We start from the raw sequence: 133318 nt of genomic DNA, 5'->3' as shown, positions 1-133318 counted from the left end.
TTTCTCTTCTTTCTCCTCTCAGCTTTTCTCTTCCTTCACCTATCAGCTTTTCTCTTTTTTCTCCTCTCAGCTTTTCTCTTTTTTCTCCTCTCAGCTGATCGTGGGAGGCTTTTTTTTTTTTTTTTACTACCGGTTCAGTTGAACCGGTCCAAACCGGTAGCACTGCTGATCACAATGGGAGATCGCACAGGCCCTTGCTGTGGCTCCCTCACCCCAAATATCCAGAGGGTTGTGTTCCTTTAAGTTATTTTTGATTTTTGTTGTAATTCTATTCCCTGGGTTTCTCAGCCATTTGAGGCATTTGGACTTCAACTCCCAGAATTCTATGCCGCCTGGGGAATGCTGGGAGTTGAAGTCCAGACATTGTAAAGTTGCCAAGAATGAGAAATGAGAATTTAATAAAGGCAGTTTCCCAAGGGTGTTTGGGAAAATCTGAGAAGGCAAAGGGATGTTTTGGTTGTTGTTTCTGAGGATTTTGATGATTCTTTGTTTTAAAAAGTTATTTTATTCATCTTGGGGGGGGTGTCTGTTGATTTCACCACCCATTCCTGCATAGGGGTAATGCAGAATCTTTCCATCTTTGTGCATAAATCTTGTTGTTGCATTAATCATATTGTTAGCTTTGGAAGCCATATTGAGACCAGATGCTCCCACGCTGACACATTTTGAGCTGGGAAAATGTGAGGGGGGGGGAATTTCTTGGAGTGTATGTAGTTAGACATAATAACATTCTTTTTCTAATTCAAGGTCGTGTTATTTTGCGCATAAGTGAGGGGAAGTCTTAAGTTGGGACGGATGGTGATTGGGGCATATGATGCGATAATGGGTGCAGGGGATAGATTTGTAATTTTTACTTATTGTAAGGAAGCCCGGAACTTTCAGATTCGGGATCCCCCAGTTGTGCCAGTTTACTATCCAAAATAAAAAGAACTTTTAAGAAGGTGTCTGTCTTGGAGTTATTGGTTGGAGTGGAGGTTTTCTGGAACGCTGACACATATATACTGAAATAATTTTCTATGACTTTTTTTTTTCTAACTCTACACCCATCAGTCCTCAAAGGAAAAGTTTCAAGTAATCCTTGACTTACAACAACAACCGAGCTTAAGATTTCTGTGGCTAAGTGAGACAGTTGTTAAATGAGTCTTTTGCCCCATTTCACGAACTTTCTTGCCTCGGTTGCTAAATGAATCATTGGAGTTGTTACTAACGTGGTTGTTAAATGGCTTCCGTACTGACTTTGCTTGTCAGAAGGTCGCAAAAGGGGATCAAGTGACCCTGGGACACTGCAACTGTTGTAAATATGAATCAATTGCCCAGCATCTGAATTTTGTTCATGTAGCTATGGGGATGCTGCAATGGTCATAAGTGTGAGGAATAAGTCACTTTTTTTCAGTACTGTTGTAACTTCAAATGGTCATTAAACGAGCTGTTGTAAGATGAGGACTACCTGTATTAATCTTTAAAATCCTCTGTGTGTATTTGAATCCATTTTAAAGTTGTTTTTTTTATGTGTCCATCAAACATGATAAAATGTCCCACCATGTTGTTCACATTCTCAATATATATTTGAAGTGCCTTTATACATTCTAGATAATTTCTCTGATGTCAGTAGAATTGTAAGCCATCCAGAACAGCTTGGTTGAATTGGGTGGCTATAGAAATTGGATAAACAAATAAAATAATGTAGATTTTATTTTTAAAAATTCTCTTTAAGATCCTAACGTAATGGAAATTTCAAGCCCTTTGACCACACATTTTCCAATGGATTCATCTGTATGCTATCTTCTATATATATAAAAGTGAAATACTACTCACGCATCATCACAAAATCTCCAGAACTGTAAAGCCTACAAAGTTGAAATTTGGCATATATGTTCCTCTTGGCTTCTAGGGGCTCACTAAGAAAGGATTTTTTGAAATGACCATCAGAGTTGTTAGTATGTCCTATATTATTATTATTATTATTATTATTATTATTATTATTATTATTATTATTATTATTATTATTATTATTATTATTATTATTATTATTATTATTATTATCATGCTCTGATGCTAACGAGTTCTACTCCCCCACCCCACCTGAAAAGAAATATGTTCCAAATGCAAAACACAAGCAGAGGAGAGGAGTTTCGGTTTCAGTCTCAGTTTCACAGCACCAAGTAGCTTTAGTACAGAACAGTTGAGCTAAGCCATGCCCAAACTCCTTGCTGTCTCCTTCTTGCTCACACAGCAAATACTGTTTCAGTTTCCAAACAGCCCTCAACTCTCTCACACACTGACAGAACGCTAGCCAGAGGACTACCGATGGATGCTGGTAGGCAGAGACAGAAATCCCGCCCCCCTTATTTTCCTCCCCAAAAACTAAGCCGGATCACATAGTTTCGTAGCGAAGCACGGGTATCGAGCTAGTATCCAATATGGTGAAAACAAGTTGGTTAGCACATACTTGGTTAAGCGTGTTCTGTGAATGCAGACAGAGGCAGAGAACAAGGAGTTAAGAGAAGTATCCAAAAAGGTTAGGAAGTCCCACCTTTTTTTAACCAGGCTCAGCCATTCTTCTCTTCAGCTCCATTCACTTTGTGAAAAACATTCACTTTGTGAAAAACAAAGTGAATGGAGCTGAAAAACAAATACCCTGAGCCAGGGACCAGGATGGGGGGGAAAAGGTTGTTATAAACCGGGTGTCTTCAAGCTTGGCAAACTTTAAAATGATTAGGGGATTGGAGAATGAAACATATGAAGAACAGTTGCAGGAATTGAGTATATGTCTAGTTTAATGAAAAGAAGGACTAGGGATGACATGATGTCAGTCTTCCGATATTTTAGGGGTTGCTACGAAGAAGAAGAGGGGATCAAGCTATTCTCCAAAGCACCTGAAGGCAGGACAAGAAGCAATGGATGGAAACTAATCAAGGGAAGAAAAACCTGGAATTAAGCAGAAACCTCCTAACAGGGAGGAAAATTAACACGTGGAACAACTTGCTCCAGAAGTTTTGGGTGCTTCATCACTGGAGGCTTTCAAGAAGAGATTGGATATCCATTTATCTGAAATGGCATCGTGTCTGCTGCGAGAGCAGGGGGTTGGACTAGAAGATCTCCAAGGTCCCTTCCAACTGTATTATTCTGTTAAAACTCCCAGAATTCCTCAGCCAGCAGGAATTCTGGGAGCTGGAGTCCACAAATCTTAAAAGTTGCCGAGTTTGTAGACCCCTGCTATAAACTGCTAGGTTTATTTTTAATGCTAGGGGCTGGGCACACCTCCTGACAGCTGTTGTGCCAGCTGATGTGTGGAAATAAGGTTAGGAGGTCAGGTGTCATGGAGAAACGCTCAAGCCCATCGGGGAAACAGTTCTCTCAGAAGTGGTCTCATTACATTCAAAGCAGCTGAAGCTCCCTGGTTGAGAATGCAAAGCCTCAGGGTGAGGTTACGAGAGAGACAGCTGCCGCCAGAGGGAATCCGGGAGGGGAGAAATGATGCAAACACCACATTGATTGCTATTGTGAGTTTCCTAAATACACACCCAAGGTCACAGAACCTTTAATCAGTGGAATGAGTATCCCCCTGAAGTTGTGGATGCTCTAACACTAGAGGTTTTTAAGAAGAGATTGGACAACCATTTGTCTGGAATGGTATGGGGGTCTCCTCCCTGGTCCTCTTCATCGCTGGCTGGAGACGACATGAGATGAAACCCCCTCGGAAGAAAAGTTGCTGTTTTCTCCGGGTGGGTTGATGTCTGAGTTTCGGAATAATGTCAGACTGTGCTCCCTCTAAATCCCAAGAAAGAAACACTCAGACTCCATGGTGTAGAGCAGAATTATTCTTTTACTGGAAAGTGATGTGGTAGCAACAGAATCAATTCCGAAACTGAGAAACTGGCGGGCAAAACACATATACAAAAGGATATAATTGCTCCCCCCCTCCAAAGATCAAATGATTCTTCCAATTAAAACTTCTGAATAGGATCATGTGGTCATCTCCAGGTGATGATGAGGCTACTGTCAGTGACCTTGACATATTTTGATAAAAGTTCGCGGTTGCGCAGAAAAGGACAGAGGCTAGCGAAGAAATGGAAAGTTAAAGAAAAGAATCCCCCCTCCCCTTCTTAACCCAGCAAAGGAATGCAAAACACCTCCTGCCTTCTTCCCCTCCAAGATTCCCCCCTCCCACCGTTTCATGACAGCCGAAAGAGAAAAATGGCATAGCAACAAACAAGGAATAGAGAGGGGTGAAGATATCTTGAGGCTGACAAGTGGGTTGGACTACAAGACCTCCAAGGTCCCTTCCAACTCTGTTATTCTGTCTTTGTTGTAAGTGGGTGGATGAGAAATAAGACTGAAAGAAATTCTAACAAAACAAAACCTGACGGTGAGAAAAAACCATTACAAATTCTGTTTTAGATAAAGCACCATAAAAAGCAAATAAAAAGTACAGTCACCATGTGTTTTACTGCTCAATTATTTATCTGAAACAGGAAACTACTTGGAACAAAAGAGCTTAGAGCAGGGGTGTCACACGCTGGCCATGCCCACCCCAGGTTTCGGCGAGGGGGAAAGTCACGATACATCACATGACAACAAGGTGACGACACGAGTTTTGACATCTCTGGCTTAGAGTATATACCATACATACCATAGATCCAAACTTGAAAACACTGCCATCTATTGGCTAAATACCACTATAGTTGTTGCATAAAAATACATTCCATCAATGAATTCCAACAAAGTAAGGTTTTGGCAAAAACAACAACAACCCTGAATTCACAGGTTTAGAATAGGTGGTATCTGGCTCAAGAATAGTAACTGTGAGAGCAGTATTGGAGTCCTAGTGGGTAATCACTTAAATATGAGCCAGCAGTGTGTGGCAGCCACCAAAAAAAGCTTACACAGTTCTGGGCTGCATTAAACAGAGGGATAGAATCAAGATCACGTGGAGTGTTAATATCACCCTTGGTAAGACTACATTTGAAATATTTCATCCAATTTTGGTTGCCACAATACAAAAAAGATGTTGAGATTCTGGAAATAGTGCAAAGAAGAGCAACAAAGATGATTAGGGGACTGGAGGCTAAAACATATGAAGAACTGAGACCATAATTAAGCACACGCTTAGTCCAAACAACTCTTGCTTTATTTCAACACTGGGAATTATTTTCATTCCCAACCCCTAATGAGTCCCAAACAGTCCCTCGAGATAAGCACCCACCTTTATCTCCTTTGAATGGCTGCCAACAACTAAAGTGCCAAATTAACTGTAAACAGCCAACCGAAGTACAAAGTCCACACAGATCTTCAAGGTTTAATCTGAACAGAGCGAACGACTTTGCTTCCTGCAAAGGTTTCTCTACCTTTGCACTTCCTTTATACCTTAGGGGAGGGACAATCACCTCCAAGCTTTACTCCCAAATCGCCCCTTTTGTCTGCGCTGCTCTTGCCTTCTAGCAGCTCTGCGCAGAAGCGCACTGGGAACAGGCTCCCCTTGTTCATTGGCCTCGCTGCTGCCAGACTCTGGAGGCTCTGGAGTCAGCACACAACTCCGAGATGATCCTGGCCCCATCTCTGCGTCGGACGCAGGACCCTTGTCCAAGTCCTCCCCAGATTCCCTGACGCATCCCCCGTTCTTCCCCACTGTCCGATTCTGCTGCCGGCGAACCACAACAAGACAACAATTTATCTGAATTTGTATAGGGGGTTGGATGTGAAGCCCTCCAAGGTCCTTTCCATCTCTGTTAATCTGTTAAATTATATGGAAGAGTAATTTTTAATCCCAGTGAAATTAATTCAGTTTAATGAGTGCCATTGCTGTGTTCCTTTGGGGGGCGGGGTTGGTTATGGCCTTTAATTCTTTGCTTTATTGCTTTATAGTGCGTTGATCCAACATCTTTATCGAATGAAGCACTAAATAGGTCATCTAAATTCTCTAAATCCAAATCAGAAGAAACCCGGAAGCCTAACCCAGCTGAATGAACCGTGGGAATGCGACACTGAGACCCAACTAGGTTTGCAGTTTGGGAAACAAATCGAACCAATTGCAAGATGTTTCAGGGAGCAGGCCTGCTTTCAAAGGGCTGACATAGCTTCCAGCAAATCCCAGCGTCCAGACAATGAGGCAGCGGTGCCAAGTAATCTGAAACGAAACCTATATCGCCAAATAATAGCGCTGAAAATATGCAGAGTTTTATATTCCGTCTCAGAGGTTGCAAGGTTGGGAAATAGGATTCTCATTCAACAGAGGAACTTGGTAAGCAGGTGCTGGATGTTTCTTTTTCGTTTCTTTTTTTTTTTTTGCAGAAATGAAATGTCAGAAAAGATGATTTATTTGGGGTAGCTTCTTTACATTCTTTGAGGATGTTTCCACCATTCAGAATAACAGAAAAGACCTTGGAGGTCTTCTAGTCCAACCCCTTGCTGGAGCAGGAAACTTTATGCTATTTCAGAGAAATGGTTATCCAATCTCCTCTTAAAAACTTCTAGTGTTGGAGCATCCTCAACTTCTGAAGGCAAGTTGTTCCACTGATTAATTGTTCTGTCAGGCACTTTCTTCTTAATTCTAGATTGGTTCTCTCCATTATTTGTTTCCATCTGTGGTTTCTTGTTCTGCATTCTGATGCTTTGGAGAATAGCTTGACCTCCTCTTCTTTGTGGCAGCCCCTCAAATATTGGAAGACTGTTCTCATGTCTTCCCTAGGCCTTCTTTTCATTAGACTAGACATACCCAGTTCCTGCAATGGTTCTTCACATGTTTTAGCCTCCAGTCATCCTTCTTGTTCTTCTCTGCACTCTTTCTAGAGTCTCAACATCTTTTTTACAATCATGGGTGCCTTTTCTCCCCCCCCCACTTTTTTTTTACAAAAGTTTTATTGAGTAAATTGTTAAAAACATTGGACGTGGTGTGATCGTCCTGACAATCCTGTTTGTCATACATATTATGGCATGGGAACATATGTTTTATGTACATTGATACATTTATACAATATTTTCTATTTCTAATCATCCGTTCTGCCAACCCTACTTTCTTTTGATTCTAGATCAGTGGTGGCTAACCTTTTTGGGGTCCTGTGCCAAAAATTTACAGATAATCAGAGTTGGAAGGGACCTTGTAGGTCATCTAGTCCAACCCCCCGCCCAAGCGGGAGACCTTACACCATTTCTGACAAATGGCAGTCTAATCTCTTCTTGAAAGTCTCAAGTGATGGCGCTCCCACAACTTCCAAGGGCAAGCTGTTCCATGGGTTGATTGTTCTCACTGTCAGAAAGTTTCTCCTTATTTCCAGGTTAAATCTCTCCTTGTTCAGTTTCCATCCATTATTCCTTGTCTGGCCTATAGAAGTTTTAGAAAATAGCTTGAATCCTTCCTCTCTGGGGCAGCCCCTCAAATATTGGAAGACCGCTATCATGTCTCCCTTGGTCCTTCTCTTCCCTAGACTAGCCAAGCCCAGTTCCTGCAACCGTTCGTTGTATGTTTTAGCCTCCAGTCCCCTAATCATCCCGGTTGCTCTTCTCTGGACTATTTCTAGAACCTCAACATCTTCTTTATAATGTGGTGACCAAAGCTGGATGCAATACTCTAGGTGTGGTCTTACTAAGGCTTTATAGAGTGGTATTAGTACTTCCCTTGATCTTGACTGTATCCCTCTGTTAATACAACTTAGGATTGCATTAGCTTTTTTGGTGGCTGCTGCACACGGCTGGCTCATATTTAGCTGGTTGTCCACTAAGACTCCAATATCCCTCTCCCAGTTCCTGCTATTGAGCCTGGTTTCACCCAGTCTATAGGTGTACTTTTGGTTTTTCTTGCCTAAGTGTAGGACTTTACTTTTCTCTATATTGAATTTCATTTTATTAGATATGGCTTAGTGTTCTAGTCTGTCAAGATCCATCTGGATCTTGAGCCTATCTTCTTGGGTGTTAGCTATTCCTGCCAGCTTAGTATCATCTGCAAATTTGGTAAGTTCCCCTTCTATTCCCTCATCTAAGTTGTTAATGAAGATATTGAAGAGTTGTGGGCCTAAGACGGAACCTTGTGGCACCCCACTGCTTACTTCCCTCCATGTAGACTTAGACCCATTAAGGACGACTCGTTGAGTACGGTTTGCCAGCCAGTTGAGAATCCATCTAGTGGTGGTGCTATCTATTCCACTTTTTTCTAGCTTACTAAGAAGTAGGTTGTGGTCTACTGTATCGAATGCCTTGCTGAAAACTAAATATATTATGTCCACAATTGCGCACGTGCTTGCATGCTCGTGCCCATGTGCCAGCACCCAGAAGGCAATGTGCGCCCCTCCCATGCCCCCTATGCATGCGCTGGCAAACCCCACCCATGCACCCATCCCCGCTGCCCCCTTACCTGCATTGCGCCTTACAGCTGATTTTTGGCCAGTTTGAGGCCTTTTCGGCCTCCCAGAGGCTTGAGGAAGACTTCTGCAGAGCTTGCAGGCTTTGCAGGCCGAAAACTAGCCCCATTTCGTCACTTCCAGTATTTTCAGAAAAACAGGAAGTGACAAAATGGGGCTAGTTTTTGGCCTGCAAAGCCTGCAGAAGCCTGCAGAAGCCTCCTCAAGCCTCTGGGAGGCCGAAAAGGCCTCAAACTGGCTGAAAATCATCTGTGAGGCACGCGCATGTGGAGTGAGGTAAGTTTGCCATAGGTTCGCCCTCACAGTTCTAGATCCTTCCTTTTCCCCCCACCATTGATGGAATTTATCCCATACTTTAAAATCATATTCTGTCTCATCTTTATCTTTCATTTCCAAAGTTAATGTATCCATCTCAGGGATTGCACCTTTTCCAGCAGACACATTTTAATCCAAAATTACGAAAGCTTGAGCTTGGCTTAAACTCTGTCTATTTTAAATCTGTTCTAAAAGCCAATGTAATTCTAAATTGCATTAACAGAGGGATACAATCGAGATCAAGGGAGGTACTGATACCAGTCTATAAAGCCTTAGTAAGACCACACCTAGAGTACTGCATCCAGCTTTGGTCACCACACTATAAAAAAAGATGTTGAGACTCTAGAAAAAGTACAAAGAGCAACCAGGAGAATTAGGGGACTGGAGACTAAAACATATAAAGAACGGTTTCAGGAACTAGGCTTGGCTAGTCTAGGGAAGAGAAGGACCAGGGGAGACATGACAATATTTGAGGGGCTGCCACAGAGAGGAAGGGACCAAGCTATTCTCCAAGGCCAGACAAGGAAACAATGGATAGAAACTGAACAAGGAGAGATTCAACCTGGAAACAAGGAGATTTTTTTTTTCTGACAGTGAGAACAATCAACCCATGGAACAGAAGTTGCCTTCCGAAGTTGTGGGAGCTTCATCACTCGAGACCTTCAAGAAGAGATTGGACTGCCATTCGTCAGAAATGGTGTAGGGTCTCCGGTTTGGGCAGGGGGTTGGACTAGATGACCTACAAGGTCCCTTCCCACTCTGATTATCTGTCCCTCGGACAAGGTGCTATGGGAGTTCTGATTCCCCGCCCCCACCAGAGACTAACGTGGTAGCACCTCCCGACATTGCTAACTTCATGGCTCCTTCATGGCCTTGGCATTCTCTCAGCCTTTCTCTCTCCAGGGCAGATCGCTACCCCCCACCCCATCACAATAAAGGCTTAAGCATTTCCGGTGATAAGAACAGGCAGCCCTTAAAAAAAAGGACCCCTCCCTCTTTAGAGCCGCATTGTTCCCAGTAATGGGCTGCCAACATCCCCGAAACAGCTGACAATGCCCAGCATAAACAGCTGAGCCACAACTATCTTGGAAAGTGGTGGGGTGGAGATTTGCCATGAGGGAGGGTGGGGTGGATGTGTGGAGGGAGGGTCCAGGCTGTTCCTCAAAATAACATCCCAGGCCCTCCAGCTTGCACCAGTGGTCCCATTACTGCCGAGGGACAAAGAAAGAACAGTGCACAGGCATATAACATGAGGATCCGATGCTCAAGTTTAGCTCTTATGTTCAGCTTCCTTGCCGGTAAGTTAGAATCGCGGATTGCGGCTGATGGGGAGATAAGGTGGAACAAGAGTTTTAATTTAATTTAGTTTAATTTGATTTAATTTAATTTAGTTTAGTTTCAGTTAGATTAGATTAGATTTGTTCAGTTTAGTTTCAGTTTAGTTTAGTTTCAATTTGATTTATTTAGTTTCAGTTTAGATTAGATTAGATTTGTTTAGTTTCAGTTTCGTTTCGTTTGGGTGTGATTAGAATTCTGGGAATTGAAGTCCACACCTTTTCAAGCTGCCACGGTTGAGAAAGACTGTGCTAAACCCTGTCTGATCATTTGGGATTTGCTGGGTTAATCCGCCACTCTGCCCAATGAATCAAATTTAGAAATAACAGAGTTGGAAGGGCCCTTGGAGGTCTTCTAGTCCAACCCCCTGCTTAGGTAGGAAATCCTACACCACTTCAGACAAATGGTTATCCAACATCTTTTTTAAAACTTCCAGTGTTGGAGCATTCACAGCTTCTGGAGGCAAGTGGATTCTGTCTCATCTGGATCTTTCATTTCCAAAGTTAATGTATTCTAGGATTGCTTTTCCAAGCGGACACATTTTAATCCAAAATTACGAAAGCTTGAGCTTGGCTTAAACTCTTGTCTATTTTAAATCTGTTCTAAAAGCCAATGCAATTCTAAATTGCATTAACAGAGGGATACAATCGAGATCAAGGGAGGTACTGATACCAGTCTATAAAGCCTTAGTAAGACCACACCTAGAGTACTGCATCCAGCTTTGGTCACCACACTATAAAAAAGATGTTGAGACTCTAGAAAAAGTACAGAGAAGAGCAACCAGGAGAATTAGGGGACTGGAGACTAAAACCTATGAAGAACAGTTTCAAGAATTAGGCTTGGCTAGTCTAGGGAAGAGAAGGACCAGGGGAGACATGATAGCACTCTTCCAATATTTGAGGGGCTGCCCCAGAGAGGAAGGGACCAAGCTATTCTCCAAGGCCAGACAAGGAACAATGGATGGAAACTGAACAAGGAGAGATTCAACCTGGAAACAAGGAGATATTTTTTTTCTGACAGTGAGAACAATCAACCCATGGAACAGAAGTTGCCTTCCGAAGTTGTGGGAGCTTCATCACTCGAGACCTTCAAGAAGAGATTGGACTGCCATTCGTCAGAAATGGTGTAGGGTCTCCGGTTTGGGCAGGGGGTTGGACTAGATGACCTACAAGGTCCCTTCCCACTCTGATTATCTGTCCCTCGGACAAGGTGCTATGGGAGTTCTGATTCCCCGCCCCCACCAGAGACTAACGTGGTAGCACCTCCCGACATTGCTAACTTCATGGCTCCTTCATGGCCTTGGCATTCTCTCAGCCTTTCTCTCCCCCGGGCAGATCGCTACCCCCCACCCCATCACAATAAAGGCTTAAGCATTTCCGGTGATAAGAACAGGCAGCCCTTAAAAAAAAGGACCCCTCCCTCTTTAGAGCCGCATTGTTCCCAGTAATGGGCTGCCAACATCCCCGAAACAGCTGACAATGCCCAGCATAAACAGCTGAGCCACAACTATCTTGGAAAGTGGTGGGGTGGGGATTTGCCATGAGGGAGGGTGGGGTGGATGTGTGGAGGGAGGGTCCAGGCTGTTCCTCAAAATAACATCCCAGGCCCTCCAGCTTGCACCGGTGGTCCCATTACTGCCGAGGGACAAAGAAAGAACAGTGCACAGGCATATAACATGAGGATCCGATGCTCAAGTTTAGCTCTTATGTTCAGCTTCCTTGCCGGTAAGTTAGAATCGTGGATTGCGGTTGATGGGGAGATAAGGTGGAACAAGAGTTTTAATTTAATTTAGTTTAATTTGATTTAATTTAATTTAGTTTAGTTTCAGTTAGATTAGATTAGATTTGTTCAGTTTAGTTTCAGTTTAGTTTAGTTTCAATTCGATTTATTTAGTTTCAGTTTAGATTAGATTAGATTTGTTTAGTTTCAGTTTAGTTTCATTTGGATGTGATTAGAATTCTGGGAATTGAAGTCCACACCTTTTCAAGCTGCCACGGTTGAGAAAGACTGTGCTAAACCCCGTCTGATCATTTGGGATTTGCTGGGTTAATCCGCCACTCTGCCCAATGAATCAAATTTAGAAATAACAGAGTTGGAAGGGCCCTTGGAGGTCTTCTAGTCCAACCCCCTGCTTAGGTAGGAAATCCTACACCACTTCAGACAAATGGTTATCCAACATCTTTTTTAAAACTTCCAGTGTTGGAGCATTCACAGCTTCTGGAGGCAAGTCGTTCCGTGGATTAATTATTCTAACTGTCAGGGAATTTCTCCTTGATTCTAAGTTGCTTCTCTCCTGGATTAGTTTCCACCCATTGCTTTTTGTCTGTTGTGGTTCGCCAGAAGACGGTGCAGATGGCAGCGGAATCGGACAGTGGGGAAGAAAGGGGACCAGTCTGGGAGACTGGAGAGGATTCGGATGAGGGTCCTGCGTCCGATGCAGGGATGGGGCCAGGACCATCTGGGAGTTGTGTGCTGACTCTGGAGCCTCTGGAGTCTGGCAGCAACGAGGCCGAGGAACAAGGGGAGCCTGTTCCCAGTGTGCGTGTGCGCAGAGCTGCCAGAAGGCAAGAGCAGCTAAGACAAAAGGGGTGACTCGGGAGTAAGGCTGGGAGGCGATTGCCCCTCCCATAAGGGATAAAAGTCAGACCTCAACGACAAAACCTTTGCAGGAAGCAAAGTCATTCGATCGGTTCCGAGTCATCCTTGAAGCTCTGTGTACTTTGGTTGGTTTTTTTCTTGTACTTCGGTTGGTTTCTTTTATAGTTAATTGGATATGTCTGTTTTTTGGCAGCATTCCACAGAACTGAAAGGTGTGTGCTTATCTTGGGGGACTGTTTAAAAATAGTTCTGGCTGGGAATGAAAATAACTCCCAGCGTTGCAATAAAATAGGTTTTGCTTTTAAGACAAGCTTGTGAATAATTACGATTTACGAAGCCTGGGTCAGAACATTGTCCTGCCTTCAGATGCTTTGGAGAATAGCTTGACTCCTTCTTATTTGGGGCAGTCCTTGAGATATTGGAAGATTGCTATTATGTCTCCCCTGGTCCTTCTTTTCATTAAACTAGACGTACCCAGTTCCTGCAACTGTTCTTTGTATGGTTTTCTGCCCGTTTTCAGCAAAACTGTGCCCATTGGCTCACTTAATGTCAACCGCAAAAGAGGTCTTAAAGTTGGGTGGATCACTCTACGCCCACCATGAGTTGCGACCATGATGAGCAGGCTCCGTTACCGTCATTAAGTTGAGGACTACCTGTAAGATAGCAGCAGGATGAACAATGCTACCCTTTTCTTGCACGTACAGGTATGCATGGACTAGGGGGAAAAAAGACGCAGGAAAAATATATACTGTATATACTCGAGTATAAGCCTAGTTTTTCAGCCCATTTTTGTGCTGAAAAAATCCCCTCGGCTTATACTCGAGTCAGATCCCTCTGAAAAAAAATGGTGTGGAGTCGCGCTCCGGCGGCAGCGACTCCCAACAGCTCCAACCCGGGAAGGAAAGGCAAAAGCGCTTTGCCTTTCCCTTCCCGAGGCGGCGGACTGGGGCCGCGCCGGCGTAGTGACTCCTGACTCAGGGGGCTCCGAGGGAGGGGAAGAGAGTGACTCCTGCCTCCCGCTGTCATCATCATCTTCTTCTTTTGGGTTAGTGAATCAATTAAACCTTTCATGATAGTGAGATCGTTTCCCAAATTAATTATTTTTATTTTTGAAATTTACCAGTAGCTGCTGCATTTCCCACCCTCGGCTTATACTCGAGTCAATAAGTTTTCCCAGTTTTTGTGTAAAATTAGGTGCCTCGGCTTATATTCGTCGACTTATACCGAGTATATACGGTATATCGTTTATCATTTTCAAGCGAATGTGATAAAAAAACCATGGCAAAAGGGCACGTAAGTGTTTCCAGATGTTTCACAGTTACCTTTAAACTTGCCATAAATTTGCCTGGGAATTAGCACCGTTTTTTTTCTCATACAGACTGAAAGATGCTTTGATGTTTGAAGATGAGTTAACTTCCCTAGGGGAACATGGGTTCATACAACACAATTTGCTTGGCTGCCAACTGGATTTATTTTCTGGCTGGCAAAAGATGCTAAAACGTAAGCTTACCCAATGAATTGGATTCGCTGCAAAGCACCGAGAATCTAAGTTGAAAGCTAACTATCTGTGCAAGTCCCTAAGGTGCGTTTTTTTCCCCCCCAGGAGGCAACTGGACTTTCTGGTTTTTTTTCCTTGAAGACATTTTGCTTCTCATCCAAGAAGCTTCTTCAGCTCTGACTGGATGGTGGGGAATGGAAGGATTTATACTCCTTGCTGGTCATTTGCATCCTTTTAGATGGTTGTTGAGGCCACTTGGAGGTTTGTCTGTGTCTTCAGTGTCACCTGAGTGGTGCAAATGGTTCCTCTAGAGGGGATTTAAAAACCATTTGTCTGAAGTGGTGCAGTGTTTCCTGCCTAAGCAGGGGGTTGGACTAGAAGACCTCCAAGGTCCCTTCCAACTCTGTGGTTCTATTCTATCCCACGGTTATATATAATGCTCTGGTAAGTGTAGTCTTACCAGGGCATTATAAAGTGATATTAACACTTCATGTGATCTTGATTCTATCCCTCTATTAATACAGCCTTAGGACTGTGTTGGCTTTTTTTGGCAGCTGCAGCACTCTGCTGGCTCCTATTTAAATGATTGTCCATTAGGACTCCAAGATCCAGCACTGGAGGTTCTGTTGCTTCAATACTGGAGGTTTTGGGGTTTGGGGCTGCAACACTGAAGTTTTTGGTGCTAAAACACTGGAGGTTTTGGTGCTCCAGTACTGAGGGTTTTTAAGAAGAGATTGGAGAGCCATTTGTCTGAAATGGTTTAGGGCAGTGATCCCCAACCTTTCTTATGCCGTGGCCCGGTATCCCCAACCTTTTTATGGCGCGGCCGGTACAGGCATTAGCTGGGCGCAGCTCTTTTTTGATGAAAAGTGCTTCCGGTGAGGTCACGGAAGCACTTTTTCATCAAAAAGATGGCGGCGCTCAACGCTCCAGTGAGCTTTTCCGGGTACAAATGGCTTTCTACCTGGAAAAGCTCACGGGCGCTGGCGCCGATCTTTTGATGAAAAAGTGCTTCGGTGAGCTTTCTACCCGGAAAAGCTCACCGGAAGCACTTTTTCATCAAAAAGATGGCGGCCGACAGCAAACTAGCGGCCCGGTAGGACTTGTTCCACGGACTGGTACCGGTCCGCGGACCGGTGGTTGGGGACCCCTGGTTTAGGGCAATGGTGGCTAACGTTTTTGGACTCTTGTGCCAAAAATTGTGCGCACGCAAACACTCGCATGCTCGTGTGCCAGCACCCAGAAGCCCCCCGTGCATGCGTGTGTGATTTCCCCACCCCCACCCCCTTACCTGCACTGTACCTCCCAGCTGATTTTAGGCCTGTTTGAGGCCTTTTTCGACCTGCTAGAGGCTTGAGGGATGCCTCTGCAGGCTTTGCAGGCCGAAAAATGGGCCCATTTTGTCACTTCCGGTATTTCCAGAAATACAGGAAGTGATGAAATGGGCTTGTTTTTTGGCCTGCAAAGCCTTCAGATGTATCCCTCAAGCCTCTGGCAGGCCGAAAAAGACCCGAAAATCAGCTTGGAGACACACGCATGTGCAGTGAGGTAAGTTTACCTGGGGCTCGCGTGCTCACACAAATGGATCTGTGTGCCACCTGTGGCACGCGTGCCATAGGTTCGCCACCACGGGTTTAAGGTTTCCCACCTGAACAGAGGGTTGGACTGGAAGACCTCCAGGGTCCCTTCCAACTCTGTTAATCTGTTATTTTGTTAAGGTCCCTCTCCCAGTGACTGCTCTTGAGCCAGGTACCATCTGTGCATTTGGTTTTTCATCTGATATTTTAACCAAGATTTAACATTTCATTAGCAAGCTCATTCAGCGTCTTCGGATACAATTCCTGTGGCTCTGGAGATTCAAAATCATTCTTTTTTTAAAAAAATATATTTTTTTTTCTCTGAGCTTATTTCTGTAAGTCTGGCACTTCAGTCGTGTCTCTTCATTTCGTTTTTCCTAATCTCCCCGCGGAATTCACGCACATCCTTGCCAAAGAGACTGAAGAGTAGAGAGAAGTGGCACGGCTCTGTGGTGGTGGTTGTTTTTTTTTCTTTTTTCTTTTGTCACCTGTTAGCATCCCAGCATCTTTGCTTGAACAGATGGGGTTGCTTTTCTCCTCCCTTTATTCTGAACATATCTAAAAAACGAAAGAATATCAGGAAGCGCTTGTCTTTTCCCTGGCAATATTGTTGGCTTGTTTTGAAGCCTTTTTTGGACACCGTCTCAGTCACGGCTTGTCATTCCTTGTCCTTAGGAAGCTGTTTTACTACCTGTTCTGGGGCATCCACAGAGAGGGAGGAGGTTGTGAGATGAAAAATCCACCAGGTTCGGTTGCACGCTTGGAGAAAGGCACTGGAGACAAAATGGAGGCTGGAGGCTGTTTGGAAAGATGGTTTAATGATGAAGGAGAACCACATGGGTACTTTTGGGCAGCTGACCACATGGAGTGGAGAGTGAAGGGTTTTTTATACTTTCTCTTGGGCTTGGCACTTGAGCTTCCTGTTCCTGGTCAAGAACATGTATTCTATTGGGTTGTTGTAGGGGTTATGTAGAGGTCATAATTGGCTCTGTAGGCTGTCTGAGCTACGTTCGGCTGAAGCTTGAACTGCTGGGGATGTTCAATTGAGATGATGCAATGAAAGGGACACTGGCAGGGGTGGGCTTCAAAAATTTTAGCAATCGTTTCTCTGCCGTGGTGGGCATGGCCTAGTAGGCCTCTTGCACCATGGCAGAGGAGGCAGTTTTGCCCACCCCGGACTCCGGAGGCTTTCTTCGAGCCTCGGCGGGGGGCGGGGGAAATGGCCTCCCCAGCTACGGAGGCTCTCTGGAAGCCAGAAATGGGCCCGTTTCCGGCCTTCCCAAACTTCCAGGAGGCCCGTTTTTCGCTCTCCCCGAGTCTCCGCGCACGCCCTGCACTTACCTGCATCTAAAACAGGGCCACATGGGGACTCCCGGGAGGGGCGGGGTGGGGTGGGCAGGGCCAGCCAGGAGTGGGATTTGGGGGTTCTCCAAACTATGCAGAACCTTAGCTAGGGGCTCTCTCCCGAGCCCCTGAGAACCCCCAGCAGCCCAGCCCTGGGCCTTGGATAATTCCTATTGTGGCTTGAGGGCTGCCTCTGCAGGCTTTGCAGGATTAAAAATGGGCCCATTTCGTCACTTCCGGTATTTGCGCAAATACAGGAAGTGAAAAAAACGGGCCTATTTTTTGTCCTGCAAAGCCTACAGAAGCATCCCTCAAGCCTCTGGCAGGCCAAAAAAGACCCCAAAATCATCTGGGAGGCACACGCATGTGCAGTGAGGTAATCCTACCTTGGTTGGATCTTGGGTGAGGGTATTTGCTTATGAATAGAGCTAGCTATCTCTCTGTCTCTTAAACACTGACATGTGCTGAGGGCTATTAAGAAAGTGGGGGGGGGCTGCTTTGCAAGAGCATGTTTCTTCACTTCTCATCCAATATCCTGCCTTTTTAATATTTCTCCAATATTTCATTCTTCTAGGAGAGGGGCGGGTGCTAATATTCTACAAGATCAAAAAAGTTAAGATGGCAGCTACAGCGACACAACTAAAGCCTTCCCGCTTCTCCACCTTTTAAAAATATGTTGATTTTTTTAAAAATCCTCTCCCTATGCGCCTCTCTGCATCTGTTCTGTGCATCCTTTTACATTGTCCATTGATGTTTTCGAGGTTTCTTGATAAATATCTCCCAGGATTTTTTTTAAAAAAATAACCTCTGGCTGCATTCACACAGCATATTTAATCTGCTTATTGATTAACTTGGGTTTGGATCCATAGACTCTCTCGATTCCCCTGCGACACTTAAACCCAGGGAAGCAAAACAAAAAACAAAAAAAAAAAACACAAATCCCAATGGTAAAACTAACCAAGTTTAACCTCTTTGGGGGTGCAGTGGGTACAATTTGCTAGGGGTTAAAGGGTGCTGTGTGAACCCAGCCTTTCAGGGGCAATTCTTGGGTGTCGCGAGATTTATTGAATCTGGAATTTTTTAATCTGGGTTTCGTCCTTATTTCTTGTACGATTTCAACTCGAAGTCAGCCAAACAGCATGTTTAACATGAAAGGAAGGTGACTTTTGTCGACTATTTTGGGTGATTCCTAGAAGTACCCTTAAAGAGGAGCTAAAGAGGAAGGTTTCCTAAGCAATCCTCTACTTATGACCACAACCGAGCCCAACATTTCTGTTACTAAGTGAGACATGTGTTAGGTATGTTTTGACACATTTTATGAACCTTCTTGCCACAGTTTTTGTAAACCCCTCAGAGAGAACTATAAAACATGGTGAAGTGGTATATAAGTCTAAGGGCTATTGCCCTTCCTTCTTTCCTTCTTTCCTTCTTTCCTTCTTTCCTTCTTTCCTTCTTTCCTTCCTTCCTTCCTTCCTTCCTTCCTTCCTTCATTCCTTCCTTCCTTCCTTCTTTCCTTCCTTCCTTCCTTCTTTCCTTCCTTCCTTCCTTCCTCCCTCCCTCCCTCCCCTCTGGGCACCATCTCGCTTTCTCTCTCTCTCCTTCCTTCCTTCCTTCCTTCCTTCCTTCCTTCCTTCCTTCCTTCCTTCCTTCCTTCCTTCCTTCCTTCCTCCCTTCCTTCCTTCCTCCCTCCCTCCCTCCCCTCTGGGCACCATCTCTCTTTCTCTCTCCTTCCTTCCTTCCTCCCTCCCTCCCTCCCTCCCTCCCTCCCCTCTGGGCACCATCTCGCTTTCTCTCTCTCTCCTTCCTTCCTTCCTTCCTTCCTTCCTTCCTTCCTTCCTTCCTTCCTTCCTTCCTTCCTTCCTTCCTTCCTCCCTTCCTTCCTCCCTCCCTCCCTCCTCCCCTCTGGGCACCATCTCTCTTTCTCTCTCCTTCTTTCCTTCCTTCCTTCCTTCCTTCCTTCCTTCCTTCCTTCCTTCCTTCCTTCCTCCCTCCCTCCCTCCCTCCCTCCCTCCCTCCCTCCCTCCCCTCTGGGCACCATCTCGCTTTCTCTCTCTCCTTCCTTCCTTCCTTCCTTCCTTCCTTCCTTCCTTCCTTCCTTCCTTCCTTCCTTCCTTCCTTCCTCCTTCCTCCCTCCCTCCCTCCCTCCCTCTGGGCACCATCTCGCTTTCTCTCTCCTTCCTTCCTTCCTTCCTTCCTTCCTTCCTTCCTCCCTCCTCCCTCCCTCCCTCCCTCCCTCCCTCCCCTCTGGGCACCATCTCTCTTTCTCTCTCCTTCCTTCCTTCCTTCCTTCCTTCCTTCCTTCCTTCCTTCCTTCCTTCCTTCCTTCCTCCCTCCCTCCCCTCTGGGCACCATCTCTCTTCCTTCCTTCCTTCCTTCCTTCCTTCCTTCCTTCCTTCCTTCCTTCCTTCCTTCCTTCCTTCCTTCCTTCCTTCCTTCCTTCTTTCCTTGGTGTCACAATGGTTAGAATGCAGTATTGCCGGCTGACTCTGCCTACTGCCAAGAATTCGATCCTGTTTGGCTCAAGGTTGACTCAGCCTTTCATCCTTCCGAGGTTGGTAAAACGAGGACCCGGATTGTTGGGAGCAAGAGGCTGACTCTGTAAACTGCTTAGGGAGGACTGTAAAAGCACTATAAAGTGGTATATAAGTCTAAGCGCTATTGCCCTTCCTTCCTTCCTCCCTCCCTCCCACCCTCCTTCCTTTTCTTCTGTGGTGGCGCAGTGGTTAGAATGCAGTATTGCCGGCTGACTCTGGCCGCTGCCAGGAGTTCGATCCTGACCGGCTCACGGTTGACTCAGCCTTCCATCCTTCGGAAGTCGATAAAACGAGGACTCAGATTCTTGGGAGCAAGAGGCTGACTCTGTAAAACTGCTTAGAGAAGGCTGTAAAGCCTTGTGAAGCGGTATAGAAGTCAAAGTGCTATTGCTAATATCTTGCGTCTCCCCTGAAGTTGCTATTTATAAGTCCTGCTTGTCTCTCTTCACACTCGGACAGTCTGGCTTGACCGTTCATTGTTTGCACACCGCCTGTTATCAATTCACTCGGCCATTTAACAGTTTCCTCTTCCCGAGAATAGGATTCCTTTCCGATGGTTTCCAGTTGAACTTTGAATCCTGAGCCAACAAACCGCTTGGAAGCCAAAATTTGAACCGCCTAAATTTACACCCGGTTTGCTTTTAGAGGAAGAAATCTACCGATAGTCCTTGATTTACAACCACAATTCAGCCCAAAAGTTATGTGGCTAAGTGAGACATTGGTTAAGTTGAGTTTTGCCCCACTTTTCTTGCCATATCTGCTAAGTGAATCCTTGCAGTGAATTAAGTTAGCAATACGATTGTTAAGTGAATCGGACTTCCGCCATTGATTCTGCTTGTCAGAAGGTCACAAAAGGGGATCATGTAACCCCAAGATCCTGCAGCCGTCATAACTATGAGTCAGTTGCCAAGCGTCTGAATTTTGATCATGTGACCATGGGGATGCTGCAACAGTCAAAAGTGTGAAAAACGGCCCTTTTTCCAGGGCCGTTCTAACTTTGAATGGTCACTAAACAAAGTCCTGTATGAGTAGTCCTCGACTTATGACCACAATTGAGCCCAACATTCCTGTCATTAAGCAAGACATTTGTTAGGGGGTTTTGCTCCATTTTAAAAACTTCCCAGCACAGTTGTTAAGTGGACTACTGCAGTTGATATGTAATTCCGTTGTTAAGTGTCATGCCCCTGGTGGAGTCTGACTCTGAGGGAGAGGAGGAACAGCTGACAGGGAGTGGAGGTGTGGCTCTGGAGGTTGTGGAGGAGGCTGAGGAAGGGCAGAGGCTGTTTGGGCAGTCAGAGGAGGACCCAGGCCCATCCCCTCTCCATCCTAGGGCACGCAGGGAGGAGAGGATAAGGGAGAGACATGGTCTACTCAGGAGGAGAGGGCCTTGATCCTCTTCATGGGCTGCAGCTGTGAGAACTGGATAAGAGGACGGACATGCGTACTGGCGAGTGCTGGAAACAAAGCATGGAAATATCTCTAGTTTATGGTTCCTCTCTGAGTTTGGCGTCCTTCCCAGTGTGTGTTCTGTTATCTGTGGATGTCCTCCAGCCCTTATCTTGCCTGGTTTGTGTTGTTTTTTACTCTTTATAATTAAAACAGCATTTCCTCCTTCTTGTAACTGCTTGTGTGGGATTTTTTTGTCTCCAGTCAAGGATATTAGGAGCTTTGAAGCAAAGTGAAGGAATAAAAGAGTCTTCACCTGTTTTGGGGGACTGTATTTATTTTGTATGCCACCCTGGGTCATCACATTAAGTGAATCTTGCTTCCTCATTGACTTTGCTTGTCAAGAAGGTTGCAAAAGGGGATCATGTGACCTTAGGACATTGCAACCGTCGTAAATACGAAACAGTTGCCAAACCTTTGAATTTTGATCATGGGGGTGTTGCAAAGATCATCCCTTTGAAAAACAGTCACAAGTCACATTTTTTTTTAGTGCCGTTGTAACTTTGAATGGTCACTAAATGAACTGCTGTAAGTAGGAGTGGGCTGCTACCGGTTCTCCCTGGTCGTGGGCGAACCCGTAGCTAGTTTTATGGCCAGTTCAGAGAACCGGCAAATCCCACCCCTGGCTGGCCCCACCCCCCCTGCCCCGCCCCTCCCAGGATTCCCCACGAGGCCCGTTTGGATGCCAGGTAAGTGCAGGGCCCACATGGAGCCTCAGGGAGGGCGAAAAACGGGGCCTCCCAGAGGCTCCAGAAGGCCAGAAACAGGCCTGTTTCCGGCCTCTGAAGAGCCTCCGGAGCCCAGGGGAGGCCATTTTCGCCCTCCCAGAGGCTCGAAAAAAGCCTCCGGATCCTGGGAAGGGTGAAAACAGCCTCCCTGCTGTGGTGCAGGAAGCCAACTAGGCCACACCCACCTTGGCCACGCCCACCTCGCGACTGGACAGACAAATATTGCTAATATTTTTGAACCCCACCCCTGGTTGTAAGTCAAGGCTCACCTGTCAGGTGAGGCTCCATTCAAAATCCAAGAAAGAAAACCTTAGACTCTCCATTGTTATAGAGAAAACGACTTTTACTAGAAATTAAAGCGGTAGCATCAGAAGAATACAAGATCTGAGGCAACAGGCGCGAAAATCACATAGAGAAAGTTATGCCAATGTTCCCACCCCCGATAGTTCAAACTGGCCATCCAATCTGAGATGGGTATAATGTCAGGTGGGGGCATCTTCAGGCGGTGTTTCAGACATCTAGTATGGCCAGTGGTGGCTAACCTTTTTGGGCTCTTGTGCCAAAAATTCTGTGCGCGCTTGCACACTCGCACTTGCGTGCCAGCACCCAGAAGGCAATGCACCCCTGGCCCACGCCCCCTACCCATGTGCGTGCAATCCTCACCCACCCCCACCACCTCCTTACCTGCGCTGCGCCTCACAGCTGATTTTTGGCGGGTTTGAGGCCTTTTTTTGGCCTCCCAGAGGCTTGAGGAAGGCTTCTGCAGGCTTTGCAGGCGAAAACTAGCCCCATTTTGTCACTTCTGGTATTTTCGGAATAACAGGAAGTGATGAAACGGGGCTAGTTTTCAGCCTGCAAAAGCCTGCAGAAGCCTTCGTCAAGCCTTTGGGAGGCCGAAAAAGGCCTCAAACCTGTCGAAAATCAGCTGTGAGACGCACACATGCGCAGTGAGGTTAAGTTTGCCTGCAGTTCGTGTGCCGGCACAAATGGCTCTGCGTGCCACGTGGGGCATGCGTGCCCTAGGTTCGCCATCCTGAGCTTAGGCAGATAAGGGGCTACATCCGCACAGGAAGCAAGCAAGCATAGGCAAGGAGACATCCCAAGTTTTACATTTCACCAACTCAAACCTCCAGCACTCTTCCCCCCACAAAGTCCAATTATTCTTCCCTCCCCTCCGTTTCTACAGCAGCCGGAAAGATAAGCAGAAGAAGGATTCTTGGAGGCTGATACCACCTGGGTTGTGCTAGCTGGGGATTTCTGGGAGTTGAAGTCCAACACCATTTTCAAAGGTGCCAAAATGGAGAAAGACTGCGTTAAGATTATCACAGTCTGAGAGAAATCCAGAGTGTGGGTGGTAAACCCAGGGAGGCATTCACCCGTATGAACATTCGGACTCCCACACGCACCCATACCAAGCAGCGGCAATTATCCTAATGGAGGTTAATCTGTCAAAGTTTCTCTTCAGGCTGAACCCTTACCATTTATTGGGTGGTTGTTATTCTCTAATAATTTGATAATGGAAAGGATTTTTTTTTTAAAAAAAAAGTCATTAGCCAGGCAATGAACTGAGCACCGTATCGGGAGGGATTTCAAGCCCAAACCGAAGCGCTGTTTATTATTAATCAATTTGGACCGAAAACAAACCAACCGCTTACCTAATTAAATGCTCATTTTAGACCTGAAAAGGCCCAGAAGTTAATCTGTTGTTGTGTTTATATTTTAGCGCAGGTCAAACATGATCAAGCAGCAAGGTATCTGTTGATGCATATGAGTTTTCCTTTTTTATTAAAAAAAAAAGCACCTTTGTGCTTATTTAAGGTAGTGTACATGATAGATCAGGTATCTATCCTGGAAAAAAGGCATTCATGTCAGAATACAAAAATTTGGGAGGGGGAGCAGATGTTGGCAGATGGCATCGTTCCTGAAAGATTCAGAACACCATTTTCCTGAAATGCATCAGGATTAGTTTAGATTAGATTATCAGAGTTGAAAGGGACCTTGTAGGTCATCTAGTCCAACCCCGCACCCAAGCAAGGGCCCTATACCGTGTCTCAGGGGTGGGATTCAAAATTTTTAACAACCAGTTCTGTGGGTGTGGCTTAGTTGGTGGGTGTGGCTTGGTGGTCATGTGACTGGGTGGACATGGCTTGGTGGTCATGTTACTGCCTGGGCGTGGCCAACTCAACATCACTCACATCGAGGCACGCATCTCCTCGCCTGTCCTCTCATGACTGTGGGGATGCTGCAACAGTCGTAAGTGTGTAAAAGGGTCATAAGTCACTTTTTTCAATGCCATTGTAACTTTAAATGGTCACTCCACATAAGCAAAGTACCAGCAAAGGAGGAGAAAAAAAACTCCAGAGAAGTTCCTGAGACAGGAAGTCTAGTCCTGCCAAGAATGTAATAAGGGTTAACGGAGAGGCAGTTTCTGTAAGCAACACCAGAATGTTTCCTTCCTGCCTTCCTTACAGGATTAGGTCAGTAATTTCTTCTAACAACTGGTTCTCCGGACTGCTTAGAATGTTAACAACCGGTTCTAGCGAATAGGTGCGAACTGGTAGAATCCCACCCCTGCCATGTCTGACAAATAGTAGTCCAATCTCTTCTTGAAAGCCTCCAATGATGAAACTCCTACAATTTCTGAAGGCAAGTTGTTCCGTAGATTGAAAAATTATCCTTATTTCTAGGTTGACGCTCTCCTTGTTCAGTTTCCATCCATTATTCCTTGTCTGGCCTACAGGTGCCTTTGAACATAGCTTGGCCCCCTCCTCCTCTCTGGGGCAGCCCCTCAAATATTGGAAGACGCTCTCCTGTTTCCCCTGGTCCTTCTCTTCCCTAGACTAGCCAGGCCCGGTTCCTGTAACCGTTCTTCATATGTTTTAGTCTCCAGTTGCCTAATCATCCTGGTTGCTCTTCTCTGCACTCGTTCCAGAGTCTCAACATCTTTTTTTATAGTGTGGTGACCCAAACTGGATGCAGTACTCTAGGTGTGGTCTTACTAAGGCTTTATAGAGTGGTACTAGTACCTCACTTGATGTCGATTGTATCCTTCTGTTAATGCAATTTAGGATTGCATTGACTTTTTTTGGCTGCCGCTGCACACGGCTGGCTCCTATTTAGCTGGTTGTCCACCAGTTTAATATGAGCCAGTTTAATCGAGTTTAATAGTTTAATCATGGGCTGTGTTCAGCCAATAACTTAAAACCAGGTTAATTAAAGACGCTGGTAATGATATTTGTTCAACTTGCTAAGCTTGGTTAACTAGCCTTATTATTAAGGTTGTTTTGGGGGGCTTCATATGTTTTGCCAACTTAGATTGTTTGGTTGGTTTATATGGTCTGGTGAATTGTGAGTTAACCCAGTAACCAAGTTAAGTGTCTATGGAGATTCGCAGTCCTCCAGATCACAGTTGTTTCAAAGGTGATTTCTTTCAAGAGGCAACTGGACTTTCTGGTTTTTCTTTGAAGACATTTCGCTTCTCATCCAAGAAGCTTCTTCAGCTCTGACTGGATGGTGGAGAATGGAATGATTTTATACTCCTTGCTTTTATACTCATTTGCATCCTTTTAGAGGGTCGTTGAGGACACTTGGAGGTTTATCTGTGTCTTTAGGGTCACCTGAGTGGTGCAAATGGATGTGGAGTCTTCTTGAAGCTATCGAAAGGACTGTGTTGTAGACTGGCTTTTATGCCTAAGGCAGGGCTAGAAATCACAGTCTCCTGGTGATTGGCCCAAAGTCACCCAACTGGCTTTCATGCCTAAAGCAGGACTAGAACTCATAGTCTCCGGGTGATTGGTCCAAAGTCACTCAGCTGACTTTCATGCCCAAGGCGGACTAGAGGCAGGCACTAGAACTGCACTGTCTCCTGGTGATTGGCCCAAAGTCACCCAGCTGGCTTTTATGCCTAAAGCAGGACTAGAACTCACAGTCTCCTGGTGATTGGCCCAAAGTCACCCAGCTGGCTTTTATGCCTAAAGCAGGACTAGAACTCACAGTCTCCTGGTGATTGGCCCAAAGTCACCCAGCTGGCTTTTATGCCTAAAGCAGGACTAGAACTCACAGTCTCCTGGTGATTGGCCCAAAGTCACCCAGCTGGCTTTTATGCCTAAAGCACAACTAGAACTCACAGTCTCCTGGTGATTGGCCCAAAATTACCCAGTCAAGCTTATCATGACTAAAGCAGGACTAGAACTCATAGTCTCTGGGTGATTGGCTTTCCTGTGTAAAGCGGGACTAGAATTCACAGTCTCCTGGTGTTTGGCCCAAAATTACCCAGTCAAGCTTATCATGACTAAAGCAGAACTTGAACTCCCCACCTCTTGGTGATGTTGTTCATGTCCCTCTTTCTTCCTTTCCAGTTGTCCTGAGCCGGAATCAGGAGGAACATCTTTTCAACGATCTGATGGTCGATTATAACCGGAATTTTCGCCCTGCTTTAGACAAGGGGGACATTGTAAATGTTTCTCTCAAGGTGACCCTCACCAACTTGATCTCCCTGGTAAGGCACGGGGTTGACATCCCTTCTTGTGGACTTTCAGGATTGGCCAAGAAGGTTCCATCCTTTTACTTCCCAAAGTTTCCAGCAAGAGATGCAAAGTCTAAGACAGGTGTGATGACCCAAAGGGGCGTGGCACAAAGGCAACACGGTCAGACAATCCGTAGGAGTCCCTTTATTAGCTCCAACTTTGCCCCCAATGTCCCGGTTACCTTCTGGGCTGGAGAAAAACTCTCCCAGGAACAACCTTTGGCTGCAGAAAATCAAGTCCAAAACATGGTCAACAAAAACTGTAACTATAAGTCCAATCAAGGCAAAATGAGGTAATTAATTTGGCAGGGCAGGAGCAAGAATTCCAGATGTGAAGGCATGGCAAAACTCAACATGGTTGGGAAGACAGGAACACAGATAAGCAAAGTCAACACAAGATAAACTCACATTTGATCCCAGCAGCTGCCTGCATTTCTTTCTTTCTTTTTTTTTTTTAACAAATTTTATTCAGTTTTTCACATTAAAAACAAAAATCTCTTTTTAGTGGACAACATATTTCCAGGTCATCACCTTTACATACAAATATGACAGCAATTATACATTCATATATGCATACTTAATTCTATTATTACCTTTTCCATTCCAAATTTTCAGTAAGGAGAGAAACAAATACATTAATTCTAGCCTCTTTCATTAATCTCAATCGAAACATCTTTTTGTTTCATTTCAATTATTTCAAATATAATCCTTTAATAATTATTTTAATAATAAAGATAAACAATATGTGTTTGCCTAATAATAATAATAATAATAATAATAATAATAATAATAATAATAATAATAATAATAATAATAATAATAAAGGTTGCCAATGTCTCTCCTTGCTTCTAATAGTCTATGTTAACTTATTAATTTAGTTGGTTCTTTAGTCTGTCATATTCCCTTTCCTTTACACATTCTTTTTATAAATTCTAGATTAATACAAATTTTAACACTAAAAAAACCAAAACAAGTATAGGTTTCCCCCCTTTTACTGCTTTGAGTGTGACACAATGATTAAAATATACCTTTATTCCCTCATCTTGATTCCCAATAAACCATTATTTTTAAGAAGTTACAATAATAATCATTACATCTTTTCATTTGGATTCCGCAGCATATTTTCCCACCTTGATTTTTAATAAGAGTTATCAGTATCTATATTACCCTATTTTCTAAATATTTTTAATTGCAGAAATATTCTTATTACCCCTTGTCACCCTGCAGAATCCCCTTTTTAATTCATCAACCATTATCTCTGAAAAAACAATTTCTTTTCAACATTTTACTATTTCCGTATTTCTTTATTTCATGCACCTGTTTCTTACTGCTTCTCCTCCCCCTCTTTTCCCCATATCTTTTCTCATTCCAGTTTATATCCCTCTCTTTCTTAATATCTTCCTTTCCCTTTTTCTGCTGGGTCTTTCTGCCTTTCCTGACTTCACAGGTATTCCCCCTTTTGATTGCCTTCTTAAATCTCCTTTTTAACCTTCCTTCTTTCCCCACTTCTTTGTAGTGTTCTTTGTGTTAATTGTCTATTTAAGATGTCTTCTCCTTGAGTCGACTCCTCCTCCTCTGAAGCTCTTTTTTCTTGTTCTTCAATCGCCATTTCCATTTTTTCTAACACAGAGCACAGTGATTCGCCTCTTTCCTGTAGTAATTCTCTCATATTTTTAAGTTCCATTTTTAATTCCCAAAGAGATATCATTACACACTCTTATATTTTATGATCGTTAAAGTCCACACACAAAAAAAAACCTTTTACTTTCCTTCTTTCTTCTTTCAATTATCTAAAGTTCTCAGTTATTCCAGCCCAGGGTCTATACCAAAAACATCAATCAATCCCACAGTCTTTCCTTGCTTTTTCCTTTATTCTGGTTCTGCTTTCACTTTCTAAGATTCTTACTTTGTTTCAATATTTCTTTAATGTTATATCCACACAAGTTCATTCAGAAACAGGATGCTTTCCCTTTTGTTTGAGCTCAAGTTTTTGTCAAAAGGTGGCACTCTCCATTATACAAAGTCTTCACCTTTTCCCCCTATTTTTTTTATTTAAGGTTTTTCGAACCTCAATATTCCAGCACAGTCCAGTCTCCAATTTGTAAACTTTATTATTATTATTTTTTGGCAATCTTAAGTCCAGCTTTATTTTATGCCTGTTTATTCCCAAAATATTTTAGTCCAATTTAGTTAAATCTTTAGTTCCAGCTTCTTCCTTTCCCAGTTCGAAGCCCCGCTTAGCTGTCAAAAATATTTTCTTATTTTTTTTCCTGTCCCTTTGTAATTTCGCTGCTCACTTTTCTTTTCTTAAAAATTCCATGTTACCTTAATCCTGGGGTACTTTTGTTTAGTTGTATTGCCCAGTTGTCCCGGTTCAGATGTTATCCACCTCTTTCTTCCCTCCTGCACAAATCTTAATCCAGCTGAGTCCTCCTCTTTGGGGTGGCCATTTTAAACCACAGCTGCAGTCGTCTTCGGGGGGAAAAAGACCAAGCCCAGGGGGGGAGATGCGGCTCCCCTCAACCTGGCTTGCGGCTTCCCCTTATTCCGCCGCCCCTCCAAGGCAGCTTCAGCCCCTAATCATAATGATCAGGGATCTCCAACGAAAGAGCACGGACCACAGCCACAGAGAGTCGCGATCTACGGTCCGTCGGCGAGGAGGCTCTGCCTTCTTTTCCTGCATTTCTTATCAACTCTCATTCCCAGGTGTGGCTAATGAAGGGAATCAGGGCCCTTTCCTCCCCCGTAAGCCATGCAACCCATGTTGCTCTCTTCTCCGTTCCTTCCTGCGTGCCCTAGGATGAAGAGAGGGTAGGCCTGGGTCTTTCCCTGAACTCTCTCTCCCTTATTCTACCTGTCCCCTGCTCTGCCCAGCTGGACTTTGCCCTTCCCCAGTTTCCTCCACAGCCAACAGAGCCACACTCTCCCTCTCCCTGTCAGCTGTTCGTCTTCCTCCTCGGATTCAGACTCCGACAGGGGCATGACAATAGCCCCTTTATGACCTTTGGACTTCCAGTTGAGCCAGCAGGAATTCTGGGAGTTGACGTCCACAGGACCATAAAAGGACCATTGTTCCCCACCCCTGGTCTAAGAGCAGGAAAACAGAAACATAGGATCAGGGATGGGCTTCAAAAATTTTAGCAACCAGTTCTCTGCCCTGGGTGGGCGTGGCCTAGTCGGCCTCCTGCACCATGATGGGGGGGCAATTTCACCCTCCCCAGGCTCCGGAGGCTTTCCTCAAGCCTCAGAGTGAGCGAAAATGGCCTCCCCAGACTCCGGAGGCCCTCTGGAGGCCAGAAATGGGCCTGTTTCCAGCCTTCCAAAACATTTGGGAGGCCCATTTTTCGCCCTCCCCTCATGGGCCCTGTACTTCCCTGGGACCCAAAACAGGCGATGTGGGGACGCCTGGGAGGGGTGGGGTGGGCTGAGCTGGGCCAGCCAGTGGTGGGATTTGCCGGTTTGCCGAACCGGCTGTAAAACAGCCATAAAATTAGCTACGGGTTCGCCTGAACCGGGATGAAGTGGTAGCAGCCCACCCCTGCATAGGATGTTCCATGCGGCTGGAGAATTTGTTGGAGGCCTTCTTCTTCATTTTTTTCCTTGAAGTTCTACACACGGATTTTTTCCCCCACTTATATCCTATCTTTATTATTTTTATAAATAACTCAAGGTGGCAAACATACCTAGCACAACTTCTACTGCTACTGTGAGGTGGGTTGGGTTGAGAGAGGGAGTGAGTGACTGGCCCAAGGTCACCCAGCTGACTTTCATGTCAAAGGAGGGATTAGCATGCACAATTTCCTGGTGATTGGCCCAAAATCACCTAGTTGGCTTTCATGCCTAAAATGGGACTGGAACTCACCATCTCCTGGTGATTGGCCCAAATTCACCCAGCTGGCTTTCATGCCTAAGGCAGGACTAGAACTCACAGCCACCTGGTGATTGGCCCAAATTCAGCCAGCTGGCTTTCATGGCTAAGGCAGGACTAGAACTCACAGCCACCTGGTGATTGGCCCAAAGTGACCCAGCTGGCTTTCATGCCTAAGGCAGGACTAGAACTCACAGCCACCTGGTGATTGGCCCAAAGTGACCCAGCTGCCTTTCATGCCTAAGGCAGGACTAGAACTCACAGTCTCCTGGTGATTGGCCCAAATTCAGCCAACTGGCTTTCATGCCTAAGGCAGGACTAGAACTCCCTGTCTTCTGGTGATTGGCCCAAATTCACTCAGCTGGCTTTCATGTCTAAGGCAGGACTAGAACTCACAGCCACCTAGTGATTGGCCCAAATTCACCCAGGTGGCTTTCATGCCTAAGGTGGGTCTACAACTCCCCGTCTCCTGGTGTTTGGCCCAGTTTTGAAGCCTGGTGATTGCCTGGAGGTCTTGCTGCGGTGTTCTTGGCAAGATTCTAGAAGTGGTTGTGGACAGAATGTTTACTGCGGTTCTTAACCAGATCGCTGCAGTCTTTAAGCAAATCGCATGGTTTGGAAGCGAACCACGTGGTCCTTAAGCAAACCCAGATTCCCCCATTGGCTTCGCTTGTCGGAAGCCAGCTGGGAAGGTCGCAAATCACGTGACAGCACGACATGGCCACCATCGTAACTTACAAGCCTGTGTCCATGCCCACGTTATGAAGACATGGTATGAGGGTCGTAATTTGACAGATGGTTCAGGATTCCCTTTTTCTGAGACCATCGTAACTTTGAATCAGTAAGTGAACGGTCGTAAATCCAGAACTATCTGTAATCCCATTTTTTTTTGTGCTGTTCCAGAATGAGATCGACGAGACTCTCACCACGAACGTGTGGGTAGAGATGGTAAGTAAACTCCCAGGATCTATACAAGTTTTGTTTTTTTTTTTAGTAAAATTTTATGTCAGTTTTCCACATTTTAAAAACTTTTTTTTTTAGTGAACAACACGATTCCAGTTTTTATATTTCCATACAAACATGACCTTAATTACATATTCATCTTTCCCATTTAATTTCATATCTTATCATTACTTTACATATTTCCTATTAATTTTCTCAAGTACTTTCCTCAAACTTATATATTTTCAGTTCATTTCTTAACCTATTTCTTTTAACTTTAAACATATTCATTGTACTTTATACTTTTATCTGTCAGGTTTGCAATTTCATCGCATATTGTGATTTCATCATTTCAAAAAAAAACCCATCTCAATTCAAACATTTCATATAAATTTCCCCCACAATTACCAGTTAGAGCAATTGTGTAGAGTAACCCCTATAGCTTATTTATAGAGTAACCCCTATAGCTTATTTATCATTTAATTGATTCCCCTTTAAATTCCAATCATCATGTCTGTGACACCTGTTAAACAGGCAACTTTAAACTCAGTTGCATTTCAAGGTTATCTTAAAATAAATTTAAAACTGCGCAGGACTTTTGAGAATTATCCCAGCATACTTGATTGTAAACGCGAAGGTGAAATCCCACCCGTACCAGGCTCAAAATAACAGATGGATGGAGGAAATTTATTTTATAAAGAGTAGCCTCCGATCTCTTGCAAATGAAAATAAATATATGTATCCCAGAATCATCCCAAATGATGGTGCTTTTTTTTTTTCAAGAGGCAACTGGACTTTCTGGTTTTTGTTGGAAGACATTTCGCTTCCCATCCAAGAAGCTTCTTCAGCTCTGACCCGATGGTGGGGAATGGAAGGATTTATATTCCTTGCAGACAGCTGGTCGTTTGCATCCTTTTTTAGAGGGTCGTTGAGGCCACTTGGAGTCTCAATGGTGCTTTTTTTCAAGAGGCAACTGGACTTTCTGGTTTTGCTTTAAAGACATTTCGCTTCTCGTCCGAGAATCTTCTTCCGCTCTGACCCGGTGGTGGGGAATGGAAGGATTTATATTCCTTGCAAACGGCTGGCCATTTGCATCCTTTTTAGAGAGCCGCTGAGGCCACTTGGAGTCCCAAGGGTGCCTCTTTCAAGAGGACTGGACTTTCTGGTTGTTGTTTTTGTTTTTTTTTTGAAGATGTTTTGCTTCTCATCCAAGAAGCTTTTTCTGCCCTGGCAGGATGGTGGAGAAGGATTTATATTCCTTGCAGACAGCTAGTGATTTGCATCCTTTTAGAGAGTTGTTGAGGCAACTTGGAGGTTTACCTGTGAGTGGTGCAAATGGGAGTGGAGCCTTCTTGGAACTTCTGAAAGGATTGTGTTGTAGACTGGAGATAGATGATGTAGTACCCCGCCCCTTCTGTTGTGGTAGGGCTGTTCAATTTCCATTCCCCACCATCCAGTCAGAACTGGAGAAGCTCCTTGGATGAAAAATCAGAAAGTCCAGTTGCCTGTGGAAAAAAAGCATCTTTGGGACAACGGTGACCTGGATGACTAAGAATCTCCATAGACATCCCAGGATAACATTGTAGGATCCAATCGGACTTGGCCATTGGGACCAAAGGCTCGTGCTGGAGCCCATGTTGGAACCCATCATTGGGGAATTTCTCTCTTTCCAGAATTCTCCAGAATATGTGCACTGGTCTTGTTCTATGCTTTGTATTGATATGTTTCCTGGTTGTGTATAGTTTTTAGTTGTTAATTAGGGTCCTGTCGGCCTGCTATTTAGTCGTTAATTGTAGTGTCCTTGTACCCCTGTGGCCTCAGCTCCTAAGTACCTGATAGGCTGGTGGTAAATCAGCACTCCCATTGATTGACAAACAGCCCGTTTCCCAGGCTTCAATCATTTCTCTGGCTGTTTTTGGCCCCGCTCAGCCAACAATCACAGTAGCTATAGTAATAATGCCTGATCTTGTCGATATTTGCCAAGCCAATATGTGTAATCAAGTTTTTTTTGTTGCCAGAAATGGAGGGATTACCGTCTGCAGTGGGACCCAGAGGAGTATGGCAACATCAGCTGTTTACGGATCCCTTCGACGTTGATCTGGCTGCCAGATATTGTCCTGGAGAACAAGTCAGTAGTCTTGCAAAAGTTGATTTTGCTTTCCATGTTCCTTTGACGGCAACCCTTTGTGTAATATTGATCCTAAACTTTCTATAGAAAACCATGGGAATAGATCCCTCACTGGGTGGGGCATTCAGGGCGTCCGGAGAGCATTTGTTAGAAAGGAAACAAATGGTTTGAGGGACAGAGAGATTAAATGAGCAGTGCAGTGGCGTAGAGGTGGCGCTCTCGCCTCACAATCAGGAGGCTGTGAGTTCGATCCTAGGTAGGGGCAGCTATTTCTCTTTCTGGACACAATGAGAATATATCTGCTGAACAAAACTCCGCATTGGCAACAGGAAGGGCATCTGGCCAGTAAACACTCAGTTCAGTTGCTCAGACTCCACCCCGCAAGGGATTATGGGGTTGTTAAAAGAAGATGACAGAGAGATGAAATGGAGAAAACCAGTCGCCCCCTCGGTGAGGCCAGCTGGACACAAAATGGAAGCCCCAAAAACTTTCTGATCTGTAAAGGAGAGAGAGAGAGAAAAAAAAAACAGGAATAATCTACAATATACAATGTAAGAACTACAACAACCACTACATAGGGAGAAACAGACAGAATGCCTCCATGAACACCCGCTGGCAGTCAGAAGACAATGACAAAAATCCTTTAATTTCACAACAGGTTAGACCGGTTTAATCATAGTTTCAATGGGGAAAATATGACAATCCTAGCTAGACCAAGTGCAAAAAACACTAGGGAATTTCTAGAAGCCCGGCACTCTGACAAATCGGCCATCAATAGACACATAGACATTAATAACATCTACAGACTATGCAAAAGAGACAGTCAACCTGTCCAAAAGAGGGAAAAAAGACTACAGCACAAGGATGTCAAACTCGATTTCATTGAGGACCGCATTAAGGTTGTGTTTGACCTCGGAGGGTCTGGGTGGGCATGACCTGGGTGGGTGTGGCCAGCTTGATGTCACCCATGTTGGGGGCACCTGTGCTGGCCAAGTGTTAAGGCAGGACTTCCCCCAGACCCTCCCACACTCTTCTTATAATCTTCCTTCCTTCCTTCCTTCCTTCCTTCCTTCCTTCCTTCCTTCCTTCCTTCCTTCCTTCCTTCCTTCCTTCCTTCCTTCCTTCGGAAGCCATATTGAGATCTGATGGTCCCACGCTGCTACATCTGACCCTGGGAAAGTGGGAGGGGGGAATTTATCGGAGTGTATTTCGTTAGACATAATAACATTCTTTTTCTGATTCAAGGTCAGGTTGTGTTGCGCATAAGTGAGAGGAAGTCTTCACTTGGGGCGGATGGTGATTGGGCCATGTGATGTGATGATGGTTGCAGGGGATGGATTTGTAGTTTTTACTTATTGTAAAGAAACCTGGAACTTTCAGATTCGGGATACCCCAGTTGTGCCAGTTTACTATCCAAATTTTTTTTAAAAAGGAATTTTTTGAGAAGATGTCTGTCTCGGAGTTATTGGGCAGAATGCAGGGTTTCTGGAACGCTGACAACTTCCTTCCTTTTTTTCTTCTTTTTCCTTCTTCCCCTCTTCCCTTCTTTTCCCTCCCTTGCTCTTTTCCCAACTTCCCTTCTTTTTCTTTTTCTTTCCCTTTCCCCTTTCCTTTTCTCCTTTCCTGTCCCTTCTTGCATGCTCAAATGCAAAAGGGGAAACATTTCTCCTTTGGTTTTCTTTTTAGTTTGTTTTGCTAGCTCTCTGCCCAGCGAAAATGCAGCTCAGTTTTCGCTGGCAGAGGCACCAAGGGCCAGTCCTTTGCTGATTCCAGGGTGGCTCTGCGGGCCAGATTTAAACACTAGCTGCATCCAGCCCACAGCCTTTGGGTTTCACACACCTGCTCCAGTACCACTCCACCAGTAATCAGTACTCAGATCAGCATAGCTTAAACCCCGACATCAACAATCAGACAAACAATCAAGTAAGCAATGTTTTCGTGGTGTGGAGACAATAACTTGGTCCTCAACACCAATCAGACCAAGGAGCTTATAGTGGACTATATAGAAGGAACAGATCAGATATCCAGCCCTTGCTTATCCATGGTGACCGAGGGGAGAAAGTGGCCAGTTTTAAGTTTCTGGGTGTCACCATAAAAGAGGACCTGATCTGGGGTGCTCACATTGCAGCCCTGTTCAAAAGGGCCCAGCAGAGATTATACCACCTGAGGTTTCTCAGGAAACAACAACTGAATGGAAAACTGCTGGTGACCTTCTACCGCTGCACCATAGAGAGAATTTTAACATACTGCACCTGTGTATGGTTTGCCAATTGCACCGTGGCAGATAGGATGGCACTCCAGAGGGTTAACGTCATTGCCCAGAAGATCATTGGTTGCCCTCTCCCCTCTTTGGAAGAGCTTTATAGCTCCCGCTGCCTTAAGAAAGTTTAAAACATCCTCAAAGATCCATCTCATCCTGGAACCCTTGTTTTGAACTATTACCACCTGTCAGATGGTACAGGACAATAATAAAAACAAGGACAAATAGGCTGAAAAACAGCTTATATCCCAGGGTAGTAACTCTATTGAATTCTACTGTCTAGTGCAATATTAGTGCAATATCAGAGGTTTTCAATTCAATGCATAGAATGTGAAGGATGTGTGTTTGTGTTGATTTTCATAGTCATAATGTACACTGAAGATGGTATTTAATTTCATTGTATGAGGTGCAATGACAATAAAGTAAACTAAACCTAAACGATACCCCAATCAAGGAACTGCCAAAGAGCCATCAGTAAACAGCCCAGCCAATGAATCTCTAAGACCCACCCACACAGACAAGTCACCAGAATATAAACTGGCAGCAAATAGCACTCCTTACTTCCGGTAACACTGATGATGTTACCTAGTTGGGCAGGGGTCGGATTCAGATTTTTTGTTTGGTTCTGTGGGCATGGCTTAGTTGGTGGGCATGGCTTGGTGGTCATGTGACTGGATGGACATGGCTTGATGGTCATGTGACTGGCTGGGCGTGGCCAACTCAACATCACTCACATCGAGGCACGCATCGCCTCGCCTGGCCTCTCATGACTGTGAGGATGCTGCAACAGTTGTAAGTGTGAAAAATGGTCATAAGTCACTTTTTTCAGTGCCATTGTAACTTTGAATGGTCACTCCACACAAGCAAAGTACCAGCAAAGGAGGGGGAAAAAACTCCAGAGACGTTCCTGAGACAGGAAGTCTAGTCTTGCCAAGAATGTAATAAGGGTTAACGGAGAGGCAGTTTCTGTAAGCAACACCAGAATGTTTCCTTCCTGCCTTCCTTACAGGATTAGCCCAGTAATTTCTTCTAACAACCGGTTCTCCGAACTGCTTAGAATGTTAACAACCGGTTCTAGCAAATAGATGCGAACTGGTAGAATCCCAACCCTGTAGTTGGGTCATGAAACGTCTGTAAGGAAACAAGCCAAGCTCAGAGAGACCCAAGGACCCCTTCATTTCTGATCTCTTTCTGTCCTTCTTTCTTGCAGCATCGATGGGGTCTTTGATGTGGCCTTGTATGCCAATGCTTTGGTGTCTCCTGATGGGAGCATCACTTGGCTGCCTCCAGCTATTTATCGGAGCGTCTGCTCCATTGTCGTCACCTACTTCCCCTTCGATTGGCAAAATTGCTCCATGGTGTTCCAGTGAGTCCCTTGGTTGCTCCCTTTGTGGTAGGATGGGGAGGAAGGGAGGAGTAGGATGGGGAAGGAAGGCCTCACCTGAGTTGCCTTCAAGATCTTCTTGGTGGCTTTGGGCGAAGGTCTCCGGATTAAAGCACAGCCATTAAAACATGGCTACATTTGGTGGGACTTTCAAACCTGGTGGGACTTTCAGATCATCCCTTCCAATCCTGTCATTGGCTGAGTGGTCCAGATCATAGAGAGGAAAGGAGGAGGAAGGGCTGGGGTAGGTGATGGGGGTGGTGGAGGTGGAGGAGTTGGAGGTGGAGGAATTGGAGGAGGAAGAGGAGGAGGAGTTGGAGGAGGAAGAGGAGGAAGAGTTAGATATGGAGGAGGAGGAGTTGGAGGAAGAGGAGGAGGAGGAGTTGGAGGAAGAAGAGTTGGAGGAGGAAGAGTTAGAGGAGTTGGAGTTGGAGGAAGAGGTGGAGGAGTTGGAGGAGGAAGAGGAGGAAGAGTTAGAGGTGGAGGAGTTGGAGGTGGAAGAGTTAGAGGTGGAGAAGGAGAAGGAGGGTTGGAGGTGGAGGAGTTGGAGGTGGAAGTGGAGGAGTTGGAGGTGGAAGAGTTAGAGGTGGAGAAGGAGAAGGAGGGGTTGGAGGTGGAGAAGTTGGAAGAGGAAGAGGAGGAAGAGCTAGAGGAGGAGGAGTTGGAGGAGGAGGAGCTGGAGGAAGAGGAGGAGGAGGAGGAAGAGGAGGAGTTGGAGGAAGAAGAGTTGGAGGAGGAAGAGTTAGAGGAGTTGGAGTTGGAGGAAGAGGTGGAGGAGTTGGAGGAGGAAGAGGAGGAAGAGTTAGAGGTGGAGGAGTTGGAGGTGGAAGTGGAGGAGGAGTTGGAGGAGGAAGAGTTAGAGGTGGAGAAGGAGGGGTTGGAGGTGGAGGAGTTGGAGGATGAAGAAGAGTTGGAAGAGGAAGAGGAGGAAGAGCTAGAGGAGGAGGAGTTGGAGGAGGAGGAGTTGGAGGAGGAGATTACAACCTTACTACTGCAGCACCAATGCCATGAACTGATCCTAGTTGTGTGTCTTCTCCTTGCCCAGGTCCCAGACTTACAATGCCCTTGAAATCAACCTCTTGTTGACCGTCGAAGAGGGAAAAACAATTGAATGGATTTTTATCGAAACCGAAGCTTTTACAGGTAAGTAAGCGGGAGGGTCTTGCTTCCATGTTTCTGTGAAAATAAGACCCTGTCTTATTTTATTTTATTTTTTGCCACCAAAAAAGGCACCAGGTCTGATTTTGGGGGGATGTCATCCACTGACTAACCTCACTTGTGTGCATCTCCCCCAGCCTCCTTTTCCCTGTCAGAGGCCTTCAGGAACTTCTTCTTCTGCAGCCGGCAAGGCTTTCCTGAAGGCCTCTGCAGCCGATAACAGAGTTGTGGATCGATCCAGAGCTTTATTTTCAGCTACAGAGGCCTTCAGGAAAGCCTTGCCAGCCTTGCCAGCTGCAGAAATAGCCCAACAAGGAAGGTGTCGGTGTGTGTGAAGCCTGGCTACCGCTGTCCAAAGATAAGTAGTAGGGCAATTCCATCCCCCCACATTCCCACCCTAGCTTAATTTTTACCCGTGCACTCCGGAGTGCATGGGATCTTAATTAGGGCTTATTTTGGGGGCAAGGCTTATATTGGGTGTATGTGTTGGTGGGCCGCAGAGAAATCTCACCCCCAGAGCAACCTCCCCAAAGCAATTAATCCAGGCTGTGCAGAAACACAAGCTCACATGGCCCACGGGAACCCTCCCCGCCCACTCACTCCTTACCCGGCAAACTTGCCCACTAAACTGCTATTTTTTCTTTTTCCTACCATCAGCTGTTCTGCTGTGCCGGGAGATTTAGATTAGCTAGGAAGCAGGAAATGGTTGGATTTCTTGCTTTCTAGCTAGTCTTTTAGATCTTCGGCTCTGCTTTTAAGCGCAGCCTAACCTCTCTTAGGACTGAAGGTTCTATTATTCAGTGCAGACTCACAGCAAGCAAATTTGAGAGACTGAGCTAGCTGATGGCAGATAGATAGATCTCTGAATGATTCTGTGATTCTGTGGGCAACTCAATCTGCCCGCCTACTTTGCCTGATTTTGGGTAAAAGTTGCTCTTTTTTTATAAAAAAAATTCAATATTTATATAAATATTTATAATATTTACATACAAACCATGCCCAGCCAGTCACATGACCACTAAGCCACACCAACAAATTAGGCCACACCCACAGAACCAGTTAGTGGTCCCTGGGATTTAAAATTATGAGTTTGGTGGTCCCTGAAGTCCAAAAGGTTGGTGACCTCTGGACTAGAACACTTCCCGGGTCACTTTCCCACTTGGTTCTTCTCTTCTTCTGCTCTATCAAAATTCCCCTTTAGTTTTTTTTTTGCAAGGGGTCCAAAACATTGAGGCATTCCTTGAGTTTCCATTAGCATCTCCTTATCTACTCTAGTCCTGAATTAGTTGATCTTCTGGTGGTCCAAAGACTTAGGAGCCATGCTCTTCATCGCAGCTCTCCTAGGTTCAGCTTTTTTGATTGGCCAGTTTTCAACACCAGATGTTCCAGATGGAAGAACCAGAATCGTGCCAATATACATCCCTTTGTCAGGGATGCAATATCTCTGCATTTTAATCATGCGTCGAGATTTTTCAAAAGTCTTTCTCCTAACTAGTAGGTGCATTTTTTTCTTTTATTATTTTAGCAACTCTGACCCAATCTCTCTGGATTTTTGAGGCTGGGAAGATAAAACCTATTCCTACTCCTATTTTTTTTTTTCTCCGCCTCTTTGTGCTGGGTTTCATTATCTGCAGCATAATTGTATTTTTTTTTTTAATATGGAGGAGCTGATGGGCTATTGTATTCTCTCTCTCTTTTTTTAAAGTCATCCTTCTCTTCCTTGTTATCCGCAGCGTATTTGAGGAAGTTTCTCGCAGCCCTTTCAATTCCATTTTTCTCCCAGTCTAGTGGGCATCTCATCTCTTGTTAGAAATCAATAAATTAAATAGCATTTCGATTTCATTATACAGAAATTAAATAAATCAAGTGACGGATATAGCCCTTAACACACTCTTTCCCCAATTTTGAACCATTTACTTGCTCCTTATTCTCTTCTAACTACGGCTTCCTGGCCTCCGACAAATCCTTCCCCAGGCAAATAAAATAACTCAATAAACATTATCCAGAATTGGCTGTGATCTACTGAGCCAGAAGCCTCTATATGCAAGTAGTCCTCGACTTATAACCAAGCATTTAGTGACTGTGTGATGACGCGAGGCATGGCACAAAGGCCACACAGTCAGATAATCCGTAGGAGTCCCTTTATTAGCTCCAACTTTGCCCCCAATGTCATGGTTACCTTCTCGGCTGGAGAAAAACTCTCCCAGGAACAGCCTTTGGCTGCAGAGAATCAAGTCCAAAACATGGTCAACAAAAACTGTAACTAAGAGTCCAATCAAGGCAAAATGAGATGATTAGTTCGGCAGGGCAGGAGCAAGAATTCCAGACGTGAAGAAACGGCCGTAATTCAACACAGTTGGAAAGACTCCAGGAACGCAGATAAGCAAAATCAACACAAGATAAACTCATGTTTGCTCCCAGCAGCTGCCGCACACAGTTTGCATCTCTTTTAAACTCTCATTCCCAAGTGTGGCTAATAAAGGGAATCAGGGCCCTTTCATCCCCCGTAAGCCATGCAACTCCCGTTGCTCCCTTCTCCATTCCTCCCTGCGTGCCCTAGGATGAAGAGGGGGTGGGCCTGGGTCTTCCTCTGAACTCCCTCTCCCTTGTTCTACCTCTCCCCTGCTCTGTTCAGCCGGTCTTTGCCCTTCCCCAGTTTCCTCCACAGCCAACGGAGCCACACTCCCACCCCCTGTCAGCTATTTGTCTTCCTCTTTGGTTTCAGACTCCAACAGGGGCATGACAAGTTCATTTAGTGGCTGTTCAAAGTTACAACAGCAAAAAGTGGCTTATGACCATTTATCACACTTACGACGGTTGCAACATCCCCTTGGCCACGTGTTCAAAATTCAGATCTTTAGCAACTGCTCAGTACTTATGACGGTTGCAGAGTTTCAGAGACATGGGATCACCTTCTTGTAACTTTTCCAAGCCGGCTTCCAACAAGCAAAGTCAATAGGGTGGTGATGGCCAGATTCGCTTAACAACCAAATGATCAGATCAATCACAAGTGCAGTGATTGGGGCAAGAAAGGTTGTAAAATGGGGCAAACTTCATTTAGCAACTTTCTTGCTTAGCAACGAAAATATTGGGCGGATTTGCGGCCATAACAGCATAAGAGGATAGGGAAGGGACCCTTGGAGGTCTTCTAGTCCAACCCCCTTTTCAGGCAGGAGACCCTATACCATTTGAGATAAGTCATTGTCCTGAAAAACCTCCAGTGTTGGAGGAGTCACACAACTTCTGGTGGCCACCTGTTCCACTGATTTATTGTTCTAACAGTCAGGAAATTCCTGCTTAATTCCAGGTTGCTTCTCTCCTTGATGAGTTTCCATCCGTTGTTTCTTGTCCCGCCCTCAGGGGCTTTGGAGAATAAGTTGACCCCCCTCTTCTTTGGGGCAGCCCCTCAAATATTGGAAGACCGCTATCATGTCTCCCCTGGTCCTTCTTTTCTTTAGACTAGACATACCCAGTTCCTGCAACCGTTCTTCATATGTCTTAGCCTGCAGTCCCCTAATAAGTCAAGGAGTACCTCTAATCAATAAGACCAAAATAAGGGTCTTCCCTGCCTCTTTTATCACTTACCAGATATTTGCAGGATGGTCTGGAATGCGTCTTCTGAATCCAGCCTCTGAATCTCCTTTATGGCATCATAGAATGCATGAGGGACCATCTAAATGCCAATGCAATCCTAACTTGCATTAATGGAAGGATACAATCGAGATCAAGGGAGGTACTAATACCACTCTATAAAGCCTTGGAAAGACCATGCTTAGAGTACTGCATCCAGTTTTGGTCACCACACTATGAAAAAAGAGGTTGAGACTGTAGAAAAAGTGCAGAGAAGAGCAACCAGGAGGATGAGGGGACTGGAGGCTAAAACATATGAAGAACGGTTGCAGGAACTGGGCCTGGCTAGTCTAGGGAAGAGGAGGACCAGGGGAGACATGATAGCAGTGTTTCAATATTTGAGGGGCTGCCACAGAGAGGAGGAAGGGGTCAAGCTATTTTCCAAAACATAAGAAAGAAAGAAAGAAAGAAAGAAAGAAAGAAAGAAAGAAAGAAAGAAAGAAAGAAAGAAAGAAAGAAAGAAAGAAAGAAAGAAAGAAAGAAAGAAAGAAAGAAAGAAAGAAAGAAAGATATCTGAGCAAACCATGGATGGACAGAAGACATGTCTATTTTAAGGAAAAGAAGGATGGGGTGACAAGATAGCAGTCTTCCAATATCTCAGGGCTTCCCACAAAGAAGAGATGTAAAACAAAGATGTTGAGATTTCAGAAAGAGTGCAGAGAAGAGCAACCAGGATGATGAGGGGACTGGAGGCTCAAACATATGAAGAACGGTTGCAGGAACTGGACCTGGCTAGTCTAGGGAAGAGAAGGACCAGGAGAGACAGAATGGCAGTGTTGCAATATTTGAGGGGCTGCCCCAGAGAGGAGGAGGGGGTCCGGCTATTCTCCAAGGCACCTGAAGGCCAGACAAGGAACAATGGATGGAATCTGATCAAGGAGAGATTCCAGCTAGAAATAAGGAGAAATTTTCAGTCAATGGAACAGCTTGCCTTCAGAAGTTGTGGGTGTTTCATAACTGGAAGCTTTAAAGAAGACACTGGGCTGTCCTTTGTCAGAAATGGTGCAGGGTCTCCTGTTCGGGCAGGGGGTTGGACTAGATGACCTACAAGGTCCCTTCCAACCCTGTTCTTCCGTTATCTAGCCCAACCCTTGCCGAGTGTAAAAATCCTGCACTGTTGGATTGGAGGAGCTGTGTCTCTTCAACCACACGTTTTCTGCAGCCAGCCAAGATGCCATGTTCAAAACATCTGCTCGGTCTTTACCCCAGCTGGTTAAAGGGATTGACAACCATCTCTTTTTTGCATGTGTGAATTTGCTGCATCTTAATAAGTCTGCAGCAAGGGACTTGGTTTCCCTTGTCTTCTCCTGCAGCTGACGGGGACGTTGAGGCTGGTTTCTCAGGGGCCTCCCTCCCCCTCCCCTCCGATTCCGAACCCCTGCAGAGGCTGGCGGCCCCCCCCCCCGTCATGTTTTAATAGCATATTGAAAACACAAGCGGCGTCTTCTGTCTTTTATTTTCATTAAAGCGTTGTCATTTCGCCCCGTTTAAAAAGCTGTCGCTGCGGCAGATGACATGGGCTGGGAGACAGGGAGAATGACAGTGGAGGAAACCATCGGCCTAATCCTACATTACGCCTGGTGTGGCACGACAGCTGAGAGAAGGAAAGGAAAGAGAGGGGTTTTTTGGGGGCGGGGGGAGTTTCCCCTCCCAAGAGACACCTGGAGATTTTGGGGACCAATAAAGCAGAATTATTTGTAGCTCAGAGTTGACATGAGGGGGGTCCTTGGTGCTCTCTGGGCTTGGTGGTTTTCTTGCAGACGTTTCATAACCCAACTAGGTAACATCATCAGTGCTACAAAGAAATGGGGTTTTATGGGAAGGCAGGCAGGAGGAAGAGGAGGAAGAGGAAGAGGAGGAAGAGGAAGAGGAAATGTATGGGGTCTTTGGTGCTCTCTGGGCTTGGTTGTTTTCTTGCAGATGTTTCATAACCCAACTAGGTAACATCATCACTGCTAGAAGGGAGTGGGATTTACGGGGTGGCAGGGAGGAGGAGGAGGAAGAGGAGGAGGAGGAGGATTAGCTGTACCTGTTAGATGGGTCCACGGGAATAAGAGGCAGGACGCAGCAGAAGCAGGTAAAACTCTTTTATTTGCGTTTTAAGTAAAAAGCCACTCAGCCGCCAGCTTTTGTAGCCAGCGCTAACCAAAGCTTCAGCCACTGATGGGACTTTATTTTTCCCACCAGTGGCTGGACCAATGTGTAGAGTCTGCTAGTCGACTCCACTCTACGGCCATATTTGGTAACACTTAACAGTACCTGTCATCATGCTGCAGTTGTCCTATATTAAAACAAAGACCCGTGGCTTTTTCCCCCCAACAGTTTTATCTACTTTCCTATTTCCCCCCCCCTATTTTCCCCCCCTTCATTTTGGGGGGCTGCCTGCACAGGGGCCTCTAATTGAAATCCCAAAATTTCACTTTTTTTCTGCCACCGGGGCTCAGAGCCAGGTATCCCATCGTGGCCCTGCATTAGGCGAGAGAGCCTTGGTCAAGGCGGCAGAATGGAGACCACTCCCTGCAGGACAAATCAACCATTCAATGATTTTAAATCAGGGCTCCCCACACTTGGCCCCTTTAAGACTGGTGGACTTCAACTCCCAGAATTCCTCAGCCAGCAGAGCTTATTGGCTGAGGATAGCTGGCCGAGGAATTCTGGGAGTTGAAGTCCACCAGTCTCAAAGGGGCCAAGTGTGGGGAGCCCTGATTTAAAACAATTAAAACGTCATTTTAATTTTTGTCGTTCCCATCTCTGTTCCTCCTTTGGCATCCTTTCTTTAATGATTCTATCTCACCCTTTCTTTGATAGCAGCACACAGATAGTCCTCGACTTACGACAGTTCATTTAGCGACTGTTCGAAGTTACAACGAAGTTACAACGAAGTTACAACGGCACTGAGCAAAAAAAGGGACTTAGGACCGTTTTTTGCAGTTATGACATTTGAGGCATCCCCGTGATAAAAATTCAGATGTTTGGCAACTGACTCATACTTATGACCGTCGCTGTCCCCGAAGGTCATGCGATCCCCTTTTGCGACCTTTTGACATGCGAAGTTAACAGGGAAGCCAGATTCACTTAACAGCCAGGCTACTCACTTATCAACTGCAATGTTTCGCCTAACAACCAAGGCAAGAAAGGTCGCAAAACGGGGCAAAATTCACTTAACAAATGTCTTGCTTAAGAACATAAATTTCAGGCTTGATTGTGGTTGTAAGTCAAGGACTACCAGTAACATTTGTCCCACAGCGAGTTGGCTGTGGAGAGTTGGCTGCAATAAGTTGGTCACGATGAGTTTGCCATGGTGAGTTGGCTGTGGTGAGTTGGACAAGGTGAGTTGGCTGCAGTGAGTTTGCTATGGCGAATTGGCTGCGGTGAGTTGCACGGTGAGTAGGACTGAGTGAGTTGACCATGTTGAGTTGGCTATGGTGAGTTGGACATGACGAGTTGGACTCAGTGAGTTGACCACAGTGAGTTGGCTGTGGTGAGTAGGACTAAGTGAGTTGACCATGTTGAGTTGGCTATGGTGAGTTGGACATGGCGAGTTGGACTCAGTGAGTTGACCACAGTGAGTTGGCTGTGCTGAGTAGGACTGAGTGAGTTGACCATGTTGAATTGGCTATCGTGAGTTGGACATGACGAGTTGGACTCAGTGAGTTGACCACAGTGAGTTGGCTGCGGTGAGTAGGACTGAGTGACTTGACCATGGTGAGTTGGCTATGGTGAGTTGGACATGGCGAATTAGACTCAGTGAGTTGACCACAGTGAGTTGGCTGCGGTGAGTAGGACTGAGTGACTTGACCATGGTGAGTTTGCTATGGTGAGTTGGACATGGCGAGTTGGACTCAGTGAGTTGACCACAGTGAGTTGGCTGCGGTGAGTAGGACTGAGTGAGTTGACCATGGTGAGTTGGCTATGGTGAGTTGGACATGGCGAGTTGGACTCAGTGAGTTGACCACAGTGAGTTGGCTGCGGTGAGTAGGACTGAGTGAGTTGACCATGTTGAGTTGGCTATGGTGAGTTGGACATGACGAGTTGGACTCAGTGGGTTGACCACAGTGAGTTGGCTGCGGTGAGTAGGAATGAGTGAGTTGACCATGTTGAGTTGGCTATGGTGAGTTGGACATGGTGAGTTGGACTCAGTGAGTTGACCACAGTGAGTTGGCTGCGGTGAGTAGGACTGAGTGAGTTGACCATGGTGAGTTGGCTATGGTGAGTTGGACATGGCGAGTTGGACTCAGCGAGTTGACCACGATGAGTGGGCTGCGGTGAGATGCTTGCAGCGAGTTGGCTGCGGTGAGTTGGACACAGTGAGTTTGCTATGGCGAGTTGGCTCCAGTGAATTGGCCATGGTGAGATGCTTGCGGTGAGTTGGACGCGTTGAGTTGGACATGGTGAGCTGGCTATGGCAAGATGGCTGTGGCAAATTGGCTGTGGTGAGTTGGACACGGCGAGTTGAACTCAGTGAGTTCACCACAGTGAGTTGGTTGCAGTGAGTTGGACGCAGTGAGTTGGTTGTGGCGAGTTCGTTGCAGTGAGTTGGATGCGGTGAGTTGTCCTAGACCTTCCAGGGAGTGAGACATGCTACGGCTGATCCGATTATCCTTCCGGCAGAGAATGGAGAGTGGGCGATCAAACACCGGCCGGCCAAGAAAGTTGTGAACGCCGAGCACTTCACCCCGAGCGACATCGGCTACCAGCAAATTGTCTTCTTCTTGATCATCCAGAGGAAGCCTCTGTTCTACGTGGTCAACATCATCATCCCCTGCGTGCTCATTTCCTCCGTTGCCCTGCTGGTCTACTTCCTGCCGGCCAAAGGTCAGCGCCCTGGTGGCCTGGTGGGAGAAGTCCTTAGAATCATCAAACGGGAGGGAAACCTGGAGATCCTCCAGTCGAGCCCCAGGGATCCTAATGCAGCAGTAGAGGAAAAGTTAAAAAAAATATTATTGGAACAGAGACAGCAGGAACTGGGGTTCAGTTGCAGAGAGAGATCAGATTGGAAAGGATCCCTGGTCCAACTTCCCAAATATTTTGACTCAGAGTAACAGGGAACCAGAATATTGGGACAGTATAATCCTTTTCCAATCCTTTTCCTTTCCCTTTCCTTTCCTTTTTCCTTTCTCCTTTCCTTCCTTTCCTTTCCTTCCCTTTCTCCTTCCCTTTTCTTTTTCCTTTCTCCCTTCTCCTTCCTCCTCTCTTCTTCCGCCTTTCTGTGTTCACCTTCCCTCTTTCCCTCTTCCCTTCCTTCTCACAAGAACAAATGCTTTCTATTATTCCTGCAGCCGGTGGGCAGAAGTGCACAGTCTCCATCCAGGTCCTCTTAGCCCAAACCGTCTTCCTTTTCCTGATTGCAAAAAAGGTGCCGGAAACATCTCAGGCGGTGCCTCTCATTGGAAAGTGAGCGCTTGGCAAAACGGGCAAAATTTGGATACTGGGGCAGGCAGTGAACGAGAGAGAGAGAGAGAGAGAGAGAGAGAGAGAGAGAGAGAGAGAGGAGGAGAGGGAGTGGGGGAGAGAGAGAAAAGATAGATAGATAGATAGATAGATAGATAGATAGATAGATAGATAGATAGATGATTGATAGATGACAGATAGAAAGGATAGATAGATAGATAGATAGATAGATAGATAGATAGATAGATAGATAGATGATTGATAGATGACAGATAGAAAGGATAGATAGATAGATAGATAGATAGATAGATAGATAGGTAGATGATTGATAGATGACAGATAGAAAGGATAGATAGATAGATAGATAGATAGATAGATAGATAGATAGATAGATAGATAGATAGGATAGATAGATAGATAGATAGATAGATAGATAGATAGATAGATAGATAGATGATAGATAGATAGATAGATAGATAGATAGATAGATAGATAGATAGATAGATGATATAGATGATAAAGAGGATAGAGAGATAGAGATAGAGAGAGTTAGATGATAGAGAGAGTTAGATAGATATAGAGATAGATATAGATGATAAATATAGATAGATAGATGATAGATAGATAGATAGTGATAGATAGATAGATAAAGATAGATAGATAAATAGAAAGATGATAGATTAGACAGAGATGATAGCTAGCTAGCTAGAGAGATAGAGAAAGAGATCATGATAGATAGAGATATAGATAGATAGATAGATAGATAGATAGATAGATAGATAGATAGATAGATAGATAGATACATGATGAGAGAGATGGATATATAGAGACACAGAGAGAGAGAGAAGGATAGATAGAGAGATGAGAGAGATATGGATAGATGGATAGATGATAGATAGAGATAGAGAAAGGATAGTGTAGATAGGTAGATGATTGGTAGAAAGATGATAGATAGATGATAGATAGAAAGGATAGATAGATGAGAGATTGAGAGATAATAATAGAGATATGGATGGGTGGATGGATGGATATACAGATAAACAGATAAACAGTAAGATAAACAGTGTCATTCTATTTCCGTTAAAAGGTACTTAACTTTCCTTCTGGGGGTGACCATTGCTATTGTGGTGAACGCTGTGATTGTCCTCAACGTTTCTCTGCGCACGCCCAATACTCATTCGATGTCCGAGCGAATCCGGCAGGTGAGTCCAAAGGAGGCTCGGCTTTCCACCTACATGGGATGAGTGTTGGGCCTTCTCCGTGTTCCCAGGCTTTCGTTTTATTTTGGGTACCGTTAAGTCAAGCTTGGCTGGGCGGGCGGGGGGTTTGATTTATTTACATTCATTGATCTAATTTAGAGGTCCCCTGATTTGAAATGACAGCCTACACCAGGGATGTCCAAACTTGGCAACTGGGAGGGCGGAAAACGGGCCTTCCAAAACTACCGGAAGTCCAGAAACAAGTATCAGCTTTGGAAGCCATATTGAGATCTGATGCTCCCACGCTGCCAACGATTGAGCCCGGGAAAGTGGAAGGGGGGGAATTCATTGGAGTATATCGAGTTAGACAAAATAAGATTCTTTTGCTGTTTCAAGGTCACGTAGTGTTGCACGTAAGTCTTACTTTGGGATGGATGGTGATTGGGCCATGTGATGGGGGACGGATTTATAGTCTTTAACTTTTGCAAGGAATCCCGAAACTTTCAGATTCGGGATTCCACAGATGTACCAGTTACTCTCCCAGTAAAAGGAACTTTTCAGAAATGTCTTGTCTCGGAGTTATTGGTTGGAATGGAGGTTTGCTGGAACGCTGACAACGACCCTGTTTCCGGTTTCTGGAGAACCTCCAGAGTCTGGGGGAGGCTGTTTTCACCCTCCCAGAGGCCCGAAGGAAGCCTCCGGACTCTGGGGGGAGATGAAAAGCATCCCTTCCTAAAGTTCTGGGAGGCCACGCCCACCATGGCCACGGCCACCCAGCAACCGGGCAGCGAACCGGTTGCTGGGATTTTTTTAATCCCTCCCCTGGTCGTAAGTCACTGTTTTTACTTTGAACGGTCAGTAAACGAGCTCTTATAAGTCGAGGAGTGCCCATGTTCCGTCTCTTCCCTGCTCCCCCTCCCCATGAACAAATGGAAAGTTTTTCCTGGCGTTCCTCTCTGCTCCCGCTTCCCAACGTGTCTCGATGCCTGGCTCTGTAGCTCTTCCTGCACCTGGTGCCCCATTACCTGGGCATGCACATGAGGCGCATCTCGCTCCCCGCTGGGAATCGGCTGGCGCGGCGACGGAGCTCCCTGGGGCTGATGGCCAAAGCCGAGGAATACATGCTGTGGAAAGCCCGGAGCGAGCTCCTCTTCGAGAGGCAGAAGGAACGGGACGGCTTGATGAAGATCCTCCTGGCCAAGATTGGTGAGCTTCTGGCAGGACGGAGGGCAGCCTGGCTGGGGGGAATGGGCAACGGGGTGGGAAGGTCGGAATAGATCTGATCCAAAGAATGGAAAGGAATGGAATGGAATAGAATAGAATAGAATAGAATAGAATAGAATAGAATAGAATAGAATAGAATAGAATAGAATAGAATAGAATAAGGAATAAGGAACAAGAATAGAATAGAATAGAATAGAATAGAATAGAATATAGAATGGAAAGGAATGGAATGGAATGGAATAGAATAGAATAGAATAGAATAGAATAGAATAGAATAGAATAGAATAGAATAGAATAGAATAGAATAGAATAGAATAGAATGAGGAATAAGGAACAAGAATAGAATAGAATAGAATAGAATAGAATAGAATAGAATAGAATAGAATAGAATAGAATAGAATAGAATAAGGAATAAGGAACAAGAATAGAATAGAATAGAATAGAATAGAATAGAATAGAATAGAATAGAATGAGGAATAAGGAACAAGAATAGAATAGAATAGAATAGAATAGAATAGAATAGAATAGAATAGAATAGAATAGAATAGAATAGAATAGAATAGAATAGAATAGATATTGGATGAAGAATAGAATGGAATGGAATGGAATGGAATAGAATAGAATAGAATAGAATAGAATAGAATAGAATAGAATAGAATAGAATAGAATAGAATAGAATAGAATAGAAATAGAATAGAAATAAAATAGAATGAGGAATAAGGAACAATAGAATAGAATAGAATGGAATGGAATGGAATGGAATAGAATAGTATAGAATAGATATTGGATGAAGAATAAAATGGAATGGAATAGAATAGAATAGAAATAGAATAGAAATAAAATAGAATGAGGAATAAGGAACAATAGAATAGAATAGAATAGAATAGAATAGAATAGAATAGAATAGAATAGAATAGAATGGAATGGAATGGAATGGAATGGAATGGAATGGAATGGAATGGAATGGAATGGAATAGAACCTATTGTTGGAAGGGACCTTGGAGGTCTTCTAGTCCCACCCCCCGCTCAAGCAGGAGACCCTATACCTATACCATTTCAGACAAATGGCTGTCTCATTTCTTCTTGAAAACCTCCAGTGATGGAGGAGCATCTACAAACTCTCGAGCCCTTCCACTGGTTAATTGTCCTGCCTGTCAGGAAATTCCTCCTTAGTTCTAGGTTGCTTCTCTCCTTGGTTAGTTTCCACCTGTTGCTACCATTAGCGATGGAGATTCCAGCCGCCATTGCAGTCGTAAGTCGAGGATTGTGTCAACGCAAGGGCTGCGCTGACGGAAGAGCATTAGACGTTCAGGCAGAAATGGCCAGTTCTCCGGAGCTGCTCCTTCTTCTTGGTCTTTTGATGTTTCTCTACTACTTTCATTTCCATTTCAAGGAGAAGGCTTGGAGAACGGAGGCCCCCAGGACTTCTGCAACAGCCTACGCCACGCCGCTCTGGAAATCCAATCCTGTGTGAATGCCTGCAACCACATCACCAAGACTTTGCAAGAAAAGAACGATTTTGACAGCGTAAGTACCACGGAAAAGGGCGCCACGTTCACGGTGGAAGGTTCAACTTCCTCAGTTGCATTAACAACAATCCTAAGTTGCTGTCATGCCCCTGTTGGAGTCTGAAACCAAAGAGGAAGACAAATAGCTGACAGGGGGTGGGAGTGTGGCTCCGTTGGCTGTGGAGGAAACTGGGGAAGGGCAAAGACCGGCTGAACAGAGCAGGGGAGAGGTAGAACAAGGGAGAGGGAGTTCAGAGGAAGACCCAGGCCCACCCGCTCTTCATCCTAGGGCACGCAGGAAGGAATGGAGAAGGGAGCAACATGGGTTGAGTGGCTTATGGGGGATGAAAGGGCCTTGATTCCCTTCATTAGCCACACCTAGGAAGAGAGTTTAAAAGAAATGCAGCCTGCGTACAGCAGCTGCTGGGAACAAACATGAATTTATTTTGCATTGACTTTGGTTATCTGCGTTCCTGGCATCCTCCCAACCGTGTTGAATTACTGCCATTCCTTCACATCTGGAATTGTAGAATAGAATACAATCAAGATCAAGGGAGGTACTAATACCACTCTGTAAAGCCTTAGTAAGACCACGCCTAGAGTACTGCATCCAGTTTTGGTCACCACACTATGAAAAAAGAGGTTGAGACTGTAGAAAAAGTGCAGAGAAGAGCAACCAGGAGGATTAGGGGACTGGAGGCTAAAACATAGGATGAACGGTTGCAGGAACTGGGCCTGGCTAGTCTAGTGATGAGGAGGACCAGGGGAGACATGACAGCAGCCTTCCAATATCTGAGGGGCTGCCACAGAGAGGGTGTGTGTGTGAGTTGCATTAACAGAGGGATACAATCAAGATCAAGGGAGGTACTAATACCACTCTGTAAAGCCTTAGTATGGCCACACCTAGAGTAATGCATCCAGTTGTGGTCACCACACTATAAAAAGGATGTTGAGACTCTAGAACCGTGATGGCGAACCTATGGCACGCGTGCCGGAAATGGCATGCAGAGCCATTTCTGCCAGCATGTGAGCCATCATCCAGGACTGATCCACTGGACATGCGCATGCGCCCCCAGCCAGCCAGCTGATTGTTGGGTATCTGCCGTGCATGCACTTGTGGTGATGCATGTGGGGGAGATGCATGCGCATGTTCAGGCGGTGGGTGGGTCAGATAACAGATAACTAATAGATAATCAGAGTTGGGAGGGACCTTGTAGGTCATCTAGTCCAACCCCGCTGGGTCGCGTGCGTATTGCATTATGCGTGCAGAAGGAGTACAGAGAAAAGCAACAGCCTGAAAACAGCCCGAAAAATGGCCTAAAAAACAGCCAGAAAAATGTCTTGAAAATTGCCAAAAAACCAATGTGTTTTTCGGAATGTTTTCAGGATGTTTTTGGCCCAAAAATGTCCTGAAAATGTGTTGAAAAACAGCCGGAAAATGGCCAGAAAAATGGCCAAAAACGACCCAAAAAACCAAGCCAGCTGGTCTTCGGGTTTCCGGTGCTCCAGAATGAACGCGCATTCCGGTTTGGGCTCTCGGTTTCGAAAATATTCGCCATCACTGGTGTAGGGTTTCCTTCCTGGGCAAGGGGTTGGATTAGATGACCTACAAGGTCCCTTCCAACTCAGTTAAATGGTTGTGGGTTCATTTCCGGGATGCTCCCTATGTAGAAGTTTTGACACTGCTGTTTATGGAGATTGATCCTCGCATCTGGAGCTTCGCTGCCTGTTTTCCATGTCTTGTTGAGAGGCAGGTTAAAAAGCCTTTTTTGGGGAGTGGGAAAAAAAAGAGAAATTGGAAATCTCACCATTCGGCTTCATTCCTTTGGAAAGAAAATAGACATTTATCAGCATTTCTCTCAGATCTGAATTGCAGGAAGCAATCAGACCTACTTTCATCTATTCTCTCTGGCAAGCCAAAATTGATCCTCAGATTATGTAGCTTGGCTGTATTTTCAACCTCTCTCTCCTTTATTTCCTTCTGCAGTTTTTTCTCCCCCCGTTTGGATTTAATAAATAAGTTAGATTTAAAGTGCTGGAAAAAAAACAAATTGTTCAGCGGGGAAACTTATTTGGTTTCGTGATTTTTGCATGAAAGGTGTCCAATTGTCGGCCGTTTCACCGCCTCTAAAAATTTCTTTCTTTCTTTTTTTCTGTAAAAAGAAAAGTCCGCCCCCCCCTCTTTCTTCCTTATAAGGTTTCCAACTCAGTGGAAACTTTGGTTAGCTGCCTCCTTCTCCAACAATGACATTGTGGAGGGGTGTGTGCGTGTGTCAGAATCGGCAAGAGGAGGGGGGTGCGTTGTCACGATCGAAGCCCCACCTCTCTTGCACATCTGAGTGTACAAAAGGTTGTCTTCTTTGAAGTGGAGTCCAAGCGATAAAGAGTTTTGCACCTTCGGGGGCTATAGTACTTCAGGGGGAGGGGCGTTGGGGCCTTTAGCTCTCCTATTGGTCAACTGGGGGAGATCTGATTGGCTAAGGTGATTCTTTAACGGTTGGTTGCATATCAAGAATGGAATGGAACGGAATATAGAAAATGAATAGAATGGAATGGAATGGAATGGAATGGAATGGGATGGAATGGGATGGAATGGGATGGAATGGGATAGAATATATAATGGAATGGAATGGAATAGAATAGAATATAGAATGGAATGGAATGGAATGGAATGGAATGGAATGGAATGGAATGGAATAGAATAGAATAGAATAGAATAGAATAGAATAGAATAGAATAGAATAGAATAGAATAGAATAGAATAGAATATATAATGGAATGGAATAGAATAGAATAGAATATAGAATGGAATGGAATGGAATGGAATGGAATGGAATAGAATAGAATAGAATAGAATAGAATAGAATAGAATAGAATAGAATAGAATAGAATAGAAAGGAACAGGAACAAGAACAGAATAGAATAGGAATAGAATAGATGAAAATAATAGAATAGAATAAATGAAAATAATAGAATAGAATACAGAAAATGAATAAAACAGAAGAGAAGAGGACAAATTAATAGAACAGAATATAATAGAATATAGAAAATGAATAGAATGGAGTAGAACAGAATATAGAAAACGAATAGAACAGAATAGAATAGAATATAGAAAATGAATAGAATATAGAATAGTAAATAGAATAGAATAAATGAACAGAATAGAATAGAATATAGAAAACGAATAAAACAGAACAGAACAAAATGAGTAGAACAGAACAAAACAGAATAGAATATACAAAATGAACAGACTGGAATGGAATAGAACAGAATAGAGAAAATGAATAGAATATAGAATAGAAAATAGAATAGAATAAATGAACAGAATAGAATAGAATATAAAAAACGAATAAAACAGAACAGAACAGAACAAAATGAGTAGAACAGAACAAAACAGAATAGAATATACAAAATGAACAGAATGGAATGGAATAGAACAGAATAGAGAAAATGAATAGAATATAGAATAGAAAATAGAATAGAATAAATGAAAATAATAGAATAGAATACAGAAAATGAATAAAACAGAAGAGAACAAATTAATAGAACAGAATAGAATAGAATATAGAAAATGAATAGAATGGAGTAGAACAGAATATAGAAAACAAATAGAACAGAATAGAATAGAATATAGAAAATGAATATAATATAGAATAGAAAATAGAATAGAATAAATGAACAGAATAAAATAGAATATAGAAAATGAATAAAACAGAACAGAACAGAACAAAATGAGTAGAACAGAACAAAACAGAATAGAATATACAAAATGAACAGAATGGAATGGAATAGAACAGAATAGAGAAAATGAATAGAATATAGAATAGAATAGAGTAGAGTAGAATAGATATTGGAATGAAGAATGGAATGGAGTAGAATAGAATAGAATAGAATAGAATAGAATAGAATAGAATAGAATAGAATAGAATAGAATAGAATAGAATAAACAGGAGTTTTGTCGGCTTCAAAAGTGATTCATGACAAATAGAAGGAAAACAAATTGGAAATTGGTAGCCCATATCAACTGAAATGCATCTCTAAATTTTGCAAAGATTTGGGCAGGACAGGTCAAAAAAATAAAGATGGCAGCCACGCATTAAAAAAAGGGGAAAGGCTTCTTCAACCCTACAGCTGCAGCTACTATCTTGACTTTTTTGACCTGGCTTACACAGGCTTTATTAGGAGTGACCATGTCGGTGTTATCTGGGTGCAGCTGACTCTAAGACACATCATTCATTTCCCCTTGACCCTGGTCTTCCCCCACCCCCTGGATGTATATTCTCCAATGGGACACATCCATAGCCAAGAGTCATCAATCACGCTCTCCAGTAATAATCTTGCACACCAACAGCTTCGGGCTGCCTAGCAATTATCTGAAGCATTTAAGGAATGCACTGCTTTCCCCACTCCGTTTCCGCTGACAACTAAAAGACCAAAGAAGTATTTTTTAGTTGACATTGTACTTACCTCACCAGGAGGCTTCCGTGAGGCCCAGTAGGCGAAAAACAGGATGCAGGGGGGAGGTGCTGCGAAAGAAAAAAACACATAGCCACACCCACCCAGTCACATGCCCACCTGGCCATGCCCACCAAGCCATGCCCACAGAACTGGGGGCCTCCATTCTTCTTCCACCCCAACATTTGGAAAGTTTCCGCCTTGCGGTTCCCCTGACTTTTCCTTCCTTCCAAGAAAATTAACTTTTCTTTCAGTTCCCTTATTTATTTTCTTTCTTTCTTTCTTTCTTTCTTTCTTTCTTTCTTTCTTTCTTTCTTTCTTTCTTTCTTTCTTTCTTTCTTTCTTCTTCTTTCTTTCTTTCTTTCTTTCTTTCTTTCTTTCTTTCTTTCTTTTTTCTTTCTTTCTTTTTCTTTCTTTCTTTCTTTCTTTCTTTCTTTCTTTCTTTCTTTCTTTCTTTCTTTCTTCTTTCTTTCTTTCTTTCTTTCTTTCTTTCTTTCTTTCTCTTCTCTCTCTCTTTCTCTTCTCTCTCTCTCTCTTTCTTTCTTTCTTTCTTTCTTTCTTTCTTTCTTTCTTTCTTCCTTTTTCTTTCTTTCTTTCCAGGAAAAAACGAAGAATGGATCCTGGTAGGCAGAGTCATTGACCGTGTCTGCTTCCTCCTCATGGCCTCCGTTTTTATCTTCGGCACCATTGGCGTCTTCCTGATGGCTCAATTCAACCAAGCTCCAGCAGTACCTTTTGTGGGAGATCCGAGGCGATTCCTGCCTTCGGAGTAGGCTGGGAACTGGATCCACAGATCTCAACTGGATCCTCTCCTTGGAGGAATTTCATACGGAGAACAAGGCCGCAGTGCAAGGCTTTGAGGCCTACCCTGGGAACTCTGGACTTCCTGATGTGTAAACTCACCAAATGAGTAGCTAAGAAAAAATGCATGTCAGGAGAGTTTAATTTAGTTTAATTTACTTTATTGTCATTGCACCCGTGCAACGAAATCAAACACCAACTTCAGTGCACATTATGACCATGAAAATAAACACAGGCACACATCCTTTGCATTCTAGGCAAATGAATGGAAAACCCCTGATATTGCATTAATATTGCACTAGACAGTAGAATTCAACAGAGCTACTGTTCTCAGATAGAAGCTGATAATTGGGACAGGCTCGATCGGCGGAAGAAATGCCAAATCGAAATTCGGCATTCTGGCTGAGTGTGCAACCTATCACCATAATAATTTTTACAAACATTTTGAAAGGTGGGGTTTTTTAAAGATACACTTCAGGTGATTTATTGCAAGTGTTTCTCAGTGTCTTTTATCCCAAAATTGAGGCATGATTCAATTCCTATTGATAAGATACTATCAGTTATATTATTTCAAAAAGGGGGAAGATCAAATGAGTAGCTAAGAAAAAAACGTGTGTCAGGGGAGTTTAGTTTAGTTTAGTTTACTTTATTGCCATTGCATCTTGTGCAATGAAATCAAACACCATCTTCAGGGCACATCATGACCATGAAAATCAACACAAACACACATCCTTAACACTCCACACATTGAATTGAAAACCCCTGATATTCGATTAATATTGCACTAGACAGTAGAATTCAAGAGAGCTACTGCCCTGGGATAGAAGCTGTTTTTCAGCCTATTTGTCCTTGTTTTTATTATTATCCTGTACCGTCTGCCAGATGGTAATAGTTCAAAAAAAAAGGATGCTCAGGATGAGATGGATCTTTAAAGATATTTTGAACTTTCTTAAGGCAGCAGGAGCTATAAAGCTCTTCCAAAGAGGGGAGAAGGCAACCCATGATCCTCTGGGCAATGATGTTAACCCTCTGGAGTGCTTTCCTATCTGCCACTGTGCAATTGGCAAACCCTACAGAGGTGCAGTAAGTTAAGATACTCTCTATGGTGCAGCGGTAGAAGGTCACCAGCAGTTTTCCATCCAGTTGTTGTTTCTTGAGAAGCCTCAGATAGTAGAATCTCTGCTGGGCCCTTTTGACCAGGGCTGCAATGTGAGCCCCCCCAGGTCAGGTCCTCTTTTATGATGGTGACACCCAGAAACTTAAAACTGGCCACTTACTCCCCTCGGTCTCCATGGATAAGCAAGGGTTGGATGTCTGATATGTTCCTTCTATATAGTCCACTATAAGCTCCTTGGTCTTATTGGTGTTGAGGATCAAGTTATTGTCTCCACAGCATGAAAGCAACCGGTCCACCTCATCTCGGATATGCAGACTCATTCCCCCCCCCCCGGAGATGAGTCCCACCACTGTTGTACCACTGAGTTAAAGAATTTGAAGAAGAGGGTTTTTGGGTGTGGGAAATCTCTTCCCAACGGAACCCAGCCTTCTGGGGTCCGTGTTAACCCCTCTGGGGTACTGCATAGCTTTGGGGGGCGGGGATTTGCAATTAATTTCCCCAAGAGGCTACATGAGAAATCCAGTTGTGGAGGGTTAAACCAATAAGGCTGTGAAGGTGTGTAGGCACGCACACACACACACACACACACAGACATACATCAATTGAGAAATAAAAGGAGCAATCGCTTTCCAAATAAAAGCAATGGAGATGTATTGCATACATGGTGCAGACTTATTTACCTTTAACTTCAATCCAAATAGCGCTGGAAGGGACATCAGAGGTCTTCTAGCCCAACCCGCTTTTCAAGCAGGAGATCCTATACCATTTCAGACAATGGACAATTGGAGACAATGTACAATTTTTTTTCTTTAAAACCTCCAGCCCCCACAACTTCTGAAGGCACACCGTTCCACGGATTAGAATAGAATGAATCATCTGGAAGGGACCTTGGAGGTCTTCTAGTCCAGCCCGCAGCTCAAGCAGGAGAACCTATACCATTTCAGATAAGTGACTGTCTAGGCCAGGGGTGTCCAACCTTGGCAACTTTAGACTTGTGGACTTCAACTCCCAGAATTCCTCAGCCAGCAAAGCTGGCTGAGGAATTCTGGGAGTTGAAGTCCACAAGTCTTAAAGTTGCCAAGGTTGGACACCCCTGGTCTAGGCTCTTCTTAAAAACCTCCAGTGATGGAACTGCCCATGATTTCTGAAGGCAAACTGTTCCACTGGTTAATTGTCCTCCCTGTTAGGAAGTTTCTCCTTAATTCCAGGTTGCTTCTGTCTTCGATGAGTTGCCATCCATTGTTTCTTGTCCTGCCCTCTGGTGCTACGGAAAATAAGTTGACCCCCTCCTCTTTATGGCACCCTTTCAAATACCGGAAGACTGCTACCATGTCCCCACAGTTCCTTCTTTTCTCTAGACAGGCCAAACCCATATTCCTGCAACCGTTCTTTGTATGTTTTAGTACTCACCAGGCCTTTAATCATCTTAGTTGCTCTTCTCTGCACTTTTTCCAAAGTGTCAACATCTTTTTTTGTAATGTGCTGACCAAAACTGGATGCAGGATTCCAGGTGTGGCCTTACTAAAGGCTTTATAAAGCAGTACTAATACTTCCACATCAGAGGTGGTATTCAGCAGGTTCTGACCAGTGCTGGAGAACCGGCAAATCCCACTTCTGACTGGCCCCGCCAACCTCATCTATTCTCTGCCTCCCATTGAGTCCCAGCTGATCAGCTGGGTCTCCTTTGGTTGCCCCGCACAGGAGAACGGAGCTGGAAAACAGGTTAGTGGGGTAGGGAGGGATGGGGATTTTGCAGTATCCTTCCCCTGTCACGGCCACCAAGCCACATCACTCCCACCAAGCCACACCCACAGAACCACTAGTAAAAAAAATTGAATCCCAGTTCCACATGATTTTGATTGTGCCTCTTTATGCAACCAAGGATTGTATTAGCTTTTTTGGCTGCTGCTGCTGCACACTGCTGGCTCATGTTTAAATAAGCATCTATTAGGGTTCCAAGGTCCCCTCTCGGTTAGCTTTTGAGCCACATTTCACCTATTTGTACCTTTGTTTTTTTTCCTGCCCAGGTGTAAAACTTTGCTTTTCTCCACATTAAGTTTCATGTTGTTGGTTTGGGCCCATTGTTCCAAAATATTAGAATATTTCCAATTGTCCTCATGGGAATAGAATGCCCAGGTCTAACATAAGTGGTGGAAAACCTCATGCTAGGAATGGTTTGTGTGTTCTAGGCTGGTTTTTTGGGAAAGCACAGCTGAGACCTTCTCAAATATATAAAAAGTGATTTTGCTTTGAAGGATTGACTTCTGGGAAATCCCCAAAGGAGAAAGAAGAATGTTGTGAATTCTCCAGAATATATATATATATATTTCCTCAGCTTGAAAATTTTTTAGCACATCTTTAGTGCGACGCGATAACGTGCCATTCCTTGCTGATATTTGTATAATTTCCCGACTCGATTCTATTTTAATAGTTCGCTGTACGCTGGAATAATAGCTTTTAAAGCTTTGCTATTCATTAGCAGCCTGTTATTGTTTGGCTGGTTTTCTCCTAACCCCCCTTTTTTAATTGTTTGCTTCTTAGAAACTTTCCACGTTTTAAAGTAACTTTCTAATCTGCAGAAACTTAATTTGATTATTGGCTGCGTTAGGAAATTTAAAAGTCAATAAAGAATTTTGCAGCAGATTTGGTACAGACTGAACTCCTGAAGCGTTTAGAAACGCAAGAGAGATAAAAGCCACGGCTGCATCCTTATGAACCATATATAACATGGATACACTGGATTGGACCCTAAAGTAATTACATAGGACTTGCGGATCGTTGTGCGCTGATCCGATTTTATGACCCACTTTTGAAGGAGTCATTAAGCAAATGCGGTAGTCAAAAGCAAACACCAAGGTCATTAAACAAACCATTGTTCTCTATGGTCTGTTTTGATGCTGGGAAACAGAACAAAACCAAAATTCCAGGCTCCTGCAGAGATTACAGAATAGATCAGTGGCTGCCAACCAGGGCCGGGGACCACTGGTGGTCCGTGAGAAAATTTGGGTGGTCTGCAGATAAATGTGACCCCAAAAGCAATTAATCCAGGCTGCGTGGGAACACAAGTCTTGCGTCGCTTGCTTTGTGAACAACATGAGTTTGTGAGGGGAAGGGGGGAAAGAATAGAGGGGGGCACCTGCCTCACTCACCCCATGTGCCTCGCCTGGCCACCGGGCTGCCTCTTTCTGCTTCTTTCTTTTTCTGCTTTTGGCTACACGCATGGAAAGCAGCAAAAGTCTGTCTTTCTTTCACGCAAACTCTGCCAGAAATGAGTCTTTGGGATCCTGCAAGGCCTCCTGCTCCAAGAGGCTGCGTCGGCAAAGACTCTGGCGGAGTTTGAGGGAGAGAAAGAAAGACTTCTGCTGCTTTCCTTGCATGAAGCCAAAAGTCTCTCTCTCTCTCTCTCCCCCTCCCCCTGAGAACGGAGCTGGAAACGGCATCCTATGATCCCATATAAAGAATGATTGAAAATGGAGTGGGGAATTTTCCTGCAGACTTTTTGGGAGATTTTCCCAGGGTCTCTGGTCTGTGGGATTTAAAATTATGAGTTTGGTGGTCCCTGAGGTCCAAAAGGTTGGCGACCCCTGGAATAGATTATAGAAAAGATTTTAGGTAGCCAGTCCTGTATGGGTAGTCCTCGACTTACAACCACAACAGAGCCCCAAAATGATGTCACTAAGTGAGGAATTTTACGATTTTTCTTGCCACATTCAAGTGAATTGCTGCAGTCGTTTAAGTCACACTTAAATGTTCAGTAAATCTCTGGCATTCCTCTGTCAATTTTGCTAGGCTGAAGGTGGCAAAAATGATCACGTGACACAGCTACCATCATAAATACAAATCAATTCCTAAGCAGGTGACCATGATGAGGATAATCCTATGGTCATAAGTGTGAAAAAATGAACATACTGTTCTAACCCAGGCTTCGTCAAATGTAATTGAACACAAACTTGTTTTAAAAGCAAAACCTATTTTATTGCAACGCTGGGAATTACTTTCATTCCCAGCCAGAACTAATCTTAAACAGTTCCCCAAGATAAGCGCACGCCTTTCAGTGCTGTGGAATGCTGCCAAAAATAGAAGTATCCAAATTAATTATAACAGAAACCAACCGAAGTACCAGGAAAAAAAACTGACCAGAGTACACAGAGCTTCAAGGAGGACTCGGAACTGATCGAACGACTTTGCTTCCTGCAAAGAGTTCGTCATTGATGTCTGACTTTTATCCCTTATGGGGGGATAAAAGTAACCTCCCAGCATTACTCCTGAGTTACCCCTTTTGTTTCAGCTGCTCTCACCTTCTAGCAGCTCTGTGCACACGCACACTGGGAACAGGCTCCCCTGGGTCCTCTGCCTCGCTGCTGCCAGACTCCAAAGACTCCAGAGTCCGCACCCCACTCCCAGATGGTCCTGGCCCCATCTCTGCATCGGACACAGGACCCTCCTCTGAATCCTCTCCAGACTCCCTGACTGGTCCCCTTTCTTCCCCACTGTCTGATTCTGCTGCCATCTGCACTGGCTGGCGGCGAACCACAACACATACGCCCCTCTTTTCAGTGCCGTTGTAACTTTGAATGGTCACAAAATGAACCGCTGTTAAGTCAAGGACTACCTATATCAGTACTCAGAAGGCAGAAGGAAAAGGGGTGGATTTGTTTTTCCTGCATTCATTCCTGCTACAGGTAGTCCTTGACTTATGACCGCAGTTGAGACCAGAATTTCTGTGGCTAAGCAAAGCATTATTTTGGGGGAATCGCACCTTTTTGATAGCACCTTTTTGCGCCATGGGGGGGTTAAGCAAAATCACTGCGGTTATGAAATGAATTATGCAGTCATTAAACAAATCCAGCTTCCCCCCATTGACTTCGCCGGTCAGAAGCCGGCTGGGAAGGCAGCGAACGGTGATCACATGATCTCTGGGAGGCAGCAACCATCGTAAACACATTGCCAAGCCCCTCAAATTTTGATCGCATGACCGTTGGGATGCTGAGACAGTTGTTAAGTACAAGGACTGGTCGTGGGTCACTTTCGTTAGGACCGTGGTAACTTCCAACGGTCGCTAAATGGATGGTTGTAAATCAAAGGCTACCTGCAATGGGCTTGTTTTCAAGCATTTAAAAAGCCTCTGATGATTTAAGCTGGCTTTCCCAGACTTAATTTTCTCCCCTTCCCTTTCTAGTTGGAAGGATGTGTGTTTGGAAGGGAAAAACAGAAACCGGGCACTGGATATTTCCGAAAGAACTGATGGTCTCCAGCCGATACTTGGGAACAGTCCATTTCAAAGGTCTGGTGCAACAGCTCCCTCTGCTGACCGCTTTGGGAATCTTGCTAAAGCTCAAATGCCTGTCTTGTAACATTTATCAATCCATGCTTTGCAGTCAAGTCAGTCTTGCAGACTCTTAGCAACAGCCTACAAAAGGCTCTGCTGTTTCCTTGGCAAGGAGTAGCTTGCCATTGTCCTCTCCCCAGGGCTTCGAGAGAGAGGCTGGCCCAAAGCCACCCAGATGATTTGTAACTGACTCGCTCCTTTGGTTTCTAGCCTGATGCTTTATATATAAAACTTCTACTGTTTCTCAACTTTGGGAATTTTAAGATGTGGTGGACTTCAACTCCCACGAATTAGTCAAGAGTTTGGTCAAGCCCAGATTGGCCCCTGCACCTTCAGCTAGGCCTAACCCTTGGCCATGGAAAGGGTTATCTGCAAAGCTTGTTACACTGAACTATACCAATACTTGAGTCACCCAGAATTTGAGGAAAGGTGGGTGGCTATATAAATGTTTGAAATAAAAACCAGACATAGGTACTAACTAGACTGCCCCTCCTCCTTCTAGTACTGTTACCTAGTTGGGTAATGTAATATCTGCAACAAAAAAACCCAAGCTCAGAGAGCACCAACGACCCCTAGTCCTCCTCCTCTTCCTCCACTCCCATCTAGCACTGATGATGTTATCTAGTGGGGTAATGAAATGTCTGCAAGAAAACAACCAAACTCAAAGAGCACCAAAGACCCCATAGTCGTCCTCCTCCTCCTCCTCTCCCTCCTCCCATTCCTCCTCCTCTCTTCTAGCACTGATGACGTTACCTAGTTGGGTAATGAAATGTCTGCAAGAAAACAACGAGAGAGCACCAAGGACCACACAGTCCTCCTCTTCCTCCTCCACTCTGCAAATTCCACTCCCTTCTAGCCCTGATGGTGTTATCTAGCGGGGTCACAAAACGCCTGCAAGAAAAACAACCCAGCTCAGAGAGCCCCAAAGGACTCCAGCCTCCTTCAATGCCAGATTTGACGTTAGAAAGAAAATCATTTTTTCATTCTTTTTTTTAAAAAAGGGGGGGAAATTAAAATGCAGCCGACCTGAAGTCCACAAGGGACTCAGACAAGTGGTGGAGACCAAGGAGCGAATGGAGACGAACCCTCCTCTTCCTTACCAGGCCCAGCAGGAGAGGCATTTCTCGTGTTGAGCTTGGGATGAGCTTTTACACCGCCGAGTTGGCGAGGGAGCAAATGAAGCGGCAGCAAACTTGTTCTGCGCACAGCTGGGCTCGGGAGCGAGACTAAAGCCTTAAGTGCCATCATTTGCAAAACAATTAATGCAACAGTGGCGGGTAGAGAGAACACAGCTGGCAGCATCAGGCTGCTTTTACATGGGTATTTTGTCGGCTTACAGCACCAGAGCGCTATTATAAGCGGAACGCAAAAATCTCACCATAACCAATATTGGAGACAGCAGGGGTCGTGTGTTTAGCTGAATAATAAATGTGGAAATGCTGCAGTGGTGCAGAGCATGAGGGGAAAACAACAACAACCCACCACCACCGAGTGCATCAGGATGGGACGAGGGGTGCAGATAAGGGTGCAGGAGGCTGTTGCAGAATATTACAAAATAGCAGTTGGAGGTCATCTAATCCAGTGGTTGCCAACCAGTGGGCCGGGGACCATTGGTGGTCTGTGAGAAAATTTTGGTGGTCCGCAGAGAAATTTCATCCTCAAAGCAATTAATCCAGGCTGCGCAGAAACACCAGGCTGCGCTGCCCACATGGCCCGTGGGAACACAAGGCTTGCGTCGCTTGCATTGCGAACAAGGGAGTGAGGGGAGGGAGGGAGGGGAGGAGAGGAAGGATGGAGGGGGAGAACTTTCCCCACTCGCCCCACTTGCCTGGCCTGGCCACCAGGCTGCTTCTTTTGCTTCTTTCTTCTTCTGCTTTTGGTTGCACGCAAGGAAAGCAGCAAAAGTCTTTCTTTCTCTCCCCCAAACTCCACCAGAACTGAATGTTTGGGACCCTGCAAGGCCTCCTGCTCCAAGAGGCTGCGCCGGCGTGACAAGTCTCACAAAGACTCATTACTGGCGGACTTTGGGAGAGAGAAGGAAAGACTTCTGCTGCTTCTGCTGCTTTCCTTGCATGAAGCCAAAAGTCTCTCTTTCTTTCTCCCCCTGAGAACGGAGCTGGAGACGGTATCCTGCAATCCCAAATAAAGAACGATCGATCAGTAGGAAAACGGGGTGGGGAATTTTCCTGCAGACTTTTTTGGGGATTTTCCCATTTCAGACAAATGGTTGTCCAATTTCTTCTTAAAAACCTCCAGTGATGGACGAGCATCTACAACCTCTAGAGCCATTCTACTGATTAATTGTTCTGTCAGGAAATTCCTTCTTAGTTCTAGGTTGCTCCTCTCCTGGATTAGTTTCCCTCCATTGCTTCTTCTCCTGCCTTCAGGTGCTTTGGAGAATAGTTTGCCCCCCCTCTTCTTTGTGGTAGCCCCTCAGATATTGGAAGACTGCTATTATATCACTTTTAGTCCTTCTTTTCATTGAATAGTCTTTCTTTTCATTAATAACATCAATTTACTTCAACTACTGTCATAGAGCCACAGTGACATAGTGGTTAAGAGTGCAATACTGCAGGCAACTTCTGCTGACTGCCAGCTGCCTGCAATTTGGCAATTCGAATCTCACCAGGCTCAAGGTTGACTCGGCCTTTGTTGTGGTTAGCCAGCAGCAGGTGCGGACAGCTGAGGAGAGCGAGGACTCAGATGAGGGGCCAGGACCGTTGGGGAGTGGACTGCTGCCTTCAGAGATTGTGGGGGCTGGCAGCAGCGATGAGGAGTCTGTGCCAAGTGCGCGTGTGCGCAGGATTGCTTGCAGGAAAGAGCAGCTGCAGCAGCATGGGCGACTCAGGAGTAAGGCTGCAAGGTAATGGCCCCTCCTTCAAGAAGAGAAAAGCCAGCTGTGAATCAGACGTTCTTTGCAGGAAGCAAAGACGTTTTGAAACTCCAGCCTCATGGACATTCCAGTATCCTGAGTTTGTATTTGAAGATTCTTCTATTGCAAATTATTTCTTGTCTGTTATCTTTTGGCAAGTCTCACACAGTTTGGCAAGGCTTGTGCTTATCACAGCCAATTATTTTGCAGAAGCATTAAAAGGTTTCTGTTCCCTTTGGATTGTGGTTGATTTGTTGGAAAAGGGTGTGGGTCAGAACAGCCTTCCATCCTTCTGAGGTGGGTAAAATGAGGACCCAAAATTGTTGGGGACAATATGCTGACTCTGTAAACCGCTTAGAGAGGGCTGTGAAGCACTATGAAGCAGTATATAAGTCTAAGTGCTATTGCTATTGCTGTAAGTTGAACCCCTTGTCTTTGTAGAAGCCCCTTAGATATGGGAAGACTCAGAGGTGGGATTCAGCCGGTTCTGACCCGTTCTGGAGAACTGGTAGCAGAAATCTTGAGTAGTTCTGAGAACCAGCAAATCCCACCTCTGACTGGCCCCATCTCCATCTATTCTCTGCCTCCCGAGTCCCAGCTGATCGCCTGGGTCTTCATTTGTTGCCCTGCACAGGAGAACGGAGCGAATGGGATTTTGCAGTATCCTTCCCTTGCCACGCCCACCAAGCCAGACCACGCCCACCAAGCCACACCCACAGAAACGGTAGCAAAAAAAATTATATCCCATCACTGCTATCATGTCCCCCCTAGTCCTTCTTTTCATTAATCTAGACATCCCCAATTCCTGCAACTCTTCTTTGTATCCCAAAGGTGTTTTTTTTTTAAATCAAGAGGCAACTGGACTTTTTGGTTTTTCTTTGAAGATGTTTTGCTTCTCATCCAAGAAGCTTCTTCAGCTCTGACTGGATGGTGGGGAATCTTCTTTGTATGTTTTATCCTCCAGCTCCGTCATCCTCTTGGTTGCTCTTCTCTGCACTCTTTCTAGAATCTCGACATCTTTTTTTTATATTGTAATAACCAAAACTGGGTGCTCCAATGGGGGGGGGGGGCTTACCAAAGCATTATAAAGTGATATTAACCCTTCAGGCGATCATCTTCACATGATCTATCCCTCTGTTGATGAACCTCTAGATTGTGGTGGCTTTTTTGGTGATTGAGGTGCAGGTGGGGGGAGAAATCTACTACGTTCTTCCTCCCAGATCTAGTTTAAGGCTTAACAGGTGCTCACAGGCGATCCTGGCATATTTTGCTCATCATACAAAACAACTTTCCTCATTCCATAACCTTTGGGTGCCTCAAATTACAGGGAATCCCGGGGTTCCATGATCCCCTTTTGGGGCCTTCTGACAAGCCAACTCAGATTCTGTTAACCCCTGTAGAAAGTTAGCACTCAAAGAATGAAATATTTTGAGAAATATTTAAAAAAAGGCAGAAGATTATATTTCCCTGGATGAGAAATGAAGAAACACTTTTTTTTTAGGGGGAGAAAGCAGCCCCCACTTTTCTTAATAGCCTTCAGCAGATGCCAGCACTTAAGAGATAAAGAGATAGGTAGCTCTCTTCATAAGCAAATACCCTCACCCAAGATCCAACACAGGAAAAAGCCATTAAGACCCTCTGAGAACACAAGCCCCTTCATTGCATCACCCTCCGAAACTTCAACCAAACTTAGCTCAGACAAACACCTGGGATTTTTACTTTGCCTATAGAGCCAGGTATGACCCCTACATGAACCCATAGAAATCTTGACAACAGGCAATAGAATATTAAAGGGCATTATTATTATTAGCTTTATTGTCAGAGTACATGTGTACAATGAGATTGTCTGAGCCTCTCTTCATGCACACACACACACACACACCCCAACACAACTTACAGTGAGGACAGAAGCCCCTAACCCAGTCCCAATCTTATTACACTGTGACCTTGTTGCACAACATGCCGGCCCTGCAAGTCTACCATACTATGTTGACATGAAGTTATTTTCCGTTCAGAAGTCTGACAGCCCACGGGTAGAAACTGTTCTTCAGCCTGTTGGTGCGGCTGGCTATGCTTCTATATCTCCTACCCGATGGGAGGAGAGTGAAGAAGTGCTGACCGGGATATGAGTCGTCCCTGAGGATTCTCCTCAGTCTTCTAAGGCAGCGAGTCCTAGTGAGGTCATCTAGTGGTATCACGGAACAGCCCACAATGTTTTGTGCTGTGCTCACCACCCTCTGTAATGTCTTTCTATCTGTGTCAAGCCAGCATACCACACCGTAATGCAATATGTGAGGACGTTTTCTATAGTGGATTGGTAAAAGGAGGCCATCAGTCGTTGTTCCACTTTATTCTTTCGCAAGACCCTGAGGAAATGGAGTCTGTTGGGCCTTTCTGGCCACCTGGGTTGTGTTGGTTTTCCAGGTGAGATCTTCGCTGAGGTAGACTCCCAGGAATTTAAAGTAGGAAACTCTCTCCACACAGCCCCCCCGATATAAAGTGGGGCAGGTTCCCCTCTCTTCTTCAGGAAGTCTAACACAAAACATCTCCTTTGTCTTGCTGATGTTTAGGTGCAGGTTGTTTTCTGGGCACCATGAGGATAATTTTTGAATCTCCCCCGTTTACATGTTCTTGCACAGGAACAGGAAGCTCAAGTTCAAAGCCCAAGAGAAGGTATAAAAGCCACCCACTCTCAACTCCATGAGGTCAGCTGCCCAGAACTACCCATGTGGTTCTTCATCATTAAACCATCTTTCCAATCAGGCCTCCATTTTGTCTCCAATGCCTCTCTCCCGGCTTGGACCTGGACCTGGATATTTCTCCCTACACCACCAACTTAACAACTGTGGCAAGAAAGTTTGCAAAACGGGGCAAAATTCACTTAACAACTGACTTGCTTTGCAATGCCTTGCCCTCAGAAGTTGTGGGAGCGCCATCACTTGAGACTTTCAAGAAGAGGTTGGACTGCCATCTGTCAGAAATGGTGTAGGGTCTCCCACTTGGGTGGGGGGTTGGACTAGATGACCTACAAGGTCCCTTCCAACTCTGATGATCTGTTATCTGTTAATGGAAATTTTCGGCTCAATTGTGGTCGTAAGTCGAGAACTATCTGTACACACAAGCGATGCTTGCTTAGCATTACCCTTGTATGGGTTCACTGGCCTGATATTGAGTATATCCCATTGCGTAGTGTCCCAATAAGTAACTAATAAGTAACTAAATTACTTTAGTCCAAAACTGAGTGTTGTTTGCACACCGCAATGAAGGAGCTCAGGGTGCCATGTCAAGGCGGCCGGGATATTTGTACAGAAATGATGAAAAAAAAACACCTCAGTTTTCATCTCCCTCATTACTTTACTCAGCGACTCCTGGCTCATGGCAAGATTCCACCACAAAGAGTAGAACCGCCATTGAAGCAGCGATTAAAGTCTCCGGGTGCGTCAGGCGATGGTCCTTTGATCCCAAGAGCAGGAGGGCTGTGAGGAACTCGGCGGCTCCCTTAATCAAAGCCCTTCCTGAGATTTTCTGCAACTTCTATTTCTGAGATGGGAGCATGACTCAAGTTTGCTTTTAATTTGGTTGCTTGTATTGGAGAGAGCAGGAGGGAGGGAAGAGAGATTTGGTGGTGACTTTTCTTTCTTTCTCTATCTTCCTTCTCTCTCTCGTCTTTCTCTCTTACCCAGTAGTCATATAACCTTACAATACCATTCCTCCTTCTTCTAAATGGGCTGTTCTTTCTTTCTTTCTCTTTTCTTTTTCTTTCTTTCTTTTTCTTTCTCTTTCTTTTTGTTCTCTCCCTTTTTCTCTTACCCAGTAGTCATATAACCTTACAATACCATTCCTCCTTCTTCTAAATGGGCTGTTCTTTCTTTCTTTCTCTTTTCTTTTTCTTTCTTTCTTTCTTTTTCTTTCTCTTTCTTTTTGTTCTCTCCCTTTTCTCTTACCCAGTAGTCATATAACCTTACAATACCATTCCTCCTTCTTCTAAATGGGCTGTTCTTTCTTTCTTTCTCTTTTCTTTTTCTTTCTTTCTTTCTTTTTCTTTCTCTTTCTTTTTGTTCTCTCCTTTTTCTCTTACCCAGTAGTCATATAACCTTACAATACCATTCCTCCTTCTTCTAAATGGGCTGTTCTTTCTTTCTTTCTCTTTTCTTTTTCTTTCTTTCTTTCTTTTTCTTTCTCTTTCTTTTTGTTCTCTCCCTTTTTCTCTTACCCAGTAGTCATATAACCTTACAATACCATTCCTCCTTCTTCTAAATGGGCTGTTCTTTCTTTCTTTCTCTTTTCTTTTTTCTTTCTTTTCTTTCTTTCTGTTCTCTCCCTCTTTCTCTTACCCAGTAATCATATAACTTTACAATACCATTCCTCACAGGGGCAGATAGGAAAGCACTCCAGAGGGTTAACGTCATTACCTAGAGGATCATGGGTTGCCCTCTCCCCTCTTTGGAAGAGCTTTATAGCTCCCGCTGCCTTAAGAAAAGTTCAAAACATCCTCAAAGATCCATCTCATCCTGGGAACCCTTTTTTTGAACTATTACCATCTGGCAGACGGTACAGGATAATAATAAAAACAAGGACAAATAGGCTGAAAAACAGCTTCTATCCCAGGGCAGTAGCTCTCTTGAATTCTGCTGTACAATGCAATGTACAATGTTGGTGTGGTGTTGGGGGTTTCTGGTTCAATGTGTGAAGGGTGAAGGATGTGTGTTTGTGTTTATTTTCATGGTCATGGTGTGCACTGAAGATGGTGCTTGATTTCGTTATACGAGATGCAAGGACAATAAAGTAAACTAAACTAAATGGGCTTTTTCCTTTTCTTTCCTTTCTCTTTCCTTCTGTCTCTCTTGTTCTCTTTCTCTTACCCAGTAATCATATAACCTTACAATATGCCATTACAATATCCTCTACCTTCTAAATTTGTTTTTCCTTTTTCCTTTCTTTCTCTATCTTTCTTTCTCTTTCCTTCTCTCTCTCTTGTTCCTTTCTCTCTTACCTAATAATCATATAACCTTACAATTCCTCCATCTTTTAAATGGACTTTTCATTCTTTCTTTCCTTTTCCTTTTCTCTTGTTTTCCTTCTTTTTCCTTCGATTTTTCTTTCTTCCCTTCATCTTCCTTCCTTCCTTCCCTCCCTCCCTCCTTTCCTTCCTTCCTCCTCTTTCCCTTTTTTCTTGCCTGTCCCCCCCTGCTCCAAGCCCCCCCCCCGTCTCTTGCAAAACCCTTCTTTCCCACTCTTTCCCAGCTCCTTGTCTGCCCCTCCTATCCTTGCCATGGTTAACAAACAATCAAGCTCTCACTTTCCTTCCATCAGTCACTGTCAGCCTGAATTGCAGGGAAAGGCAACGCAGATGCGCCAGGCATTTCTCAGGGAGCAGGGGAATAACCGCAAAGAAAGCAAACACCCCCTCCCATTATAATTGCATAAGGATCGTGCAATTCAACGGGCAGACACGTACCACGAAATAGATAAGCAATTTTTTTTTAAAAAAAGGAAAATCAATGGCATTTTGCTAGGCCTTTTGCTCCGAGTGCCTTTAGGATGCTCGACACATTTAAATTAGAAGAAGGAAATTCAGCCAAGACTTGCTGCCTGGGAGTTCAGCCTACAGGCCGGGAGTTTTTCTAACTCTGACAAATGGCTCCTTTTTAATAAGGGATGCTGGAGCGGTGTTTCTCCACCGTGGCAACTTTAAAACTAAGATGAAGAAAGGCCTGGAGACTAAACCATATGAAGAACAGCTGCAGGATTTGGGTTTGGGGTAGTGAAAGAAAAGAAGAATTAGGGGTGACATGATAGCAGGCTTCCAGTATTTGGGGGGGGGGGCTGCCCCAAAAGAAGAGGAAGGGGTCAAATTATTCTCCAAAGCAACTGAAGGCAGGACAAGAAGCAATGGATGGAAACTAACCAAGAAGAGCAACCTGGAATTAAAGGACAAACTTCCTCATAGTGAGGACAATTAACCAGTGGAACTGCTTGCTACCTGAAGTGGTAGGTGCTCCATTACTGATTACTTTTTATGAAGAGATTGGACAGTCACTTGTTTGAAATGGTATAGGGTCTCCTGCTTCAGCGGTGGGCTGGACTAGAAGACCTCCAAGGGCCCTTACAGCTTATTCGTTCATTCTAAAACATGTGGACTTCAACTCCCGGAATTGCATTCGTTTTAAAAATATGTGGACTTCAACTTCCAGAAATCCTCCAGTCAGCATGGGAAGACTTCAACTCCCAGAATTCACCAGCCGGCATTTTTTTTTTTTGGGGGGAAGACGACGTAAATTCCCAGAATTCTCTAGCCAGCATGTGTGTGTGTGTGGGGGGGAGAAACTTCAACTCCCAGAATTCCCCAGCTGAAGTCCACAAAGTCTTAACATGGCCAAGTTTGGAGATCTCTGGACTGAAGGAACAGCTGGAGTCTTACTGTCAGAAGAAGTCCTCGATTTGTGATCGAAAATGAATCCACAGTTAGTTTAAAAATCATGCCAGTCATTAAATGGGGGGACCGTGCAACTGCGCCCAATTTTCCTGACTGTCATTGCATGGCTGTTCAGTGAACGCCATGGTTGCTAACGGATTGTCGTAGTCCCTAAGTGAAAGTGGTGGTCGTTAAATGAACCCATTTCAGCCAGTTGTGTTTGTTGCTGGAAACTGGAAGGAAACATTGGATATCTGCCAAAAATGCCGTAAATTGTAGCCGTGGGACTCAGGATGTTGCAAATGGTTGGACATGGTTGCCAAGTTTCCAAAATATGATTATGGGATTACAAGGGGAGCCGTTGGAACTTCAAAACTGGGACATAAGTCTCTTTTGGGAGGTTCCATTGCAACTTCGAACTGTGATCAATCAGCCGTAGCAATAATACTTAAGACTTATACATTGCTTCACCGTGCTTTTACAGCCATAAGCAGTTTGCAGAGTCAGCCTCTTGCCCCCGACAGTCTGGGTCCTCATTTTGCCCACCTCAGAAGGATGGAAGGTTGAATCAACCTTGAGCTAGTCAGGATTGAACCCCTGGCTGTGGCCAGAATTAACCTTCAATGCTGCACTCTACCCACTGTGCCACCAAGGAAGGAAGGAAGGAAGGAAGGAAGGAAGGAAGGAAGGAAGGAAGGAAGGAAGGAAGGAAGGAAGGAGGAGGAGGGGAGGAGGGAGGGAGGAAGGAAGGAAGAAAGGAGGGAGGGAGGGAGGGAGGGAGGAAGAAAGGAAGGAAGGAAGGAGGGAGGGAGGGAGGGAGGGAGGAAGGAAGGAGGGAGGGAGGGAGGGAGGAAGGAAGGAAGGAGGGAGGGAGGGAGGGAGGAAGAAAGGAAGGAGGGAGGGAGGGAGGGAGGAAGGAATGAATAAATGAATGAAGGAAGGGAGGGAGGGAGGAAGGAAGGAGGGAGGGAGGCAGGGGAGGAGGGAGGGAGGGGGGAAGAAAGGAAGGAGGGAGGGAGGGAGGGAGGGAGGAAGAGCAATAGCAGCTTTGAACTGTGATCAATCAGCCGTAGCAATAATACTTAAGACTTGCATATCACTTCACATACATGAAGGAAGGAGGAAGGAAGGAAGAGCAATAGCGCTTTAAGACTTCTATGCCCCTTTACGGTGCTTCACAGCCCCCTCTAAGCGGTTCACCGAGTCAGCCTCTTGCCCCCCAACAATCTGAGTCCTCATTTTACCGACCTCAGAAGGATGGAAGCCCGAGTCGACCTTGAGCTGGTCAGGATCGAACTCCTGGCTGTGAGCAGAATTTGCCTCCAATGCTGCACTCTAACCACTGCGCCACCAGGGCTCTTGATAATCAATGCCCAATTAATACAGCCTGCTTCTCCTGTGCATTCGCCGGCCTGATCTCTCTCCAAATGCAAGAAGGGGCTTCCGACGTGAGCTCGGCCGGCTTTCTAAACCAGATTCCCGCAACCCCCATTTCACAAACGAGACTCGAAAAGGAGGAGGAGGAGGAAGAGGAGGAGGAGGAGGGCCAACTAAGAGCCTAATGGTTTATTGGCAGAGGAAGGGGTGGCAATTCTCCGACGGCCTCTGCCGCAGCGGAGACCCTCATAATACTGGAACCCCTCTGGGCAGACCCGGGAGGGGAGCCCTTTAACAAGAGGAGCTGCCCGGAGATGAAGCCGGCTGGGGAGGATCCCGAGGACAGTTTCCCCTGCTTGGCCCGGCAAAGGTCCCTGGGGGCGGGTGGGAAAGGCCGTCTCGAAGGGTCAAAGGTCCAGGCCGTCCCGCAAGCTTCGAGGACCGGGCGTTGGAGGGAGGCGCCTTCCAACTCGTCTCCAGGCCGGACCGCGGAGGAGCTGGCGGGCGTCGCGTCCTCAACGTCCTCATCACAAGGCGATCTTGGTGTTTCGGAAGCTGGAGTTATCCCTGCAACAGGAAGGAGGAAAACAGACCGTCAGGCTCCCCGCTAAAGACGTAGCGGCCGCATTCGAGTTTGTGAGTGCCCGAGAACTGATGAGCTAAGCTTTGGGGTGGGGGTGGGGGGGTGGAGGGGGAGGTGGAGGTCAGTCCCTCGGCAGAAGCAGCAAATACTTCCTGGAACCCATTAGGCCCCACCGGTGGCTACCCGCCCGTCAAGGGTATACTACACGTTGCCAAGCAGTTCTCTTTCTGCGCGGACTCCCCCCACCCCCACCCCCGAGGGCGCATGAATGCAGCTAACAGCCCATTAAGGGCAGGGAAAGGGCGGCTTGTTAAGGTTTGATGGCCTTTTGCGTAACAAAGAGGGTCCCGGCGCAAACGAGAGGGGAGTGTCGAACTGGCTTCTGGTTCCCCCTCGCTGTCGGCCTTGGGAGCCATCTTTTTTTTTTAACTTGGAAGCTTCGAGGCTGTGCAGAGGTGGTCTTCAAGCAGGTTCTGACCCGTTCTGGAGAACCGGTAGCGGAAATTTGGAGTAGTTCGGAGAATCGGCAAATCCGACCTCTGACTGGCCCCACCAACCCCATCTATTCTCTGCCTCCTATTGAGGCCCAGCTGATTGGCTGGGTCTCCTTTGGTTGCCCTGCGCAGGAGAACGGAGCTGGAAAGCAGGTTGGTGGGGTGGGGAGGGAAGGGGGATTTTGCAGTATCCTTCCCCCCTGCCATGCCCACCAAGCCACACCACATCCACCAAGCCATGCCCACCGAACCAGTAGTAAAAAAATTTTTTTTAATCCCACCACTGATTAACAGTGCCTGGGAATTTGGGAGTGGGGATTTCATAGTCAGGTAGAAGATTAGACTCAACAACATTCTCGGAGAGTCAAGGACAAGTTGCCATGCACCTGGAGAGGAGTGACTGTTGTGGTTCGCCAGCAGCCTGTGCAGATGGCAGCGGAATTGGACAGTGGGGAAGAAAGGGGACTCCGGGAGTCTGGAGAGGACTCAAAGGGTCCTGCGTCTGATGCAGGGATGGGGCCAGGACCACCTGGGAGCGGGATGCTGACTCCGGAGCCTCTGGAGTCTGGCAGCAGTGAGGCAGAGGACCCACACGCACTGTTCCCAGTGCGTGTGTGTGCAGAGCTGCTAGAAGACAAGAACAGCTGAGACAAAAGGAGCGACTTGGGTGTAAGGCTTGGAGGTGATTGTCCCTCCCCTAAGGTATAAAGAACAGGCAAAGATGATGAAACCTTTGCAGGAAGCAAAGTCGTTTGCTCTGTTCGGATTAAACCTTGAAGCTCTGTGTGGACTTGTACTTCGGTTGGTTTTTTAAGAGTTCATTTGGCACTTTTGGTGTTGGCAGCAATTCAAAGCAGAGAAAGGTGGGTGCTTATCTCGAGGGACTGTTTGGGACACATTACAGGCTGGGAATGAACATAATTCCCAGCACTGAAATAAAACAAGGGTTGTTTTAATTAAGCGTGTTCTTAATTACAGTCTCAGAAGCCTTGGCCAGAACAGTGACTAGGGGAATGTCTCCAGTTGGGACGAAGATTTGATCGGGCCAGGTGATGGACTGGTGGGTGCAGGGGATGATGGATCTTGGAATTCTCTTTTGGGAACTCTCAGATTTAGGTTTTTCTCAGATGTGCCAATATGACAACTCTAATAAAATGGAACTTTGAAGGAATTAGTGCCTTGGAGTTTATGGGTTTGGAGTTGGTTAGTTGGAACACTGACATTAACCCAAATCTCAAAATTCACAGGCACTGAATGTGGCGGCCTTGAAGCTTCCAAGTTAAAAAAAAAAGGGGGCTTCCAAGACTGACAGCGAGGGTGAACCAGAAGCCAATTGGGCACTCCATCTCGTTGGCGCTGAGTTGGTTGGAAGGCTACACTTCGCGATGCGAGCGGGAAGGTGGCAGCCAACGTTTCCCCCAAATTAGGATGCTCTCCAAGCCTCACAGAGCATCTCCCTTGTGGTTCTGCTGGCTGGAGGAATCTTAAGACAGGCCGTGAGGGGTTTGCAACCAGGCTGCAGAAATGGCTGGCAAGAGCGTGGCCACAAGCACACACACATCCTCGCTTGTGAGAGAAGCGGGCGAGCATGAACCCTCCGGTCAAGGGAACGGCGTGCGTGCCGTTCGAGTCAATGGAGCTGCGTGCGTGCGTGCGTGCTCTTGCCAGTCACTCGTGCAGAACCCTCCTCCCCCCTGGTCCAGAAAGCCAGAAATGTGGAGGAACTCTGGTGTAAGGTATCTGGGAGGCATCTACTCGGGGAGTACATTAAAACTGCCAGCAATTCTCCTTTCGTGGGTCTGAATCCTCCCTCTCCCCAATGAAGAAGACCCCTCTGGTTTTATCCTTCTCTCTTTCATGCACGTCTGCCCACTCCTGGTTTGTGACTTCCATCCAGAGCTTCTCTCTTGGAAACAGCGGAGCAGACTTAACTCACAGCTCCCTAATGGGAGGAAGGCATGTAGTAGGCTAAGTCCTCCGATAGACACGGAGTCCTTTGCCAGCCAGCCTCAGCAGCCGGCTGAAAACTGTGCCAAACGTTTTCCCCAAACCCAGAAAGCATCCACCCCCCCAAAAAAGGATCCATTTTCATTGGCCTGGCTGCAAGTGAGCACGGTGCTCGAGGCATCCCGTGTGGTTGGCCTGGATGAGATTACAAGCTGCCTTCGGGATCTAGGACAACCCGCCATAGCCAACTTCCTGCCGGACCAGTTATTACTAATATTGAAGAAATGAGGAAATAGAATCATTCAGAGCCGAAGTGGCCCAGTGGTTAGGATGCAGGCTGACTCTGCCCACTGCCAGCAGTTCGATCCTGACCAGCTCAAGGTTTGACTCCAATTTTCATTTTTTTCCGAGGTCAGTAAAATGAGGACCCACATTGTTGGGGCAGCAATAGGCTGACTCTGTAGAACAGCGGTCCCCAAACTTTGTGGCTTGGGGACCAGCCCGGTTGGAGGGGTGGGGAGAGAGAAGGGAACTGGGCTATGTGAGCATCGGACTAGCATGCACGTGCATGCAGTTTCACTCACCCTAGCTGGCACGCACATGCATGCATGTGCAGCTCAGCTTGGGTGAGTCGAGCTGCATGCACGCACGTACACGCCAGCCCGCCACTCACGCAGCCTGGTTGCAAATAGGCCGCGGCCCAGAGGTTTGGGAGCCCTTGCTGTAGACTGCCTAGAGAGGGCTGTAAAGCTCTATGAAGCGGCATACAAGTATGAGCCACAGTGGCGCAGTGGTTAGAGTGCAGTACTACAGGCTACTTCTGCTGCCCGCCGCCCTCCCTGCAATTTGGCAATTCAAATCCCACCAGGCTCAAGGTTGACTCAGCCTTCTGTCCTTCCAAGGTGGGTAAAATGAGGACCCAAGATTGTTGGGGGACAAATATGCTGACTCTGTAAATCGCTTAGCGAGGGCTGCAAAGCACTGTAAAGCGGTATATAAGTTTAAGTGCTACTGCTATTGCTAAGGGTTAAGGAGGCCAAAGGAAGGACAAAACGAAATGGGAACAATAGCAAAAATTAAAATAATTTTGTAAATTATTTCAAATAATTAAATCGAATTGTCGAATGGTTCTGCAGAGAGTTGTGCAGTGGCAAGTTGTCTCATTCCACTGCCTTCAAGGGCAACAGCTGGATAAGAGGGAAGACTTGGAGGGAAACAAATTTATTTTAATTTTATTTTTCTTAAAAAAGGTAAGGCTGGAACCTTTCTCAAGCCCAACCCTGCACTGTGATTGCTTTTTTTTTTTTTTTTTAAAGGGAGCAGATACTTGTGCAAACCAAACATTTCACTCTTCTGTAGTCTATTTGGGTTACTGTGTAATTGTTGCACAATGCCAACCAAGCTTGTTGCTGATGGAAGGTGATAAAATCAACACCTGGTTGGGCTCTCTTCCTGGAGTGCCTAGGGAGGTCCTTTCTTTTATTGTGGGGGCTTTGTGTTTGTGTGTGTGTGTTTGTCTTGTTGTTCCAGCCCTCCTCTCGTTTCCTGCTCTAAGAGTTTGGCGTTTTGTAAGCCGAGTTGCTTAATCCTGCAATCTAGGATTTGGAGATGAATTAGTTAATGATCAAAGCAGAGGAGCTGCGGGGTGTGTGGTGAATGAATAGCCAAGATGGCGGACAGCGGTCACAATAGTGCAATGTTTGTGTGTGATGTGCCTAAAACCTGTGGGGGGGGGGGGTTGAAATTGGACTGTCCCGGCCAGCCACCTGAATGTAGGCCGTGGGCATCCAACCTTGGCAATTTTTAAGACTTGTGGACTTCACCTCCCAGAATTCCCCAGCCAGCGTACTCTCTTGTAATCCCTTCCTCTGCAATCTCTCTCCACTTTAGGAGGTTAAGAGAAAAAAGAAACAGACACGGCTGGCTGGGGAATTCTGGGAGTTGATGCCCACAAGTCTTAAAAGTGGCCAAGTTTGGAGACCTCTGCCTTAACCGTTAGACTAAAGACTTTGTGGACTTCAACTCCCAGAATTCTCCCCAGCCAGCATAGCTTACTCTCTTGTGATCCCTTCCTCTGCAATCTCTCTCCACTTTAGGAGGTTAAGAGAAAAAAGAAACAGACACGGCTGGCTGAGGAATTCTGGGAGTTGAAGTCCACAAGTCTTAAAAGTTGCCAAGGTTGAAACCCTGTTGTAGGCACTCCTGATTCAAAATATTCTAAGGGGCAGGGGCTTTCCCATTCTTCCTTCCTTCTCCTCCCATTACGACGGGACGGACACTTAGAAATGAAACACACAGCCAACCACAGAGAAGGAAAGGGCCCGGGAGGAAGATCTTGGTAGTTTGAACGTCAAGCCAACCACGAAGGCAGGTCAAAGCCAGCTCCTCCAGATGGAGGGATGAGCCTGGCGCCGCCTCGCCCTGCGACGTGAGCAGCACCTTGCCACAGGCATCACAACAGCAGCAACATGGAAATCAATAAAAAAGTTAAATAAAAAAAAACAAACAAACATGAAACCAAAGGGAGTCCTAGAACAGCCCTCGGGTTTGTCCTGGCTGATTTTGTTTTGCGCTGATCCCCGGGTCCTCTCCTTCCCAAAACTTGAGCGGGGAGGACCACGATCAGAAGGTGAGCCTAGGTGGGTGCTGAAGATACCCTCTGGCCCCTTCAGTCTTTGGAGCCTAGTCATTTAATAGCAATAGCAGACTTATATAGTGCTTTACAGCCCTCTCTCAGCAGTTTATGGAGCTGGCTCAGACAGTGAGCTCTGAGGAGTGTTCTGTATTGGAGACAGAGATGGGGCCAGGGCCGTCCGACAGTTATCAGCTGCCTTCGGAGTTGGAGATCAGTGGGGAAGAAGAACAGCTGGAGCCTGTGCCCGATGTGTGCATGCGCAGAGCTGCCAGGAGAAGGGAAGAGTTAAGGAACAAGGGTCGACTGAGGAGTAAAGGCACAGGTGGACGGTGAATGGCCCCTCCCAGAGGGAATAAAGAGGGGCGAAAGGGGAGTGGTGTTTGCAGAAGACAATTAGTTCGTTTAATTAGTGTGAAGATTTATTTGTGACTCTCAAGAGACTCCTTGCCAAGTATTTCCTTGTACAGAGTTGCGCTGGGAAGCTATCGGCCTGGGAACTCTCCAAGCCTGATAAGGTCTGTGGTTGTAAATTCACCAATCAAAGACTGTTTGCTGGATTTTGCTGATGTGAATGAGAGGAATTCACATGAGCCTAAATAAAAGGGGTTTTGTCGGGATGTAGAGTCTGCTTTGTGATTTTGTGAAGCCTACGTCAGAAGATGGAGTCAGCATATTGCTCCCAACAATCTGGGTCCTCATTTTATAGACCTGGGAAGGATGGAAGGCTGAGTTGACCTTGAGCCGGTCAGGGTCAAACTACTGGCAATGAGCAGAATCAGCCTGCAATCTTGTCTTCTTACCACCGTGCTGTTTTCTTCTTCCCTCTTCGAGCCGCGGGTGGCGCAGTGGTTACAAAGCAGCATTGGCAGTGACTCTGCTCACTGCCGGCAGTTCAATCCTGACCGGCTCCAGGTTGACTCAGCCTTCCATCCTTCCCAGGTCTGTAAAACGAGGACCCAGATTGTTTGGGGGAGGGTGGGTGGCAATACGTTGACTCTGTATACTGCTTTAGAAAGGGCTGTAAAGCATTATAAAGTGGTATCTAAGTCTAAGTGCTATTGCTATTCTTTCGCTGAGCCTCAGTTCTACGGGGATGGACACGCTTTCGTGGCAGCAAAGCTGGGCGTGGCAACCAGTCAACCAGCCAAATTGGATGGAAGAGGGTGGGGGGCAACATGGTCACACCTGCCAGAAGTCCCTTCCAGTTTGCGTGTTGGGTTTTGAAAAACCAAGAGGGATAATTTGGAGGTGGCAGCTTGTGCCCGGACTGCCGGTCCCCCCAGCTGTGTTGGCGGGTTAAGGTGGTTAAGCTGGCAGGACTCGGGGCCTCCCTCCCTGCCCACTTGATGGTCCCACATCCACACAACACAAGCAAGCTAAGGATGTACCTCTCAGCCTCGGAAGGGCTTTGGCAACAGGCCAGGTGATCTCTCAAAGGGGGCAGATAAAGGGGTTTACGAGGACTGGATGCCCCAAGAATTTATCCTGGACTCCTAACCCACCCACCCCCAAAAATCTCATCTTCGATGAGACCCACCATAAAGGATCATCCCCTGCAGGTTTCCAAGCCAAGGGGGAAATATCTGTAGTTTGGTTAAGGATGGGATTTAACATGGTTGTGTTTGGTTTTTTCCCCCAGGATGGTTCAGAGCTGCTTAGAGGTGAAAGAATTTGGCCTGGCTACATTTAAAAGACGCCGCTCTGATATTGCAAGGACGATATGCCACTTATATGCATAACATACATACATACATACATACAGAGAGAGAGGGAGAGAGAGAGAGACAGACAGACAGACAGACAGACAGGCAGAGAGAGAGAGACATACAGAGAGAGAGAGAGAGAGAGAGAGAGAGAGAAGAGAGAAGAAGAAAGAGAAAGGAAGAAAGAAAGAAAGAAAGAAAGAAAGAAAGAAAGAAAGAAAGAAAGAAAGAAAGAAAGAAAAAAGAAAGAAAAGAAAAGAAAAGAAAAGAAAGAAAGAAAAGAAAAGAAAAGAAAAGCCATGGATTCAGGGGAAAGAACTAGCCATCCTGGAGTATCTCAAGGCTGCAGGACTCAGAAATGGAACTGCAACTCTCTTGGAGCAGGCGTGAGTGCGAATGGTGCCAGAGGAGGGGGGGGGGGGGAAGAAACTCTGGCTGAGAGGTACATCCCATAATGGCTAAGAAGAAAGATGATGCCCTACCCTGGGCCTGTGAGAGAGGGAGGGAGGACGCTCATTTCAGCGGCCGCTGCTGTTCACCAGGCCATGAAACTCTTCCCAGGCCCTGGCAAGCCAGAGGAGGGGAGGGGAGGAAAAACCAAACGGGGGGGAGAAAAGAAGTGGGGGGGCAGAGAAACATACACACAAAAGAAAAAACAACAACAACACAAGCACTTCAAAACCAAAGGCTTCACTCCGAAGAAGAGATAATCGCGGACGTTTTTTAAAGTCTCCCCCCTCCCCCCTTTTTTTTGGCTGGATGGGGGAAAGGCAAAGTTTGCCAAGTTGGGTGCTGGGGGGCTGAGATGCAGCCCCACCAGGCCAGGGACTGGAAGGCAACCGGGCTGCCCACCCCTTGCCCACCCCCATGTGAAGCAGAGGGGATCTGGCTCACACCCACCTTCTGCTTCGTTTCTCACCTCCCTTCTCCTCTGCCCCCAACCCTCTTCCAGGAGTCGGACGGCAAGCTCCTTCTTAGCACACCTACCTTTTTACCTGGCCGTGAAGGGCCCCCTATCCCTCCAACCTCCCCACCCACCGAGAAGCCGGATCAAAAGTAGTTTTGTTGTTGCTGCCGGTGGAACGACATCGACCATTTACACAGCCTCAACTATGCTGGTCTTCCAAGGACAAGGCCAAAGGCCGGCCGTTGGGACAAGGGTCTTTGGGATACGGGTGGGGGGGGGTCCTCCACATCAATTCATAAAATACTCTTACGTTAGCAGTTGCCATAAAAAAGGGGGGGAAGCGAAAGTACACTCCAACTCTTATCTTGAAAAGATTGTAACTAAACTACCAGTTTCTGCCCGAGAATATATTTAATTGGAGAACGGGATGGATGACACCCAGCCTGTGAAGGTGCTCAATTGGAGAATCTGATTTATGACACACCCAGGGGGGAGAGGGGGAAACAGGGTCACAGGGGACTGTGAATGAGGTATGCCAGAGTTGGCTTCATACAGGGCAGGGCCAGTATGTTGTCTCATAATAAATCCTTTGAAGTTTTTTGAAGTTTGGCTCGAGAATCATGATTTCATTGGGGCGATTGCTGGAATCCTGACACTCCACTTACGACCACAACTGAGCCCAACATTGCTGGGGCAAAGTGAGGGAGTTGCTGAGATTTGCACCCGTTTCACCACCGTCCTTGCCACAGTTGTCCAATGAATCATGGCAGTCGTTAAGTGAATCGGGCTTCCACCCCCCCCTTGAGTTCGCTTGTCAGAAGTTCGCAAAAAGGGGGATCGCGGGAGGGACACCCCCCCGGGGGATGCTGCGACCATCATAAATATGAGCCAGTGGCCGAGCTTCTGGGTTCTGATCACGTGACTGGGGGGGGGGGAAGGGTACTGCTATGATGGTCGTAAGTGTGAAAAACAATCCTAAGGCACAGAGGTTCTGACCAGTTCTGGAGAACCGGTAGCAGAAATTTTGAGTAGTTCGGAGAACCGGCCAATCCCGCCTCTGACTGGCCGCATCAACCCCATCTCTTCTCTGTGTCGAGTTCCGCCGCACTCATCAACACCTGCTGTGGTATCACTCTCGGGGAACGTCTGTGCCGCTATGTCCGGATACAGCCGCTTACCAAGCTCCCGCAATGCAAATTGATGACATCTCTTTGCGGCGATGTCTGCGGCCTGATGATGTCGATAGCCAGCGCCAGATATGACTGATGAGGGCACTACCCATGACCGACATCAGATAATAAGTGAACTATGGCTAACTTGACTGTCCCGGCTAATGCAAGGTGGCTTAGGATGGCAGGTGTAAGGAGTAGCCCTATTCTTTGCCTCTGATTCTTGTTGGAGAGATTGTCAAGAAATAAAACGACCTTGTATTAGCTCATGTTTGTCTTTACTTGTGCTCTACTGGACTTGCCAGCCCAGCGACGATGGGAAAGAAAGAAAGAAAGAAAGAGAAAGAAAGAAAGAAAGAGAAAAAGAAAGAAAAGAAAGAAAGAAAGAAAAGAAAGAAAGAAAGAAAAGAAGAAGAAAAGAAAGAAAGAAAGAAAGAAAAGAAGAAAGAAAGAAAGAAAGAAAGAAAGAAAAGAAAAGAAAAGAAAGAAAGAAAGAAAGAAAGAAAAGAAAGAAAGAAAGAAAGAAAGAAAGAAAGAAAAGAAGAAAGAAAGAAAGAAAGAAAGAAAGAAAAGAAAGAAAGAAAGAAAGAAAGAAAGAAAGAAAGAAAGAAAGAAAGAAAGAGAAAGAGAAAGAAAGAAAGAAAGAAAGAAAGAAAGAAAGAAAGAGAAAGAGAAAGAAAGAAGAAAGAAAGAAAGAAAGAAAAGAAAGAAAGAAAGACATCTGAGCAAACCATGGATGGACAGAAGACATGTCTATTTTAAGGAAAAAAAGGATGGGGTGACAAGATAGCAGTCTTCCAATATCTCAGGGCTTCCCACAAAGAAGAGATGTAAAAAAGATGTTGAGACTCTAGAAAAAGTGCAGAGAAGAGCAACCGGGATGATGAGGGGACTGGAGACTAAAACATATGATGGACGGTTGCAGGAACTGGGCCTGGCTAGTCTAGTGAAGAGAAGGACCAGGGGAGACAGGAGAGCATCTTCCAATATTTGAGGGGCTGCCACAGAGAGGAAGGGGGTCAAGCTATTTTCCAAAGCACCTGAAGGCCAGACAAGGAATAATGGATGGAAACTAAACAAGGAGAGATTTAATCTGGAAATAAGGAGAAACTTTCTGACAGGGAACAGAAGTTGCCCTCGGAAGTTGTGGAAGCGCCATCACTTGAGACTTTCAAGAAGAGACTGGACTGCCATCTGTCAGAAATGGTGTAGGGTCTCCCACTTGGGCGGGGGGGTTTGGACTAGATAACCTACAAGGTCCCTTCCAACTCTTGATTATCTGTTAATCTGGCTGTTCCACTGGTTAATTGTTCTCACCGTCAGGAAATTCCTCCTTAGTTCTAGGTTGCTTTTCTCCTTGTGTTTGGAGAACAGATTCACACCCACACCCCCTCTCTTCTTTGTGGCAGCTCTGCAACTTTCCAAAGCTGAGGAGAAGGGAAATGGTTGCCCATCACCCCTCATGACCAATACCCCCCTTCCTAAGAGGCCTGTGCATAAGCGCACCGATCGTGCCTACCGTCCCTGTCCTATTGTTTCTTTTCATTTTTCTTATATGTATCTATCTCATGTCTTCAAAACTATGTTTATTCTTATACCTGTATCTTGTAAGCCAGGGGTCTCCAACCTTGGCAGCTTTAAGACTTGTGGACTTCAACTCCCAGAATTCCTCAGCCAGCAAAGCTGGCTGAGGAATCTGGGAGTTGAAGTCCACAAGTCTTAAAGCTGCCAAGGTTGGAGACCTGTTATAAGCGATTGACCAATCAAATAAATAAATAAATACTGTCAAAGCTATCTTGAATATAAACTGCCCTCTGAATGGCCTTATGTCTCCTAGGCCAGCGCAACATGCGGGGGCTGTTTAAACCAGAGATAGACCAAAATCAAATCAAAAAATCAAAATCAAATCAAATCCATGTGTTTTGTTTTTTTTTGACGCCTCCAAGGCTTGGCACAACCTGGGCGAACGCATCGTTTTGCAAAGCTGCACAACGAATCCGTTTAATAGAGCCGTTTTTTTTTTTTTGGATTGGGAAGCGGAGGGAGAAAAAAAAAGAAAAAGCAAGCCAATTGCTGCCAGTCACGGCTTGCTTTAAATCTGCTTTGCTAATGACATAAACATAAAAATGCGCTCAGGCTAATACGTGCCGCCAAAGTGCTTTTCAGATAAATCTCGGGGAATGGGTCTAATGGGGCGGCTGTGGGGGCAATTTTTCTTGCTGACGGGGAAAAGGAAGCGAGGGAGGGGATGAGACCCAGACTGCCCGCTTAGCAAAGCGAGACAAATGGGAGAGGGAGGCAGGGGAGAAGGTCCCCAGCTGATCGCTCATGGTCATCGGAGGCAGGTGAGGCTGGATTTCTTAAATCTCCTGGGTCAGCCTCTCCCGGTTGCGGAAGGAATAGAATAGGATAACAGAGTTGGGAGGGACCTTGGAGGTCTTCTAGTCCAACCCCCCTGTCTGGGCAGGAAACCCTACACCGCTTCAGACAAAGGGTTATCCAACATCTTTTTTTAAAAACCTTCCAGTGTTGGAGCATTCACAATTTCTGGAGGCAAGCAGTTGCACTAACCGTCAGGAAATTTCTCCTTAATTCTAGGGTGGATCTTTTCTTTGGTAAGCTTCCATTCATTACTTCTTGTCCAGCCTTCAGATACTTTGGAGAATAGACTGACCCCTCTCTTCTTTGGGGCAACCCCTTCAAATATTGAGAGACCGCTATCATGTCATCCTGAGTCCTTCTTTTCAATTAAACTGGACCTACCCAATTCCAGCAACCGTTCTTTGTATGTTTTATCCTCCAGTCCCCTGGAGTGGAATGGCACAACTTGCCACGGGCCAACTTGTCCTGGGGACAATCCAGCCATATAATTAAATGGAATGGATACACAATGATATGTGAATGTCAAAAATGAAAATAGGTTTTGGAATTACTTTAAAGAATTTAAAGAATTAAAACCAAAACCATTTTCATTTTTGTCGGTCACGTTTCCTCGGGTCCTTCCTTTTGCACCTTTTCGTTCATGATTCGATTTCCTTGATATTAGTGTAACTCTTGTCCAGTGATGGGATTCAATTTTTTTTACTACTGGTTCTGTGGGTGTGGCTTGGTGGGCATGGCGGGGGGGAAAGTTACTGCAAAATCCCCATTCTCTCCCCACCCCACTAGCCTGCTGTCATGTCCCTGTTGGAGTCTGACTCCAAGGGAGAGGAGGAACGGCCGGACAGGGAGTGGGAGTGTGGAGGAAACTGGGGAAGGGCACAGGCCAGCTGGACATTCAGAGAAAGAGCCAGGCCCATCCCCTCTTCATCTTAGGGCACGCAGGGAGGAGAGGATGAGACGTGAATGGCATGGTCTAGGGGGGGGGAGGAAGGGGCCCTGATCCCCTTCATGGCTGCAGCTGTGAAGACCGTTTCAAAAGGACAAACTGCACATGGGACAGTGCTGGAAGCAAAGCGTGAAATAATTCTAGTCTGTCAGTTCTTATCTGAGTTCTGGCATCCTTCCCAATGTGTGTGTTCCGATATCTGTGGACGTCTTCAAGACCTTATCCTGCCTTGTCTCACTAATTGCTTCAGTTTGGTTTGTGTTGTTTTTTTATTTATTTATAATTTATATGTATTTTGAGTTGGAACAGAATTTCTTCCTTTTCGCAACTGTTTGTGGGGGAGTTTTTTCTCCAGCCAATGATAATTGGAGCTTTGAAGCCAAATTGAAGGAATTCAAGGGACTTCACCTGTTTTTGTGACTTGGTTGCTTTTGTATCCCACCCTGGGTCATCACACCTGCTTTCCAGCTCCGTTCTCCCGTGCAGGGAAACCAAACAAAGCCCAGCCAATCAGCTGGGACATGGGAGGAAGCAGAGATGGGGGAGGGGTCAGTCAAAGGTGGGATTTGCTGGTTCTCCGAACTACTCAAAATTTCCGCTACCGGTTCTCCAGAACTGGACATAACCTGCCGAATGCCACCTCTGCTCTTGTCCTTTTGGCCATGGCGAATTATCCCAGCACCCTGGCAATCCTTGCTTGCAGCCTAAGTTCTCCCTCCCGACAGCATCAGAGCTCCCTTTGCCGTACAAGGGAGTCCTCGACGTACCACCCCAATTGGGCCCCAAATTTCTGCATCTAACGGAGACAGTTGTTAAGTGAGCTTTGCCCCCTTTTACGACCTTCCTTGCCACAGGCGTTTAAGTGGATCACTGCAGTTGTGAAGTTAGTGGCACAAAGAACTTGGAGAAATTTGCCAGGGGGAGGAAAGGAGGCAGCGTGGGGAGGAAAAACTAACTCTCCACCACAGACAGAGGACCATAATGTCTGGGTTGTAAAAGCTCTCGGTGACTTGGCACACACCGGAAGCCTTGCCATATAAAGCGGGTGTCCATCTGTCCTGGCCGGGCCATTGGTTTTTAAGAGAGCAATAACCGCTTTAATTTGGATTTGGCAAAGGTGGCATTGGGCGAGGGGGCATTAGCGGTCGGAGAAGGACTACAAACCCCATAAGCACACAGGAATCCTGGCCCGCCAGAGGGAACATCCCATGGATTCCTCGCCTCCGAGCTAGCCTTCCCAGGCAGAGCAGGAATGATTAGAAAACCATTTGGAGTGGGGTGGACGTACAAGGGAGGAATTCCTGAGAGACGGGAGTAGCTATGGGCACAGGTGGTCCTCGACTTACAACAATTTGTTTAGTGTCCGTTCAAAGTTACGATCTGCAATGTAAAGATGTATATAGATGTATGTATGTATATGTACACACACACACACACACATATATGTGTTTTCTTAAGTTTTCGCGGGTACTTACATGTATGGTATTCAGCTCTGTTCGGGTATTTTCCCATGTCATTATAGTTGTGCTTTTAAAGTTGTAGCAATGTTTCGGCAGAATCTCATCTGCCATCATCAGGCTTCTGTATTGTGTTCGTCTATTGTGTTCGTTTAAAAGCACAACTACAATGACGTGGGAAAATACCCAAACAAAGCTGAATACCATACATGTAAGTACCCGCGAAAACTTAACACACACACACACACACACACACACATATATGTTATCTTGTTTGATGACATTCTGCTATTATAACAATGTAAAGACTGCTGATATATGTCAAAAGATCACCATGTTCAAATGTTTTTAAAACTTAATTTTCAATAAAAATTGTTTTTTAAAAAGTTACAACAGCACCGGAAAAAAAATGACTTAGAACCATTTTTCACACTTGCGACTACTGTAGGAATGATTGAGTCTGTCATCTGCACCTCTATAATTGTCCGGTTTGGCACTGCAACCCAACAGGACAGACACAGACTCCAGAGGGTAATGAGGACTGCAGAGAAAACAATTACTACCAACCTGCCTTCCATGAAGGACCTGTATATTGCAAATAATTCCCTCAACACTGTCCAACTATTTACAAAGTCTGCATTACGATCACTATTAATCTTCTCATCCCTCCTTATCACCCATCCCCTCCCACTTGTGACTGTATGACTGTAACTTTGTCGCTTGCATCCTTACGATTTATATGAACTGTTTCCTAGTATGATTTGATTGCTTATTGTACCCTGTGGCTATCATTAAGTGTTTTACCTGATGATTCTTGACTCTTGACAAATGTATCGTTTATGTACACTGAGAGCATTCACACCAAGACAAATTCCTTGTGTGTCCAATCACACTTGGCCAATAAAAGAACTCTTATTCTGTTCTTTGCGACCTTCTGACAAGCAAACCCAACAAAGGAGTTCCAATTCAGTTAACAACTGTGTTACTAGCTTAACAACCGTGGCGATTCACTTATTACAGGTAGTCCTTGACTTACAACAGTTCATTTAGTGACCGTTCAAAGTTACGACAGCACTGGAAAAAGTGCGCTATGACCCTTTGTCACACTTCTGAACGTTGCCCCATAGCCACGTGATTTTCATTGGGGTGCTTGACAGCTGACTCACATTTATGACGAATGCAGGGTCCTAGGGGAAGCCAGATTCACTTACGACCGGGTGACTAATTGAACACCTGCAATGATTCACTTAACAAACAAGAAAGGTCGTAAAATGGTCGTAAAAAGTCATCTCACATATTTCCCGCCTAGCCACAGAAAGTTTGGGCTCATCAACTGTGGTCGGACGTCGAGGACTACCCCTGTTCCAGGCATAAATCAGGACGTGAGATGGAAGGATCGGGGATTAGAAAGGATGGCAGAGCCCATTAAAATAATCCACAGAGAGTTTTCTATGCATCCAGCCCACATTTTCCTTCCCAAATTGACCGTGAAATTGGGATTTATTTATTTTTTCTGAAGCCGACCGTTCGAGGAAAATTCTGCAAGGCTCTACAAGACCAAAAAAGAAGCAAGAAGCAATTGACCCCCATTCTTTCTCTTTTTTTTTCCCTTCGGCGTTTTTCCTTATTTGGGGCCCCAAAATTGGTAACGGTGCTGAAAGCAACTACAATCACATGGCTGAGTAAAAGGAGACTTGACAGCTATAATCGGCTGTAGGGGCAGAGATCCCCAAACTTGGCAATTTTAATACTTGTGGACTTCAACTCCCAGAATCCCCCAGCCAGCATAGCTTACTCTCTTGTAATCCCTTCCTCTGCAATCTCCCTCCACTTTAGGAGAGTTAGGAGAAAAAAAGAGACAGACACGGCTGGCTGGGGGATTCTGGGAGTTGAAGTCCACAAGTCTTAAAGTGGCCAAGATTGGGGACCTCTGCATAGAGGGGAGATAACTGGGGCACGACAGCCGAATTCGCTTTCCAACCCGCGAGCCTCTCCACACACCGGCTTCTGCGCTGCTTCATTTATTCGATGGCATTTTGTCGTTTGAACGCATGTCGGCTGTGGGTGTCCCAGATGTGCTAGCAAGTGAGGGGCCTCCCATGCAGGCCGTGTGTGTGTGTGTGTGTGTGTGTGTGTGTGTGTGTCTTCGCAGGCGTTTGTGGCCGCGCGTGGCTAGGGAAGGCTTGATGAACAGGTGGGTGGCAGCCAAGCACTCAAAACATTCTGAGCTGCCGGTAACCGATCCGTTAATCCATCTCCTTTTCCTGTTAAGCCAGCAGGTTTCCACTCCCCCCACCCTCCGATTTGTAGCCTCCCTTCTCAAATCTCCCTTCAGACGGGCCGAAGCCTGCAAGCTCCCGCCTAGGTTATTTATGAAGTATGAGGGAGGATTTGCTCCATTTTCAATCTGTTTCTCTGGCGCAAGGGGATGCTGCAAAGATGCTGCATGGGAAGCAGGAAATATTGTGTTTGTGTGTGTGCATGTGCGCGCATTTCATCAGTGATCTAAAAAAAAACACAGCGCCAGGAAATGGAAGACGCAAAGGAGAATTCCGTTTGGCCTCGGATAGGTCTATATACCTTCCGATGGTCTACTTTCTGTGTGTCACCCGGAGTTTGCACTGCCACGTTCCCCTAAAACAATAAATACCTTGGTGCAACATATACGCACACGTGCCCTCCCCCTCCTGTGAATACACGAGGCTGCAAAATGTGGGAGGGATGCTGGGTTGCAGCAGGGAGGGAATAATAAAAATATGAAACCATAAAATCCCAAATGTTGACGTAAGGTGACCTCCAAGAAAGGAGGGAGGGAGGAAGGAAGGAGGGAGGACAGGAGTTAGGAAGGGAGAGAGATAAGGAAGGAAGGGAGGGAGGGAGGGAGGGAATGGGAATGAGAGGAAGGAAGGAAGGAAGGAAGGAAGGAAGGAAGGAAGTTAGGAAGGGAGGGAGATGGGGAAAAGAAGGAAGGAAGGAAGGAAGGAAGGAAGGAAGGAAGGAAGGAAGGAAGGAAGGAAGGAAGGAAGGAAGGAAGGAAGGGAGGAAGGGAGGGAGGGAGGGAATGGGAATGAGAGGGAAGGAAAGAAGGAAGGAAGGAAGGAAGTTAGGAAGGGAGGGAGATGGGGAAAGAAGGAAGGAAGGAAGGAAGGAAGGGAGGGAGGGAGGGAGGGAGGGAATGGGAATGAGAGGGAAGGAGGGAAGGACAGAAGTTAGGAAGGGAGGAAGATGGGGGAAGGAAGGAAGGAAGGAAGGAAGGAAGGAAGGAAGGAAGGTAGGTAGGTAGGAAGGAAGGAAGGAAGGAAGGAAGGAAGGAAGGAAGGAAGGAAGGAAGGACAGAAGTTAGGAAGGGAGAGAGATGGGGAAAAGAAAGAAGGAAGGAAGGAAGGAAGGAAGGAAGGAAGGAAGGAAGGAAGGAAGGAAGGAAGGACAGGAAGGACAGAAGTTAGGGAAGGGAGGAAAGGAAGGAAGGAAGGAAGGAAGGAAGGAAGGAAGGAAGGAAGGAAGGAAGGAAGGAAGGAAGGAAGGAAGGAAGGAGGGAGGGAGGGAGGAGGACTTGGCCAGCATTTTCCTCCTTCTGCATAAGAAAACAGAAAAGATGACCAGAAGCAAGGTGGGTGAGATCAGTTGCAATGCACCTGGTGAGGGACAGAGAGTCATGGAGAAAATCTTATCTCTGTGGTTGCTAAGTGTCAAACATACATGAAATATACAATTACAGGTAGTCCTCGACTTAGGACCACAATTGAGCCCAGAGTCTGGTCAGAGCTGAAGAAGCTTCTTGGATGAGAAGCTAAACATCTTCAACAAAAAAAGAACAACAAAGTCCAGTTGCCTTTTGAAAAAGAAAAAAAAAAAGCATTTTGGGGACAACCATGACCTGGAAGACTGAGAATCTCCACAGACACAATTGAGCCCACAATTTCCATTGCTAAGCCGGACCGTTGTTAAGTGAATTTTGTCCCGTTTTACGACTTCTCTTGCCACCGTTGTTATACGAATCGCTGCCACTGTTAAGTACAGGTCGACCTCGACTTACAAAATTTCACTTAGCAACCGTTCACAGTTACAACGGCACTGAAAGAAGTGACTTAGGACCGTTTTTTCACACTTAACGACCATCACAGCCTTCCCTCTGGTCACGGGATCAAAATCCAGACGCTGGGCAACGGATTCACATTTATGACGGTCGCAGTGTCCCCGGGGTCACGGACAAGCAAAGTCAATGGAGGAAGCCACAATTCGCTTAACGGCCGTGTGACTGACTTAACAATCGCAATGGTTCACCCAATGACGGTGGCAAGAAAAGTCGTAAAATGGGGAGCAAATCTCACTTAAACAAATGTTTCACCTAGCAGCGTAACTTTTGGACTCCATTGTGGTCGTAAGACAAGGACTACCCATAACACGATTACGGTAAGTCAAGGATTTTTGATCGGATCCTACCGGAAAATTCTTTTTTGTCCCGTGGGAAGTCTCCTATTGGGGAGAAGATTCTTGTTTTTTTACTGTCCTCAGGGCTGAATTTTATTTTCCGTTTGTCTCTTTCACTTTGATTTCTGTCTGTCTGTCTGTCTGTCTGTCTGTCTGTCTATCTATCTATCTATCTATCTATCTATCTATCTATCTATCTATCTATCTATCTATCTATCTATCTATCTATCTATCTATCTATCTATCTTACAATCTCTAAATACCTATATCTCTACCTCTTTATCTATCTATACATATCTCTATATCCTATATCTCTATCTATCTACCTCTTTATCTATCTATACCTATAGATCTATATCCATAGATCTCTATCTATCTATCTATCTCTATCTCTATCTCTATCTATCTATCTATCTATCTATCTATCTATCTATCTATCTATCTATCTATCTATCTCTATCTATCATCTCACTACAAGTATTTATCTATCTCTGTCTATCTATCTATCTATCTATCTATCTATCTATCTATCTATCTATCTATCTATCTATCTTCTATCTATCTATCTATCTATCTCTATCTATCTATGCATTTTTTTTGTTTTCCCATCTAGTAGTTTTCCTTATGATAGTAGTGTTAAGAAAACTTTTAAATATATGTTGAGCTTTCTTGGTATTTTCACGCATAGTAGTGGTGCTTTAAAGTTGTAGCGTTTCAGCAGAATCTCATCTGCCATCATCAGGCTTTTGTATTGAGATATATATATATCTCCCCCTCCCTCCCTCCCTCCCTCCCTCTCTCTCTCTCTCTCTTTCTTAATGTCAGTCCTCATGATCCAACCGGCCTCTTTGCTTACAGAGCATTTACGTGTTTTTCACATTCTTCACTCCAAGCTCTTAAATAAGTGGCAATCTTTTTATCATTTTGCGAGAAAACAAACGTGATCGTGAATGGCCTGCTCTGGTAAAGCAGAACAGCCTTCTTTAAAACACCGCTGTCTCCTCTATATATTACTATCCTCCGTTCTGGTTAAAGAGCCCTTGTCACTGAAGGAGCTGGGGGAAATTTAATATACAGTGTTTATAACGATCAGAAATCATTGTTACAGCCGCAAGTCAATTTACATAGTGCCTCCTTGAGGGCATTTATAAATCTAATGGGCTTATAAATCCTCGCTTAAGTTTTTGTATTTCATTTCCCCAGGAAGGCAGCGTGGTCCCAAATGTGTATTTTTCTCTGGCTGCCTTTGCCTCCCAAACGCAAAGACTTTTAAAGCTGCCAGCCCGGCGACGATGGCAAATTCGAATTGGGAAGCAGGTGGCATGTGAGGTTTGGAGCCAGGCTCTTTGGAGGTTCACCGTGGGATGGGGTGAGGGTAGATACAAGTAGTCCTTGAATTACAGCCACAAAGGAGCCCCACGTTTCTGTGGCTAAGTGAAAAATGTGCTAAGCGAGTTGTGCCCCATTTTAGGCCTTTTCTTGCCCCCTCTGTTAAGTGAATCACTGCACTTCATCACTGGAGGCTTTTAAGAAGAGTCTGAAAAGTCACATGTCCAAAATGGTATGGGACCGTGATGGTGAACCTATGGTGAACCAGTCATTTGTGCTGGCACGTGAGCCACAGGCAAACTTACCTCACTGCGCGTGTGTGCGCCTCACCGTTGATTTTTCGGCTGGTTTGAGGCCTTTTCTGGCCTCCCAGAGGCTTGAAAAAAAGGCTCTGCAGGCCAAATAATAGGCCCATTTCATCACTTCCTGTAATACCAGAAGTTGCATGCGCATGTGCAGGGGGCTGCACATTGCCTTCTGGGTGCTGGCAGCAAGCGCGCGAGTCCCAGCATGCACACAATTTTTGGCACAGGAGCCCAAAAAGGTTAGCCACCCCTGGTATAGGAGCTCCTGCTTGAGCAGGGGGCTGGACTAGAAGACCTCCAAGGTCCCTTTCAGCTCTATCCTGATTCTGAAACTTGTTATATGAATAAGACGGTTATTAAAGTGAATCTGGCTTGTCGGAAGGTCGCAAAAGGGGATCACATGACCCCAGGGACACAGCAACCACCATAAATGTGAGTCGGTTGTCCAGCATCCGAATTCCGATCACCCGACCAGGGGGAATGCTGCAACAGTCGTTAAGTGTGAAAAACGGTTGTAAGTCACTTTTTTCATTGTCGTCATAACTTTGAACAGTTGCTAAATGAATCATCGTTAAGTCGAGGACTACTCATAGGGGGAGTCCTTAACCTACCAGTTTTCATTTACCGACCTTTTGAAGTTACAGCATCCCTGAAAGAAGCGACTTATGACCACTCCTCACATTTATGACTGTCACAACAGTCCCCAGGGTCACGGGATCAAAATCTGGGCGCTCTGCAACCAGCATGCCTTCACGACGGGTAAATATGTTCTGTGGTCACGTGATTGCGGGAAGCTGGATTCGTTTAATGACCGTGTCAACTCCAAAATATTTCTCTGGTGTTTTTTTTAAGAGTCGCCAGCAGAAAGGGAGTGGGGGGAAGTAGTGCATTCCTTAAATGCTTTCATAGATAATTGCTAGGCGGCCAAAGCTTCTGGCACGCAAGATTATTACTGGAGAGCATGTGTCCTGCCGCTGTTGGAATCTGATTCTGAGGGAGAGATCGAACAGCTGACAGGGAATGGGAGTGTGGCTCCGGTGGTTGTGGAGTAAACTGGGGAAGGGCACTGTCCGGCTGGTCATTCAGAGGAAGACCCAGGCCCATCCCCTCTTCATCCTAAGCATGCAGAGAGGAACGGAGAAGGGAGCAACGTGGGTTATGGGGCAGAAAAAGGCCCTGATTCCCTTCATTAGCTGCAGCTGGGAAAACAGGATTAAAAAGGTGTTTGCGCACAGCACCTTGCTGGAAGCAAAGCATGCATTATCTTTGTTTGTCAAGTCCTACCTGAGTTCTGGCATCCTCCCAAATGTGTGTGTTTTGTTATCTTTTCAAGTCTGCAATTCCTTATCCTGCCCTGTCTCGTTAATTGCTGCAGCGTGGTTTGTGTTGGTTTTTATTTATAATTTAGATATACTTTGGGTTCGGACTGAATTTCTTCCCTTTGAAAACTTTTCTTGGGAGAGTTTTGTTTCCAGCCGATGATAACTGGACATTGGGGGCCAAGTTGGAGGAATTAAAGGGACTTTACCTACTTTTGTGACTTTGTTGCTTTTGTGCCACACCCTGGGTCATCACAGCATGATTGATGACTCATGGCTATGGATGTGTCCCATTGGAGAATATACATCCAAGGGGCGGGGGAAGACCAGGGTCAAGGGTGAATTGAATGATGTGTCTCAGAGTCAGCTACACCCAGGTAGCACCGTCATGTTCACTCCTAATAAATCTTTTTTTAAACTCTTGAGAGACACGGCAGAAGACTCATCATTTAAATGGGGGTAACTGCCAGAGCCCCGACAGTGTACATGTTTACTTCTCTTTTGTCGTGTTCTCATCGTACGCTAAATAAATAACATCTCTTAATCAAGCTTCTTAGGAAGCAAAAGCAGGTCTGGGGGACGCCAATCTATGTTCTTCTAAGCTTCCTGATTTTCGTTTACAGAGCAAAGATGACCCTACTTCGTGTCTGGATGAAAACAACCTAGCAAACAGCATCTTTGATTTTTTTTTCCACAGCAGGCACAGAGAGACCATAGCTACCGCTTTGCGTTGGGGACTGCTTTACATGGTAGCCTATCCTGACACTCAAGGTGAGAAGAAATAAGAAAGCAGCAGAGACCCTGGGAAAATCCCCCCCCAAAAGTCTGCAGGAAAATTCCCCACCCCGTTTTCCTACCGATCGATTGTTCTTTATTTGGGATCGCAGGATGCCGTCTCCAGCTCCGTTCTCAGGGGGAGAGAGAGAGACTTTTGGAGGATTCCAATTACGATACTCCCAGGGGGTGGGGGTGGGGGGAAAACCAGGGCCAAGGGTGACCATGAATGATGTGCCTCAGAGTCGGCTACACCCAGGCAGTGCCGGACATGTTAACTCCCAATAAATCCTTTTGAGGTTTTGGAAGTTTGGCTCGAGACTCGTGATTTAATTGGGGGGGTAACTGCCGGAATCCTGACAAGTTAGCCGACTCTGAGGCACATCATTCATGGTCACCCTGGTTTTCTGACACCGTGATTCACTTAACGACTGGGGCAAAAAAAAGGTCGTCAAACGGGGCAATTTAATACACCTGTCTTGCTTAGCCACAGAAATTTTGGGTTCCGTTGTGGTCGCAAGTCAAAGGCTACCCGCTATAAACGCCGACTTCCTGATTGGCATCAAGGCCGTACCTGATTCCTGCCTGTCAGTCAGAAATATTTTTTTTTAAAAGCTGTCCTAGGATTTGTGGAGCAACGCAACTATTCTGAGGGGAGCAGTAACAATTCTGGGGAGGGTGTTTTTGTTTTTGTTTTTTGCTCTTCAGGATGGAGAGCTTGCAAATTGCTGAGCTGAGGGGTTCACAGCCCTGATCCCCTCCCAACAGAACATGCACACAGGATGTCTTCGGGTTCAAGAAGCCCTTCGGGCCGTAAGGACACGGAACCAAGTGCATTCCTGCAACCGCCCAGCCCTCCCCTCCCCGCAGCACGTACTTGATGCTGTCCGTGTGCGTTTTGTACTCCATGATGGTGTTGGGGGGAAGGTTGAGCACCCGCCGTAAGGTGTCCCGGATCCGGGCCGTGGTGGCCTGATCGCTGGCTGTCTTGTTCCATATGGAGATGATGTCCTCCTGCGGGGAGAACCAGTCAGGAAGACGATTAAAGAAGACAACGATGACCTGGGGGACGGAGAATCTCGACAGGTGTTTAGCTACACAATTTGGGATGAACACCCTTTCAATGGTGTGGGAGTAGGAATGGATTTCCAGGGGGGAAAAATGGCAGACTACAGGAACCATTTGCACTACAGGTGACCCTGAGGACACAGATAAACTTCCAAGTGGCCTTAACGACCCTCTAAAAGGATGCAAACGACCAGTTCTCTGCAAGGAGTATAAATCCTTCCATTCCCCACCATCCAGTCAGAGCGGAAGAAGCTTCTTGTATGAGAAGTGAAATGTCTTCAAAGAAAAACCAAAAGTCCAGTTGCCTCTTGAAAAAAAAAAAAAAAAAGCAACTTTGGGATTCCAAGTGGCCTCAACGACTCCCTAAAAGGATGCAAATGACCAGCTGTCTGCAAGGAATATAAATCCTTCCATTCCCCACCATCCTGTCAGAGCTGAAGAAACTTCTCGGATGAGAAGCGAAACGTCTTCAAAAGAAAAAAAAAAACTAGAAAGTCCAGTTGCTTCTTGGGGAAAAAAAAAAGCAACTTTGGGATTCCAAGTGGCCTCAACGACCCCCTAAAAGGATGCAAGTGAACAGCGGTCTGCAAGGAATATAAATCCTTCCATTCCCCACCATCCTGTCAGAGCAGAAGAAGCTTCTCGGATGAGAAGCGAAATGTCTTCAAAAGAAAAAAAAACTAGAAAGTCCAGTTGCCTCTTGAAAAAAAAAAAAAGCAACTTTGGGATTCCAAGTGGCCTCAACGACCCTCTAAAAAAGGATGCAAGTGACCAGCTGTCTGCAAGGAATATAAATCCTTCCATTCCCCACCATCCTGTCAGAGCAGAAGAAGCTTCTGGATGAGAAGCAAACGTCTTCAAAAGAAAACCAAAAGTCCAGTTGCCTCTTGAAAAAAAAAAAAAAGCAACTTTGGGATTCCAAGTGGCCTCAACGACCCCCTAAAAGGATGCAAGTGACCAGCGGTCTGCAAGGAATATAAATCCTTCCATTCCCCACCATCCTGTCAGAGCAGAAGAAGCTTCTCGGATGAGAAGCGAAACGCCTTCAAAAGAAAAAAAAACTAGAAAGTCCAGTTGCTTCTTGGGGAAAAAAAAAAGCAACTTTGGGATTCCAAGTGGCCTCAACGACCCCCTAAAAGGATGCAAATGACCAGCTGTCTGCAAGGAATATAAATCCTTCCATTCCCCACCATCCGGTCAGAGCAGAAGAAGCTTCTCGGATGAGAAGCGAAACGCCTTCCAAAGAAAAGAAAAAAACTAGAAAGTCCAGTTGCCCTCCTGAAAAAGCACTTTTTGGGACAGGGCAGCACTGCGCTCCGATTGGCAGCCCTTTCCCATTAACTCCCCGGCCGCTCACCTGGAAACGGACGGAGACGACGGCCCCGCAGATTTCTTCCCCCACCATAAATTGTTCTCCCAGCATCGCCAGAATGAGGTTCTCCCAGCACCGAGACGCGAGGCCCTTTCGCAGGCGGATAATCCACTTGCCCCCGTTCTTGTTGGCATCGTCCTGGGAAGAGGGCGAGGAAGAGAATTAGGGATCAAGCTAGCACAGGTTTGGGGGTTAAGGCTGCAGAGAGCACGGATGCTGCACTGATGGGGAGAGCTGTGACGAAACTGTAGAGCTGTAATTGCAGGGATGTTCCAATCTCGGACGGCAAACCTCAGGTAAAGAATGTTTCCAAGCAAATACAACTCAGGCAAACAAAGTCACTAGTCTAAAGGAGGATTAGAGAGAGGAAGTCAACATGTGTTAGACTTTAACTAGATATAATTAATTGTATGGATTACTGTGCTAAACAGTAACGAAAGTTAAGCAGTAACCAAAGTTAACCAGTGATGGAGGATAAGTAAAAATGTGTATAAATGCAAGAGTAGACTCCAGTAAAGATCATCATGACTCAGTTGTTCATGATCAAACAACTCGACTGCCTCGTCATTACAACACAAAACAAGGCAATTCTTCTGACGGAGGGCAGCACAAGAAACAACGGATGGAAACTAATCAAGGAGAGAGGCAACCTGGAATTAAGGAGAAACTTCCTAAACAGTGAGGATAACTAACCAGTGGAACAGCTGGCCACTAGAAATTGTGGCTGTTCCATCATTGGAGGTTTTTAAGAAGAGACTGGACATCCTCTTGTCTGGAACGGTATAGGGCAGTGGTGGCAGAGCCTTTTGGGGCTCCTGTGCCAAAAATTATGCACGTGCTTGCACGATCACATTCGTGCCAGCATCTAGAAGGCAATGCGCGTGCAATCCTCATCCACCCATCCCCCGCCACCCCCTTACCTGCAATGCGCCTCACAGTTGATTTTCAGCCGGTTTGAGGCCTTTTTCGGCCTCCCAGAGGCTTGAGGAAGGCTTCTGCAGGCTTTGCAGGCCGAAAACTAGGCCCATTGTCACTTCCGGTATTTCCAGAAAAACAGGAAGTGATGAAACAGGCCTGCAGAATGAAAGCCTGCAGAAGCCTTCCTCAAGCCTCTGGAAGGCCAAAAAGGCCTCCAACCAGCCAAAAATCAGCTGTGAAGCGCGTGCATGCGCAGTGAGGTAAGTCTGTCTGCAGCTCGCGTGGCGGCAGAAGTGGCTCTGCGTGCCACCTGTGGCACACGTGCCATAGGTTCGCCATCACAGGTATAGGGTCACCTGCTTGAACAGGGGGCTGGACTAGAAGACCTCCAAGGCCCCTTCCAGCTCATTCACTCTATTCTATTCCTCAACAGAAGAAATGTCTATTCCCTCGTTTGCCAACTTGACATGTGAAAGAGGGCGGCAGTTCCAATAAACAGTACCAGTTTATGGAGAGCCAGTTTGGTGCAGCCGTTTAAGATGCTGGCTGAGAAACCCGGAGACCGTGACTTCTAGTGCCGTTTTAGGCACAAAAACCGGCTGGGTGACTGTGGGCCAATCCCTCAGAGAGGGTGAATTCTAGTCCTGCCTTAGGCACGAAAGCCAAGCTGGGTGATTTGGGGCTCATCACCAGGTGATGGTGAATTCTAGTTCTGCTTCAGGCATAAAAGCTGACGGGATCATCGTGGGCCAGTCGCTAGGAGATGGTGAATTCTAGTCCTGCTTTAGCATGAAAGCTGGCAGGGTGACTATGGCCCAATCACTTGGAGATGCCGAGTTCTAGTCCCGCCTTCAGAATGAAAGCCGGCTGGGTGACTTTGGCCCAATCACTAGGAGCTGGTGAATTCTAGTCCTGTCTTGGGTATGAAAGCCGGCTGGGTGACTTTGGGCCAGTCTTCCTTTCTCAGCTCAATCGACTTCACTGGGTGGTTGTTGTGGAGAAAATAGGAGTATTGGCCATGTCCGCCATCTTGAGTTACATATAAAGTGATAAAGATAGATGAAAGATCTAATGAATAAATAACTTTTAGGGCAGAGCATTCTGTTCTAATTTAGTATCTCTCCCTAACAGGATTGCTGGCCCAAGATTCCCCTTCCACAAAACAACTGGTGAAAAACAGATGCATGAGGACAGTGAGAACATCCCGACAGACTACAGAATGTTAAACCTGGGTTTGAGCCCAGCTTCCTTCCACAGTGGAAATGTCAGTCCCAGGAAAGCCTTACTAAGCAAACCTCACCACCTGTTATGGCCCGACAGCCGACAGCAGAGCTGGCGGCAGACTCGGACAGTGAGGAGGTTGGGGAGGAACATGGGCCAGTCCTCGAGTCTGGGGAAGGTTCTGGTGAGGGCTTTGCATCAGAGGCAGAGATGGGGCCAGGACCGTCCGACAGTTACCAGCTGCCTTCGGAGTCGGGGATCAGTGGGGAAGAAGAACAGCTGGAGCCTGTTCCCAATGTGCACATGCACAGAGCTGCCAGGAGAAGGGAACAGCTAAGGAACAAGGGTCGACTTGGGAGTAAAGGCACAGGTGGACAGTGAATGGCCCCTCCCATAGAGAACAAAGAGAAGTGAAAGGGGAGTGGTGTTTGCAGGAGACAATTAGTTCAATTCATTAGAGTGAAGATCTGTTCCTGACTATTCCTTGCCAAGTAATTGCTGCCACAGCGTGGCGTTTGGAAGCTATCAGCCTGGCAATTCTCCCAGCCTGATAAAGGTCTGTAGTTGTCAAATCTCATGAAAGACTGTTTGCCGGGACTTTGCTGGAGAGGAATTGCCCTTTCACCTAAATAAAAGGGTTTTTTTTTCGGGACGAGGAGTCAGCTTCATGCTCTTGGGAAGCCTGGGTCAGAACACCACCGACTTTAAAACCAGGCTCAGACTCACCTCCCACATGGGCTTAATTCCTTCTTTGAAAAGATGGAAGTCGCTGTGGCCTGTCAGGTCCCCAGGACGGACCATATGGCTGTAAAACCGCCAGAACTGTTCCACCTGGAAGACATTCATTTATATATTTATTTAGTGTACGGCACATCATACCCATGGACTTGCAAGAGATACAGGGAGCCCTTGACAAAGGCGTCTTAAATTGGCTTATGCTAAACTAGTGTAAAAGCAAGCATTTAGTCATCCTTTGTTCACTGATATACAATTTCCACTTGTTTGGCCGCCCACCGGAATATGTTTCTGGGCAGCTAACAAGGATTCAGACCACAAACAGTTAAACCAGGATTCCCTTGGCCTACCAGAGAAGGGGCGGGGGAACACAATACAAGTAATCCTTGACTTACAACTGCAATTGAGCCCAACATTTCCGTTGCCAAGGACGACAGTTGTTAAGTCTAACAAAATGAAATTCAGTGTAGAGAAAAGTAAAGTCCTATACTTAGGCAAGGAAAACCCAAAGGACACATACAGACTGAGTGAAATCAGGCTCAGTAGCAGTAACCGTGAGAGGGATCTTGGAGTCTTAGTGGACAACCAGCTAAATAGGAGCCAGCAGTGTGCAGCCGCCGCCAAAAAAGCTAATGCAATCCTAAGGAATTAACAGAGGGATACAATCAAGATGAATGAGGTACTAATACCACTCTATAAAGCCTTAGTAAGACCACACCTAGAGTACTGCATCCAGTTTTGCTCACCACGTTATAAAAAAGATGTCGAGACTCTAGAAAAGTACAGAGAAGAGCAACCAGGATGATTAGGGGACTGGAGGCTAAAACATACGATGAACGGTTACAGGAACTGGGCCTGGCTAGTCTAGTGAAGAGAAGGACCAGGGGAGACAGGAGAGTGGTCTTCCAATATTTGAGGGGCTGCCACAGAGAGGAGGAAGGGGTGAAGCTATTTTCTAAAGCACCCGAAGGCCAGACAAGGAATAATGGATGGAAACTGAACAAGGAGAGATTCAACCTGGAAATAAGGAGAAACTTTCTGACAGGGAGAACAATCAACCCATGGAACAGAAGTTGCCATCGGAAATTGTGGGAGCACAATCACTTGAGAACTTCAAGAAGAGACTGGACTGCCATTTGTCAGAAATGGTGTAGGGTCTCCTAGGCAGGGGGTTGGACTAGATGACCTATAAGGTCCCTTCTCTTCCAACTCTGATTATCTGTTATCTGCTACCTGAAGTCAGTTTTGACCCCTTTTACGACCTTTCCTGCCACAGCTGTTAAGTGAATCACTGCAGCTATTCAGTTCGCAACCATGAATCCGTTGGGACTTTGCTTGTCAGAATGTCGCAAAAGGGGATCGCGTGACCTCCCGGTCCTAAACGTGAGTTGGTTGCTAAGCGTCTGAATTTGGATCACATGACCATAGGATGATCCTGTGATGGGTGTAAGTGTGAAAAACGGTCATAAGTCACTTTTTTCCAGCACCCTTGTACCTTTAAATGGTCACTCAATGAACGGTTGTAAGTTGAGGACTGACTGTAATTCCATAACACCAGAGGAGGGGGGGGGGGGAATACCATACAATACAGATATTGACTTATGTTGCTAAGCGAGACAGCTGCTGAGTGGGTATTAGCCCCATTTTGAGACCTTTCTTCTCACAGTTGTTAAGTGAATTGCTGCAGTTGGTAAGTTGATACGGGTAGTCCTCGACTTACAACATTTCGTTTAGCGATCGCTCAAGGTTACAACGGCACTGAAAAATGACTGTTTTTCACATTTACGACCGTTATAGCATCCTGAGGCCATGTGATCAAAATTCGGCCACTTGGCAACTGACTCGTATTTATGACGGCCGCAGCATCTCAGGGATCCCTTTTAGTGACCTCCTGACAAGCAAAGTCAATGGGGAAGCCAGATTCACTTAACAACCAGGTTACCAACTTAACAATGGCAACGATTCACTTGGTGGCTAGGAAGGTCGTAAAATGGGGCAAAGCTCCCTTAAACAAAGACCTCACTAACAGAAACTTTGGCTTCAATTGTGGGTCGTAAGTCGAGGATGCTCTTATTTATTTGTCTTCACTTTTGTTATCAGCTAATGTGATGATTTAAAAAAAAAATCTAATCAGTTTAACATGGTCAGAGAAAGAGAAATTTAAAAATCAAGCCAATACACACAACTCATATCATGACCAAAGAAAGAAATTTAAAAATCAAGCCAATACACACAACTCATATCATGACCAAAGTTACTGACTTAAGATAATCAAAGAGGAATTTGTATTATTATATTTATTTTATCTTATCATTCTATGCTATTCTATTCCTTTTCTATATTCTATTCTGTTCTATGCTATTCCATTCATTTTCTATATTCTCTTCTCTTCTACTTTCTATTCTATTCTAGTCTGTTTTACATTTTCTTTTCTATTTTATTCTATTCTATTCTGTTTTACATTCTATTTTCTATTCTATTCTATTCAGCCTTCCATCCTTCCGAGGTGGGTAAAAATGAGGACCTAGATTGTTGGGGGTAATATGCTGACTCTGTAAACCGCTTAGAGAGGGCTGGAAAGCACTATATATATATATACGTCTAAGTGCTATTATTACAGACCCCTCACATCCTGGACATAAACTGTTTCAACTCCTTCCCTCAAAATGACGCTATAGAGCACACCAGAACTAGGCACAAGAACAGTTTTTTCCCGAACGCCATCACTCTGCTAAACGTATAATTCCCTCAATACTGTTCAACTATTAAAAGTCTACACTACTATTACTGTTAATCTGCTCATCACTCCTTATCACTCATCCCCTCCCACTTGTCATTGTAGGACTGTAACTTTTGTCGCTTGTATCCTTACGATTTATATTGACTGTTTCCTAGTATGATTTGATTGTTTATTGTACCCTATGACTATCATTAAGTGTTGTACCATTTGATTCTTGATTGTATACGAATGTCTCTTTTCTTTTATGTATACTGAGAGTATTTACACCAAGACAAATTCCTCGTGTGTCCAATCACACTTGGCCAATAAAGAATTCTATTCTATTCTATTCTATTCTATTCTATTCTATTCTATTCTATTCTATTCTATTCTATTCTATTCTTTCCATTCTACTCCACTCCACTCTCCACTCCACTCCACTGTTTTACTGGGTTTAAAGATTATACCAATCACGAAAGAACAGTGAAATCTCCCCCATAAATTGGACTAAAACAGTCCAAGAAAAAACAAAAACAAAATCAACATCATCATCATTATTATACAACCCACATAAAACCCTGGAAATTAATCAGCTGTTAACTGCAGTCCCATTCTACAAACTATCACAGAAAATCTGGCTGCATTAAACAACAATTCTGTTATCCCAGTCGGACAAAAAGATAACAGATGCAGAATTCATCTGGTTTCGTAAGCGTCGCCATCCATCTATGATAAGAATCCCCATAAAAATCCCAATACGGCTGGTTGATTGAACAGTTTAGCTCCACAAAATTCTGGTTCTGTAAGCAGCTACACCACCTTCCTGGATCTGCCTTCTGGAATTGTCCACGGTTAATATATCAAAATATGGTACACGTCGTCCTTGACTTAACAACCATTCACTTAGCCACTTTTCAAAGTTACAAAGGCAATGGGAAAAAAGTGACTTATTGTTCTGGCCCACGCCCTTTCCCAACAAATCAAACACAATCTAAGAGGAACAGAAACCTTGTAATGCTTCTGCAAAATAATTGGCTGTGATAAGCACAAGCCTTGCCAAAAGATAACAGACAAGAAATAATTTGCAATACAAGAATCTTCAAATACAAACTCAGGATACTGGAATGTCCACGAGGCTGGAGTTTCAAAACGTCTTTGCTTCCTGCAAAGAACGTCTGATTCACAGCTGGTTTTTCTCTTCTTGAAGGAGGGGCCATTAACTTGCAGCCTTACTCCCGAGTCGCCCGTGCTGTTGTAGCTGCTCTTTCCTGTGAGCATATGCGTATGCACACTTGGCACAGGCTCCTCGGGAACCTCCTCATCACTGCTGCCGGCCCCCACAATCTCTGAAGGTAGCAGTCCACTCCCTAATGGTCCTGGCCCCTCACCTGAGTCCTCGCTCTCCTCAGCCGTCCGCACCTGCTTCCGGCTAACCACAACACTTTTGGCCATTCCTCGCACTTACAACAGCTGCAGCATCTTCCATGGTCATGCGATCAAAATTTGGGCCTTTGGCAACGGGTATACGTGACAGTTGCCAGGATTATGTGATCACCATCTCCAAGCTTCCCTTTGCTGCCTTGCAACAAGCAAAGTCAATGGGGGAGGGGGAGCTGGATTTGCTTAATGACTAGATGGTTCACTTCACGACTGCAGTGATTTGCTCAATAGTGGCAAAAAAGTTGTCAGATCAGACGCACAACTGGCTTCCTTGCTTATTAACAGAAAGTCCGATACTGATTTTGGCTGTTAAATTGAAGACAAAAGGAGGCAAGGTTGTACACCTGGGCAGGAAAAACGCAAGGTACGGTATAAGTACAGATTAGGTGAAACCTGGCTCCAAAACAATAACTGTGAGAGGGACCTTGGAGGCCTAATGGACGATCCATTAAATATGAGCCAGTAATATGCGATGGCAGCCAAAAAATCGAATGCAATCCTTGGTTGTTTTTCTAACCCAAACCTTGTTCCAAGTAAACAAACACCAAACAGAGATAAAAGCAAAACCTTTTAATGCTTCTCTGCGAATTCGTTGATTCGTGGTTAAAAGGCTGTTTCAAACTAATTGTCTCTGATAAGAACGAGCCTTGCCAAGGTTTTGCAAGGCTGCCAAGAACACTAGATAAAATTTCTAAGAAATATTTCAAACACAAAGAGTCTCCAAACACCAACCAAGATCTTCCGAATGTCCACAAATGCAACAACTTCTTTGCTTCCTGCAAAGAACTCTGGTTTCTCAGCTGGCTTTTATCCCTTAAGGGAGGGGCCATTACCTTGCAGCCTTACTCCCGAGTCGCCCGTGCTGCTGTAGTTGCTCTTTCCTTCAAGCAGCCCTGCGTGCACACTCACTGGGCACAGGCTCCTTGGGGTCTTCTGCATCACAGCTGCCAGCCCTCACAATCTCCGAAGGCAGCACTCTACTCCCTGATGGTCCTGGCCCCATCCCTGCATCACACGCAGGCCCCTCATCTGAGTCTCGCTCTCCGAGACCTCAGCCATCCGCACCTGCTGCCAGAGAACCACAACAGTTGTATAAACAGGCATAGAATCAAGATCACATGGAGTATTAGTACCACTCTATAAAACCTTAGTAGGGCCACACCTGGAATACACACATCCAGTTGGGGTTGCCACGATGTAAAAAAGAGGTTGAGACTCTGGAAAGAGTGCAGAGAAGAGCAACAAAGACGATTAGGGGACTGGAGGCTGAAATACATGAAGAATGATGTGCAGGAATTGGCTAGGGCTAGTTCAGGTGTCAGCAACCTGCAGCTCTGGAGCCGCATGCAGCTCTTTGGGCCCTCTGTTGTGGCTCACTGTTGGGTGATCCCACCACTGGCTGGCCCCGCCCCTCGCCCTCCCCTCCCAGTCACTTCTCCCCTGGCTTGAGAAGGTAAAACACAAAAAACAGAAATGAGAGGGATGGAGGGAGGGAGGGAGGGAGGGAGGGAGGGAGGGAGAGAGAGAGAGAGAGAGAGAGAGAGAGAGAGAGAGAGACAGAGACAGAGACAGACAGAGAGAGAGAGAGAGAGAGAGAGAAACAAATTTCCCACAGAAAACACCGGGAACCACAAAATCTGAGCAGGCGTGTCAGGGAGAGTCATGTGACTGAATGCGAGTGACATTGAGTTGGCCCACCCAGAGTTTGAGGCTCCCGGTGTTTTCTTTTCTGTGGGAAACGGGCCCAAACAGCTTTTTGAGTGTTTAAGGTGGCAGACCCCTGGGCTAGTTTAAGGAAAAGAAGGACTAGGGGTGACATGATAGCAGCCTTCCAGTATTAGAGGGGTGGCCACGAAGAAGAGCGGGTCACCTATTCTTCAAAGCACCTGAACGCAGAAGAAGAAGCAATGGAAGGATCAAGAATCAAGGAGAGAAGCAACCTGGAACTAAGGAGAAATTTCCTCGCAGAACAATTAATCAGTGGAACGACTTGTTTGCGTCCAAGTTGTGAATGCTCCAACACTGGAAGTTTTTGAGAAGAGATTGAGTAACCATTTCTCTGAAATGGTATAGAGCAGCGGTTCCCAAAGTGGGCAGTACCGCCATCCCTAAGGCGGTGGGATGCCTTAGGGGGGTGCTGAGAGGCAAGGGGGCCAGCAAGGGGGTTGGTAGGAGGCGGCAGGGGGGCGCTGGAGGTGAGCGGCAGGGCACGATTCAGGGGTGAGAAAAAAATCCCCCCACCGCCGCGTTCGAGGTGAGGCCCCGCAGGATCACCCCATTGAGCCCCTTGCACCGGAGGCACCTGCCCAAGCAAGTCCGAAGGGAGCGGTGTACGAAGTCAATGGGGTGAGCCTGAGAGAGGGAAAGAGAGAGGAGAGAGAGAGAGAGAAAGAGAGAAGGAAGAAGAGAAAGAGAAAAGGGAAAGAAAGAAAAAGGGACAAAGAGGGGGGTGGTGGAAGGGACAGAAAGAAAAAGAAATAAAGGAGGAAGGGAGGGAGGAGAAAGATAATGAGATATCTATTCTAGTCCAATCACCTGCTCCAGCAGGGTTAAAAGGGAGTGTGTGTGTCTGTGTGTGTGTGTTCTCCTTGTAATTTACCAATACATTTTGGTTTTGCCTTCTTCAGAATTGGCACTGTAATACATTGGGGAAAAGTAATTTTTTAGGGTGGAGGTCTGGTCCAATGGATCCTGTTTAAATCCTCAACAAAATGTGAGAGCTTCCTGATAGTCTTGGCCATGTTTCGTCCACAAAACCTTTAATGATAGAAGCCAAAGATGTTTTAATGTGCAGGCAAAGATGCTGGCAAAGATGTTTCAATGTGGAAAAGGGCCTCTAAACTAGGCCTCATTTCAAGCTGATGCGTGTGTAAGTGTATATGTGTGTGCATGGCTGTCAAAACTCTAAAAACAGGTCAAGTAGTTCTGGGAAGGCCAGTCATAAATTAGAACACTTGCTCAGCAACCGGCCATTGAGTGAGGACCACTTGTATTTGGTTTGCCAGTCACCAAACCACGCCCACCCAGTCACGTGACCAGCAAGCCATGCCAACAGTCACGTGACCAGCAAGCCACGCCCATCCAGTCATGTGAGCAGCAAGCTACACCCACCCAGTCACGTGACCAACAAGCCACGCCAACAGTCACGTGACCAGCAAGCCATGCCCACCCAGTCACGTTACCAGCAAACCACACCCTCAAATTAGGCCACGCCCACAGAAATTTGAATCCCACCCCTGGGTGGGGGGCATTGAGGATGAGTTTGTAGCACCAAGAGGGCAGTGGACTGAAAAAGTTTGGGAACCACTGCTATAGAGTTTCCTGCTTGTGCAGGGGGTTGGACTAAAACAGCGGCCACTAACCAGTGATCACCAAAATGTTGGTGGTCCGCAAAAAAAATATTTTGCATTTTTTACATTGCACTAAATACTATTTATTTTGTTTTAAAAATTCATATTTGTGGTCCATGGGGGGTTAAAATTATGAATTTAGTGGTCTCTGAGGTCCGAAAGGTGGGTGACCCCTGGACTAGAAGATGCCCAAGGTTGTTTGCAACATTATTCTGAAACCCAAACACTTCCTAAAAGAAGGAAAAATGGGAGAAATCGAAAGAGTCCAGCAGGGAGATATATATACTGAGCTCTCTAAAATGAAGAGAAAAATGAAACACGACTAGGATATGGAAGGAGACACACATCATCATCATAAAAAAAAACCAAACCTATAAGATAAATCTCCAGAAACTGTAGAAACCCCATCAGGAAAGGTAAAGCTCTAAAAATGCTTGAGTTTTGCAAGGGATACCAAACCAATATAAAGGATTATTTTGGATACGTTCAGAATAAAAGATTGTGTAGATCCACTGCAAGGAGAAAAGGTAAATCGGTAAAAGGGCAGAACTGCTTAAATGTTATTTTATGTCTGTCTTCTCTCAGAAAAGAAATGCAGCTTTTGTCTCTAGGAAGGAGAGGTGAGGAGATGATAAGGATTAATTTAAAGGAATAGAGGAGGGTGAAAGGGAAAAAAAAGTCGTTCCCCCCCAGTAAGGCCAAAGAATTTTAAACAATACAATAAATTTTGTGAATAAAAATGGTGACAGCTCACTAAGATTATTAGGGACAAATAGAAATACACATGACTTCCATAGCAAGGAAGATAGAGCAGGAATGGTTAACCTGATTACTTTATTTAAAGAGGGAAATATGTTCTTAGTTGGATATCACTTCTGGAATTTGTGCTTGTGAAGAAAAAAAAATTGAAACTTTGAACTTGGTTCTGTTGATCAGAAAGCTTTGGTGTTATAGAAATGGCTATTTATATATCAATGTGTAAAAGGAAAAAGTGGAGGTCCAGGTTCAGTTATGACATAAGAATGTACAGGTAGTCCTTGTTGTGGCCTGCCAGTGGCCAGTGGAGCTGGCGGCAAACTCGGAGAGTGAGGAGGTTGGGGAGGAACACGGGCCAGTCCTGGAGTCTGGAGAAGGCTCTGATGGGGGCTCTGCGTCGGAGGCAGAGATGGGGCCAGGACCGTCCGACAGTTACCAGCTGCCTTCAGAGTCGGGGATCAGCCTTCATATGTGATTAAAAAGGCAGCTGCTGCCGGGGTCTTCAACAGATGTTGCAAGCATCTGCCGGCCGTTCCAGAAAGTCCTGCTGCCCTCTAGAGAACAAATCTTATTTCTGATTAAACCTTTAGAAGGTTGCCGGGTAAAAACTCCTAAGCAGTATTTAGGTAAGCTTCCGTTTCTACTGTCTAAAATGGCATTTCGGTGAAATCAAACCGGGTTTGGCAAGATTTTCTTTCTTTCTTTTTTTTCTTCTCCTCTTGCCAATTCAAACGACAACAAGCAAATTCATCTTGCCTATTCAAACTCTCATCCTGCCTAAAATACGAAACCACAAACCTCCGAATTACAAGTCCCTTTAGTGACCGTTCAAAGTGGCAACGGCACTGAAAAACGTCACTTAGGGCTGGTTTCTCATACTTATAACCTACTTAAGACCTTGTGCGATCAGAATTCGGACGCTTGGCAACTGGTTCGTATTTATGACCGTTGCTGGGTCCCGGGGTCACATGTCTTCTGACCAGCAACGTCAATGGGGAACAACTGTGGTAAGAAAGGTCATAAAATGGGGGAAAACCCCACTTAACAAGTGTCTCACTTCAACAAAAGAAATGTTGAGCTTCCTTGTGGCCGTAAGTCGAGGACTATCTGTATGGTATTTATGACCGTGTATCAAAATAAGTTAATATGTACTGACTATATTTAACTGTACACAAGAGAAACCTGAATTGGTCAAATGAATCTCTCCTGAAAATTTACATCGTGTTTGGGACACAAAACTCTTCCAGGTTATTTCACATCAGAGATGAGGAAACAAAAGTTGTTGGACCACAGATCCCATCACGTCCGATGGGATCTGTAGAGACTGATTGTCAGGGCTCCAACAAATCCACCCCCATACAAATCATAAATCTCTAGCTGCATCACTCAGAGTAAAAAAAAAATGATTTGGAGTGGCCATGTCGGCGTTAGCTGGGTGCAGCTGACACTAAAATATATCATTCACTTCCCCCTTGACCAGGGTCTTCCCCGCACCCCCTGGATGTGTATTCTCCAATGGGACACATCCATAGCCAAGAGTCATCAATCATGCTCTCCAGTAATAATCTTGCGTGCCAACAGTTTCGGCTGCCAAGGCGATTATCTGAGGCATTTAAGGAATGCACTGCTTTCCTCCCCCCTCCCTTCTGCTGGCAACTAAAAAGACCAAAGGAAGATTTTTTTTCTAGTTGACACTGATTATATACAGTAGGGCTGAGAGGTCGTGGAGTTCATCCACCCTGGAAAAGTGCAAATTGGTTGGGCACCCCGCAGAAACATTTGTCAGCTATCATAAAAATGGTAAGGCAACGAATACAACTCAGATGAAAGCAGATTTTACCCATCGATTTAACCTTCGTTTACAAAATAAAACTTGAGCATCTTGCGCAGATCAAACCCCAGAAAAGCTGCAGGCAATGGAGAAACATTGAAGAAGTGCCTTTTAATAAAAATTAGTTTGTTGGAAAAGGTACTACCAGACTCGTTGTTGTTTTTTTTTGCTTTTTTTGCAGACTAACAGGTCTCTCCTTTTATTATCTCTATAGCAAGAGGAGAAACCCTTTTGCAATTAGAGGAAATACCAGAAGTGATGAAATGGGCCTATTTTTCAGCCTGCAAAGGCTGCAGAGGCTTCCCTCAAGCCTCTGGCAGGCCGAAAAAGGCCTCAAACGCGCCAAAAATCATCTGGGAGGCACAGTGCAGGTAAGGGGGTGACGGCAGGGTGGGGGGATCGTGCGTGCATCCGCAGGCGGCGGGGGAGGTGTGCGCGCAATGCCTTCTGGGTGCTGGCACGCGAGTACTAGCGCACAAGCGCGCACATAATTTTTGGCACAGGACCCCCCAAAAAGGTTAGCCACTGCTGGACTAGATATACCCAGTTCCTGAAACTGTTCTTCATATGTTTTAGCCTCCAGTTCCCTAATCCTCTCTGTTGCTGTTCTCTGCACTCTTTCTAGAGTCTCGACCTCTTTTTTTACATCGTGGTGACCGAAACAATCACCGCATTTCTCTTAATTTTTTTCCCCCTTGGTATGGCTATCCCATCCGCTCATGTTTCGTCGGAACCACGCAGCCGAAATGCACTCACAGAGGCAAAAGTGCCAATTTGCTTGATGTTCTGTTCATAACTCTGGGAGCTGGTGGGTCTCCCCGGTGTCCGTCGGGAGTACCAGAAGGTGTAGTTGTACTGCAGGGGGTGCTCAGCTGGTCCTGGAACTGCAGCCTGTTGGGTGAAATTTCAAACACTCATTTTTATCCCGACGCCTTTCTCTAAAAGAGACATTTGACATAAGACATAAGAATTTATTTGTCATTACACTCGCAAGCGGGTGCAACGAAATGAGGTGCTCTTCCACAAAGTATTTGTAGCATTTAGCAACCTGGCTTGTTCCTGCCAGCCCAGAACAGTTTCAGCTTTTATTTTGTTCCTGAAATTCCATCTCTCTTAATAGCTCGAAACAGACCATTAGTTTGCCAGGAATTGACTATGCTTCAAGGAGGAGATTAGCGGCACTCGCTGCTTGGCTGCAGTTTCTCCAAATTGGCAAAAGACGGGTTGGCTGCTGAGAGGTTGCGTTCCTTAAAAGCGGCTCGTTGCACAAGGCCTCTGCTTACATGCCTTGATGTGCCCCTGGTTGGAGGAGAACAGCTCTTAAATGAAAACAACCTCGTGGGGCAACGAGGAATTTGTTTCCCTGTCTTGGCAAAGGGAGCAGATGGGATTGAGTTGGTCTGACAAGAGCCACAGAAGGTTTCTAAGCAAACCACGGTAACGGCTCGTTTTTTTCGATTTCCTGAATAGGCGAAGTCGGAAGTACAGTTCCCAACTAATAAAGAGGGAATCAAAAATAGCAATAGCACTTAAGATTTAACGTGTTTCCCTGAAAATAAGACCCTGTGTTATAATTGTTTTGCCCCCCAAAAAAGGCACCAGGTCTTATTTTGGGGGGATGTCATCCACTGACTAACCTCACTTGCGCACGTCGCCCGGCCAGCCTCCTTTTCGCTGTCAGAGGCCTTCAGGAACTTCTTCTTCTGCAGCCGGCAAGGCTTTTCTGAAGGCCTCTGCAGCTGATAATGGAGCTCTGGATCGATCCAGAGCTTTGTTATCACCTACAGAGGCCTTCAGGAAAGCCTTGCCAACCTTGCTGGCTGCAGAAGAAACGGGCTGGCAAGGCAGGCGTTGGGTTGTGCAAGGCCTGGTTACAACTGTCCAAAGGTAAGTAGCAGAGCAACTCCACCCCGCATCCCCACCCTAGCTTAATTTTTACCCGTCCATTCTGGAGTGGGTGGGATCTTAATTAGGGCTTATTTGGGGGGGGGGTAGGGCTTATATGAGACACGTGTGTAAAAAAAATATCAAGCTAGGACTTATTTTCAGGATAGGTTGTATTTTCGGGGAAAGTGTAGATACCACTTCACAGTGCTTCACAGCCCTCTCTAAGCGGTTTACGGAGTCAGCATACTGACCCAAACAATCTGGGTCCCCATTTTACCAACCTCGGAAGGATGGAAGGCCGAGTTAACCTTGAGCCGCTTAGGATATATAACTCCTGGCAGTGGACAGTGTTAACCTGCAACCGCACTTAGACTTATATACCGCTTCATAGTGCTTCACAGCCCTAAGCGGTTTACGGAGTCAGCATACTGACCCCAACAATCTGGGTCCCCATTTTACCGACCTTGAAAGGATGGAAGGCTGAATTAAGCTTGAGCTGGTCAGGACTGAACTTCTGGCAGTGAACAGAGTTAGCCTGCAATAGCAATAAGCACTTAGACTTATATACCGCTTCACGGTGCTTTTACAGCCCTCTCAAAGCAGTTTACAGAGTTAGAATATTGCCCCCAACAATCTGGGTCCTCATTTTACTGATCTTGGAAGGATGGAAGGCTGAGTCAACCTTGAGCCTGGTGAGATTCGAATTGCCAAATTGCTGGCAGCCGGCAATCAGCAGAAGTAGCCTGCAGTATTACACTCTAACCACTGCGCCAGAAGGGATGGAAGGCAGAGCCAACCTGGAGCCGGTCAGGATCGAACTCCTGGCAATGGGCAGAGTCAGCCTGCCATGCTGCATCCTAACTACTGTGCCACCATGGCTCAAGGTCTGTTTTACATTCTTTCCCAAAACCTAGGCAAAGTGAAAGCTCCTGGAAAGAAGCCTTCAGACAAGGAAAGTTTCCTTTCCCCCCATGATAATGGCTTTTTGGAAGAAACGTCCCCTTAAAAGCCTGAAATCCTATCTTCCCTGTACTGCTCACCAAATAGCTATCTCGATAGTGATGGGATTTTGAGTTTGAACCGGTCCCTGTGGTTCGTTTCTGCAGCCTTGCCACCCTTCCCACCCTGTTACAAAGACCAAAGGTTAAGATTTCTCTCCCTGCAAAGCGTCCGGCTCCTCCTGTTCTAGTTGCTCTGATTTGGGTGGGTGGGTATGTGATTCCCCTCCCTCCACTATGGATCGTTCTTGACCTACGATCACAATGGAGCCCAAAATTTCCGTTTGCTAAGCAAGACGGTCGTTCAGTGAGTTTGGGCCCATTTTGCGACCTTTTTTTGCCATGGTTCTTAAGTGAAGTGAATCTGGCTTCCCCGTTGACTTTGCTGGGTCAAAAAGAGCGTAAAAGGTGATCACATAATTCCAGGATTCTGCAGCCGTCACAAATACATGTCAGTTGACAAGCGTCTGAGTTGGGATAACAGGATCATGGGGATCCCAAAGGTGCTTTTTCAAAAAGCGACTGGGCTTTGTCTTTTTCTTGAAGACGTTTCGTTTCAAGTTTCTGGGTGTTACCCTAAAAGGGGACCTGACCTGGGGGTGCTAACATTGCAGCCCTGGTCAAAAGGGCCCAACAGAGATTATACCACCTGAGGCTTCTCAGAAAACAACAACTGTGAATGAAAAACGGCTGGTGACCTTCTACCGCTGCACCATAGAGAGTATCTTAACTTACGGCACCTCTGTATGGTTTGCCAATTGCACAGGGGCAGATAGGAAAGCGCTCCAGAGGGTTAATGTCATTGCCCAGAAGATCATGGGTTGCCCTCTCCCCTCTTTGGAAGAGCTTTATAGCTCCCGCTGCCTTAAGAAAATTCAAAGCATCTTCAAAGATCCATCTCATCCTGGGCACCCTTGTTTTGAACCATTACCATCTGGCAGATGGTACAGAATAATAAAAACAAGGACAAATAGGTTGAAAAACAGCATCTATCCCAGGGCAGTAGCTCTTTTGAATTTTACTGTCGAGTGTAGTGTTGGTGCGATGTTGGGAGTTTTCAATTCAATGTGTGGAGTGTGAAGGATGTGTGTTTGTGTTGATTTTCATGGTCATGATGTGCCCTGAAGATGGGTGTTTGATTTCATTGTACGAGGTGCAAGGACAATCAAGTAACTAAACTAAAAAAAAACTCTCATCCAAGAAGCTTCTTCAGTTCTGACTTTTTCGGTTGGGTTCAGAACTGAAGAAGCTTCTCCGGTGAGAAGTGAAAGGTCTTCAAAGAAAAACAAAGAAAATCCAGTTTGCCTTTTGAAAGTGACCTGGAACGACTGAGAATCTCCATAGGCACTGGTCAGGGGAATGTTGCAACGGTCGTTAAGTGGGGGGAAAAAAACGATCGTTTTTCAGTGCCACTGTAACTTTGAACAGCCAAGTGTTCAGTGAATGGTTGTAAGTCCCTGAGATCACACGGCCAAATTTCAGGCGCTTGGCAACTGACTCATATATATATATATACATATATGACGGTTGCAGTGCCCAAGAGTCTTTTGCGACCTTCTGGCAAGCAAAGTCAATGGGGAAACCAGGTTCACTTAACAACCATGTTACTAACTTAACAACTGCAGTGATTCACTTTACAACAGCGGCAAGGAAGGTCATACAAAATGGAGACAAAACTCACTTACCGACCATCTCACTTAGGAACAGAAATGTTGGGTTCAAATGTAAGCCGAGGACTCCCTGTATTTTGCCCACAGTTGATGGAGGCCCTTCGAAGTGTTTTAGCTGAAGCTCCTCCCAATCCCTGACTACGATCCGGGAGCTGGTTAGAAGGACTGAGGGTTGCCAATTCCCACTGATCTGGAGGGCACCAGCTTGAGGAAGGAGGATCATTCTCCGAGAACTACTCGAGCAGGTGCTTCGATCTAGTCTCTAGAGAGAAGAAAAGGGGCATACCTTCCTCTTGGTGCTGTTCTGGCCTTTGTCTTTATCGTTTTTTTCCTTCTCACCATCTTTCTGTGTGCTGTTCTCTTCATTCTGGTCATGATCGCCACTGTCGTCATCCTTCAGACTAGCAAAAAAGAAAAAAGAAAAGAAAAGAAAAGAAAGAAAAAAGAAGTAGTTTGAAAGCAAGAAGTCCCGATTCTGCTTCGAGATTAATTTAAAAAAAAAAAAAAAGCCTCCGTGACTCTGAGTTCAGACTAGGGGTGGTTGAATAAGCTGCAGGAGGTTTACCATCCTGTGTCATTTGGTTGGCAAAATAAATAAATAAAAAATTGAACAAATATGTGTGTTCCGGTGATACGCAGAGTCAAAGCCAAAAAATAATAGCTTTGTCTGGTGGCCTTAAGATATATATTTTTTTTGTAAAAAACAAAACAAAAAGGATTCCTGAATTGCACTAGAGGGCTTGTCATCATACCCAGCGGGAAAGCACCAAGTCCTGTTTGTTTTTCAAACTTTTCGGTCAAATTATTTCCCAAACATCAGGAGTTAATCAATGCCACTGGGGGGAGAAACTGCAGATGTTCCCAAGGCAGAGAGAATTAAGTTCACCAGCCTCTCAGCAATAATTTAGCTATCTGTCTCAAGTTTATCCAAGGCTGCAGCTTCTTTCTTTTTTTCTAAGGGGCAGGAGAGAGAGATGAATGTGAAATACAGAGGAACAATCATTTGTTTTTGTGTTTTTGTTTTTTAGAAACCTCCTTTCTGGACTAAGCAGAATTTCTTTCCCCCTGGATATATCAGTGTTTTTTTTTATTTTCTCCAAGGCAAGAAAATACCCATCACCGTGAGGGAGAGGTGGAGGGGAGAGGAAGGAGAGATTATTTTAGCATAATTTCCATTTTTTTAAAAATTACAAGCGTGGGCTGAAGCATTCGTTGCAAGACGTTAATTTCACACAGGTGACAATTACATGCCCGGATGGTGGGGTGAAGGGGGGGGAAAAAAAAAACAGCTCGGTTGGAATCTCTACTCAGTGAAAGCTTTTTCACTGACCTTCGTAACTTACCTAACAGGACTTTGAGAATGACAAGGGGGACTATATGTCCTGTATTGAGAAAAACAAGAAGAGTGAATGACAATCACAGTTTCTATCCAAGAAGAGTTTATTCAAAGTCACTGTCGGAGAGCTGAACTAATTTATTCCCACAATTCTGACAGGCGGAGTTAAAGGCGGAGATTGGCCTTCATGGAGAGACAAATTATTCCATCTAAGCCTCTCTTTTCTCCCTCTCTCCTTCCCATGACTCTACGGCTGGACCTGAGAAAGCAAGCTAAGCTGTAACCCTAAATTGGTTACTTAACATGGTTAAGTGAAAAAGGTGGTTTTAGCAATAGCAATAAGACTTAGACACCGCTTTAGAGGGCTTTACGGCCCTCTCTAAGCCAGGGGTCTCCAACCTTGGCAACTTTAAGCCTGGCTGGGGAATTCTGGGAGTTGGAAGTCCACCAGGCTTAAAATTGCCAAGGTTGGAGACCCCTGCTCTAAGCAGTTCACGGAGTCAGCCTCTTGCCCCCCCAACAATCTGGGTCCTCATTTTACTGACCTCGGAAGGATGGAAGGCTGAGTCAACCTTGAGCTGGTCAGGATCGAACTTCAGACTGTGGGCAGAGTTAGCTTGCAATAACCACTGTTCCACCACAGGAGGGCAGGAGGGAGGGAGGGAGGGAGGGAGGGAAGGAAGGAAGGAAGGAAGGAAGGGCAATATCACTTATATAACTCTTCACAGTGCTTTTACAGGCCTCTCTCTAAGCGGTTTACAGAGCCAGCCTCTTGCCCCCAACAATCTGGGTCCTCATTTTACTGACCTCGGAAGGATGGAAGGCTGAGTCAACCTTGAGCTGGTCAGGATCGAACTTCAGACTGTGGGCAGAGTTAGCTTGCAATAACCACTGTTCCACCACAGGAGGGCAGGAGGGAGGGAGGGAGGGAGGGAGGGAGGGAGGGAGGGAGGGAAGGAAGGAAGGAAGGAAGGAAGGAAGGAAGGAAGGAAGGAAGGAAGGAAGGAAGGGCAATATCACTTATATAACTCTTCACAGTGCTTTTACAGGCCTCTCTCTAAGCGGTTTACAGAGTCAGCCTCTTGCCCCCAATAATCTGGGTCCTCATTTTACCCACTTCGCAAGGACGGAAGGCTGAGTCAACCTTGAGGCTGGTGAGATTCGAACTGCCAAATTGCAGGCAGCCGGCAGTCAGCAGAAGTAGCCTGAAGTATTGCACTCTAACTACTGCGCCACCGCAGCTCATAAATATCAACGAGCGTTCTCCTTTTATCTAAAAGACATGAATGAAGAGGGCAGCCGGCGACAAATTTTACTGACCGTTCCAAGTTAAAAACAGCACTGTGGAAAAAGTGCTTTACGATCGTCCTTCATACTTAGGGCCCGCGCAGCATCTCCATGGTCAGGTGATTTACATTCAGATGCTTGACGACTGACTCATACTTATGATGGTTGCAGCGTCCCGGAAGTTATGGGATTTCCCCTTTTGCGACCTTCTGATAAGCCGAGTCAATGAGGAAGCCAGATCCACTTAACAACCATGTGACTAGCTTAGCAACGGCAGTGATAACCACTTTGGCAAGAAAAGTGGTAAAGAGTAAAGGTTCCCCTCGCACATCCATGCTAGTCATTTCCGGCTCTAGGGGGCACTGCTCATCTCCGTCACAAAGCCGAAGAAGAGGCAACGTTGTCCGAAGACGTCTCCGTGGTCACGTGGCCGGCAGGACTAAACACCTTTGAAGGCACACGGAACGCTGTTCCCTTCCCACCAAAGGGGACCCTATTTTTCTACTTGCATTTTTATTCACATGCTTTCGAACTGCTAGGTTGGCAGAAGCTGGGACAAGTAACGGGAGCTCACTCCCGTTACCCGGCGCTAGGGATTCCAACCGCCGACCTGTCGACCTTTCCGATCGACAAGCACAGCATCTTAGCCCCTGAGCCACCTTCTAGAAAGGTAGATAAAACGGGGCAAAAAGTCACTTAACAACTGTCTGGCGTAGCGATAGAAATGGGACCGTAAATCGAGGGCTAGCTGTACTCATAGTCACCCGATTCCTAAACACGATCTGGGCAGGATCATTCTCCTACATTCTGCCTCCATAACCAGCTGCCCCTTTAAACTTCAAAGGCCGAACTAGCCTGTTAAGCAGGGATCCCCAACCACCGGTCCGTGGAACAAGTCCTACCGGGCCGCTGGTTTGCTGGGCGCCCTGATCTAGTGTTTCCCTCCAAAGCATAGACCAGGGGGTCTCCAAACTTGGCCACTTGAAGGCTTGTGGACTTCAACTCCCAGAATTCTCCAGCCAGCCAAGTTTGGAGACCTCTGGTATAGACTGTTCTCCCACCCCACCCCCCATTTAACCAAGTGCTAATCCTTTGGTTGTGACGGGGACTGATTGACTGGTTTGTCACTCAAGTCTCGCATTCATGGGCTGAGGGGAAAAGGACTAAAGCCAAAAGTCACCCAGCCGGCTTTCATGCCTAAGGCAGGATTAGAACTCGCAGCTTCCTGGTTTCTAGCCTGGTGTCTTAATCCCTGGGCCAAGCTGGCTCTCAAATACGAAGCCCTACATAGCATTATCCAGAGGTGGGATCCTACCGTTTCGGTCCATTTCGGCCGAACCAGTAGCTCCGAAGGTCAGCTGAGAGGGAGCCGGTTTGCTCCAACAATCCTGCTGTTCCTCGGTTTGGCTGTCCTTTATGTCGCACCCGTGTTACACACAGGGCTTGCAGGAGAAGATGGTTTTCAAACTCTGCGCGTGCAAAGCGCATGCTCACCGAACTGGTTATTACGCTGGGTTGAATCCCACCCCTGGCCTTATCGTACATGTACCAGCCTACCGAGTTGCCTAATTTATGAAGAAAAAAAATAAATAAAGATTATTTTAAGTTTAGTTTTACATTTCTTTGTCTCTCTTCTTTGGGGATATTTTTATGTTTAAAATGTCAGTTTTGTCTATATTATGATAAAAGAAAAAAGAAAAGCACATCCTCAACAACCCCACGTCTCCAAGATTTAAGATCACGCTTGATTTCATCTCATTCCCATCAGCAAGTCCATAAATATCCTGTTCCGCTTAAACAAAGACGATGGGCGCAGTAGTCCCACACACCAGGAGGACGTCAGCTTGGGAAATTTAACTTTAAAGCAGCATCTCCTTTAAAGCATATGCAGGTTTCTTCTTAATCTGAATTTATCTGAACAAGCAAACTTTTTTTTAAAAAAACAACAACAACGCTCTAATCTCTCCATTCGGATAGCAATACATCGGTGTTATGAAATTAAAAATGGAAAGCTCGGCAACTGGAAGACGTATCAAATAAATATTTGTTGTGGCAGATAAAGGAACTCCGAAAGCTTTCTATCAACATTATGGCTGTTGGAATATTTTGCCTGCCATACACTTTTGTCAGGAAAAAAAAAAATCCCCCTTCAGTCTTAAGTCAATTCTGGGTAATAGAAAGGACTGGAAAATAGAGCAACACCTGCAAAGAATAGCTGGGCTAATTATGACGTGGAAGTAGTAGTTTCAACAGGCATAGCTATATAAATCTCTCTTTGATGCACGATAGTTATTAAGAAGAAAAGGTTCCTTGGCATCTGTTACCCCTTAAGGTATTTAACAAGGACCAGGAAGAAAGGAGCTGTGTTAATGCCAGCTAACATAAATATAAATAAATTAAGCCTATTTCTCTCTTACTTTATGCACGGGTCTTCACACTTGACAGCTTTAAGACTTGTGGACTTCAACTCCCAGAATTCCTCCTCTAGTCATGTTAGCTCAGGAATTCAGGGAGTTGAAGTCCACAAGTCTTAACTTGCCCAAGTTTGAAGACGCTTGCTTTATGGCCTGGCTTGGCTTCAGCTATTTTGCATCCCCTGATACAGGTAGTCTTCGACTTACAACTAAGTCTACTTAGTGACTGTTTGAAGGTACAACGGCACTGAAGAATGCGACTTACGACCATTCTTCACATGTTACGACCGTTACAGCATCCCCATGGTCACGTGGTTTACACTCGGAGGCTTGACAACCAATTCACATTTATGACGGTTGCAGGGGTCACCCTTTTGTGACCTTCTGACAAGCAGAGTCCACGGGGAAGCCAGATTCACTTAACAACCGGGTGACAACTTTAACAACTGCAGGGATTCCTTTAGCAAATGTGGCAAGGAAAGTGGTAAAACGGGGCAAGACCCCAGTTAGGTCTCACTTAGCAACATACATTTGGGGCACAATTGTGGTCGTAAGTCGAGGACTACCTGGACTTGGTCCTTGGCGGACCTCAAAAGGGCAGGACTTTTTGAGTCTTTGGAAAGGAGACCACTAGGAAACAGCAGAGCTGTCTCAAAGGTGCTTTTTTCAAAAGGCAACTGGACTAGGTTTTTCCTTGAGGAAGAGAAAGACGTTTTGCCTCTCATCCAAGGAGCTTCATCAGTTCTGGCTGGATGGTGTGGGGGGAAGTGGAAGGATTATAGCAATAGCACTTAGACTTATAATGCCACTTCACAGTGCTTTACTTCCCTCTCTAAGTGGTTTACAGAGTCAGCCTCTTGCCGCCAACAATCTGGGTCCTCATTTCACCAACCTTGGAAGGACGGAAGGCTGAGTCAACCTTGAATGGGTCAGGATCGAACTCCTGGCAGTAGGCAGAGTCAGCCTGCAACACTGCATTCTAACCATTATTTCACCACAGAAGGGAAGGAAGGAAGGAAGGCGGGAAGGGAAGGGAAGGGAAGGGAAGGGAAGGGAAGGGAAGGGAAGGAAGGAAGGAAGGAAGGAAGGAAGGGCAATGGCTCTTAAGACTTATATACCGCTTCATAGTGCTTTACAACCCTAAGCGGTTTACAGAGTCAGCCTCTTGCCCCCAACAATCTGGGTCCTCATTTTACCCACCTTGGAAGGACTGAAGGCTGAGTCAACCTTGAGCCAGCCAGGATTGAACTGCTGGCAATGGGCAGAATTAGCCTGCAATACTGCATTCTAACCATGGAAGAAAGGAAGGAAGGAAGGAAGGAGGGGAGGAGGGAGGGAGGATAGCAATAGCACCTATATGCCGCTTCATAGTGCTTTACAACCCTTTCTAAGCGGTTTACAGAGTCAGCCTCTTGCCCCCAACAATCTGGGTCCTCATTTTACCCACCTTGGAAGGACTGAAGGCTGAGTCAACCTTGAGCCTGGGGAGATTCGAATTGCCAAATTGCAGGCAGCCGGCAGGCAGCAGAAGTCGCCTGCAGTACTGCACTCTAACCACTGTGCCACCGTGGCTTCTCCGATGAGAAGTAAAATGTCTCCTCCTCCTTCCAGGAAACACACAATCCAGCTGCCTTTTAACAGAATACCAGAGTTGGAAGGGACCTTGGAGGTCTTCTAGTCCAACCCCCTGCTCAAGCAGGAAACTCTATATCATTTCAGACACGTGGTTGTCCAATTTCTTCTTAAAAACCTCCAGTGTTGGAGCAGCCACAACTTCTGGAGATGAGTCATTTTGACACACACACACACACACAGGACCTGGATGTCTGAGAATCTCCATAGACATCAGGGCTGTGGACTCACACAAGGCCCTTTTTATGGCCAAGAAAAGGACAGGAGGGTCCTTGGAGGCAGCTCTTGAAAGGCTGCTCAGAAGGAGGAAGGAGCTGCAGAGATCCAGGACTTGAATCCAGGCCTTCTGGCAAGACTCCCCCACCCAAATAAAAGCTGCCCCGGGCTTGGGAAAATGGATCCCTGAAGACTCTCCAGAACCCCAAGGCTGCCATGAGCCCCACATGCCTGTGTCCAGCTACAGGTAGTCCTTGACTTACAACAGTTTGCTTAGAGAGCGTTTGAACCTACAACAGCACTGGAAAAAAAATGCCTTATGACCATTTTCAAACTTTACATTTGAACAGCACTAGCACTTAGACTTATATACCGCTTCATAGTGCTTTCCAGCCCTCTCTAAGCCGTTTACAGAGTCAGCCTCTTGCCCCCCAACAATCTGGGTTGTCCTCATTTTACCCACCTCGGAAGGATGGAAGGCGGAGTCAACCTTGAGCCTGGTGAGATTCGATCTGCCAAACTGTAGGCAGCTGGCTGTAGCAGTAGCAGCTTGCAGTGCTGCACTCTAACCACTGCGCCAACAGACAACTGACTCACATTTATGACGGCTGCAGTGTCCCGGAGTACAATCCTCGAGGTACAACCCCAAATGAGGCAACACTCACTTAACAAATGTCTCACTTAACAGCAGATTTCTGTAGTTAAGTGAGACATTTGTTAAGTGAGTGTTGCCTCATTTTACCACCTTTCTTGCCACGGTTGTTAAGTGAATCACAGCCGTTGTTAAGTTAGCAACCGTTCTGACCCAAACCCTTTTGCAATAAAACAAACATGAACCAAAGGGAACAGAAACCTTTTAATGATTCTTACGAATCCCCGGTTAAAAGGCTGCCGCAAACTAATTAAGTTTGATAAACACAAGCCTGGCCAAAACTGTGCGAGGCTGCCAAGAATGACAGATAAGAAATATTTCACAACACAAGAGTCTTCAAATACCAACTTAAGATACTGGAATGTCCACAAGGCTGAGTTTCAAAACGTTTTTGCTTCCTACAAAGAACAGCTGGCTTTTCTCTTCTTGAAGAAGGGGCCATTACCTTGCAGCCTTACTCCCGAGTCACTGTGCTGTTGCAGCTGCTCTTTCCTGCGAGCAACCCTGCACACACGCGCATTTGGCACAGGCTCCTCGGGAATCTCCTCATCGCTGCTGCCAGTCCCCACAATCTCTGAAGGCAGAAGTCCACTCCCCGATGGTCCTGGCCCCTCATCTCAGTCCTCGCTCTCTTCAGCCGTCCGCACCTGCTGCCAGCTAACCACAACAGCAACAGGGTTGTTAAGTGAATCTTGGCTTCCCCTGTGACTTTGCTTGTCAAAAAGCCGCAAAAGACTTTGGGACACAGGAACAGCGGTAAATAGGAGTCACTTGCCAAGCACCTGAATTTTGATCTCCTAATCCCCTGATCTGGGGGGGGAGAGGCTGCAAAGGTTGTAACTCTGAAAAATGGTCGTAAGCCACTTTTTTTCAGTGACATTGTAACTTTGAACGGCCACTAAGTGAACAGTTGTTAAGTCGAGGACTACCTGAATTACGATCAACTTTTGTGACCTTCTGACAAGCAAAGTCAGTGGGGGAAGCCAGATTAAAAGGCATGTAATTAATGTGACCATTGCAGCGATTCACTTAACGACCGTAGCAAGCAAAATCGTAACATGAGGCAAAACTCACTTTAAAAATGTCTCACTTAGCAACATAAATTTGGGGCTCCATTGTGGTCATAAGTTGAGGATTACCTGTATCTCTAGGGAGAAAGTCAAGACTGCCTTCAGCCATCAGCAATGGCTGCCCTTTTTTGGGGTGCTGTTCTAATCCCCCGCTAGGATTTCCTGGTGGTCTCCCTTCCGAGGGCTCCTGGGGAGGAGCTTATGGTCCATCATCCCCTGCCTGGGACAGGTCTGGCTCTTTGGCCTCCGTACAGCTAAGTCCTCAATTTACATCAGTTCCTTTAATGACCGTTCAAAGTTACATTGGCATTGAAGAACAGTGACTTATGACCATTTTTTCACACTTACGACCTTTCCAGCAGCCCCACCGTCACGTGATCAGAATTCCCACGCTTGGCAGCTGTTCCGTATTTATGACTGTTGTTGGTATAAGATCTCCCTGAGCAGGGGGTTGGACTAGAAGACCTCCAAGGTCCCTTCCAGCTGTACTCTGATAAGATAGATTTGTGACACGTGTGTTGCGTTTGTGTGTGAGACCTTCTGATAAGCAAAGTCAATGGAGAAGCCAGATTCACTTAACAACCAGGTTACTAACATCAACTGCGGTGGTGATTCACTTAACGACCGTGGTCAGAAAGGTCGAAACAGGAGGCAAGGCCCACTTGATAAATGTCTCCCTTAACACAGAAATTAGGGCCTCTGTTGTGGCCGTAAGTCGAGGACTACCTGTAACCTCATCCTCTGCTCCCCCCCCCTCCCTCCGCCCCCATTTCGGAAACAGCTGCTTTGACATTCCTGCTCGCTTTGGGTCTTATGACAATGAGGACTAGAACCTTGGCTCCGGCTTGAGGAAACCGAAGCCCCGGAACCCGTCAGGGGCTCCACCGGCAGTGCCCTAAAAAAAAAGGGTTTTGGCGTTTTTAGGAGCCCGGAGCAAGGGGGGGGGGGTATTTTGGGAGAACGCCGCTGCCCCCCGCCGCTCCGGGGACCAACTGCGCACGCGCTGCGGTCCCCCTCTCCCATTCCGACCGGGGGGCCGACCCGAAGGTCTCCCCCGCGGCCCTGTCCCGCCATGCCGCGGCGTCCCGACTCACTCACGCGTCGAATTTGTTGTTCATCCTCCTCGCTCCGTCACTCGAAGCCGCTTCGCTTTCCCTCAGCCGCACGACTTCCGTTCAGCGGCCTGCCTCTCTTCCATTCGCGGTCTTCCCCCACTTCCGGCCCGGCGGAACCTTTGTCCTAGGCAGCGGGCTCTACCCGGCCCTGAGGAGGCGGTAGCATTCCGGCTTGCTACGAGAGACTTTCTTGACCGCGGCACTCTATGGTGGTCCCCTCTACCGCTCATCATCCCTGTACTATGAAGCCTCGTAAAGCAGAGAAATTAGAGGAGCTCCTCCGTTGCACTGCGGATAGGCTGTTTCCGGGGCCGCGTGTTTCAAAATCTGAGAACCGCCCATAGAAATCACGACAATGCGGAAATGCGCAACTCTTTAAGCAGGTTTTGAGCTACATGGGAAGGGCTGGGAACAACCTAAAGGCTAAGTATGCCTGCAGAAGTTGTGGGTGCTCCAACACTGCAGGCTTTCAAAAAGCCTGGATGGCCATTTGTCTGAAATAGTACAAGGTGTACAATTTAGGATTGCATTAGCTTTTTTTTGCTGCAGCAGCCAAGAAAGCTCATGCAATCCTAAATTGCATTAACAATCAAGATCAAATGAGGTACTAATACCACTCTATAAAGCCTTAGTAAGACCACACTTAGAGTACTGCATCCAGTTTTGGTCCCCACACTTCCACTCCTGTCGGCTGTTCCTCCTCTCCCTCAGAGTCAGTCTCCACCAGGGACATGACACCCAAACTTCTGTTGTTTAAATGAAGCTTTGCCCCACAGTTGTTAAGTGAATCACTGCAATTGCTTAGTTAGTTGCAAGGTTATTAAGAAAATCTGGCTTCTCCCTGGACTTCTGTGAGGAGGTTGCAAAAGAGGAACAACACGTGACACTGCAACTATCCTGAGTCAGTGGTCAACCATCTGAACTTTGACCATGTGACCATTTGGATGGTCACTAAATGAACTGTTGTAAGTCGAGGGCTACCCATATTAGGCTATCTCTAAGCCAGTATCTCTAAGCCAGGGATGCGATGGCTCAGTGGCTAAGACGCTGAGCTTGTCGATCAGAAAGGTAGGCAGTTCTGTTGTCCCCAATTCGGGTCTGAGCCTGGTGTCGAAGCCAATGATAGACGCCAGACACGAGGTGCAGGTTTTCTGATGGCTTTTTATTGGAGTTCTCCAAGGAAAAGGGCTCCTGGTCAAAATGCCAAGAACCCAGAACAAAGGATTGAGTAAATTTTATACATTTTCACTAAAGGAGAAGGTGAGACAAAGCGAGATAATAAGACATATCATCTAATAAACATTTTAGTAATCATTCTACAATTTGTTCTATTGGCCTCTAGCTGTTCCTACTCCCAAGTCTTAGCTAATGCTAGGAGTTATCTAATATACATTTGATTTGCTGCAGGGTATCTCTATCCCTAACTGTTAACTGAGATCTGCAAGTTGGCTAACTCAAGTTACTTTTATCAGCTTTCCAATTAGCCAGGATTGTTACAAGATTTACACACGCATATACTCCTGTGGATAAGCATTCTTTGTTCTTGCCAGACGGACTCCACAATTACAGGCTTCCTGATTTACTTTGAAGTGTGTGCCATGACCTGGCTTTCTTTGAGCAGATGGCCCATCAGTTTGGTGGTTCAAATCCCTAGCGCCACATCACAGAGTGAGCTTCCGTGACTGGTCCCAGCTCCTGCCATCAAGCCATTCGAACACATGTAAAAATGCAAGTAGAAAAATAGGGACCACTTTGGTGGGAAGTGAACAGCGTTCCGTATGCCTTCAAAGGCGTTTAGTCCTGCCGGCCACATGATCACGGAGACGTCTTCGGACAGTGCTGGCTCTTCGGCTTTGTCACGGAGATGAGCACTGCCCCCTAGAGCCAGAAATGACTAGCACATAGGTGCGAGGGAAACCTTGACCTTGACCTTAAACCAGGCTTTTCTCAACTGCGGCACCTTTAAGATAAGTGGACTTCAGTTCCCAGAAGTTCCCAGCCATTTTAGTTGACCTGCAGGAAGTCCTTGACTTCAGACCACAGTAGAGCCAGGAATTTCAGTTGTAAACCATTACAGTCATAAGTTGAGCCACCCCGTGTCTGGACTCTTATTTTACAACTGTTTCTATGACTTATAAAGTGGGTCACCACAGTCAAAAGTCAAAATTCTTAGGAATGGATGTTTTCATTCATTTATTCATACATTCATTCAATTTCTATAGCCATTCATCTCAGTCAATGACTCTGGGTAGCTTACAATTCTGGGTCACTTCAAACGGTCATTAAACGAACTGTTGTAAGCAGGGGTGGTATTCTACCTGGTCGGACCGGTTCTATAGAACCAACCGGTTGTTATGATTCTGCCCAGTTCAGAGAACCAGCAAATCGAGCCACTGGCTGGTCCCTCCCCTCCCCACCCACTCACCCCTTACCTGACATGCGCGCCATCAAACTTGCCTGTTAAGTTGCTATTTTTCCTTCCCCCACCCTCCGACCATCAGAAGTTCTGCTGTGCCAGGAGATTTAGATTAGCTAGAAGGCAGGAAACCGTTGAATGTCTTGCTTTTTAGCTAATCTAAAAGCAGAGCTGAACCTTCCTTAGGACCGAAGCTTCTATTTTTCAGTGCAGACTCAGGTAGCAGATTGCAGAAAGATAGATCTCTGAGTGAATCTCTGATTCTGTGAGCAACTCAAGCTGCCTGCCTGCTTTGCCTGATTTTGGGCAAAAGCTGCTCTTTTTTAAATAAAAAAATTAAATATTTACATAAATGTTTACAATGTATACATACAAGCCACGCCCAGCCAGTCACATGACCACCAAGCTACACCCAATCAGCAAGCCCAGTCACATGACCACCAAGCCACACCCACAAATTAGGCCATGCCCACAGAACTGTTTAAGAAATTTGAATCCCACCACTGGTTGTAAGTCGAGAGCTAGCTGTACGCATGCCAGGAAGCTCTGGAATATCTGTCACGGATGAGCGCCTATTTCTTTTCAGTGGAATTGCCGTTTGGTAGGAGGCTTATGAATACATCTGGAGCTAAGGAATCCTTCAGACAAATCTCAGCACACTCTCACGCTTTCCCACCATTTATCAGCAAATCTTTTGACATTTAAGACTTTTTGCATCAGCAAGAGAAGTAGCAGCAGATGGTCCTTCCCCTAGGAATGTCCACATATCAAGCCTTCAGGCAGAACATCCTGCCATCCGTCAAGGATTAACATGTGTGTGGGATGCTCCCTTCTGCAACAAAACCACCAATAACCGAACAAGGGACCTTAGAGATCTTCTAGCCCAACCCCCTAGTCAGGCAGGAAACCCCACAGCAGTGGTGGGATTCAAATTTTTTTACTACCGGTTCTGTGGGTGTGGCTTGGTGGGCATGGCAGGGGAAGGATACTGTAAAATCTCCAGTCAGAGGTGGTATTTGCTGGTTCTACGAACTACTCAAAATTTCTGCTACCGGTTCTCCAGAATTGGTCAGAACCTGCTGAATGCCACCCCTGCCCCATAGTACCATTTCAGACAAATTGCTGTCCAATCTCTTCTTAAAAACTTCCAGTGTCGGAGCATCCACAACTTCTGGAGACAAGTTGTTCCACTGATTAATTGTTCTCTCAGGAAATTTCTCCAAAGTTCCAGGTTGTTTCTCTCCATCCATTATTCCTTGTCTGGCCTTCGGGTGCTTTGGAGAATAGCTTGACCTCTTCCTCCTCTCTGGGGCAGCCCCTCAAATATTGGAAGATGCTCTCCTGTCCCCACTTTCCCTTCTTTTTTCTATACTAGACATGCTCAATTCCACAGGTTAATTTTTCTCACTGATACCAAATATCCTCCTTCGTTCTAGGTTGGATCGCTCCTCCTTGTTTCTTGTCTGGCCTTTGGGTGCTTTGGAGAATAGCTTGACCCCTTCCTCCTCTCTGGGGCAGCCTCTCAAATATTGGAAGGCGGCTCTCCTGTCTCCCCCTGGTCCTTCTCTTCCCTAGACTAGCCAGGCCCAGTTCCTGCAACTGTTCTTCATAGGTTTTAGCCTCCAGGCCTTTAATCATATTAATTGCTGTTCTCTGCCCTTTTCCAAAGTCTCAGCATCTTTTCTGTAATGTGGTGACCAAAACTGGATGTAGTATTTCAGGTGTGGTCCTACTAATGTTTTATAAAGCGGTACTAATACTTCATGTGATTTTGATTCTCTGCCTCTGTTTATACAACCAAGGATTGTATTAGGAAGAGGAAGGAAAGGACTATGGGATGTTTGGTGCTCAGAGTTTGGTTGCTCTTTTGCAGACATTTCATTACCCAACTAGGTAACATCATCAGTGTTAGAAGGGAATGGGGTTTCATCTCAGTTTATATAGTAGTGCTGTGATGGCAAACCTATGGCACGGGAGCCCCAGCCAAACTTACCTGCACTGCGCATGCGCGTGCTTCCCAGCTGATTTTCAGGCCGTTTTCGCCCTCCCGGAAGCTCAAGGGAAGCCTCTGGAGCCTCAGCAGGCTGGAAAATGGGCCTTCCAGAAATACCAGAAGTGCCGAAACGGGCCTGTTTTCAGCCTCCTGAGGCTTCAGAGGCTTCCCTTGAGCCTCTGGGAGGACGAAAACGGCCTCAAGCGGGCCAAAAATCAGCTGGGAGTCGCATGCATACATAGTGCGGGTAAGGAGGGTTGTTGCATGTGCATGCGCAGGGGGGCACGTTGCATTGTGGGTGCTGGCACGCGCACACGCACGCACGCTTTTGGCACACTACAACAAAAAAGTTCGCTGGGGTAGGATTCTACCAGTTCGCACCTATTCGCTAGAACCGGTCGTTAACATTCTAAGCAGTTCGGAGAACTGGTTGTTAGAAGAAATTACTGGCCTAATCCTGTAAGGAAGGCAGGAAAGAAACATTCTGGTGTAGCTTATAGAAACTGCCTCTCCGTTAACCCTTATTACATTCTTGGCAGGACTAGACTTCCTGTCTCAGGAACCTCTCTGGAGTTTTTTCCCCCTCCTTTGATGGTACTTTGCTTGTGTGGAGTGACCATTCAAAGTTACAATGGCACTGAAAAAAGTGACTTATGACCATTTTTCACACTTATGACTGTTGCATCATCCCCAGTCATGAGAGGCCAGGCGAGGAGATGCGTGCCTCGATGTGAGTGATATTGAGTTGGCCACACCCAGCCAATAACATGACCACCAAGCCATGTCCACGCAGTCTCATGACCACCAAGCCACGCCCACCACCTAAGCCACGCCATCAGAACCAGTTGTTAAAAAATTTGAATCCCACCCCTGAAGTTCGCCATCACTGTACTAGTGGTTTGCCCAATCACTCTTAGTGGGCGTGGACTGTGTGGTTTCTTGATTGGGCTGTTATTTGCATTAGCTTGTTTAGCAGTTCCTTGATTGGATTTGCTTCTTAATTGTTGAACTAACATTAGCCATGGTACTCTTCTAGCTGTTGACTGCTGGTGGAGAAGTGTTTTGGCCTTTTTGTTTCTTTTTCAGCCTTTTGATTGTCTTTTTTTGAATGGTGTGTACGTGTTGTTTATGTCTATGTGCCTGTTGATGGCTGATTTGTTTGAGTGCCAGGCTTCTAACTGCCTTGGTCTAGGATTCTCACAGTTTCCCAAATGAAATTATGGTCAAGTGTTGTGAAATTAAGGTGTTTTCATGTATGATCCATGAATACCCGTTAGCAGTCAGGAAACGGGATGAAAACTCCTTAATTTCCAACATTAGAGCAACATTGGGACCAAGGACCCCACAGCTCCTAATACCGTATTTGCCGGCGTATAAGACGACTGGGCGTATAAGACGACCCCCAACATTTCCACTCAAAATATAGAGTTTGTTATATACTCGCCGTATAAGACTACCCCCTCTTCCACACACCTTCCACTTTTGCACTTTTTTTTTTTTTGACGCACTTTTCTGCTTTGGACAATTTTGAAATGAGCTAATCCAATTTTGAACCAAGAATATGCAAATAGCTATGGAGTTTAGAAATGAGTTTTAAAAATATTTTTCATTGCTTACCATTAAGCGTAAAATATGTTGTAAATAAAATGAAAACACAGGAAACGTTCTCTTCTCAATACAGCTGATCTCTCTCTCTCTCTCTCTCTCTCTCTCTCTCTCTCTCTCACACACACACACACACACACACACACCAAAAACCCTGACACTGAAAAGGCTGCCAAGGAACAGTATATTCAATGCCTTCTCTTTAATCAAGAAACAAGGAATTCCTTAGAATCTTTTTTTTCCCAAGTGGCCCTCTTTAAAAAAAAAAATGGAGGTAACACTTTCATTCAAAAAGTCTTCCAGTATCTGGAGTCGCTCAGACATATTGAAGTGAGGCAGGAGAGTAAGTGAAATTTGAAATGATCCAGCTACCGTTTTCTTCCCCTCCCGCCCGAAGGCCATTATCTCCACGTCAAAACGAACGAGGGGAGGCAAAGAAGCCAAACACGCTAAAAAGGATCTCTTTATTTTCCTACACAAGGTCACACCTACTTTTCCGCATTCAAAGGACAACCTCTCCTCACCACCACCACCACACACACACACACACACACACACCAATACCCGCAAACAATGTTCTGGGCATTAATCACCATTGCTACATTAACCTGGTAAATTTATACCCTGCCTCCCCCAGTGTTGCTTTGACGGCAGGATTTCACACAGCGGGCGCTCGCTCGCTCTCTTCTCCGCTCTCCCACCGTTCGCACATGTTGGAAGCACCGTAAAACCTGATAACCCACCCGGGGCTCCCCATCCTTAACCTACAGCCACCCGCATGCAAAACCTGCGTGCAAAAAGAAAAAAAGAAAAGAAAAGTACGCCGCACGTGAGGATCTTCGAATCCTCTCCTCCCCACACCGCTAAGGAAGGAAGAGGGGGAAAGGTTGCGCAGCGCGTGGCGAGTGACACCCGCCACACACACACACACACACACACACACACACACACACACACACCGCTCCCCCTCAGCCTCCCTCCCGGCTGCAACTCAAGCTCGAAGTGGGAGTCGGAGTCCTCCCGGCGTATAAGACGACCCCCCACTTGGAGGCATGTTTTTCAGGGCAAAAAAGTCATCTTATACGCCGGCAAATACGGTATATATTAACATTTCTTATTTACTGTAATGCATACAAAGTGCCACTAGAGGGTGCAGTTTCCTCAAAAGAGGAGACACTAGGAGCACTGAAGTAAAACATCAGCTACATTATCCCCACAGGTAGTCCTTGACTTATGACCACAATCGAACCCAAAATTTCTCTTGCTAAGCGGGACAGTTATGAAATTAATTTTGCCCCAGTTTACAACCTTTCTTGCCACAGTTGTTAAATGAATCGTTGCAGCTATTAAATTAGAATAGGATAGGATAGGATAGGATAGGATAGAATAGAATAGAATAGAATAGAATAGAATAGAATAGAATAGAATAGAATAGAACAGAATAGAATTCTTTTATTGGCCAAGTGTGATTGGACACACAAGGAATTTGTCTTTGGTGCAAATGCTTTCAGTGTACATAAAAGAAAAGAGACATTCGTCAAGAGTCAAGAATCATCAGTTACAACACTTAATAATAGTCATAGGGTACAATAAGCTATCTAAGCATACTAGGAAACAGTCCATATAAATCGTAAGGATAGAAGCGACAAACTTACAGTCACACAGTCACAAGTGGGAGGGGATGGGTGATGAGGAGTGATGAGAAGGTTAATAGTGATAGTAGTGCAGACTTTGTAAATAGTGGGACAGTGTTGAGGGAATTAGTTGTTTGGCAGAGTGATGGCTTTCGGGGAAAAACTCCCCTTGTGTCTAGTTGTTCTGGTGTGCAGTGCTCTGTAGCATCATTTTGAGGGAAGGAGTTGAAACAGTTCATGTCCGGGAGGATGTGAGGGGTCTGTAGATATTTTCATGGCCCTCTTTTTGA

The 133318-nt window shown here is 45.7% G+C and overlaps 2 protein-coding genes across 5 annotated transcripts; one reads left to right on the top strand and one right to left on the bottom strand.

Annotated features, from left to right (window-relative positions):
- Positions 1–11637: 11637 nt before the first annotated feature.
- Positions 11638–51285, top strand: CHRNG (cholinergic receptor nicotinic gamma subunit). The gene is made up of 11 exons (XM_087965548.1): positions 11638–11728; positions 26088–26227; positions 31026–31070; positions 33083–33192; positions 36663–36818; positions 37882–37979; positions 46236–46439; positions 46904–47018; positions 48103–48217; positions 49213–49420; positions 50832–51285. The coding sequence occupies exons 1-11, from the start codon at positions 11680–11682 to the stop codon at positions 51068–51070; spliced, it is 1479 nt and encodes a 492-aa protein (XP_087821674.1). The 5' UTR covers positions 11638–11679; the 3' UTR covers positions 51071–51285.
- A 22185-nt stretch (positions 51286–73470) lies between these two features.
- EIF4E2 (eukaryotic translation initiation factor 4E family member 2) lies at positions 73471–125478 on the bottom strand. Of its 4 annotated transcripts, XM_087965553.1 has the most exons (9): positions 125364–125478; positions 117002–117040; positions 115945–116059; positions 111860–111994; positions 100999–101103; positions 98119–98271; positions 96571–96707; positions 81157–81238; positions 73471–73879 (listed from the first exon to the last, which is right to left on the bottom strand). In XM_087965553.1, the coding sequence occupies exons 1-8, from the start codon at positions 125381–125383 to the stop codon at positions 81193–81195; spliced, it is 750 nt and encodes a 249-aa protein (XP_087821679.1). In that variant the 5' UTR covers positions 125384–125478; the 3' UTR covers positions 73471–73879; positions 81157–81192. The 4 variants fall into 4 exon arrangements, with proteins under 4 accessions (XP_087821679.1, XP_087821681.1, XP_087821682.1 ...); XM_087965555.1 differs by lacking the exon at positions 81157–81238; XM_087965556.1 differs by lacking the exon at positions 117002–117040.
- Between the last annotated feature and the right edge of the window lie 7840 nt (positions 125479–133318).

The sequence above is a fragment of the Notechis scutatus genome, chromosome 4 (assembly GCF_049901735.1).
Source record: "Notechis scutatus isolate UNSWTSFEM ecotype Mainland chromosome 4, rNotScu1.2, whole genome shotgun sequence".
Classification (NCBI taxonomy): domain Eukaryota; kingdom Metazoa; phylum Chordata; class Lepidosauria; order Squamata; family Elapidae; genus Notechis; species Notechis scutatus.
Note: the sequence above shows the minus strand (reverse complement) of the source record. Positions and strands in the feature narration are given on the sequence as shown.

Excerpts from the sequence above, each read along its gene's own strand:
- CHRNG (XM_087965548.1), top strand. The coding sequence starts at position 11,680 with ATGAGGATCCGATGCTCAAGTTTAGCTCTTATGTTCAGCTTCCTTGCC. Across the intron at positions 26,228-31,025 it reads TCACCAACTTGATCTCCCTG|AATGAGATCGACGAGACTCT; the intron begins GTAAGGCACGGG and ends GTGCTGTTCCAG. Across the intron at positions 37,980-46,235 it reads CGAAACCGAAGCTTTTACAG|AGAATGGAGAGTGGGCGATC; the intron begins GTAAGTAAGCGG and ends TCCTTCCGGCAG.
- EIF4E2 (XM_087965553.1), bottom strand. The coding sequence starts at position 125,383 with ATGAACAACAAATTCGACGC. Across the intron at positions 117,041-125,363 it reads ATGAACAACAAATTCGACGC|GACATATAGTCCCCCTTGTC; the intron begins GTGAGTGAGTCG and ends TTCTCAATACAG. Across the intron at positions 96,708-98,118 it reads TCGTCTCCGTCCGTTTCCAG|GAGGACATCATCTCCATATG; the intron begins GTGAGCGGCCGG and ends TTCTCCCCGCAG.